The sequence below is a fragment of the Halichoerus grypus genome, chromosome 3, assembly GCF_964656455.1.
Source record: "Halichoerus grypus chromosome 3, mHalGry1.hap1.1, whole genome shotgun sequence".
In the NCBI taxonomy this organism is placed as follows: Eukaryota; Metazoa; Chordata; class Mammalia; order Carnivora; family Phocidae; genus Halichoerus; species Halichoerus grypus.
Window position 1 is genome coordinate 191,552,924 of NC_135714.1, and position 106,267 is coordinate 191,659,190.

At 39.6% G+C, this 106,267-nt stretch overlaps 3 protein-coding genes and 2 pseudogenes across 13 annotated transcripts; 2 read left to right on the forward strand and 3 right to left on the reverse strand.

The window, feature by feature from the left end:
• The first annotated feature begins 16,171 nt into the window (after positions 1-16,171).
• On the forward strand, positions 16,172-16,248 carry LOC118548552 (U4 spliceosomal RNA; annotated as a pseudogene).
• Positions 16,249-23,174: 6,926 nt separating this feature from the next.
• Positions 23,175-44,016, reverse strand: F11 (coagulation factor XI). Of its 6 annotated transcripts, XM_078069743.1 has the most exons (16): positions 43,555-43,985; positions 42,687-42,742; positions 40,621-40,783; positions 39,222-39,328; positions 38,404-38,563; positions 36,933-37,042; positions 36,069-36,228; positions 33,821-33,930; positions 33,556-33,718; positions 33,360-33,466; positions 29,938-30,106; positions 28,659-28,834; positions 27,785-27,880; positions 26,919-27,058; positions 26,373-26,494; positions 23,175-25,986 (listed from the first exon to the last, which is right to left on the reverse strand). In XM_078069743.1, exons 1-16 carry the CDS (start codon positions 43,584-43,586, stop codon positions 25,833-25,835), a joined length of 2,025 nt encoding a protein of 674 aa, XP_077925869.1. In that variant the 5' UTR covers positions 43,587-43,985; the 3' UTR covers positions 23,175-25,832. The 6 variants fall into 6 exon arrangements, with proteins under 6 accessions (XP_077925869.1, XP_077925870.1, XP_077925871.1 ...); XM_078069744.1 differs by lacking the exon at positions 27,785-27,880 and having other exon boundaries at positions 43,555-44,002; XM_078069745.1 differs by lacking the exon at positions 26,373-26,494 and having other exon boundaries at positions 43,555-43,996.
• Positions 44,017-49,394: 5,378 nt separating this feature from the next.
• Positions 49,395-85,328, reverse strand: KLKB1 (kallikrein B1). 5 transcript variants are annotated; one of them, XM_078069750.1, is made up of 15 exons: positions 85,224-85,328; positions 70,433-70,491; positions 65,850-66,012; positions 64,368-64,474; positions 61,678-61,837; positions 61,154-61,263; positions 57,771-57,930; positions 56,700-56,806; positions 56,378-56,540; positions 56,166-56,278; positions 55,830-55,998; positions 53,341-53,519; positions 52,273-52,368; positions 50,387-50,526; positions 49,395-49,880 (listed from the first exon to the last, which is right to left on the reverse strand). In XM_078069750.1, the coding sequence occupies exons 2-15, from the start codon at positions 70,488-70,490 to the stop codon at positions 49,701-49,703; spliced, it is 1,905 nt and encodes a 634-aa protein (XP_077925876.1). In that variant the 5' UTR covers position 70,491; positions 85,224-85,328; the 3' UTR covers positions 49,395-49,700. The 5 variants fall into 5 exon arrangements, with proteins under 5 accessions (XP_077925876.1, XP_035968291.1, XP_035968293.1 ...); XM_036112398.2 differs by lacking the exon at positions 85,224-85,328 and adding an exon at positions 74,828-75,055; XM_036112400.2 differs by lacking the exon at positions 85,224-85,328 and adding an exon at positions 71,103-71,413.
• On the reverse strand, positions 75,204-100,302 carry CYP4V2 (cytochrome P450 family 4 subfamily V member 2). Of its 2 annotated transcripts, XM_078069753.1 has the most exons (12): positions 99,768-100,302; positions 95,196-95,308; positions 93,677-93,762; positions 92,700-92,890; positions 92,232-92,301; positions 90,391-90,517; positions 88,252-88,434; positions 85,224-85,326; positions 80,971-81,105; positions 80,699-80,878; positions 79,300-79,500; positions 75,204-77,271 (listed from the first exon to the last, which is right to left on the reverse strand). In XM_078069753.1, the coding sequence occupies exons 1-11, from the start codon at positions 99,979-99,981 to the stop codon at positions 79,328-79,330; spliced, it is 1,575 nt and encodes a 524-aa protein (XP_077925879.1). In that variant the 5' UTR covers positions 99,982-100,302; the 3' UTR covers positions 75,204-77,271; positions 79,300-79,327. The 2 variants fall into 2 exon arrangements, with proteins under 2 accessions (XP_077925879.1, XP_035968295.1); XM_036112402.2 differs by having other exon boundaries at positions 75,204-79,500.
• On the forward strand, positions 81,128-82,480 carry LOC118548530 (protein SET-like; annotated as a pseudogene).
• Positions 100,303-106,267: the final 5,965 nt, after the last annotated feature.

Below are 106,267 nucleotides of genomic sequence, written 5' to 3' on the forward strand. Positions count from 1 at the left end.
CACTTTTTAAAAATTAATAAACTTTCTTTTGTATATCAGATTTTAATTTATGGAAAAACTGAGCAGAAACTACAAGAGTTCCCATATACCTTCCCCCTCTGTCCCCTCCACAGTTTTCCCTACTATTAACATCTTGCATTAGTGTAGAACATTCGTTATAATTGAGGAACCATATCGATAATTATTAAAGTTTATAATTTACATTAGGGCTCACTGTTGGTGTTGTACATTCTATGGGTTTTGACAAAGATATAAGGATATGTGCTCCCCCATTGCAGCACTGTAGAGAATAGCTTCATTGCCCTACGAATCTCCTGGGCTCCACTTACTTGTCCCCTCCCTCCCTCTCCCTGAACCCTTGGCAATCCCTGGTCTTTTTACTGTCTCCATAGTTTTGCCTTTTCCAGAATGTTGCATAGTTAGAAACATATGGTGGCCCTTTGAGATTGGCTTCTTTCACTTAATTATATGCCTTTAAGTTTCCTTCATGTCTTTTCATGGCTTGATAGCTTGCTTGCTTTTATTAATAATATTCCATTGTCTGGATGTACCACATTTTCTGTTTTGTTTTGTTTTTTTATCTATTCACCCACTCAAGGACAATTTGGTTGCTTCCAACTTTTGGCACTTATGAATAAAGTTGCCATAAGCCTACATGCACAGGTTTTGGTGTAGACAAAAGGGTATTTTTAGGTTTTTTCCCAGCTTTATGGAAATATACTTGACATACAACATTGGGTAAGTTGAAGGTATACAATCTGACTTCATATATATTCATATTGCAAAATGATTACCACCACAGTAAGAGTAGTTAACACATCCATTACTTCATAGTTACCCTTTGTCACTGTGTCACTGTGGTAACAACATTTAAGATCTACATCAACTTTCAATTATACTATACAGCATTGTTAACTATAGTCACCATGCTGCGCATTGGGTCCCCAGAATTTACTTAGTGTTTTATAACTGGAAGTTTGTATCCTTTGACCAACACCTCATTTCGCCCTCCCCTCAGTACCATTCTATGTTGTTTCTATCAGTTTGGCCCTTTTAGATTCCACATATAAGTGAGATTATTCAGCAATTGTCTTTCTCTGTCTTGATTTATTTCACTTAGCATAACACCCTCAAGGTTCATCCATGTTGTTGTAAATGATAGATTTTTCCTTTTTTATATATACACAATAGAATATTATTTAGCCATCTTTTCTCCTTAGCCATTGATCTGTCAATGGACACTTGGATTGTTTCATATCCTGGCTATTATGAATAATGCTGCAATAAACATGGGGGTACAGAGAGCTCTTCAAGATAGTGATTTTATTTCCTTCAGATACATAGCCAGAAGTGGGATTGCTGGATCATATAGCAATTCTGTTTTTAACTTTTTGAGGAACCTCCATACTGTTTTCTACAATGGCTGCACCGATTTGCATTCTCCCCAACTGTGCACAAGGGTTCCCTTTTCTTCATATCCTCACCCACACTTGTTATTTCTTGTCTTTTTTTTAATAATAGCCATTCTGACAAGTGGGTGGGGATATCTTACTGTGGTTTTGATTTGCATTTCCCTGTTAACTGATGCTGAACACCTTTTCATGTATTTGTTGCTATTTGTGTGTCTTCTTTAGAAAAAAGTATCTGTTTGGGTCCTTTGCCCATTGTTAACTAGGACTTTATGGGTTTTTGCTACTGAACTGTGTGACTTCCTTGTATATTTTCAGTATTAACCCCCTAATCAGATATATATATTTGAAAAGCTTTTCTCTAATCCATAAGTTGCCTTTTCATTTTGTTCATTGTTTCTTTTGCTGTGCAGAAGTTTTCAATTTGACACAGTCCCATTTGTTTACTTTTGCTTTTGTTTCCTGTCCTATCCAAAAAATCATTGACAAGACCAATGTTTGTTTTTTTTAAGATTTTATTTATTTATTTGACAGAGAGAGACACAGCGAGAGAGGGAACACAAGCACGGGGGAGAGGGAGAGGGAGAAGCAGGCTTCCCGCCGAGCAGGGAGCCCGAAGCGGGGCTCGATCCCAGGACCCTGGGATCATGACCTGAGCCGAAGGCAGACGCTCAACGACTGAGCTGCCCAGGCGCCCCGCCAAGACCAATGTTAAGAAGCCTTTTTTCCTGTGTTCCTCTAAGAGTTTTATGGTTTCAAAAGCCTTACATCTAAGTCTTTAATCCATTTCAAGTTAATTTTTGTGAGTGGTGTAAGACAGGGATTTCACTCATTTGCACACGAATATCCAGTTTCCCCAACACGTCAAGCTTCTTACATGCTGGACTGGAAGCCAGAAGTCCAGTGTACAGTTTTTAAAATACAAGTAGTTTCTCAATGAAATAGGCCCATTTTTAAATGAAATAGATGTTTAAAGTATGCTCAGGTAAATTTGACACCTTTCACGTTATCTCTTTTCATTTGCCTTCATTGCTATTTTTTTATTACTGAAGCAATATAGAATTATCAAACATTTTCTTTGAAGTATTTTTAAAAGAAATCATGTCTATAATTTCACCATTTATCAAAAATATGTTAGTATTTTGTTGCATTTTGTTTCAGTATATATCTAATTTTTTCTTTTCTCTTCCCTCCTTCCCCCTCCTTCCTTCCATGATTCATTTTTCCTTTCCTCCCACCTATATATTTAAAATGCTCATTGCTTCACATATATATATATGTGCCTATATATGTGTGTGTATTATATATGTAAATGTAGATATATGTAATTTAATTTTAATCTAATACATACAGTAACAAGTTTAATATGTAATTATTATACATATCACTGTATATATATAACATCATCTAATTCTATCTATATCAATATCTATAATTTCAATTTAATCCCAGATTGGATGGCATCCACACTTCCTTGGGAGTTTGCTATAAAGTTTCCAACTATTCAAACTGTGTTCACCTTAACTACCAAAGACCACTCCTCTGAGAGACTCAGACATATATTAATTTTCTCTGGTGTCTCTCCTCCTAGCTTTTCCTCCCTTCAATTCAGAAAGGCAGAAAGAGAAGATAACGCATTCATGCAATGGCTACTCTTTCAAACACTGTGAATCTGTGGCCTGTCCTTTCTCCAGGAAAGTAACTATCCCTTTCAACTTTTCTATTATTGCCTTTATTATTTTGAGATTCTCTTCTTTTATCTTATGAAAAATGTTTTCTAATAGTCCCCTTTTTGATCAAACAATTTGCAAATTATTTGTATAAAAAATAGGATAAGGGTTTTTAACACATAATTATTAAAAATAAAAGGCAGTAAATGTAAAAATCATGAGGTATTTTAGAAAATTCATCAAACCAAGTTTATTCTCAGTTAATAATGTTGCTTTCATTGAAAGTCAAATCTATTAATTTCATTTTCACTAAAATGGTTCTGTGGGGATGCCTGCCTGGCTGAGGAAATAGAACATGCAACTCTTTATCTTGGAGTTGTAAATTTGAGCCCCACAGTGGGTATAAAGATTGCTCAAAAATAAAATCTCCAAAAAAATTTAAATGGCTCTGAGATATATATGTATATATGTATCTATTTTACTAGAATATTTATGACTTACTGAAATTTGACCTTCATCACTATTACAGTAGTTGAGTGACACCCCCACCCAAATTCAGCACAAGAATTCAATGAATAGCATTAAGCTTCTATCCTTACCAATAAAGCCCATAATAAGGCATCACTGGTATTATAGCTTGAATCCCTGCTGCCTCAAAATGAGGTAAAAAAGAAAGCTAAGTATCACTAATTTTGTTACAGTAGATAAGCTCAAGTAACACTTTCCTCTTCCCCTTTTTGATACTGAAGATAAAGTAAGAATTACTTCTGAAGTGCCAGGAAATACTTGAGCTTCAGTCCAAGTACTCAATAACCAGAGGTGACAGAATCCATTTCCAAACTCTTCACTGCAGTAGGCATAGTGTGAAAACCTAACTCTTTCACATTAAATAAGAAATAAGAACACCTTGAAAAATTATGGCTGGTGCTTTCTTCTACTGAGAATTTTCAACTTCTAGAATGAAAGAATACCAGCCTTTCCAATGAAATCTGAATCATTTAAAAAAATAATCTAGGATAAATTGTCAGTATGGGTTTTAAGAGAGTACACGTAGTAGTAGTGTGACTTGGCATTGAAACAAGAGGATAGGCAAATGGATAGTCCATTAGCCAGGCTAGATTACGCCACATTAACAAGAACCCCTAAATCTCCATGGCTTTAAAACAAAAGAGTTGGTTTCTCATTTCTGCAAAATCCCTTGTGAGTGTGGGCAACACTCCAGCCCACTGGCTCCCATGTAACATCAGTGTGACTCCTCCATACCAATTCAAGCCTCCACAATTCCACAACAGGAGACAAAAATTCTAGACAGTCTTATACCAAAAAGTAAATGCTCCTGCGTATAAGTGATACACATTATCTCTGGTGCTACCCATTCTTCCCCACTGCAAGAGAGTGGGGGATGGGAGTCACCCAGACGGAGAGGGGGCAGATACAGGATGAATGATGCAAGCCTTCCTGATCATGAGGTGAGCCCTGACACAGGCTTCATTTCATGTTCGCACTCCTGATTTTTGCCAAGTGAAACTCCTCTATTATCAATTCAGTCTCTACATATTTGCAACTCATAGTACCAAATGTTATGTGAAAAAAATTCTGTTCAGCACACTCTCAAACTTGACTCTTCATCCATAAGATACAATTAAAATTTAGCAGATTGGCTATAGTTCCCTCCAAAGTCAGCAGAAGCAGGCACCATGGACCCAGCAGTTGAGAGTATGGTTGATGGAATCAGAGCAAGTTGGCTACCCAGCTCTGTTTTTTATTGACTGAGTTCTCACAGGCAAATTACCTAACCTAAGCAGGTTGTTTTTGTTTGTTTGTTTGTTTGTTTGTTTGTTTTTAGCAGTCTGAGGGTTAAAGTTTTACTTTATTTATTCTTCTACTTATAAGGTTAGAAGCATACAAAAGGCAGGCCTAGAAAGGTACTGGGCTCTCCAGATATGAGCACTTTGCAACATGGGGCCAAGCACAGGACACCTCTGGATCAGATCATGGCACAGAGCAGGAGGGACTGGATGACAAGAGGGTTGCAATCAGTGCAAGCTGTAGTTGACACAGCCCTTTACCTATGTGCTTTCATGCAAAAAAGTATAATGTAATACTAACAAAAAGGTCAGAATCCTCATTTTTTGGCTACCTAAAACTATTATTCTAACCTTCAATTGTTTAAGATTTATATTACTATAAACAACTCCTTGAGCTTTCACTCCTACAAAACTAGCCTGAGACAAATCACTATTAGCTTTTGTTTCCTTTTCAAATGCATTTTTCAGTGTCCTTTTCCTTCTTACTTCTTCCCACAGGTACCCAAGTCTTCATGGTGTCCTCTGGTTGTGCAGTACCATGCCACCCAAACTTGTCCCAACAGAGAAGGAGCCAGGGGCAATAACTTTGAGAAGGACATTTTAGGAGACAGGACATTTCTGGCATTCCTCAAATATGCCCAGGTGTATGGATAGTCTTGTGCTCCCAGACACACAAAATCTCTTTTTCATCTGCGTAGTAATGCTGTAGTGGTTAAGCTTCAGTTTCAATCTCTGTATCTGTTGTTTTCTTTTATAAAAGATGAGTAAATTCCAGAGACCTGCTGCACAACATTGTATCTATAGCTAACAATACTGTATTATGTGCTTAAAAATTGCTTGAGAGGGTAGATCTCCTATTAAGTGTATTTACCATGGGAAGGGCAGAGGGGAGAAGAAACTATGTAGGAACTTGAACTGAACCCTTTGCTCTAATTGTAAAGGACAACTGCTGTGCTTCAATCATCTATAATCAAGGAAATTAGAGGCTTGAGGATTTTTAAAAATTTTTACTTTCTATTAATATACATGATTCTCAGAATTCTCACTCCTACTTTTCTCCATATCCTTTATAATTTCTTTGCTGGTATTAGTTTATAAAAATTCATTCTCCAAGCTATTTTATATATATCAACAAATCTTTTGCCTTATATGGAAAGGCAAAACACCTTTAGTATAGCAGCAGCTTCATCACAAGGCCATAATCACAATAATAGACAACACAATCCTGCTGAAGACCAACAAAGTTGGAAGACACATTATCTGATTTCAATAAAGGTACACTCATCAAGGCACATGGCAATGGCAACAGAATAGACCCAGAGATCAATGAAAAAGAATGGAGAACCCAGAAATAGATCCATACAAATACAGCCAACTGATTTTTGAAAAAGGCATAAAGGCAATTTGCTGGAGAAAGAAGTGTTTTCAACAAATGGCGTTAGAACAGTTGGACATTCATGTGGTAAAAAAATGAACCTAGACAGAGACCTTCTCTATCTTTCACAAAAATTAACTCAAAGTGGGTCATATACCTGATCATAAAATTATAAAACTTCCAGAAGAAAATAGAAAATAACCTTGGGTGTGGTGATGAGATTTTAGATAGAACACAAAAAGCACAATCCATGAAACAGAAAATTAGTATATTGGACTTTATTAAAAGTAAAAACTTCTGTTTTGCAAAAGACACTGTTAAAAGAATGAAAAGACAAGCACAGACAGGGAGAAAATCTTTGCAGCACACATATCTGATAAAGAACTTGAATTTAAAATATACAAGGATCTCTAAAAACTCAACAGTAAGGAAGACAAAGGACCCAATTTTTATCAAGGGGTAAGAATTGAATACACACCTCATCAGCAAATAAGCATATGAAAATATCCTCAACATCGTAAGTTGTTGGGGGGGGGGATGTAAATTAAAAAGTATTTAAATTAAAAAGTAATACCACTGTACCTATTAGAATAGCTAAAAATTAAAAAAACTGATATTACCAATCGCCGGTGAGGATGTGAAGCAACAGGAACTCCCAGTCATTACTGACAAGAAAACAAGTTGTATGGCCCCTTAGGAATATAAGCTGGTGTTTTTCACAAAGCAGAACACAGTCATACCATATGATCCAGCAATCTTGCTCGCAGGTATTTACCCAAATGATGTGAAAACAGTCTACAGAAAAACTTGCATGCAGATGTTTACAGCAGCTTAACTCAAAAATCACCAAAAAATTGGAAGTAACCAAGATGCCCTTCAATAGATGAATGGATAAACAAACTGATAAATCTATCATGGAATATCACTTAGTAATCAAAAAGAATGAACAATTAAACCACATAAAGACATAGATAAATCTTAAATATTGCTAAGTGAAAGAAGTCAGTCTGTAAAGGCTACATGCTACATGATTCCAACTATGTGACTTTCTGGAAAAGTCAAAATTATGGAGACAGTAAAGAGATCAGTGGTTGCCAGGGGTTCGTGGGAAGAGGGGAGTGGTATTAAATAAGAGAAGCATAAGGATATTTTGCCAGTGAAATTATTCTGTATGATCTTGCAATAGCAAATGCAGGACACTAAGTTTGCCAAATACTACAGAACTTAGTATCACAAAGAGCAAACCTTAACAAACTGTTAGCAGATAAACTGAGGCATGCTAAAATTTATGAATTTGCTCAAACATTAATTCCAATTGGGCAGCGCCTAACTGAAAGTGGTTAGGAGCGCTCTACCAACAGAAACTACAGGAAAGGTTTTTACAAAGGAGACATGGAAGCAAAGCAAGGAAATTATTTGATTGGCTATAGTTTAAGGGTAGTTGTTCTTCCCTTCATTATTTTCCTTTTGGTACTTAGCTAGGTACTCTGCACATAACATGTATCAAATAGGAGTAAAAATACATTGAAAATGAAAAGAGCAGGCTAATAAAGTAATTAAATATTGAAATACTTTATTTTCACCTTGGCATTAGACCAATTATGGGGAGCGGGATGTGGCTGACAACCGACATGGACTCCCAGGCCATCTGGAGAGAGACTGTGTGACTGCAGTCCCGGCGGGACCTACTGGCAACGCTGGAGGGGGAAAGGCACTGCTGTGTACAGCACGGGGCAGGCAAGAGCAGGGCAAGCTGGATGGGAGACACTAGAGAAAACTCCATGCTGAAAAACAAATGGAAAGCTTAATACCCCTGCAAAGAAAGTTCCTCCTGTCCTCCTCTGACCCACCTCACCTGAGTTGGACAACCATTTTTTCCAGTAGGAGGGAAAGCGGTTTTATTCCATCACAAGCAGTATTGAGAATGTTCTGTTTCTGATGGGCCAAAAGTGAGGGAATGGGAAGAGGATCTTTGCCTTCACAAATTAGCCCCTCTGTTCCAGCAGGTGAGCTCTGGGCGGGTGGGGGTGGGGGAAGGATCTGCAGTTTGGGGCAGTTTTCTAGGGCGCTCAGGTGGGAGGCTGAGGAAGCTAAGCAGCTGAAATCTTATCACCAGGCTCTTGCCAGCAGACAATGAGTGTCCCACACATTCCCTCTAGGTCTGAATAAAAGTTTGAATTATTTAGTTCAATATCATCTTCTATTTTGCAGCAAAATCTAGTTAGAGCTGGTTTTAAATTGGATTTTTTCTCTCCTCTGTTGGGACAGGAATGCACAGTGTCATCTCCCCTGATCAGTTCATGGACAATGCCAAAACCCAGAGTCTTGCTCTCTGGAAATCAGCCTTTCCTTTCTTCTGTGTGGATCACTACATCATCCTTTGCAAGCAAAGGAACACAGCCTCTTTTCCATGATAAACACCTATTGCTTCTACGGACATTCCTTGCATATTAGAGTAATGGAAAGAGGTGAATGGTGCTTCATGAAGCCCAAAAGGAGAAAGGAAAGCAGACTAATGGGTGTAACCTGATCTCTAAGATCAAAATAAATAATTTGGGATACAATTACTGATAGACTGCTAAGAAAAGGAACTTATTTTTAATTTACAATGTAACCCTGCAAAACAATAATTGTAACCACTTATTGAGTATCTATGTGTATACTGGATACTCTCTGGTGACTTTTACTTATTTATCATAATAACCACAATATAGGCATTATTATGATCAGAGTCAGTAATAGCATAGTGCAGGGATCAGCAAAAGTGTAAAGGGCCAGATACTAAATGTTTTAGGTTTTAGGAGCTATAGGGTCTCTGTTACAACTACTCAACTCTGACATCATAGTGCAAAAATAGACAATTTGTAAATGAATGGTTTGGTGTTCCAATACAACTTTATTTATAAAAACAGGAATGCCTCATGTAGTAGAGAAAAGCATAGGTATGATCATGAACCAGACACTATGGATTTGATTTTCTAGTCTACCTCTTACTAGTTCTTCTGATACTTAATCTCTCTTTGCCTCAGTTTTCTGATCTGCAAAATTAGAACAATAGTAGTACTTACCTCATATAGTAAGTGCCTAGTACATTGTTAGTACTATATAAGTACTTGATATTTGATTTCCAATTAAATTCAATTTTTCTATTTTCAGTTAAATTCTATTTTTCAATTAAAAATTGGCATACAGAGATGGGATGGGGATTCAGAGATACAGATCTAGTGAAATCTCTTTAAAATGTTGCTCCAGAATCTTAATTATCACATAGAACAAAATCTCCCCAAAAGATATTCAAGTACATTGAGAGGAAAAGTAAGCAAACCATTTTTATTTTATTTTTTTAATTATAATTTTTATTATGTTAGTCACCATACAATCATTAGTTTTTGATGTAGTGTTCCATGATTCATTGTTTGCATATAACACCCAGTGCTCCATGCAATACGTGCCCTCCTTAATACCCATCACCGTGCTCACCCATCCCCCAACCCCCTCTAAAACCCTCAGTTTGATTCCTGGAGTCCATAGTCTCTCATGGTTCATCTCCCCCTCTAACAGCCCCCTTCGTTTTCCCCTTCCTTCTCCTAATGTCCTCCATGATATTCCTTATGTTCCACAAATAAGTGAAACCATATGATAATTTTTAAAACAGTAGATGGCAATGTTTCAGGAGTCCTCCTTCATATGTCATTGGAACCGGTAGTTGGATAGTCAAAAGGTCTATTAAAAGGGAAACGAAATAAAACATTGCTTGTATGCCCACTGCATTTTAGAGAATAAGCTAAGCAAAAGCAAGCAACAGAAGGAAATAATAAAACTAAAGCAGAAATAAATGAAAGAGAAGAGAAAAACAAAAGTATAAGTTAATGAAAACATGTCATTTATTTGAAAATATCAATAAAACCAACAAACCATTAGTGAGACAAGAAAAAGAGAAACTCAAATGATTAAAATCAGGACCAAGAGAGGAAACATCACTACTAATCTTACAGACCAAAAAAAAAAAAAAAGGTTATAATGGAATACTATGAATAACTCTATGCAACTAACAGAAGATATGGACAAATTCCTAGAAAGATATAAAGTACTGAAATTGATTCAAGAAGAAATGGATAATTTGAATAGACCTATCATAAATCAAGACATTAAATTAGTAATTTTAAAACTTTGACAAAACCCAAAGTAAGCTACAGATTCAGCACCATCTCTATCAAAATTCCAATGGCATTTTTAACAGAAATAAAACAATCCTAAAATAGCCAAAGCAATCTTGAGAAAGAACAAAGCTGGAGGCATCGTGCTTAATTACAAACTATAACAAACCTATAGTAATCAAAACAGTATGGTACTGGCACAAAAACAGACACATAGATGAAGGGAACAGAACAGAAAGCCCCAAAATAAACCCACATATAAAGTCAATTAATTTATAACAAAGGAGCCAAGAACACACAATAGGGGAAAATAGCCTCCTCAATAAATGGTGTTGAGAAAACTGGACAGTCACATGCAAAGGAATAAAACTGGATCCCTATCTTACACCATACACAAAAATCAACTCAAAATAAATTAAAGACTTAAATGCAAGACCTGAATCCATAAAGTTCCTAAAAGAAAACATAGGCAGTAAGCTCCTTGATATCAGTGTTGGTGATAATTTTTTGGATTTGACTCCAAAAGCAAAGGCAACAAAAGCCAAAATAAGTGGGATTACACCAAACTAAAGTTTTTGCAGAGCAAAAAAGCCATCAATAAAATGAAATAAAATGAAAAGGTAACCTTTCCAATGGGAGAAAATATTTGCAAATCACGTATCTGATGAGGGGGTTAATATCCAAAATATATAAAGAACTCCTACAATTCAATAGAAAAAAAATTTGATTTTAAAATGGGCAAATATCTGAATTGGTATTTTTGTAGAGAAGACATACAGATGGCCAAAAGGTACATGAGAAGATGCTCAATATCACTAATCATCAGGGAAATGCAAATCAAAACCACAATGAGATATTACTTCACACCTATTAGAATGGGTATTATCAAAAAGACAAGAGGAGTGCCTGCGTGGCTCAGTCAGTTCAGCATCTGCCTTCAGCTCAGGTCATGATCCCGGGGTCCTAGGATCAAGGCCTACATCGGGCTCTCTGCTAAGTGGGGAGTCTGTTTCTCCCTCTCCCTCTGCCTGCCACTCTCCCTCTCGCTCTCTCTAGAGAAAAAAACAAAAGAAATAAGTGTTGGTGGAAATATGGAGAAAAGGGAACTCTTGTGCACTGTTGGTAGGAATATAAATTGGTGGAAAATAGTATTGAGGTTTCTAAAAAAAATTAAAAGTAGAATTATCATATGATCCAACAATTCCACTTCTGGATATTCAAAGGAAACAAAGACACTAATTCAAAAAGATATCTGTACTCCCATGTTAATTGCATGTTTATTGCATTATTTATTTACAATAGCCAAGTATGGAAGCAAGCTAGGTGTCCACTGATAGATGAATGGGGAAAGAAAATGTGGTGTATATACACAATGGAATATTGTTCAGCCATAAAAAAAGAACTGCCAGTTACAACATGGGTGGACCCTGAAGGCATTATACTAAATAAAGTAAGATAAAGACAAATACTGTATGATCTCACTTCCATATGGAGTCCAAAAAGAAAAGCCCCCAAAACAAAAAACTAAACTCATAGATTCAGAGAACAGACTGGTGGTTGCCAGAGAACAAATTGGAGGTTAGGGGATGGGAGGTAGGCAAAATGGGTGAAGGGGGTCAAAAGGTATAAACTTCCCATTATAAAATACGTTTAAGTCATGGAGATGCAATGTATAGCATAGTGACTATAGTTAATTAACACCATATTGTTTATTTGTAAGTTGCTGAGAGATCTTAAGAGTTCTTATCACAAGAAAAAACAATTGTAGCTATGTGTGGTGATGGATGTTAACTAGATCTATTGTGATCATTTCACAATGTATACAAATACCAAATTGTTATATTGTATACCTGAAACTAATATAATGTTACATGTCAATTATACTGTAATTTTAAAAAGTTTGTGAGTCCTTCAAAAAGTTAAACATAGTGTTACCATATAACCCAGCAATTCTGCTTCTAGGTATATAACCAAGAGAAAGGGAAACGTAGGTCAGCACAAAATCTCGTACCTGAATATTACGAGCAGCTTTATTCATAATAGTTAAAATGTGGAAGCAATCCAAATGTTCATCTACTGATGAGTGGATAAGCACCATGAACATCTATACAATGGGCTATTTAGCCATAAAAAATAATGAACTATTGATACATGTTACAACGTCAATGAACCTTGAAAACACTGTGGTAAGCGAATGAGGCCAGACACAAGAAAATGACATATTGTATGGCTCCATTTACATGAAATGTCCAGAACAGGCAAACCTATAGGGACTGAAAGCAGATTAGTGGTTGCTTAGGGCTGGGGTAAGGGGGAGGGAGAGCAGAGATGGGACGGTAAATGGCTGCTAATAGGTATGAGGTTTCTTTCTGAGAGTGATGAAGATGATCTGAAATTAGACTGACAGTTGCACTACTCTGAGGATATACTAATCATCAGTGAACTGTACACTTCAAATGGGTGTATTTTGGAGTTTGTGAATTATAGCTCAATAAATCTTTTTTTAGAAAAGAATACATACTATCACTGATGATGTTAACCTCATTCACCCAGCTGGTTTCACACTGTAAAACTACCTTTTCATCCCTTTCCATCCTCTACCCATCGGAAGAAACAGGGAGAGAATTAACCCCCATTTCTGTGACAGGAGGAATATCTCCATAAGTTATTTGGAATTCTTCTGTGTAGGAAATTTCTCCCTTCTCTCTCATTTTTGTATTTATTCAATAATTTTTTTTTATCAGTCTAAACTCATGAGTATATTTTTTTCCTTTGGGATATAATCCAATACTACATTATTCATTTCATTACTCAAATTGTTCCAGCTTTGGTCACAGGAACTCTTTCAGGTTGGGGCTTATGTAATTACAAGTAAATTACTTCTTTACAATAACAGTAAAAGTGATCTGGACATGCAAACAGCCAGTTCAGAAGCGGGCATTCACCTGAACAGAAGCTCACATGTGCACTACAAAGTAGCCTTTAAGCCATGAGTATTTCATGGATGGTGGAATCAGCCAGGGTGTTCTACGGGAGTTGTGGGGAGTTCTGGCAATGAATCTGAAAGTCAATTTAAGAGCTTCAGCTCAAATGTTAACTCAAAAACAAAACCTACCATGCAGAGAAAAAGTATTGATGCCCCCAAATGCAATTGTCCATTTTTTCCGGACATTTTGTTACCACCCAGGCAAAGAATCTTACGCTTTCAAACCACACCTGCCTTTTCCCCTCTACTTGACAGGAGAGGACTCAGCCCTAAAACAATGCAGATAAGTTAATGAGACTCCTGAAACGAATGCAACCTCTTTCTAGAGCTACAGAGATTGTCTTGGGTGATGAGCGTAGCCTGGGCTGCAGAGAGGGTATTGCTCTATTGTTTCAAATACATTTCAGACCCACTCCAAGCTTTAAATAGCAACTTATTAAAGAATCTAAGTAAATCTCAACATTTGGTTGACCTTTGATAGCGTCCCTTTTAGAGAATAGAAGAATCTATTCAGTTGTTTGTTTGCCATGTTAACAGTAATGCTTTCATTTATGACAATGTCTGTTCCAGGGGACGGATCTTTCAGGGCAATTATGTTCTATTAGGGACAATTACACAGAAACTTGAATTTCCAGTAACAAGCATGGAAAACAGAAAAGCATTGTGAATTAAAATGTTATGTTGCTCTGGTTTTAAATGTATGTTTATGATAAACCGCCAAGAAGCAATTGGCTTTCTGATATTAACTCATTCATGTATTCATTCACTTAACAAATAGCTATTGAAAATCAACAATATTTTAGAAGTAGAATGTCTAGGATAGAAAATAGAAAAAAACATGTAAGATATATTTTACTGTGACAAAATCATAAAGTTATTGTCAGTGAGGACTCGTGTCAGGGTTTAGTTTGTGTGGATGAGCAAGACTTCCCTACCAGATGTGGCATTTGAGCTGAGACTTAAAATAATAAGATCCACTCAAGTGAAAGCTGAGAATGGTACCTTCCAGAGAGAGAAGCAAAGTGTATCGGTGGAGAATGGGGACAAGGATGGGGAGTGATGGGTAAGGAGGTTAGTCAGAGATGCAGGGGCCAGATATGTCAGGGATTAGAAGTCTCAGGCAAGGAGTCTGAATTAAATAAAAATCAAAGACTTTAGAAAGATATGATCTAGAAGTCCAATAACCTGCTTTCTATATTGAAAAATCTGCTTACTTGCAGAGAACTAACTGTAAGAAAGCAAAAAGAGATGGTAAGGATACCCATTCGGAGACTCGCATTAGTTCAGGCGGGAAAGAGGTGGCGGTGGGTGGGCACTGCCCGGCAGCAGAGAAGAGGCACTGAAATCCAAAGCCAAGACCTTGCTGATCAATGAGATGTGTAAAGAAGCTCGGGTCTCCTGATTCCAGGGAACGGACTTGCACCTTGTAAGATGACAATTTATTCAACCAAGAGTACAGAAGATATCAGCAGTGGGTGGCCACACAAAGTGTAGGTAAGGTAGGATATCTTAGCCCAGATTTCCTAGCTACCTCAGAGAAATTTACAGTTTTGTATTACTAAACGTCCACCATATTTTTCTTACTTGAAGGGAAGTAAGAGGCTTTATTTGAAAGAAGTTAGTTTTCATCAGAAGCTGTACATTCATGAATGTGGGAAACAGAGAGATCAAAGCCAAATCTGTCTGGGCCAGCACTGTGTCTTCCCACAGTCGAACAAAATCAGTTCTGCACTCCCTTGAGTGCATTAATAATGCTACTAAGTGCGTGTGGAACAGAGCACTGGACCGCCAACATGGCTGACCTTTCCTCTGTCAGGTGGCCATAGAACAGTTCAGACTGGGGCTTCAGCCTCTTCACCATCTCCCTTTGCTTATCCTGCACACAGTGGAGCCTCACACAATTCTGACAAGATCATTATTCTTGGGACACATAAGGAAAAAAATCTACTAATACAGATGGTGTCCTTGAATAATAGGAGTTTGCATTCAGGGCAGACTTTCAGCAGCAACAGAAACATGCCCCCATAAAGCAAACATTTTTTTAATGTATGCATTTGCACTTTTAATGGTCTTCTACAATAAAGCAACCATCTCAACCTGCAGGGAGGTTCTTAAAGCCATGAACATTAATTTCCTATTGCTGCTCTGACAAATTACCACAAACTCAGGCAGCTTAAAACAACACAAATTTATCATCTAACAGTTCTGGAGGTCAGAAGTCTCAATTCAGTCTCACTGGACTAAAGTCAAGGTATTGGCAGGGCTGCAGTGTTTCTGGAGGCTCTGAGGGGAATATCCCTTTCCTTGCCCTTTCCAGCTTCTAAAAGGACCTGTACTCCTTGGCTGGTGGCCCTTCCTTGCATCTCACCAACCTCTTGCTTTCATGGTCACCTCTATTACTGGCTCTGGTCCTCCTGTCTCCTTCTCATAAGGACCCAGTGATTGTATTGGGCTCACTGGGATAATACAGGATAACCTCCCCCATCACAAGATGCTTCATCACCTCAGCAATGTCCCTTTTGCTATGTAAGTTAACAAAGTCATGGGTTCTGAGGAACTCTGAGAGGGCAGGAGACTACAACTGGAAACTCCCGACTTTAAAAAGTAACTTCTTAGGAGAAGTAAAAATAAGTGAGCAAATAAGAAATTTTAAAAGATGCCATCTAATTAGTAAAATCTCATTCAGGGCATCAACTTAATTTTGGCAGCCTTGAGTGCCATAAAATTTAGCATGGTCTTTTTGCTTCTTAAAAGTATTTGCGGGCCAGCTTTGCGCAGTGGCAGTATCGTAGCCAATGAGGTTTATCCGAGGCGCGATTATTGCTAATTGAAAAGTATTTGCGGGCCAGTAGGACTTCAAAACTCAGGGAAAAAAAATGAAAGACTGTAAGGCAGCAGATAGTGATTATCTGTGATGCCATAATAAACAGAGTACCAGATATGAATGCCAATGAAAAATAAACTACTAACTGTTTGATGGCATGATGTCTCACTGTGGGTGCACTGGTGCTAAAAATTAAATTCATAATAAACAAGGTTCTTCCTGTATTTAAATTATCTCCAGATTAATTCAGGAGTCCCTTTAGGGCAGTTGAGCAGCTTTTCATTCTGCAAATACATCACAGCTGGAGAATTAAGAGTATTAGAGGAAGGGGGTTTAAAAAAAACTCACTGGAAATAGAACAAAAACTCTATTATGTTGCCTGTATGGTAGTTTATTTTTTTAAGTACTTCCATATCCATTGGTTCTTTTGTTTGGTTATTCATACAAAAATATTTGAGCCCTTCTCCTATGTACGCCAGGTGTGTGCTGTTGAGGATCTGATGGGCCATTACATGAGGTAGCCCTTTGCTGTGAGTTTGATGAGGAGCCACTGGAGGTTTCTGAGCAAAAAAGTAAGATGATTAGATGTAGGTTTTAATGGGGTCACTTTGACCCCTAGGTTGAAACTGGATAAAGGGAAGGAAAGATTAAATGGAGGAGACAAGTGTGAACAGTGCGATGTATGTGTGTGACAGGTTACTCCCAACAGCAACAGGAATGCTTACTTAGCATCTGATGTACTCTCATCAAGAATCAGGAACCCAGAGACGGCTACTTAGTATTTCAAAGGATGCCATCAGAATCCACACCAGAGGGTCTGGTAGTTAGCAAAATTAACAAAGAAGCACAATTGTGTTGTTTAGAATGAAGGCTAGTTGGAAACATCTGCACAGGCCCCACGACCCTTGCCTGCGTGGAGTATGAGAAGCCCGCAAGTCCCACACCTGTGGCTTCAGTCCACCTTCAAGGTCAAGCTAGCGCCCCACTGATTCTCAATTTGTCTACTGAACCCCACCTCAAGGTTGACTGGTCCTTCTACCAGAATTTTGTATCCCCCTCGAAGTAAACCTGATGATACCTCAAAACTACAAAGATAGGTTGTATAACTTTTTGTACATGCTTGCTAATAAATATTTGCATGTTTGGTAGAATTTGGTCCAAGACTTGCTTTCTCTGTCACATACCATCTTACAGGCCGTTAGTGGGGGAAGGGAGTGAGTGTAAGGCGGCCAACCTTCCTCTAGCCAATGAGAAGCTATTTACCAAAAGAACCTGACATTTTTGGAGAGGTCAAATCAGTTTAGATCCATTCACATGTAATAAAATGATTTAGCTCTTTATTTTAATCCAAATCTGGATTCTATGTGCTTGTGTTTCATGTTGGATGTTTCTATCTATATTCAAATATAACATTGCTCTGAAGTTTCCCTTTCAAGCTGTCTTTATTAGGTTCTAGAAATATAAAAATGGAAAGAATTCAGAGTATGAGCATATAATGAAAATATTTTCAATAAATGTTCTCCTGATAGAACATTTAACATTTCTCATTTATATTATCACCAACTGTGTTTTAAAAGTTTCTTCCCTATCTCCCATCCTCCATAATCAAATATGACAGTTACAGGTCTCAAAATCAATTTTAATTATTATTCTTGGATGAAGTAGGTTATGGGTCAAACAGTTAATTTTGTTAGTTTTTCTCTGGGAGTTTTGAATATTTTGGTATTTGCATCTTTGGGTCCTCTGCTTTGTAGCAATCGTTATTTAAGTTCAAAAAGAAACCTTTAAAGAGAAATTCATTCCAAAGTAATACTTTTGTGTAGAAGTTTGCTCTGTATTCTAATAGAGACTATGCTCTCTTCTTCAGGTAGACAATTAAATGGGTTGCATTTGAATAAAGTATGACTTCTAAGACTTCATTTCCCCCCCAAATTATGTGGTGCTCAAATAAATATCTGCCCACGAGGCAGCTCTTACCAGAGGGACATCACCTGAACTCACTTTCTGAAGGGAGCGTTTAAGAAAAAAATTCCACAGGTGATTTTAACTTAATGGTGTAATGGCTGAGCTGGGGAGGCATTTCAAGTGCATTCCTGCAATGCCCAGGCACGGGAGAGTTCTCCAACCAGGCTTCATGGGAACCAGATAAAAATGGACAGCATCTGCAAGTTTCCAGTGGCTCTGCACCACGTGACCTCCCAGAATACCTGAGTCTCTCTGGTTGGTAGCGCTGAGCGATAATTTTGTTATAGGCTGCTCAAGTGGAGCGCTTCTGAAAACATGAGAGCTACAGATTGGATACGGGGTAAGGTGGGACTCAGGGGGAGTGCCATTTTACGGCTGCACGCAATTTCTCAACTTCTCCAAACTGTTGCCTGGCGTTGGTATGCAGTTCTTAGGATAACCGCACCCTCTGGTGGGCACATTTGGAAGCTATGAAGATTTCACACTGAGCCCTATCAAGAACTGCATCCTTAATCCTTGTTCCCCACATTGTCTTTCCACCAGTTTTTTTCTTTCCTTTTCCTTTCCTTTTTTTTTTTTTTTAGAAGCTCCTAAGCCAGCCGGCCAACGTACTGCACACTGTTCACGAGTCAGGGAAGATCCCTACGTCAGGCCTTTGCTCTGTTCACACGATGTGAACCAAATACAGATGAACATCCTGGCCCTAAGAGGCTTTCTAGGGCACAGAGAAGTCCCCCCACCGCCACGCATGGGGTACGTTCCCAGACCTTCAGTGGATGCCTGAAACCACGCAGTGTACCAAACCCTCTCTACACCATGTGGTTTTTTTCCCTACACGGACATACCTGTAACGGAGTCTAATTTATAAACGAGGCCCAGTGAGAGATGAAACGCAGACGCAGGGGAGGAAGTGAGGTAAATGCCCGCCGGCGCTCTGTGACGTAGCGCGAGGCTGCCGGTGACGTCATGACGCTGAGTCCCAATGAGGGGCGGCTGCTTCCGGAGCACGGGGAACTGACACCGGAAGGCAGGGACTCCTGGAGTGACGGAAGCGTGTGAGCGTCTGCCCCACGGAACCTGCTGCTGTCCCCGCGGGCCCCGTGGCTGGGTGTGCTTGAGCGGGGCCTTGCCGCACACAGCCAGCAGGGACACGCCCCTGAGGGACCTTGACCCGTGGAGTTTTGGAGCGACTGCGTCCATGTCCCCTTCCGAGTGTGTGCGTGTGTCTGTTTGCCCGTATGTGTGTATGTGCGTGTATGTGTTTGTGGGGGTGGTATTTTTTTCTTTTTCTTCTCTTTTCTGTTATCATCAAGCCTCTAGTATTCAAAGATTGTGTTCCTTTTAAATATTGCAACTTGATGTTAATATTCTGAGTAATCAAGGGAAGGCCTCCTGCTCCCATGTTCAGCAGAGCAGGTGTGGGGGAGCGGCAGGGAGTGACCAGAGGGTTGGGGGCTGGTAGAAAGGTGTGAGGAGAGTAGCAGTGGCTTAAAGGAATCCACACAGCCAGGGCCAGAAGTAGTCCTGAGCCACGCGACTCAGCAACATGGCAAAGGACAACAGGGACGGTTTGGGGGAACACAGGAGAGCTGTCCACCCGCAGCCCTACAGGTGTCTGAGGGGCTCAGCTGTGCACCTCGACCCCTTGTGCACCCGGTGTTGGGGGCTCACAGTAGTTAGTCACTAAAGGGAAGCGAAGTCCCCAAAGCTGGGGACTCTGGAGCATATTGTTTAAAGAAGAAACTACTATCTAGAGACTATTTACAACAACTATATTTGAAAAGTCAAGCGTATCTGAATTGAAGCAGTTGATTTAATGTTTCCAGATACTGTAGCTACATAGAATTGTTTAAATTACGTGCATTCTGTGTGGACGCTGTGGTTTAAAATGTAACAAAAAGTATCAAAGTGCCATCTAGTGGGACAGTGGAGAATTAAGCTGAAAATATGTACCGGCTGATGTTTCTTTTTTTCCCTGTAAAAACAAATAACATTATGATGTACTGGAAAAATAATACCTTCTCATACATGGTGGTAATAAGGAGTATGAGGTGGTAGGAGGGGTAAAGCACACGGAACAGTGTGCAGCACGTAGCACGCACTGCGTAAGGGGTAGAGATTTTCCTCATTTCTGTTTGTAATTCCTTATTTGTATTCTTTTTCTCATTTCTGTTAATCAAAATGATACTATTATTATTAACAATATGAATCACTGATCGTTGGACCTACTGAATCTCAGGTTTAGGATATCCATTTAACAAGCTCTCCGCTTAACTCTAGAATGTCCATTTTAACTCTTTTGGAATAGAACCAAGTTGATAATGATGGGATAGCGTTATGGTCACCCCTTCCTTGGGATTGTTTAAAAGGCTGCTTAAGAAGCTCCTAGTTTATTTCCACATACACTATTCCCCAACACTGAACTAGAAGCCGCTGGAATTTGGAGGAAGAAGGGAGGAGAACATACATCTCCTGAAATACCCTCAGTGTCGATGCCTTGGGTACAGACAGAAGAGCAGCTTCATGTAAAATGCCTGTGGGTAACGTGTAGCATCGTAGAAACCTGTTTCTTTCTAATGTGTCCCTCAGGACAGCAGAGACAATTCTCTTCACATGGGATTTAATACCCTGAGTAGTGAGGGGGTGGGGAGTGGGGGACTGGAAACATAGACATCAATGTAAAATGCCCGGAATTCAGATAAATTGGAAGGATGAACAAATTGAGCACCTGAGCCATAGTGGAGCCGCACACGGTTTTTATAACCTCCAGCACTGCCATCAATGTGCTGCTAAACTCGTGTCCTGATGTCAGAATGTTAAAGCTGCCAGGCATACCTGAGATTTTTCATTTCGTTTTTCATTTACAAAGTAGAATCTGAATAAAGAAAAATTAACTTTCGAGTCTGGAAAAACAGTCCTACCTTGATTGCTGCCACTCTACAGACACATTGAAATATATATGATGCAGAAATATCACTCTAAAATAGCTTTATTAATCCTTCCCTCAACTAAGTGAAGTAATGACTTGAAAAATAGATCCACCAAGCCAAATACAAATTAGTAGTTTGATTATATAGATATTCCTGAGAAAGGAACTTCTGGCCTTGATTTCTCTTCACTGCTTTACCATTCTTATAATGGGGATAATTCTTTTAAGTAGCAGCAGCAGAGACTTGTCAGAACCCCCCCCCCCCCCCCACTTTGTGGTTGATACTGTTTTCCATGTAATGACAAAGGTTTCATATTTTGTATACTTTGTTAAGGTGCCTTTCCAACCATGGTCACGAGTGCCGCCCTGGCTGTTCTTTTGATGGTATCCAAGCATTGATATTACCTACAGATCCTCACCAAATTTAGAAATTCCTGCCCATGCACAGCACAGTGTCCTTCCTTGGAAAGTTCCTTGGTTACAAAGTGTGCACACATTCACTGGGGGGTGCTGGGTGAAGTGGAAGAACTGCCTCAGTAGATAAAAGTTGACATCTTTTTAGGTAAAACAAACACATACATGCACAATTACAATCTTCATCTGGAAATCCCACCATATATTATTACATTTGTCACAAAATTACCTGATACCCCAAGGGCAAAAGGGAGGGAAGTCATTTATTGGATATGTTTTGTGTCAGTTACTGTACGAGTCATTTGAATATGGTCTCTTCTCTGAACATTTGGGTTAAATGGATAATGACAGAAAATGATATACTATTTGCAGTATATACTCTACACAGGAGGTTGGGGCTCTTAATCCAATATGACTGGCGTCCTTATAAGAAGATGGGAAGAGACACAGGGGAGGAGGCCATGTGGGGACAAGAGGCAGAGATCAGAGGGAGGCAGCCAGAAGCCGGGGAACAGATGGGCCACTAGTGGCTGGAAGAGGCAAGGAAGGACCCTCCCCTGGTGGCCTCAGAGGAAGTGAGGCCCTGCTGACACCTCGATTTTGGACTTGTAGTCTTCAGAACTGTGAGAGAATAAATTTGTTACAGAAGCCCTAGAACAAAAACCACATATGAAGATGAGGAAGCATCGAGACCCAGAGAGGAGGTGAAGCTGAGGTGAGTGTTAAATATTCATTTCATTCTCCCTTTCTCCCTTTCTCTCTCTCTCACACACACACGCACACACACACACACACACAGGTACATTCCTCTGGGATGGCCTTGGAAATGGCAAGTCATGTAGAAAGGCACACGGAGAAACTTACTGTAACAACACACAACCACCAGTAACTGCTACTGGAACATCGGTGTGGTTGGTGAATTCTCTGAAGGTGACCTTCAAGTCACTGTCAACCAGAATGTGGAAAATCCTCTCCCGCAAGGAAAGTGAAAAGCCCGTTCTAACCCAGATCGGTGTAAGGTGTGGAAAAGCACACGACCAAGGAATGTTAGCATGATGTAGAGCCCAGAGGATGAAGAGAGAAGAGGGACTGAACAGGACCAGAGGGAAGAGGTCTCTTCATCAAAATGGATCAGGTACCCTGATTCTTTAATGAGGTTGGGCAACAGGTAGGGCCCTAAGTGTAACATACATAATACAAAATGTGTTTACAAAGTCTTTCTTAAATAAATGCCTTAATATTGTATATGATTCTCATTCCAAAGTTTGGGTTCACTTCTTAGAATCTGTGATAATGGCAACCTACGGGTGCCCAGGGTGCCGGCCTATGAGACTCGCACTAGTTGTGGCCATGTCTGGCCTCATTACTCGCTGCCCTGGAGCGCCACTCATCTGAGAGAGAGAGAGAGAGAGAGATGGCTCTGTAAAGAGTCCCAACCAAAATTATTCAAGAAAATAGAACTTTTAAAATCAGAAGAAAACATAAATTAAGTCCCGCCGAATAGTACAGTTATAAGTGCCTAATATATGTAGGTTAAATTTAATTGAATCAGGGTAATAATAATACTTTAGGTCACTAAGTCCCAGTGTATCCCAATGTTTCAGCTGCAAGTAATAGAAAACCCAATTTGAACTGCCTTAAACACGAAAAGGGATTTATTGCTATGAAACAAGGAAGCCCAGAGTTTGTTCAGGCTTCAGGCATTCTGTATGTCTCGGTGGGCCCTGGGCTGGCTTCTCAAAGCTGCTGCTGCCACAACCAAGATGAGTGCCTCCTCATTCACATGGAGGAGGAGGAGAAAGCCATTCCCTTGACAAAGTCTTAAAAGTTGCTCAGACTGACATCTCCGAGCCAATCACAGTAGCTGGAGGAGGCCACCTGCCAGCTACCTAGACCTGCTCAGCCACAGACTCATTCCCAGGGCAAGGAGGATAGGCTATGTCACTGGATGCACACAAATCTTCCACCCCAAATTTATGTCCGGAACATGCAAGGAGAAGGATAGCCAACCAATATTTTTACAATACTGAGCTACTGTCCAGTGTGAACAAGATAAGCTCTGGAAGTTTTTTTCTTTTTTTCTTGCAAGGATTCTTACCATGTTTATAAGGCTGCAAGGGTCATACTCTATTTTTGTCTACATGGTAACTACTAAATTAATATTTAAATAAAAATCAAGCTGTTAATAAGTTGGTGACCTTATACATGTGATGTTTAATGTCATTTATATTAAGAAAATTACAAAACCAAAACTACGTTGAGATGCGTTTTTCCAACTATCAGGCTGTCAAAAATGCCCAAGTTTGATGCCATAAAGGTAGCCAAAGTGTGACCCTCTCTTCTATTGCTAATGGGAGAGAAAATTGCCACAGGTTTTTGAAGAGAAATTGGATTATATTTATCAAAATTACAAATGCATTTGCTCTTTTTGTTTTGTTCTCAGCAATTCTACTTCTGGAATATATGCTACACATTTACCACATATGAATGCGTGAAAAAAATTGAAAACCACTTAGGTGTCCATCAGTAGGCGGCTGGTGTTTGGAATCCCCACATTGGAATACCATACTTTTATAAAAAACAGACTGAGGAAGCCCATTGTGTACCAATCAGAAATATTTCCAAGGCAGAGCATGAAAAAGAGAACAGTGCTGAACAGTGTTAGGGTATATAATCTTTTTGGTGTGGATCAGGGAACCTTCTCACTATGGGTATAAGGTATATTTTATACCTTCTCCCAGTGTTTTCATTTCTGAATCATGGGGATATACATACTGTTCAAAAATTAAGATAATATACAATGTTAAGTATGACAAAACTAACGTGTATGTTTTTCTCAAATATTTGTCAGGAAAGATTTTCCAGAAAGATCTTCCTCTCTGTCCCTCTTTTAAAGAACATTTATTCAGAAATGGATTAGTAACACATGGTCTCCTCCACCTTTCATGCCCCTTCCTCTCCTTTTGAACAACAAAAAAGACACAAATGGGGAATGTAGAGGAAAGATCTCTTCCTATGAAGAATTATATCCAACATTTTTTTTTAAATATGAAGTGTTCCATCAAGACTACTAAAGTAATAAGCAGATAATAAAAAAAAAATTATTACTACTGTTTGGTAATTTTAATGGCGCTCAAGTCTCGGTCTCAGTCTTGACTCCATAAGCATTTTGGATCTGGTCCCTTTAGACCACCCCAGTCTTTCTGATTTGGGGTTCTACTTGCTTTTGTTTTTCATTTGCCTTCCTCAGCCAAACTCATTTTTATCCCAATTTCTGAACCTGCCCCAAATGCTCTTCTTCCTCTCCATTGTCAGAGTGCCCTGTGCATCCCCATCGTTGAAGTTTTATACTTGTGTAATTGTTTTATTTTTGTTGTTCATGCTAACTAGACTGGGGCTCCATGAGGGTAGGGACATAGCTGCTTGCTTACCCCTGTGTCCTCATAGTTCAGTGTGCTAAGTATTTTTCACACTGGATGAGATGTAAAGTTGTGGACACATGTTGAAAACTGCAGTGGAGAGAATGCACATTCTAGTTATTACACCACATCAGAAACAATAACCAGGCAAATACTCGGACTAACGGGAAAACCCCAACACTTAGCATACAGGTTGCTGCTTTGAAGATAATGAAGACTCTACGATAGCCATCCACTTGTTCCCAAATTGTTTTTTCCCTGTAGTCTGGATGTACTTTGTATCGATTTCTGTCCAGTCCCTTTATTACCATCAATGTAGATTTGTAAACTCCCACTCACAGTGGCAGATTGTCTTGGGAAGGCTCTATCTTGCTCCCCTCACCTCAATCAGCTTCCCTTACCCAGAACTACACCGAATAAATATACAATCTCCGCACCAATAGTTTTCTAGGCAAGTACAACTTTAAGATTCTTCCCATAAGATACCCCTCTCAGGTGAATTACAGCCTTCAATCCTTTCCCAGATAGATATTCTAGAGTCTACATTCACACTCACTCATGGCTTGTGTCTACCCAAACTAATTTAAAAACACATTAAAAATTGAAATGACAAGGGCGCCTGGGTGGCTTAGTTGGTTGAGCGTCCAACTCTTGATTTTGGCTCAGGTCATGATCTCAGGGTCGTGGGATCAAACCCTGTGTCAGGCTCTGTGCTGAGCATGGAGCCTGCTTAAGATTCTCTCTCTCCCCTCTGCCCCTCCCCCCACCCATCTCTCTCTCTCTCTCTTAAAAAAAATGAAATCACAAAAATTCCTGATTATTCTGAAAACCGGCCATTGAATCTAGTCAAGTTCTTCTTTCACAAAAGAAAGATGTTCATATAGGCAGAATACAGATTCTTGCAAATTGAGGGTGACTGTCCTTGTCTCCATTTTCTCCAGCTCCCATTTCCCACTTCACGAATCTTTTTATGGTAGTTGCTTTTGGTAGTTCTACCGGAGCCTCTGGTGCCACAACTTGATTCTTGAATCTTAAAAAATATCAATACTTGAATCTTAAAAAATATCAATACTTGAATCTTAAAAAATATCACCATATAGTATTTCTTTGGCTCAGTAACGTGTGATCAAAAAGCAAGAGACTCTATGCTGAAAACAAATTAAGATTATCATAGAATGGAAATTTTGAAAATGACCATTTGTTTCTTTTGGCACATTCTCACAAATACCAACCCCCTTCAATGCGTTGCTGTCTCAGTATCATAACTTGTGGAGGAAAATGGCAGCCCAGCGTCTGTCTTCAGTGCAATCAAAACCCTCCTCCCAGAAATAATCTGATTTGCCTTTCAGGGTGTCAAATAGCATCTGGGGACTCTTTCACACTGCTTGAGTTTTCTCCAAAATCCAGTCCACATACTTAACCACGTTGGTGTAAACCCCTGGCCGTTCCCTCTGACCGCAGCCTTCTCCCCAGCTGGTGATGCCCACCAAATGCCAGACCTCGTTGTGTTTACAGGAGAGGGGGCCCCCTGAGTCTCCCTGTGATGGGGAGGGGAAAGAAAAGGTGCACAGATGAGTTCGGATGCTTCTCATCTTAAATACATGTTTCTCAGAGTGATTTTGCCTAAAATTCTCTTCTTGGCTCTTTAACAAACTTCAGTGTAAGTAAAACAAATATAACATGGCTCCTAGAAGACTGCTTTTTAAATGCATTAAACTTTCTGGGGAGCCTCGGTGGCTCAGTCAGTTAAGTGTCCAACTCTTGATTTCAGCTCAGGTCATGATCTCGGGGTCATGAGATCAATCCCTGCATCAGGCTCCATGTGTGGAGCCTGCTTGGGATTCTCTTCTCCTGCTGCCCCTCCCCCACTTGTGCACATGTTCTCTCTTGCTCTCTCTAAAAAAAAAAAATGCATTAAACATTCTAATGTGAATATATTCAACTAGCTGAAAACACTCTTACCTTACAAGCATCCTTTCCTCCTTCTTTATAGCCTGCACAGATCATCTTATTGGTTATTTTATGCCTTCTGTATCTTATCTGGCATTCTTCAGTTGTCACCAAGGGTATGTTAGCTTTCTGGAGAGTGTTTTGTATTTTGCCTGAAAAAAAAAATTTTGGCTTGTTAATGGAACAATCATATATATAATATAAAGATATGAATTTAAAATCAAAATCATACTTATATAAAAATCTAGAAAAAATATTAGGTTTACCTCATAAAACTTTTATAATTACAAAGTATAGAGAAGAGATTGTTTGTTAACATTAAGTTCAAAACTAATTATGCCTCTAACTGGAATTACTGCCCAGAGAAAATAACTGGATAACAGGCCAGGATATTTCATGGAAAGTGCTAAGTTTCACATTAAACTTCATTAAAAATAATTAGTCTTTAAAGAGGTTGTCATATTTAAAATTTCCAATCAAACAGATGTGGGATCCTCCTCACTTGGGTAATTTTGCCTTTTCATTTTTTTTAAAGATTTTATTTATTTATTTATTTGAGAGAGAGAGAGAGAGAGCACAAGCAGGGGAAGCAGCAAGCAGAGGGAGAGGAAGAAGCAGACTCTCCACTGAGTGGGGAGCCCGATGCGGGGCTCGATCCCAGGACCCTGGGACCATGACCTGAGCCGAAGGCAGACGCTTAACCGACTGAGCCACCCAGGTGCCCCGCCTTTTCATTTTTATTAACATGCTTTCTGTAGTTGAAGGATGTGATTATTTTACTCGTATTTTAGCTGTATGCCTTGATACAGCAGAAAAGGGTAAAACAGCTATGTTCTTTACCTTTAGGATGGAGCACACTGAGAAACATCATTTCTTACCTCTTAACTTTCTGTACCCCCATCCAGTCACCCAGCAATCAGTATATATTACATTTCTATCTCCTTTGGAAGGTAGACATATGGGTCTCTGAGCATCTAAATTTTAAAAATCATAGTTTAGTCATAAGAATCAAAATATACCTTCTCTCCCAGGAGAGACTCTCTTCTTTCGCTTTATATTATGTAGAGTGTTCTCTATTTATTATATTTGGGTTTTGCCTCATTGCCATTCATTTTCATTCCCCATATTCAGCATTATCCATCACATACTCTAGTGTGTGGACCTATCACATCCCCTGGGAATTTGTTAGAAATGCAACCTCTTGAGCTTCCCTCAGACCTAGATGGGTGAGGGACCTATCCTCACCCTGGGACCTATCACATCACCTGGGAATTTGTTAGAAATGCAACCTCTTGAGCTTCCCTCAGACCTAGATGGGTGAGGGAATAAGGCAGAATCAAGGCACAGGCCTCCCCATGAGCTCTCTCTCTCTAACTAGGTCTGTGACCCTGTAGAAATTGCTTACTTGTTCTGACCTGAAATTCCTTAGTCCCTAAAAGAGAGATATAAATCATCTTTAATATTCCAGTATATTATAGAGTTATGTCATTTGGTGCATCTGAGAAAGCCTGCAGAAAACTTAGCTCTTCACCCACACCCCACAGTAAGATTTATTTTTTTTATTTTTTATTTTTTTAATAATCAGGAAAGAGTGCCAGTCTTAACAGACTAAAAACCTAGCTTTGCAGACCTTCTCTCTTTCATGATCACACCACCTTGCGATTGCTGGGGTCAGGCCATGAATCTGGAGGTGTTAAACATTACATCTAGGTAATCATTGTTGATAACTTCCCATTTAAAATTCCAACATACCTGTGTAATTTATTGCAGTTTCCAGTTTCAACAAGGCAATATCATACCCGTTTTCTGCCACTTCATATTGATCATGAATTATTATTTCTTGAACCCCAAAGAAAGATGTGTCCTTTTTAACTTCTGATTGATTTAAAATACCACTATAGACACGCAAGATTTTAGGTGACTCTACCCTAAGGAATAAACAATAGGAGGAAAAGAAATTCCCATTACCAAATAATTCCCAAACATTGGAGCTATATTGCTAATTACCTACATATTACTAATGTTTTCTACAGGTGGTGGGCTTTTTGAGGGAAAGGAGTGATTTCATGCTAAGATTTTTCACTCACATATTCCTCCTGTAAAAAGCTCTGGGTTAGTATATATTAAACACAAAAATGAATGAAGGCTCTTTCCACCCAACACACGCACACACATTCTCTCTCTCTCTCTCTCTCTCTCTCATTCTCTTTCTTGATCTCCCTCTCATGAAGAGTTCCAGGTTCTAGTCTCAACCCTAGCATTATTACCTGTGATCCTGAGAAATTCACTTGGATTTTCTGGTACTACATTTTCCCATATGGAAATGGTTAAAAAAAAAAAAAAGTAAAGGAGACTATTGACTTCAAACATATCTGTGAGTTATAATGTGAGTTAGCTACATACTGATGAAAAACAAAAACAAACACACAATACCATGTCTGGAAACTCAGAGAATACTGAAGTGCAAAGAGCAAGTTTGGCCAACTAAAATTCCCTGGGATACATATACTCTCCCGATGGAGCTTTTAGGTCTGGCCAATATTGAAATTGACCTAAGTAGGGAATCCAATTTGAGGATTTATAATGAACTCTTCCTTCTGTATTTGGAAACACAGGGAGATAGAAAGAGAGAGAGGAGGGGGGGAAGAGAAGAGAGACAGGGAAGAAGAAGCGGGGGAGAGAGAGAATATTAGATTTAGAGAAGGGGAAATTCTCCTTGTGTTTAGTTCTGGACCCAAGGCCCGAGACAATGCACAGAAGATATGTACTGGTGGGAAATAGCAACAACACTCCTGGGCATGTGTATGCATTTAAATGGGAAAGTGAAATACTATGCCATCATGTTCCTGCACCTAATCTGATGCTGGTAGACCATAAGTGGTTCTTCCCTTTTGCCTTTTTTTTTTTCACTCTAGAAATTTAATTTAGCAAATAGGATAATTTACATTTTTAAAGTATTTACTAAAATGCTAATGATAGATTTAATATATGTGTGAGCCTGGGGACTAATAAAAAGAGGAATTGTACCAACTCGTCGAAACAGTGAGCAGCTGTTAGTATCCACTGGTTTCCAATGATGGAGCCTCCACATAGGTGTCTCTGGGTGGGTGACGTGATATGCAAAGTTATCTGCCACGGCCACTCACCAGGAACAGATGCTGTTCCTCCAACAATTCTGGGCTTGATTTTGGTTGTACACTCTGCAACAGAAGGGTTGCAATGAGTAGCTTCCTAAATCTTCCTTTTCCATCAGTAGTTATGTTCCTTCAGGCACAAAGAGGAGAAAACCTTCCCTCGATTCCATATTTTATAATGACCCTGACTTGAAGAAATTTTATAGTCAAGCTGGCAAGCAAAGCATGCACAGGAAAATGGAATGACTAAGGCACCTTGTAATTACATACTCCCAAAGAAAGTTTCATCCGGTATTGCATGCAGTCTTATCTTCCCTCACATGATAACCCTGATGGTTCTTTCAAAGCAGTAGTTATCAAGTGTGGCCCTTGGACCTATCACATCACCTGGGAATTTGTTAGAAATGCAACCTCTTGAGCTTCCCTCAGACCTAACAGATCAGAAACTTGGACAGCGGAGCCTAGTAATCTGAATTTCAATCAGCTCTGCTGAAGTTTGAGAATATTATTATAAAGAAAAGTGAGCACCTTCCACTGAGCTGACAGCATCTATCCAATTCCCCCCATCATCTTCCCCCTCAGGGTGACCTTTGGTCCCAGTCTCTCCTGCTCCAGCTAGGTTCCATCCAAACCTGGGCTGCTCTTCTGTTTGTGAACTGCTTCTGCCTTTTGGCCTTGTTGACAGTTTAAGGTTCTCTAGGTTCAACCCTTGATACTTTCCAAGGACTTTGATTCTGATTTACCCCTCTGTTTCTTCCTGTCTTAGCTACCCTGGGCAGGACAGTCCAGTCTACTTCTACTTCCTGGGATGCCAAACATGAGCACCCACCCTCCTGATGGGAGCCTTGGCCAAATCTGGCCCCAGTAACCTAGGGAGAGTGGGGATGAGGTGCTCATAGACAACAGTGTTCTAGAGCAATTCTCATATTTTAATGTGGGTATGGATCACCGGGTTGACTTTTATTTTTACTTTATCACCTGTTTTTTTTTTTTTAAATGCTGATTCTGATTCAGTCTGGGGCGAGACCTGAAACTCTTTCTAGTAAGCTCCCCGGTGATGTCAACATGCTACTCCCAGAGCACACTCAGAACAATAAGGCCCAGAGGATCAGGGAAGCTTCATGGCCTTAGCTAAAGGAGGAGTGTGAAATTGGCAAAAGAGTCACTATTAGCAAAAGCCAAGTCCTAGATGGTCCGTTCCCTGGTTTTGTAGGTGTAAAACAACCTCTGTAGGCCTTTCTTTCCTCAACCAGAAAATGGATGTATAATCCTGGGGCAGACTTCAAACAGAAGGAGAGGTCAGGAAAAGGAGTCTTAGAGAAAACTCCAGTTGGTAACACTTGGAGGCAGGAACAAGCTTGATGTGCTTGTGAAAGCTTAAATAGGCCGGGATGCTGAGAGAAGAGTTCTCACCTGAGAGTAGATGGGGTGAGATAAGCTTCAGAGAAATATTTTGAAGATTTTGACTAGATTCTGGAATTACAGGGAAGCTGTTATGATTTACAAGAAAGGAAAGGCAAAGTTTAGGACAATTAATAGGTAAGCAGTAACTAAAATATGTTACAAACAAGAAAGACTTTCTTAGGGATAAATAATAGGTCTTGTTCATTCTCTTTTGTCTCTCAGTTTAAACAAAATGCTGGATGTATGTGTTTAGTGTTAGATTTTGTGTCAGGAAACATTTCTTTTGATGGCAATTGCTCTGTATCTTCAAAAAGTTATGAAGACCAATGACAGTATAAGACATGATAAATATCTCAGGTAGATATCCCCTCCCATTAGGGTATTATTTCATCTAGTATAGTGCAGGAAAATCTAATGATCTAGTTTCAGAAGGTGCCCTAAAAAGTCGTAAGATTTCCTTTTACCTTGTATTTTCTGCTTCAGCTATCAGTTTCCACGTGACATATTCTGAAGCCTTCACAGACCAGAATCCATACATTCATCAGAGAAGAAGATAATGAAAGAAGGAGGGTGGGGAATGGATTCTGCAATTTAAGGTATAAGTGCTGATTCCCATTTTAGAAACTATATCAACATCACCACCAACAAAATCTGCCAAGTGCCAAGTGTCCCTTCTAGTGCTTAGCAGAACTAAGATGACAGAATTATCGTAAATGTTCCTTCTGTCTCAGGTCAATGTATTGTGAGGAAAACAGAGAATATTTGAGATACAACTTCATTGGCTGGCTTTTTAAAGGAGCTTGGGCCATCCAAAGATTCCCACCAGATCCCTCTACACTCCAGAAAGGCATGGTTTCCTAGTTAGGATATTAGCATTGGACACAATATTGTATATGCTATGAAACAAGTTCTCAGAAGTTAAGGATTTACTCACCTTCTCATAGAGAAATGATTCTGACACAAAAGATTTTTATACTTTGAAAATTATTACAAAGTATAATCATCACTTCTTTTTATTCACTAAATCTCAGTTGAATCTTAAATTTGTAGTGCTTTATAATATTGGGCATTAAGCAATAAAAGTCTAAAATGCAGTTTTATGTAAATCAGTAAGTACTGAAGTCATAATGGGTAATTCAGGGAGGAGGGTGGTATATTCTTCCCTGTTGGGGATTCTGTCCCTTAGATCATTCTGTTTGCCTACAAACCAGCCCTTGCTACTATGCTCAGAAATTAGCCACTGGAATTGGCCACTGCTGATCTGATTTCCATTATAATTTTTATGTTATTATAGGTCTTCTTTAATGTGGACAATTTCCTTTCTACCCTACCACACTCATTGTTATAACTAAACAAGGTTTTACTGTAAATTTTTGCCAATACTCACAGATATGCAGAACGCTTGGAGGCAATCTGAAAGAATGAAGGCCCTTGAAAAGGAGCTACTTTATTTCTTGAATAAATACATAATTTTTCAAACACATGACAACTATTTATGTTTCAATTAAAGGTCAAGTAGTGGCCAATGGACAGACAATGAATGATCTGACTAACCAAAATGCTGGTTGATATTCAATTTTAAAGGATAATAAGATCATTGGCCCTCATAACAAGAATCAAACATCAAAGTGTTGGCTAAACCTGAGTCTCACCATGAAATAACAGCTGTATAAATATGATAAATTAAAACACATATTCATTTAATACTAGGCAATGCAGAGTTTAGTTAATATTTACCTCTAAAACATGGTCAGCCTGGGTGACAGGAGCAAAAATAACAGAAAGTTGCATCTAGTTCATTACTGTACTAATTTTCTCCCCTTTGTGGCTATTATTGACTCTCTCCATCATGATATATTTGGTATAGAACAACTCCTTCGGATGTATTTTTTTCCTCAGGTAACATTAAACTCACCGTTATCCATTTTACATAACCTTAACGTATATCCAGAGATACCGCCTCTCCCATGAAGTATTTTAGTTGGCGATCCATTTGAAGAAAGTTTTAAGTAACATTTACCCCTGCAGGTTGGAAACAAAATAGTATAAGCACAAGGCACCCCGCAAAAAGATGGGACAGGAGCATCTATGTAACACGTCATAGGTCTTACTTCCCTCCGTTGCAAGATTCTGGAGATGGGGAATAGGTAAAAAATTGGCAGCGGATGGTATCAGTACACATTTTCTGGCAGGCTTCATGCCCTTTTGCATCAACAATGTCCAATTCTTCTCCCAAGAAATCAGTGTCATGGTAAAATGAGGAGTGACAGAACACTAGGCAGCAAACCACAGATCAGATATGAGACACAAAACCTTAGAGCTTGTCAACCTTGGGTTTGCTAAGCTCGATCGGAAGAAAGCGCTTTTGCTGTTTACCTGGGACGCTGTGCCTGCAGTTTTGCAGACTAAAACCGGAAAGAGCTTTGTTCTTCTTAATGCGTGTACTTGGTAATCCACTTTCAGATGTTTTCAGGAGACAAAGGTTTCTAAGCGTAAAAAAAAAGGAGGTAATGTAAATATACCATGTAAGACATATCAAAGAAAAGAACTATTTTTTATAGCACATATAAAAGGCAATTCATGTTGGTATTGAACAGTGAAAATTTTCTCATTTTGCAAGTACTCTTCATAAATCACTGAGTCAGACCCCATGATTTGTGGTAGACAAATCTTCAAAACTAAGCCACTTGCCTCCATAAAAATTTTCTGAGCTGGTTCTACTGTCAGTGTTCCTAGCACTTTCCTTCTTTACCTGCATTCTTTCAACACTCCTAGCCCATCTCAAAGATTCCATAATTTTCATGCTACAGAGAAATCTGCCATCCAGAATAGCTGGATGACTCTGGATGGCAGATTAATTCCTGGCTTAGACAGGGATAAATGAAAGCCAACACAGACTGCATCTTCCTGGAAGGAAGTAACTTCTCCTAATTAGCCCCAAATCACAGTCTAGAGCAGTGCTGTCCAACAGAATTTTCTGCAATGATCGAAATAGTCCATGTCTGTGCCATCTGAGTCAATGGCCACTAGTGAGCACTTGGAATGTGGCTAATACAGCAGAAGAAATGAATATATAGTTCTATTTAATTTTAATTAATTTAAATTTAAAAAGCCAAGTCTTGGCTTGTAGCATTCATCTCCCTCTCTCACCCTGTATCGAGGATCCAATATGCTACTTCTCTTAAAGGTATTGATTAGGAATTTTATAAAAGGAATAAAAAAGAAAAAGAATAGTGATTAACCCAACAGTACAAAGCCATCTTTCTAATTTATGACATTTATCATGTCCCAAGGCTCAATCTTTGCACCTCCTTTCTTCTCGGACTGCATTCGTTCCTTTGATGGTCTCACCCAGTTTCAGTCACTTTAATCACCAGCTGTATTCTGGTAACACCCGAACACAGATCTAGAACATAAACCTCTCTTCTTAGTTCCAGATTTCTCTTTCCAATGGCCAATTCAACACTTCTCTCTGGATGTCTACTAGGCATCTCTTCTCTCTTGAAATCTGCTCCTCATGAAATCTGCATCCCCATCACTGGTTTTATCATCCTTTCAGTTCCCTGGGCCAAAAGTCTCAGAGCTGTCACTGACTTTCTTTCCTCCAGAGCTGACGTCAAATTCATCAGCAAATCTTATTGGCCCTACATGGACAATATATCCCAATCTGATTACTTCTCTATCACTTCCACTCTGGTCCAAGTAGGGCAGGGTTTTTATCTGTTGAGCTCACTAATGGTATCAGCTGTGTTTAGAACAGTGCCTGGTATACAGTAAGCACCAAATAAATTACATTATGTTGTTGAGTAAATGAAAGCAACAGATATATTTTCATGTGACAGACTTAGTACTTCTGAAAGTTGCTCAATGGAAAACCAGACTTGCTTGATGGACAATGGACTTGAGGGCTTACGCTGGCTGGATTGCTCCTGGGGACACACTCCCCACACGGGCAGCTAAGTCAAGAAAATACCAAGGATTCTGAGAATTCTGATTTAGATAATATAGAGAACCTAGATTTTGAAGCAGACTTAATCTTAAGGTTTTTTGTTTGTTTTTTTTTTTTTAGTCTTATTAATGAGGGGCAGCAACCCCAACAGATATCCCTTTAATGACCAAAGAAATTTCCTATGCTTTATTATGGTTTCCTGTATTAATACCCATCAGTAGGGAAACAGCATCTCAATTCTCAAACCTCCCTCCACAATTACCCCCAATTCCATTAATGTAGGCCTTCATTTCCACTTCTCTTCACTTCGGATTTGACATTTCGCTGAAATTCCCAGCTCGTTCTGCTCCAGGTTCAATGATCTCAAACTGGGTACTGAACTAAGTTGCCTTTTAATGGTCATCCATATTTTCTTCATTCTGTTCAGAACTAGGCAACTCTCCCTTTGCTGAAGGCAGGGACCTCCCCCAGCTAAAGAAAACAAGAGTCCTTGCTAACATGGGATGTGTGGCCATTAAGTGGGGAATGGAAAGAGGGAGACGCTAGGAATTCTTCTTTGCAACTCTGATCTACCCAATGCAGATATTTAGATCAAATGTGTAGTAGCTCAGAATTGTTAACCATGGATTTTGAGCAGTTGTTTTAAAAAATAGCACATTAATCTTAACTCCTTACCTTTCAGATTCCTTTGGCCATTCTTGAGAAAAGAAGGTAAAAAACAAACAACTGGGATGGTGAGTACAAATGCGGCGACAGACAAAGGCATCTGGGGCCACGACACTGTCGATGTTACTGTCTGCAAACACTGTACTACGGAAAACGTCCCTAATACAAGCTGCACAACAGAAGAAACCATGCTTAAGAAATCAGTTCACCAACATAACCAGTAAAATACCTGTCATCGTATTTGTAAATGCCATATGAAAAGTTGGTTGGGGGGTGAGGGACGGATGAATAAGCTGAGCACAGAGGAATTTTAGGGCGGTGGAAATTCTCTGTATGATACTGTAATGACATTGGACAAATGTCATGATACATTTGTCTAAACCCATAGAATATACAACACCAAGAGTGAATGAGAATGTGAACTGTGGACTTGAGGGGATTATGATGTGTCCGTGTACGTTAATCAACTGTAACGAATGTACCACTCTGGGGGGGGATGTTGATAATGAGGGAATCTGCACATGTGTGGGGGCAGGGGTGTATGGGACATCTATATTTTCCCCTCAATTTTGCAGCAAACCTAAAATTGCTCTAAAGAAATTAAATCTTAATAACAATTTTTTAAAGGTTTGTTTATTTCAAGATCTTTAAAATTTTCTTTTAAATTAGGAAACGTGAAGTGATTATTCTAAATTCAAACATAGCTCTAATTATATAGGACACAATGAATTTTTTCACATGAAGAAGGTAAAAGATCATTTGGTCCACTTCTTCAGTGAGCACATATTGGGATCCTAAGTTAGGCCCATCAGACATATCATCAGCCCTTACTATTTAATGGCTAAACCACCTCACTAAGTAAATAATAGTTACCCAGATTAGAAAGCGCACAGGATTTCAATGAAAATCCAGACACCACTGAACTGAGCTTCGTTATTCTGGTTGGTGTCCCCATTTGGGTGTACTTCAATAGACAAACGTTACTGAATAAAAACAAAAATGGAAAAATGTTTTACTCTTCTAAATACAAGTAGGAAAAAACATAAGGTGATAAGAAATTCCAATTTAGACCCTGCCTAGGCATTACAGCTAAAGGACTGCTCTGAAAAGCATGGATCTAAGAGCTGGACAGCTGGACTTGAGTCCTTGCTCTGCCAGGACCTGGTGGGCCTGTGAATTGTGTCAACTTTATTTTTCATTACTCAAATGCCAGCTTTGGAGGGATGGTGGTCTGAAGAGTAGCAGGTAGGAAGTAATGAATTCTCAAGCCCTTCTCAATGTTAGCATTTTAACTTTTTTTTTTTTTAAGATTTTATTTATTTATTCATGAGAGACAGAGAGAGAGAGAGGCAGAGGGAGAAGCAGGCTCCCAAGGAGCAGAGAGCCCGATGCGGGACTCGATTCCAGGGTCCTGAGCCGAAGGCAGACGCTTAACCATCTGAGCCACCCAGGCGCCCAGCATTTTAACTTTTTTATAATGCCCAGCACCTCCCAAGTTCCTGGCTTGCTGTCCATGTTGTGTTAAGTCTTAGATGTAAAAAATGTAAAAAGATGTAGTATGAACTAAGCTAAACACAAACCATGAAAGCTTGCTTATTAATTTGAAGGTTCTGTTTTATCATTGGTGTTTTTGAAATAAATCTCTATTGCTTTATTTGCTTTGCACTCACGTCCTTGTTGTGAAAGTGGACAGTGGAATGTTAAAACCCAAAGGTAAATCCAAATACTAGTCATTTGAACTTATTTCTCTCTCTCTCTCTTTTTGATTCTAGATAAGTGTAATTTACTATACAACTCTAAAACTTCACAGATATTTCTAAATATAAAAGTCAGGGCCATTTTTCCCTAAACTTTTTTAAAAAGGAGAACACAGATTCATCATTAGAGATCAGGTCATTTTTATATCCTACCCATTTATCTCTGGAATATTTCAAAATCCGGTATGGGGCAGGAACTTTTATTTAGAGAGGTCTGAGTAGGTTTTTCCTTTTGATTCTATAATCCTCTAGGCCAGGAATGGCACAGTCAGACCAATTGTAACTGTCTCAAAACTGCCAATTAAGAAATGTATCACTTTTTAAATTAGCTAGGAGATGGGTTAAGCATTTTTTTTATGTAACAATGTCAGTAAAAGACAGACTCCTTACCATAAAGGAAATGCATCCAAGTTGGGCTTTAAATGCACTTTCCATGAAGAAAACTTATCAGCACTGTACTTATTATAGAAATGTCATTTAGGGGCTAAAAATGAATTTTGGCATCAAGCTGAGGAGAAATTCTGTTTTCCATCAGATAAGGTAATGATCTACTTACTGTCCTTGGGCTCAGCCTATGGCTCACTCACCGATGCTCTGCGCTTGGAAACTGGCTTGTTGCATATGTGAAAAAGTGACAGTGCACATCATTTGTGCATCTCTCTTGGCATTCCTGAACATTCCTGGCGACTGAGCCATTATAGTTCATGCCCTTCATGTCCAGGTCCACATACACATTTTTGTTGCAAGCTGGAAACAAAAGCAGAAAATACGGCGATCTTCCAGACTCCAGGGGCAACTGAAATAACGCTACCTTAGCAAGGGTCCCTCCTGACTTACTCTTTCGACACCTACAGCCACTGTTCCTCAGAAGTCCTTTGTTTTCATCTTAATCCGCTTAATTTCTACTCACAGGTGGAAGCAGCAAAAGGATGCCAATGTCCTTCTTATATTGCAACAATATAGACTTGTAAATTCCTGTTTCAGTTTTCCACCCTGGCCTCCCTGGTCTCCTTAACCCCTTGACTGATTGACGAACCTATTCAAGAATCTTTTCACTATTAAGACAAGTGTCATCTCAAATTTTACAGGTGCTGTTTTGACTTGAAGTAATATGTTTAATAAGGAGTTTTATATAAAAACTTTAAGCTAGGAAAGAGAAAGACAATAAATGAATGATGAGGACTAATGTAGTAAGACATGTCCTTCAATAACGTAAATTTTAATGAATGGGGTGGTGGGAGGGGACATGCATGCTTAGTTTTTACTCTACACTGAAGGCACTTCATTTGGAGATTCTATGACCACACAGCAGGGTTTTGTTTTATAGTTATAAAGCCCTATGTGATGTAATTATACATATGTATCATAGTAACTAGTATTTATGAATTCTAATAAGACATCTTACCACTTATTTGGTGTGAGCATTGCTTGAAAGAATATCCAGAAATGGCTCCTGTCATATTCACCCTTGGCAGTGTTTCTGTTACACTGTCTTTCAGGATACAAGTAAACCTGTTTTTTTTTTTTAAATAAATAAATAACATTACTGCATGAGAACTTCTGTTTTAAAATAATGGATCTTAAGAGCCAGCACACAGGAAGTCAAAGAGAAAGAAACAAACCGCTCTATCTCACGCCAAAACAAATATTTTCTTAGCCAAACCGAGTTTGTTTCTCGTTCCAACATCCCTACACTTAAAAGATCACATACAGTATTCCCTACTACCTGGAAATGGGAGGGGATGAACTATGACCTATTGGTCAAACAACCCTCTACCTGTTTTGTATGGCCCATGAGCTGAGAATGGTTTCTATATTTTTAAATGGTTACATTTTAAATGGTTATATAAGTACTTAAGTAATATTCTTGATTTTGCCTCTGGACCTGTAAAGCCTAAACTATTTATTCCCTGCCTTGTCAAAAAAAGAGTCTGCCAAGCCCTGCTGTAGATTCTAGAATAGTAATTTAAAGTTCTGGGTACTATGTAAATATCTATGAATGCGGCCATAATACACAAAGATGTTGATAACTTAATTCTGTAGTAAAACTTTGTTACTGAGTTTTCAAGTTCAACATGGAAACAAAAGTGGTGGACGGAATGCCCTCAAATTTTAAAAGTACAGCTACAAACACAAAATCACTAAATGCGATTTGTGAATCTGGAGAAGATTCTGGTTAATAGCTATAAATTATATTTGGGGGACAACTGAGATGCTATAAAGGAATTCTTGTTTAAATTGTATGCTTTTTGTGTAGGAAAATGTATGCTGAAATATTTAGGGGTGAAGTATTACAATGTCTTCAAATTAATTCAAATGGTTAAACAGATTAGATACATGATAGATAAATGATAGATAGATAGGGAAGAAATGGCAAAAGTCTTGGTGGTGTCAGGGGATCACTGTACTACTCTTTGAAACTACCTTTATAAATATTTATTACCTAATAAAATAATTGAGGGAAAAGCACCAGTTTAAAAAATATCCAATATAAATAATCAATCAAAAAGCAAAGAACAAAATTATTAAGAGCCATAAAAGTGGAGAGAAATGAGAGAGAAAGTGTACTGTTAAAATCTAGACCACAGAGAAGTTGGAAAGTCCACCCTGAGGGGCACGTCTGCTCCTCCCTGACCTGTCTAAACACCATCTTCTTTTTTCTGTAATATTTCATATTTCAATTGAAGGCCAATATGTTTTCCAACTGCTGACCTTTACATTTTATAGAATGGTAGATGAATATTCATTGGTAAGTAATCCTCACATAAAAACTATTTCCTCTATGTAGAAATGCAGACATTTACCATCTGGTAGGATCTTGAGATGACGATTCCGCCATGAAGGTGAAGAGCAAGCAGCGCGGGTGGTAGGTGCAGATGACCTGGCAATGCCTGGCACTTGGCGTGGAAACGGTCGTGACGTCTCCTCCTTGGAAGGAGGTGTCCGTCAGCAGCTCAGTTACACAGTCTGTGATATAATACGTGGCAGGCCTTATTTTGGATTTTAGTTGCACATTGTCTAATTAGATAATAATTTCACAAAGGCAAGCAGAGTAGGTCTACTTAACAGAAAACATGCCTGAACTTGGAAATCAGAACAATCAACACTTATATGTTAGTTTATTGGGTGAGCAGCCTCAGACAGAAAAGGAGATCACAAAATGGCACATTTGCCTCAATGGAATTGTGCTGTTGGGGGATTGTCTTGGAGACGCGGGTGCTTTGTGGGTAACTGAATAATTGCACAGAGCTTTACTGGCAAAAGATGTTCTTTAGGGTCGCATCCAAGTCTGGAAAGGGCCACCTGCTTTTTCCTTTCCCTACTGCTTGCTTGTTGAAACTCCATGTTTATATGAAACAAAGGACCCAGAGTGATCATTTTTCAATAGTGTTTGACGGCCCTGGATGGGAGATACTGTATCACATCACTATTGAAAATGGGCCAGTTTAGTAACAGGAACTTTAGACTCTCAGAAAAATAACTGAATCCCATTCTAACTGAAACCATACACAGGTTTGTCTATTTTTTTTTTTTTCTTTTAAAGCTAAATTGCGTAAGATTTTTTTTTTTCTGTTTCTAGGAAGAGACATCTAATATTCCAGATTATGGCTCTTTGGATCATTATTACTTAGTCACTGAATAAAAGGTTGTAGTTTTTAATCTTGGTATATTCCTATTAAGAAGTACTACTACATAGCCCATGATCTTCTTAATATCTTTCATACATATTTAACATATGCATACTATATATGTGAATGTATATATACAGATATAGTAAAACTGAAATACTTTGGGAAGGATAAAATATAACTCAAATACTTATTGTAGTAACAACCAACATACCAAATATATGGGAAAGAATGTAGGCACAGAGCAGTGAAAACTATCACTAGAGGCTTATGTTAGATGGCCCAGGGCCTTGGATGGGGAAAATTTCAACTTTATTTTCATTAACCTCTAATGGAAATGTGGCAACGCCTTCTATTATTAATGTAAGTAACAAACCGACATAATGTTCATTGTATCTGCAACTTTGTCATAATACAATTACAGATTTAAAAAGAAAATACTACCTGCAGATATCTTAAAATATCATTATCACTCATCGCTAGTTTGGTGGTAATTATTATTCTGCATTTTTATATCAGAGTTGGGTTTTTTTTTTTTTACACCTTAACTATATTGCAATATACTTGATTTTCTTGGTAATCCTGGTATTTTTACTTTATGCCTTTAAAGGCATTATTCTGAGAATACAGTCTAAATGGATCTATGGGGAAAAAGGAGTCAAGGATCCCTGCGACAGACTCTGCTCAAAACCCACCACATACACCTTCTAAATTACCCAACTACACCCTCTGCGTATAACATAATGTTCTCCAAAATTGGCAGCTACCCGAGAATGACCTGGAGGTTAACAGAAACCTGCCCTCCCCTCCCCAAGCTCTGTGTTGCTTCCAACAGAGCTGTAATGCAGCCGCCCCATTAATGAAGTCTTATTTACACCTCAATATACTCCCACTGTCCACAAATCCCACCTCTTGGTGCAAAGCAAGTACTAATTACCACCAAACTAGTAATGAGTGATGTGGATTTGGATATAAATATAGGTACAGATGTGGATATGGACATACATATAGACTTAGATTACTACTATTATGAACAATTCCTGCACCTCAATTGCCTTCCCTGTTTTGAAAACCCACAGAGCCTTAAGTGAAAAATAAAATGATTATGTCCTTCCCTGGAGTAGATGGCGTGGGACCTTGGTGTGATTTCCGTCTCTGGGCTTAAGCCCTTTTGTTTTCTAGTCTTCAAATCAGGGAACCAAGCTGTTTCCAATTCATACCTAAGATTAAGCTCTACTTACCACCAGAAACTGAGGCAAATAAAATGAAATGTACCACTTGATATAATAAAATCATCCTACAAAGAGAAAAATGTGCACATAAAATGTGAATTTATAATTAGTTTACTGCCATCAGGGTTTACAAAAAATAGGGAGGGAGGGGAATGGTTAATTCCATAGCGTTCACAGGGTTCTTATCATAATGCTGAATTTTACCTTCCCCACATCCCAGGACATCCCTCAGCATGGTTATGTGTCGTGTTCAACACTCTCCTAGTTCTGAAGAACCCAGAACTGACAGGGGAGATTACACCCCCCATCTCTACTTCCCCAAGCCCGCAGGTCACCATTAAACAGATATTTCTCATTGCCATCATCTGACCCCTCCCCCACACCAATTTTTCCACTTTTGCATTCTCTCTCAAATTGTTTCCTTTCTTTCCATCTCTGAAGTCTCAATATAGCTATCGAAGAGCTCTAAATGACTTTCTACTTATGAAGTTTCCCATTTTAAAAATTCTGCTGCAAATATATTCATAGACTGTCCTGGTCACCCATAAATGTACTTATCCCCACAAAGCACTGAATTAACTGCTCTATAAAAAACCGGCTATCAGTGAGAAAAATCAACTTATTTTTTAATATTGATCTTGAAAATCTTTTTAATTTGTAAAACACTTGTCATTGATAACAAGTTACTAGTCTTTCATTCTGCATCTTCCCTCAAATTGGTTATAGATAAAAGCTTCTAAAACGTCGTCAGACAAATTTTAATAAATCAATCATTCTCTATTGTAAAAAAACATTTTTAAAGCTCCCATGGTAGAAAAGGTACTTCAAGGAATAATTGCTTGAGAGAAATCTTAAATAAGAATTTTTGAAATCGTACCTGAAAACATTTTGTTTGCTTGTTTGCAACATTCTTAGTAAGAGTGTTTTTCTTCTTCCCAAATAATCTTCATCCTCCTCTAAATGGGCTTGTGCAGGTAACGTTCACTTTAATATTTACTTTTACCGGGTCCCAATGTTATGTAACATTGCCTCTTTGTGGAGCATGTCTGGAAATCTCAGCATATCAAAAATGTCCCTTGGTCGAGTTGCTTGCTCTCTCAATACATTAAAATCTTTTTGTCTTATTTTACTGTGTATTCCAAAAAATGACACACAGAGATTGCTGGAGAACTTGGATTTGCCTGTGTGCCTTAGCAGTTGGGCAAACTCACGTCAGTATTGCCAAAGCTTCACCAAACCACACGTTCAAATACCAGCTGTTAATCATTAAATCCAGCCGAACCCCAGCCTCACAGTCTACAAAGAAAACAAGGAAGGTCTGATGCACTGACATACACAGTATAGCGGTGGGACGGAGCCTCACCTGCTGGAGGCGGGACGGAGCCTCACCTGCTGGAGGCGGGAAGCTTCCTCCGAGGCCTACGTTGATATAGTCAGTTCTAAGAAGCTAAGCTCTTTTTTATTCCACTCACAAACACTGAAAGTCTAACTTAATTTTTTTTCTTTGAAAAACGGAAAAAATATGGGACTTCCGTATCTTTCTTTAAATGTTGGTGCACTGAGACAAAAGGAGAGCTAGGAAGTCACGTGTCTAGCTTTTGCCGGAAAAGCCATGGAAACATAACAGGTCAATTCTCTTTGTCTTGGAGGGCGCCCCCTAGTGATAGGACCTGGTGCTTCACAAAGAGGAAAGCTGGTGAAACACTTTTTTGGGTTTCACCTGGTTGTATTTGTTAAGCGCCTTCCTGTTGACCTTGAAAGAAGGGCTAAAAGCTCTATAGAAGCCGTGGATGAGGCATGTCCTCTGTTACTATTCATTAGTTTACTATTCATGGAACTTGAGCGGAAGCCATTCTTCTGCACTGTAAACCAGCCACCTGTGGGTCCTTGGCCAAGTTGCTTTCTCTCTGAGTTTCAGGTTCCTCATTTATAACATTAGACAATAACTAGCCCTAAGGATTTCTATGTGATCTCCTGGAAGCGTAAATAAGTAAAAAAAAAATTAAAAACCCTTTTTAGGGGCGCCTGGGTGGCTCAGTAGGTTAAGTGTGTGCCTTCGACTCAGGTCATGGTCTTGGGGTCCTGGGATTGAGCCCCTCATGGGGCTCCCTGAACAGTAGGGAGTCTGCTTCTCCCTCTCCCTCTGCCTGCCAACCCCTTCCCCCCGCTTGTGTGCTCCCTCTCTGTCAAATAAATAAATAAAATCTTTAAAAAAAAAAAAACACCCGGGGCGCCTGGGTGGCTCAGTCGTTAAGCGTCTGCCTTTGGCTCAGGTCATGATCCCAGGATCCTGGGATCGAGCCCCGCATCGGGCTCCCTGCTCAGCGGGAAGCCTGCTTCTCCCTCTCCCACTCCCCCTGCTTGTGTTCCTGCTCTTGCTGTCTCTCTCTCTGTCAAATAAATAAAATCTTTAAAAAAACAAAACAAACACCGTTTTTAATATGTCCGATTTATGTAAATTTTAGTTCCTTCACAAAAAGAAGATAAATAAATAAATAAATTTAAGAGAAAGATAAATTTTTTTTAAAGATTTTATTTATTTATTTGACAGAGAGAGATAGCGAGAGAGGGAACACAAGCAGGGGGAGTGGGAGAGGGAGAAGCAGGCCTCCCGCGGAGCAGGGAGCCGATGCGGGGCTCAATCCCAGGACCCTGGGATCATGACCTGAGCCGAAGGCAGACGCTTAACGACTGAGCCACCCAGGCGCCCCAAGAGAAAGATAATTTTATGGTTCAGAGAAGACTTCTATTTTCCATAGAGAAGCAAAATAAGATTTTACATTTATAAATGGAATCACAATTTTAAAAAATTCTGAGGATGAAAGAAGAAATAAAATTACAGGTTTGCCCCCATTTGAGATCTTGCTGAAGTTATTGGTATCAGAGGAAATATTATACTTTGTACAGGGACACTGTGCTGATACGAGTGTGATCTTCTGAACATAGAAGATGCCACCAGTTACTTTGAGCCTCTCAATATTTGGAGATAGAGACAATCTCCTTTTATGTCCATTACAACAAGGTTGACATTATCTGAACAGTTTCTGAAAGTGTGTTGGGGTGCCTGGGTGGCTCAGTCGGTTAAGTGGCCGACTCTTTTTTTTTTTTTAATTCTTCATTTAAATTCAATTAGCCAACATATAGTACATCATTAGTATCAGATGTAGCGTTCAATAATTTATCAGTTGTGTATAACATCCAGTGCTCGGATCTCAGGGCTGTGAAATCGAGCCCTACGTGGGCTTCCACGCTGAATGAGGAGCCTGCTTAAGATTCTCCCTCTACCTCTGCCTCCCCCCCACACATGTGCTCTCAATGAATGAAAGTGTGGAATACTTAGTCTCCAGTGGCCTAGTGTCTGTGTAGAAAGACCACCCAAGATTAGGAACGCTGGATGCCACTTTCAAAATTTGCAGAAATGGAACTGCTGTAAAAGAGAACTTACTGAAGGAGACAGTGAGAGTATAGTTAGTGAAGTAAGGTAGATTTGAAGCTTAGCCTCATATAAACTCATGGGAGACTTTTTGAAAAGAAAAGAAAAGACAGCATTGTGTCGCAGAGGGCAGAAAATTATAAGGGGGATTTGGACTCAGAAGAGGGCTTTATGCCAAGTGCTGAGGACTGTATGACATTCTATCCAGAAGGCAGTTCTTCAGATAGTTTTAATTCATCTATTGCCAAGATGGTGTGACCAATCTTGACATAAAGAGTCCTTAGTTGCTTTCTTGGGTTTCCCATTTAAAATTAAGTACATTCCAGCTACACATATTAAGAGCACATATTTATGATGAGCTCCTTTTTATGAAGCTCAAACAGAGAATGGCAAGTTTATGCCAAGACAGGTTTTCATGGAAAACTGATACATGAAGTTATATAAGGCCCTTACATCCCTGTATTGTTTACTCCATGAAACCCCATCTCTATCCTAAAGCTCCAATAAAAAGACTATAATGATAACCTTCAAACCCTATTCAGAGAAACAAGAAGACTCTAATGACAGCAATACTTCATTGGGAAACCAGATAATATCTTCCTAAGTTTGGTTTAGCTAGCTAGTGAAACCTCTAAAGCCTCTGAAATAATATAAAAATTCCAAAATATTTTTGTCCATTCAAATAAAAGCAGAGTAGGAGTCATACTTGCTTAGAAACTCTTTGAGATTAAATAGACCTTCCTTTCAAACTGAGAGTAAGTATTCTAAAGACTTTTTCCAACTAATGCCATTGTAGTTTAGAATTCCAATGTCAACTACTTTTACCTTAAAGGTAAAGGTCCCCCCATCCCACCCAGTGAAATAAAATGCTTTTGAAGGCTAATGGAAACAGGGAATTACTAGACAAAATCTTAGGAAGAATCTAGAACTTAGTCTACAGAGACCCAAGTGCAAGTCAAAATTTGGAAGCACTGATGCCCTAAAATCTCCTGTCTGGGACAAAGGAAATCATGCAGGCACACTGCAGGTAGGACCCCCTTCTCGGTCACGGCCACAGTCAGCTTGCTTTTGGAGCTCCTCTCGCTCTCATCAAGATTTACTTTGAAAAGGGGCGCTGCCTCCCATATCCTACAATCCCATTCTTGATGTTCCTGAAATATCCCCTTTTTCATTAAAAGGTGTTAAGCCTGACCTTCAATCGGGTTTCTCAACATTGCCATTATTGATATTTGGACCAGATCACTCTTTGTGGTGAGGGACTGTCCTCTGCCATGTAGGATGGTTAGCAACATCTCTGGCTTCTATCCACCGGATGTACCCCCCTGCCCAGGTGTGACAACCAAAAATGTCTCTAGACTTTGCCACATATCTCCTGAGTGGCGTTGTGCCCAGTTGAGAGCCGCTGCTTTAGATGATAACGAAAATAACAAATAATGGTTATAAATGCTCCTGTCACCTTTAATCCTTCTCATAGAATGAGGCAACATGATCAGGGCTAGAGACACCATCTGGGATATATGAATGCCATGCTCAAGTCTGGCTCTGTCCTTGCCAGTGGACCTAGAGATAATCTTTGTATCTCTTCAAGGCTTCACTGCCTCATCTTTAGAATAAAGATGCATTCCTTCATTAGACATTCACTGAATGCCCATTTATATGCAATATGAATGTAAGAGAGCCGCCTTCAAAGTTGTTCACTATTTAGTGAGGAGATAGAGGTAAACAATAATTAAAAGTTTTCCATTTAAATTAGAGGTCTCGCACACCTTGATGAGGAATGAGATGGATGTTGGAGCCCTGGGCTAACCTCGGATTAGATGGGCACCTGTGCTGTGTGTCCCCCGTGTGCATGCGCTGTTGTCATCAGCAAGAGCCGTGCCAGCTTCCCGGCCCTGAGCTGCCACCACCCTCTCCTGGATGGCACGGCCAGTGACCCACACCTCCTCCTCACTCTTCCTCGTGAGGGTGAAGTCATTCCAACCCCTCGCCTTCTTAGCCTCTTGCACGTTTCTCAGTCCCACGAAGGCTCTTCCTGTTCGCCTCTGTACGTGAAAACATGGTGAGTAACAGGGACCATGCCAGGACGGCGGGCCCTGATCAGCAACTTAAAAATAATCGTTCATATCCCAGGGGAAGTCCACATTTCAAAACTTCCTCCCGATTTTGCCCAAATGAGGTCATTCCCTGACCAGTGCTTGCCCAGCAAGCATTCCAAAGTCCTGTGCAAACACCCATTCAAATTAATACTAGAAGCCAGAGATAAAAGATTCTCATAGCAAACCACTTCACCCCACCCCTTTAAAGATAAAATGACGCCCACACAGAACAAGGACCACCGTCTTTATGGCATGCCAAAGTGCAAGTTGAAGTTGTATTTATTTTTAATTATTTCATGGAACCCAGTCACGTTTTATAAAATCTAGAGCATTTCTGGAGTAAACTCTCCAGCCTTCAGTTTCCTAGTGTGTGGAATATGAATAATCCAGACCTCGTGGTTTTCCTTCAGCGCCCCCAGCTTTAGCCCTTTCTACCACTTACTGTGTCTTTGAGTGTGGAAGGAAAAAAATATCGCTTAGAAACTTCACTTTTCTATTTTTTCTACTTATTTTGCACAATATTTTGTCAACGGTCAATTCTGTAAATGTGAAGTCAGTTTAACTGAACTGAATCCAACAGGCTGGTATCAGTCGTGGTAATCACTGACAAGTTTGGAATTTGTGTTCTATGCAGATTTATGTCAACTCTTTTTCCCAGGACTGCTCCCTACCACCATAAATTGACAAGACTGAATTTATGAAATACTTTATACGCGATGCTTCTTGAATTACTACTGCAGAGCCCAGTATCTACTGACACCCTCACCCCATCCCACAGAGAGATTCCTTGTCCTCCAGGAAGGCTGTGTGATACCTGGCAGGTCTCTCCCGCATACCCCACCCCAGGGCCTTGTGCCAACACCAGGTAACAAGGTAAGAAGCCCAAATGGAAAAGTGCACTATTATTCTCCCAGGTTCAGAAAACCCATCTCTTTCTTGGAAAAGTGTACCTTCTACACTTGGCAGAACAAAACCCAAGCTCACTGGCTCTTCACCCCGAGTGAGTCAGGCAGTAGTAGTTTTTCATGACCATGCAGGTGAGGAAGAGAGAAGAAATTACCATCCCTAAGATAGATTGAGTTCCAGAGCCGGCAGTCCGATAAGAGTGACCCAGTCCAAGCACTGTGCTAGAATCGGGAATCGCTTACCTTCCATTCTGTCTCACAATCAGAAGAAAACACTTGTAAATCACATTCTTTTGCCATTTTATTTCACAACAAATAATCATGGAAATGGTCATTTTTTATCTCCCATTATTAGGATTGTTACTGAATGCTGAAAGCCTGCCTCTGCACGACATTTTCCTCAGCAGCTTTTGTGTGCATTGTCTCTTTTTGCCTTTATGACAAGGACATGAAGTAGATACCACTCTCCACATGTTTGCAGATGAGGACCCCAAGGCTCAGTATTTGACTTGGACCCAAGCTGTAAAACTTACGCTACAAACTGGGCTCTTTCCCACCTCTATAAAGCTTCTTCACGCCAGTGTCTTCATCAAAGACCGATATGCCCATCACCAGGCTGTGTTTTCTCTAAAATCCAGTCCACATACTCAGCAACTTTGGTGTAGACACCTGGATGTTCTCTGCGGGCACAGCCTTCACCCCAACTGGTGATACCCACCAAATGCCAGATTCCGTTGTGTTTACAAACTAAGGGACCGCCTGAATCCCCCTGTGTCACAGTGGGTGGAAAAATAAAGTAATAGAAAGTATGACAGTTGTGCCTTTAAAATTCTGTAGCCACATTGCATACAACACACATACAGTTCCTTATAGTTCTTCAGGTGACTTATGTTCCTCATTAGCTGTTGGATGTGATGAAAATAATTTAATTTAATAATGCATGGTTGAATTTTCTGTTTAGTCCAACAAGGAAATGTTGACATCATAATCTCAATGTCAAATGGATCTAATGCTCTAATATTTTAGTACAATTATATGTACAATGGTGCTCCCTTTAAACATAATATGCTTCTGCACAGATTGTAACATATATATAATAAAAATTATATATATGCATATATATTCAGTTCATCAAAGGTTGCTTATGAAATTGTTGGATTATTTGGCTCTGAATTTTTAAAGAAAAATATAATGAAATATACTATGGAGAATATATTTTCCAGTTGATTTTCTCAAGCAGACCACTGTGTGTTTTTTCATAATTGAAAGTATTACCTTACAGGCATCTTTTCCTCCTTCTTTATAGCCAGCACAGATCATCTGTTTGGTTATTTTATAATCTCTATATTTTTTCTGGCATTCTTCTCTTGGTACCAAAGGAATATTTGCCTTTTGCAGGGTATTTTGAATTTCCCCTATGAGGTAACCAATATGAAATTTCAGAAGGAGGAAATACAGTGAGTATGAAAATACTAAAGTCTTAAAGCAAATCAGAATAATGAACTTTTCATTAAGGTCATTTCTTTAGATAAGAATAGTAAGGGTGAAAAAGTAGAGTTAATCACACCAACAGAGAGAGAGAGTAAAAGAGAGAGAAATTGAGAAACCGAGAGAGAAAGAAACAGAGAGAGAGAGAGAGAGAGCATGTGCTTTCCCTCTGTCGTGCAATGTGAAGACAACCGCAGCCCCCCAGGCTGACCAAAGACTTTGCCTCTGGATTCTCTGCCATCCTCTTATCTCAATAGAAACCTCTCAGAAATTCCCTCCTATCACCTCCAACCCAAAAGCTGGAAGTTCTTACCTTTCAGTTCTTGTTTTATATATTCAACACGATCATTTTAAAATATATGATTTGGGGGAAAAAAAAACCCCACCAAACCTCTGGCAACAGAGGAGTAGTTTGTTCTTCGAGTAAATGCAAGTATTTCCCATGAAGAACAATTTATTTACAAATAATTAAATTTCCACCAGTGTCCAGGTTCCCCTTGAACATATGTTGGGAGCTTTCCTTGTTTAGTTAAGGTTACTCTTAAAATTTCTTCCTGTCTTAAGGTACTAGTCAAAAACTTGAAAAAACTGAATTCATTGAATAAAGGACTACATTAGGAAAGAAGGAAAGAGCTTGACATCCTTAAATACATAAAGAATGATGCAAATATTATTCCTTATATTGTCTATCAGGAACAAAATTTTGAAAAGGGAGAATAGTCTGTTTCCTGGGAAATTCAAGGGCAACTGAGATACACCAACTACCCGTGAGCAGGAGTTCTTAAACTGGGGTCCACAGAAAGAATTCACTTGCTCTATAAACTTGGATAGGAAAATATCTTTATTTTCACCAATCTCCAATGGAAGTCTAACACTACCTTCAGTTTTGAATGCAGGCAATAAAAATGGGACTATTAGCAGTATCGAGGACTTCGCCATCAGTAGAGAGTACAGATATTTTTGCATCACAGTCGTGATATTTTCACATGACAGTTAGGGCCGATAACGGAAAATATCAGCTGTGCTCACCACAATTTCAAAATTATGGTAGTTACTTGAAAAACTTGCTGTTTAACATATTAGTAAAGAAACTCATGTGTTACCATATCACATCTTTTAAAAGTATTTTGATAACTCTATTGCAATTTCACTGGCTTCCTTCATATTTCTGTGTGTTTTCTTTAAGTGTTTAAAACACCATTACAGAAGTGGCTCACCAGCTTCATCAGATTGCAGGAAGGATGCATGAAACAACAACAACAACAAAAAGATTTAGAGCCTTCCAGAAAGAGAGATGGTGTGCCTGCCTATACTCCCGGCCCTTAGTATGAAGGCAGAGCGACAGCATTGAGAGATGGGAACATTATTAATAGTGAGGACAGGATAAGCTTGAGTGGTCTTGTAGCGTTATATGGGACCAGTCCTTTATATGAAGTCAAACAAGTGATCTTTATTATTAAGTAAGATGCTTAAAAGGTAACCTTATAAATTTTTCCAGACCCAAACAAAAATACATCTCAGAAATCACTGAGTAAATATTTGAGAATAGATAGATTGGAAAGGTCATGAGTTTGGAGGAAATTTCAGACAGAGGCCAGTTAAACGGATTCACTCCATGTACTTTAACATAAAAGACTTGTTTTAAGAACAACATTTAAAATGTCATGCTGTACCTTTTTCTTTTGTGAAGCCCCATCCGGTTACCCAACAATTAGTATAAGTTGTATTTGTATCAGCTTTGGAAGGTAGGCATATTGGTTTTTGGAATTCTGAAAAGTAGTTTTGAGATTAGAGTTTGGTTAAATAAAGTTATGGATATTGACCAAAAATACACACTTTCCTTTTCCCATATTCTCTTTCCATAGGGTAGCACCAAGAAGAATGACCCTTTTTCTTTCTGCTCAGTTGCTAAGGTCAGTGATTCAAGAAAACTTCTCATCATCAGACTCATTTTCATATGACATTTTTGGTGTCAGATTTTCTGGATTAAACCTTAAAACTTGGAACAAAATTTCTGTCAAAAGCATTTAGAAGTTGGTGTGTTTTACCCTGTTTGTGACACTTAATAGTAATAACAGAGTGTTTCCACTGTTACAGGCACTATTTTAAGTGCTGTTTAAGTGCTTTAACTTATTAACTAGAAATTTTTATAACAAACCAACAGGTGACTGTCATGCTCATTTTACAGATGAGGAAATTCAAGGTGCAAAGAGGTAAAAGCAACTTGCCCGAGGTCACAGAATCGTTACGGGACAGCGGGCGTTCACCAACTGGGGAGCATTGTCCCACAGAGGCCATACCTCCCACCATCACACTACCTGCTTCCCGGAGCTTCCTGCTGCTTCGATGTCTCTACTCAAGTTAGACCTGGGAATTAGTATCTGGCCCTTCTTACCTTTCTATATTCCTAATATGCCCAAAGCAGTAGTAATCCTGCTATTCTTGTCAAAGGGAGCCATGCTTCCCAAAGGACCAAGACATTCACCAGGTGTATTATTTCAATAATGTATATGCAGTTCTATTCCTGCCTGAAGAAACCAATTACTATTTCTTACCCGTTAAGTAGAAGAGATTTATCCAAGTCACAGGTGTCTCCCTTGGCAATTCCTCACCTTTCCCCCCACTCCACCAACCAGAAAATAAGGATAATCTGTCTAGATTCTGCCCTCTCGTTCAAATTGATGTGAAAATTTAAACCACCGAACTCAGCTGTAGAGCTTCCCCTTAAATATGCTACGTACCCGTATAATTCAAAGGAGTCTCAAGTTTTATTAGGGCAATATCGTGACCACCGCCATCTGAGATTTTGTAATTTTGGTGAATAATAAGCTCTTTTATTTGTGAGAAAGGTGTTTCTTCTGTTATCTCTGACAGATTTAAAATGCCACTATAAATGCGCCAAACATTCAACAAGGGAAGCCTAGGAAGGAAAAATAAAGACCTATTTGAAACCAGAAAGACCAGCCTTTGATATTGGCCCATTTTCCTTTCAACTTTACCTTTTGAAAATAGTACTTTTCTGGGAAGAAAATACTACATACGGCGTATTTTTACTTATCTAATTTCTCTTCCACACAATTTGTCATCACCACCAGCAGCAGTACTGAATCTCTGAAGATTTAGTTAAAAACACTGAAAATGTACATTTGTGTAGTTATTTCATGTTACTGTAAGTAAAAATACAAGAACGTTGCTGTCCCAAATCTGAGTGAAACCGGTTGGGAGAGATTCACAGTTTATTATGGGAAAATCCTGCCCAGTTCAGCAAAGCTGAAAGCAATTGCTTCCATGAAATCCAGAATATCCAGAATTGTCAAGAGGTCAGACTGATCTTACACAAGCCCCCCTCATTGGGCAAATTTAGGGAGGCTTCAGTGTTATTTCAAAGTTCTCTGTCTAGGGCACCTGGGTGGCTCAGTTGGTTAAGCGTCTGCCTTCGGCTCAGGTCATGATCCCAGGGTCCTGGGATGGAGCCTCCCATCGGGCTCCCTGCTCAGTGGGGCGTCTGCTTTCCCCTTGGACCCTGCCCTCTCCCGTGCTGTTTCTCTTTCACTCTCTCTCTCTCAAATAAATAAAATCTTAAAAAAAATAAATAAAAGTTCTCTGTCTGGGCTTCCGGTTGCAGCAAGGCAAGGGGGAGCACCAGGCACAGGGCTCTGAGAGGAATTCCAGGGTGATTTCAGAAAGTAACAGACAAGCCAGGAATCACCAGCTTCTGTAAGGCCAAGCTGAGGAAAACAGGCTCTCCCACCGGAGACCACTGAGCAGGAGAGGCAGAGAGAAATTTCCTAAAAGCCTGGAGGATCCCCCACCCCTGTCATCTTGGAGAGAGCCCAGTCCTGACATAAAGAACCACCTGCAAAATGGACAAGTGACAAGCTGGGCCGTGAACCCGGCACCCTGAGCAGATGCCACCAGCCTGTGGGGATCTCAGAGGACCCCCAGCTCGAACTGCCAATCCTCCAGTTTGCCTTGGGCTGTTAGGGAAAATTACTTGTATGGTTAATGAAAATAAAGCACACTTCATGGCATGGCCAAAAAACAAAATCAGAATACAATAAAAATAAATATAAAAAATCAAATAATAAAATATATTTTGAGAAGTGTGAAAATTTAAATTAATTCTTTTTTTAAAAAGATCTTATTTATTTATTTGAGAGAGAGAGTATGAGCAGGGGGAGGGGCAGAGGGACAAGCCGACTCCCCGCTGAGTGCAGAGCCCATGCCCAACTCAATCCCAGGACCCTGAGATCATGACCTTAGCCAAAGTCAGATGCTTAACCAGCTGAGCCACCCATGTGCCCCTAAATTAATTTTATTAAATATGAATACATACAAAGTAAACCTAAAATTCTGATCTAAAGCAAAGTCTTATCTTTGGTAAAGACTTGGACATTTTTATCATCATTGAGAGGTGCAAGATGTATTTGCATGAAACTATAGAGAAAATCGTGCAGATAGGGGCAAAGTGGTTTTCTTTCAATTAAATCAGTGTTTTTGTGTATATTATCTCTTATAAACTCTTATTCTTATTTGATTATAGCTTATTTTTTTGTAATTTTTATGTTCCAGGTATAGTGCTAAGGACTTTAAGTGTGTCGCTTAACCCTTTTAATAACTCATGAATTAGATATCATTATTATTCATAATAATGGGAAGGGAAATAAAGCAAAGAGAGATTTACAAATCACCCAAGGTCACTCATACCTCTAATAAGTGACAGAGCTTGGACTCTAGCCCTGTTCTAACTACAAAGTCTGTTTTAGAATATTATATCTGATTTTATTCGCTGAACTCTATAGGGTAATAAATTTGCATTTTTGTTTTCATTATTAATATTATTCAGTACCTTTGTGAATCGAAGAGCTGAAAGTAAAATCTCTATGGGCCTGGAAATTAAGTCTTTGAAGAATATATTTGGGGAGTGGCGGATGGAGGTGGTAGCAGGTGGGGCATTTTTTCCTTATTCTTTAAAGCAGGAGTAACATGCCCCCAAGAGTGTCAATCCTGCAAACAGACCACACTGTGTTCTGCTAGGTCAGATCATTCAGTGCTCAGACAGGTCCTATGAGCTATTTGACATTTTGAATACCAGCCCTGCTTTAAAATGTCTTTTGTCAAAAAATAAACTTTGATTAATACACTGACATGATGATCGAGACACTGATCACAGATTATTCAAAACAAAAAGGCAAGTTAAGACGCTGGATAAGATGCATCCAAAACTTACCCATCAAAGCAATGGGCGGCAGTTAGGACCCACTGGTGTCCAATGATTGACCCTCCACATAGGTGGCTCTGAGCTCTCAGCTTCACTTGCAGGCTGACTTGCCAGGGCCACTCTCCCCAAGAAGAGTTGGTTCCTCCAACAATGCGTGTGTTTGTTTTTGTTGTGCAGACTAAAAAGAGAGTCTTGACATTAACGGTTGGAATTTGAGGTGAGTCAGAGTTCACCTCAGCCAAGGAAAACAAAATACATAATAATTCTATTACGTCAGACTAAGCAAGCTATGAAGACGACACAGTCATCCCTTTACGGTTCCATGAACAAGTGAGGCTCACTCACCAGAACTATCCCCACTTCTACACAACCTCAAAGAATAACCAGAGCTTGCTCGTGTCCCATATGTAATCCTAGTTGGGGAACCGTCCAGAGATAATCGTAAGGAACACTTGCACCTAGATAAAATGATCGGTATAAAGATTAAACCTTCACAGAGGGGTATAATTCATGAAATTGTCTTGCTGACAGTCTTTGAAAAATAAAATTTCACTAACTTCTCTCCTCTACAGTCTTCTGGGCGTAAAGAGTAAGTAAAAAACTGACAGCGAATCATCTTTGTACAAGTCTCTTGGCAAACACTCACTCCTTCGACAAAGGTCACGTTCAGTTCTTCCCCTTCAAAATCAACTCCTGAGTAAATTTTGGAATGACAAGGCTCTGTGTGAATTAGAGACATAGAGAGATATAAAATGAAGACAGCGATAAACCCACATTTACCCAGGTTTTCGGTACTGAGGATTGTTTCATCGCCATTACTTGTTAGAAGATCATAAAGTGTATCACATTTTATGTACTATTATTATTGAATCACATTACCAGGTAAGGTTTTGCAGGTTAAAAGGCTATATCCAGATACGGCGTTTTCCTGAGGAGTAGGGGAACTTGGTGTCCCACTTTTGGAAGTCTTAAGAAAGCAAACATTTCTATTAAAAAAAAAAAAAAGCAAAAGAGAGAGAAACAAAATTGCATTAAAGCAAACACAAAAGCACTTCATATTTTGAAAAGCACCTCTGCAAATTTTAGTCCTCTGAGAAACTCTTTTCAAAGTAAAGCAGACCACAGGACTCTAATAAATCAGAGATCAAATGTAAACCAAGCCACATCTCCCTCTGAAGAAAACTGATAGGCACAGATAACCTGGAAAGAGGAGAATGGTAAAGTTCCACCTTCTCATCGAAAAGGAAAAGAAAAAGAAAAAAAAAAGAGCCAAGACCAAATTCTGGGGGGTTCTGCTGCTGATGCTATTGTATAACTATGCACCTTTCTCTTAGTGCCACCTATGTATAGAAGGAAAAGGGAAGGGGCGCCTGGGTGGCTCAGTCGTTAAGCGTCTGCCTTTGGCTCAGGTCATGATCCCAGGGTCCTGGGATTGAGCCCTGCATCAATTATCTGTATATAATCTTATTGTTTTAAAGCCTGCTTCTCCCTCTCCCACTCCCCCTGCTTGTGTTCCCTCTCTCACTGTCTCTCTCTCTCTAATAAATAAATAAATAAAATCTTAAAAAAAAAAAGGCAGGTTATCAGAGGGTAAAGAGATCAATCAGGATAAACAGGGCTCTAGTTTCTGAAACACAGGAATCAGAGACAACATTAATGGATATGCTGGCAGTGAGTGGGTTTTACTTCAAGTTAATAAGACAAAACATTAAGATCAGTAAGAAAGGTATGGGATCCTTTTCTTCCATGGATCCAATGCTATGTTTCAGGAAGAGAAGGTAGGTGGAAAAGTCAGCTGAGCTCTTAACTAATCTACACCTGGCAGGAAAGGACCTACTTAACCCGTGGCTTCAAGTGCTCTGAGGGAAATGAACAAAAGTTTTCAAAGATTCAAACTATAAAATTACAGTGATGATAGTATAGTAGCAAATGTTACACAGTCTTACTCACCTTTGTGGTTCTAGATGCCACGCCTTTGTGTAGAATGTAAAGAAGAGGCAGTTGGGATGGTAGGTGCAAATGGTTTGACATACAAAAGCATCTGGGGTGACAGCTCTGGTGATGTCCACATCTGAAAATGTGAGGTGCTGGAAAATGTCCATGCGGCAACCTATGAACTCACAGACGGAAGACAGTCCTCAGCAAGTGACACGACGCTCAAGTGACCTGTCCTTTGTCATCATAACTGAGGAAATTATGACTGTTACTTATAGTACTAGATATCCTAAGTGAAAACAGTGTCTGTTAAAATATCCTCAGACTTGTTATTTGCCATTTGGAAGAAGGAAAAATTGGTCTAAATCTGATAAGAGATGGACTCCTATGTCAGAGAAATGAAATACCTCAACCTAGGCTCTTAACTCCATCCTGACCTGTGCAAAATATTTAGGTTACTTAGCATATGCTCAGAGTTTCTTTCTATTACCCTGAACATGAATTCCGGATTTTAGGAGATAAGGTTTTATGTTACATTTTCCTGAATAATATGAAAAAGATTTTAATAAAAACAGATTAACAAAAATATCAGGTAGCTAACAAAAATGCCATGTGTCCATTGAAATTAGAACAGTAGAAAGCCCACTTTCATTACCTGTATATAATCTTATTTTTTAAAATATTTGATTTATTTATGGGGGGGGGAAGAACAAGCAGACTCCACACTGAGTGCCAAGCCTGACACAGGGCTCGATCTCAGGACTCTGAGATCATGACCTGAGCTGAAACCAGGAGTCGCATGCTTAGCCAACTGAGCCACCCAGATGCCCCTAATCTTATGTCTTAATTACACTTTTATTTGTGTTCATATTATTTACTCAGTTTACTCAATTTGATGACATAAATTTTATTAAAATTATGGAATAATGATAGCAATTATAAGAAGGACAAAAAGAGTCCTAATTTAAATGAACATAGTTGTATCAAGAGAAAGTACCTCCCGTGACATAATATCTACATAGGGGCAGTCTAGGAAATTAGGTCTCAACTAATTAAATCTTTCAAAAAAGAAAGCAAAACACAGACTCTGGAAGCTGGAAGAGAATTTACGGTCATCCATGCCAACCTACAACTACATCCCCTAAAGGACGTCCCTGACAAGTTGTTTACCTTTTACTAAGATATTTATAGTGATGAGGAGCTCACTACCTTATGGCAAGGCCCAATTCTTTTCTGGACCATTCTAGGTGTTAGGAATGTTTTTCCTATTTTCTTCATAGGAGCATCTACCTTAATCTGCCTAATGGAACCACATAGATTAATCTAATCTCTAATGAAAGCCCTCTATAAACAAAAAATTAAGACAGTCATCCTGATCTTTTTCAGGTTAAATGCCTTTAACCTATTCTTCTAGCCAGTTTGTATTTTCCATTACTTCTAGATATCTTACTTTCCTGGTTACCCGCTTTGGAAGTGCTCAGGGTTGACCATTGCTACACACAAAATACGCAACCCAGAGCTGTATGCAATGTTTCGGTCACTACCTGAGCCATCCAGATGACAAAAACACAGGAGCTATCTTGTGAAGACCATTTTCTTTTTTAAAGCTAGTGTTTTGGTTTCATTTGTTTTGTTTTGTTTTGTTTTATCAAAGGCACTACAGGATGTGAGTGGGAATGACAGAGGAAGGACCTCTGAAAATCCTCTCCTCCATGGAAGTAATGAGAGCATGGGCAAAATTGTCAAAATCAATGTTTTCAGAACTCTAGAAATTAATAAAAATTAATCAAATTATAACAGTCCAGGAGTACTTATTCAAGAAAAACAGCTGAATATCTATAAGAACAGTGAGTTTTGTGGGGTTTTAATTTGCCTTGTTCCCATTCTCCTCTCCCCAGCACCATGGAAACCTTGAAAACAGCCCCACAATCGTGCTGGAAACCAGCCAGTAGTCTAGCAGCCCTAGAGGGGGTGGAGTGGGTTTGGGGCTACTCCAATACTCCATTCCCATCCCCAGTTAAACACCATTATTTGACCTGTCTGGAAATTCTCAGGAAAATTCCACTCACATGGATTGAGTTTATTTGACATGACTCAGAGCTTTCTTCAGTATTAACAGCTTTTTCCTTGCAAGTGTTTGTCAAGAGCAAAGAAAAAGAAAACAAACAAAAAGTGCCAGTTACGTAACATTGCAGCTTCCTAGGGCAACAGTAATAGCTGGAGCAAACAACAAGCTGACAAAATTCTTAAAAGGAAAATGAAGGGAAAGAGGGTGGTGGTGAAAATCTTTGCCATATTCCTGGGACTCTAGAAGGCCATATACAAGTACAGGGCTGCATGACCAGGGCTGTGCACATGTCCATGAGAGATCTGAGAAAGTCCTAAGCTCTCAGGCTGGCTGATGTTGCGCCCTGGGTCAGCAGAAAGCAAAGGCCAAGGCAAAGTTGCGAAATGCCTGTCTGCACATTGATGGCATGCCTGACACTCCCAAAAATACCCCATCAAAGGCTAGGAAACTTACTGGTTCTGGGCATGTAAGGACTGGAGGAGAATGGAAACAAATAGGAAAAGAGATGCCCTGTTGCCAACTTCCCAGTCTCCCTCAGGGGGTCCTCACCCAGCACCTGCTGCGGAGTTTGGCGGGACCTGGCACTGGATACTGTGTAGCATTGAGTACTGGTGATTCAGTTTCAGTAACATCTTATCACTAACATGCTGGTCACTAAATAAGGTGGAAGGCCATGACAATTTCCTGGATAATTGAATTGAAATTACCTAAATGTCTGAAACTACAGCACTTTCTTGATTCGTTATGGTTGAGTCATTTCACTAGACAACGGACACCACCAAGAAATGACCTTAGGGTTTCTCTGCAGTGTTGCGGCACTCGTCCCCTATTATCGCTGTAACAAATTATCGCTAACCCAGTGCCTGCAAATAACACAAATTTAGTATCTCACAGTTCTGAACGTCAGAAGCCTGGAATGGGTCTCCCCGGGCTACAGTCAAGATGTCGGCAGGGCTTTTTTCCTTTGGGAAGGTCTATAGGAGGACCTGTTTCCTTGCCTTTCCCAGCTTCTAGGCAACCTGCGTTCCTTGGCTTGTGGATCTTTTCTCCACCTTGGAAGCCAGCAGTGTAACCTCTTCAAAACTTATCACTATGACCTTTCTATCTTCCTCTTTCTCTTATAAGGACTCTTGTGACCACATCAGGCCCACTCACATAATCTGGAATAATCTCCCATCTCAAAATCCTTAGCTTGATCACATCTACAAAGCCCCATTTGCCATGTAATGTAACATATACACATGTTCCAGGAATTAGAATACGGATGTCTTTGGGGGACTCTAATTCTGCGTGCTATAATCACATAGGGAAATAGTAGCCATATAATTACCAATTTCTGAGAGTGCACAGGGCTTCAGTGAGAATCCAGATACCACATTAGTCAGCACCTTTATACTGATGGGCGTTCCTCCTGGACTGTTCTTTAAAAGACAGGCGTTTCTAAATGTGAAGAAAAGAGGTTACTTCTCTTCCTAAACTGCAAGATGCATGTAGCAATCCTTTTTGCATTGAAATGACCCTTGGTCAATGGGAAATAAAGCAATCAGAGCAATGACTTGGATACTGAGTGTGTCTGGGGGTTTGTGTTTTTAATCAAAGAGACATTTTTCTGCTCTGCACAGGGAAGGTTAGGGTGAGAATGGGATGGGAGACATTTTTCAACCAAACCCTCACTTCCCCAAAATGGAAATTATTCTCCTTAGCAAAATGACACCAGAACCGAGTAAATAAATAAGCAGAGTGGTTAGGTCTAAAAGCCCTATTTGGTCTTCCATTGGGGGAAAAAGTTTACAAAGAGTACAATTAAATCTTAAAAGCACCATCAGAAAGAACAAACACTATGAATGTACTTACCGGTACGCTGCATTGTAAAATCTTTCAGTGGCATACGTGAAAAATTGGCAGTGAATGCTGTTGGTGCACATTTTTTGGCATTCTTCAACATTTTTTACCTTAGAGACATTAAAATTGACTCCTCTCATATCAATTCCTTTATGAATGTCTCGGTGGCAAGCTGTACAAATAAAATACACAGAGCAAATTTGGTCAGTTTGCTTATAGAAGTAGATCATCCGTTAGGCAGGGTAGTTTTGAAGGATTCTGTTTTTCACAACTGCTCTTTTAATTAGGGGATTTAGAATTTTCGTTACATCATGACATTATCAAACTCTACTTAAACACATTCCAATATGTTTTAGAGCACTAGCATGGAGAAGGAGTTACTTTGTTTCCAAAACTGTAAGGTATGTGTAACTATATAGGTAATATTTCACCCTGAAATTATCAATGAGCAATGGAAGACAGACAAATCTACAATAGTGAGGGTCCTGATGATTGTGCAAGGGATCTGCATTATTAAGCAAACTGATGTGCCCTCAATTTCTTGCACTGAGTGAAGGAGCTTCTCTATCTCTTTGCTTATTTCTCAGCTTTCACCTACTTCTGTCTGATTGTGAATTTCATTGTAGGTCCTGTCATTGACATCTATGTGTCAAATCATTATAAAAGGTGAAGAGTTTTGTATATTCATGATGAAACCATCTTTATTCTTGCTTTAAAATTTTGTTAAATTCCACTTTCAGTTGAAATGAAAAAATATAGGTAATTCTTTGGACAGATAGTGAACCAAATTTATGATTTAGGCTTTTTTTTTTTTTTTTTTTTAAGCACTCAGATTTGTTAGTTAGACCCTTGGATAAGGAAACCAGCAGTATAAACCATGATCAGCTGTACGTGATGTTCCACTCCTAAGAGGGTGAAAAAGTCATAAAGCTAGATTTAATGATGGTAATGACAGAAAATGTACAAACTAGTAGGAAAAACTACATATTGAGGTGGGCAGGGCGGTGGATAATTCACAGTGATTCATGCACATAGGAGTTTGTAGATTCTAGAAATGAAGTCTCTTTCCAATTCTGCTGTACATGAGAAAAAAAAAATCAGCTGAGTTGGGATAGGATACTTACAAACTAAAAACTTTTCTTTATGATCAGTGGAAAGCTATAAACCTATCTATAAATGTTTTAAACCAAAATTGGTCCCGAGTTTAGGGACTCTATGTCCTTGGGAGCAATTATTCACTTTAATTTGAGATACTCAGGGAGAGTTAGGAGGGAACATTAAATAAGTTCTGTAAGACTAAGTTTGAGAAAAAAATAACAATAACTAGGAGTATTGAGAAAAGCAAAATACTGTTCTTTAAATTTTACTATGATGGCATAATTAAAAATAATGCTTAATCGAATGATTTGCCCTAAGTTGTATTAAGATATGAATTTGATCTTATAACATAGGACATGTACTCGTCCTCAGGTAAACTACATATTGGCTAAGTCAGATCTCTATGTTCCTAACTAAGGACTGGTTCCTATACAAATGCATGCACAAAGCACACATATGTATTGAGGGAGTCGTGTTAATGGGGGAAGGGAGGATAGAAAACTTTAAAACACCTGAAATTTGGGCGCCTGGGTGGCTCAGTTGGTTAAGCGACTGCCTTCGGCTCAGGTCATGATCCTGGAGTCCCTGGATCGAGTCCCGCACCGGGCTCCCTGCTCGGCAGGGAGTCTGCTTCTCCCTCTGACCCTCCCCCCTCTCATGTGCTGTCTCTCTCTCTCTCTCTCAAATAAATAAATAAAATCTTAAAAATAAATAAATAAATAAAACACCTGAAATTTGAAACTACAAAATTAACTGTAAATAGTAAAGGTAAAATAGCAATGACATACAGTCACAACATGTTTATTTCAAGGTTCTGCCAGCCCATCAGTTGAGAATCTTTTCAGTACTTCTCGCTTTCAAATCAGTTATGTCAGAGAAATAGTTCATCTCCCTTAAATTAGGATAGGATTAGAAATTGTTTCCCAAGACATTAGTAGCAATAAGTGTCAGAATTTAAATTTCCTGGCCTCTTAGCCCTCACATTTTTTTCTAAGAAGTATGATTTTCATTAGCAAGATTTACAGAGCCCAGACCTTCAGTTTGGGGGCTTAATGAGGTTTCTTAACTTCTGCATTATTGACATTTGGGACCAGAAAATCTTTGTCATGGGGGCTTCCCTGTGCCTTGTGGAATGTTTAGCAGCATCTCTGACCTCTGTCTACCAGATGCCAGTAGCATTCCCCTGTGTTGTGACAACCAAAAATGTCTCCAGTCCTTGCCAGTTGTCCCCTGATGAAGGACAAAATCAGCCCTGGCTGAGAACCACGAGTGTGCAAATTATCTCAAGTAAAACAGGGATAGAGACGCCCTCTGTGTTCTCTTTAAGATTCTTATCTCAATCGGGGGTGGGAGAAGGGGGCAGCTATCATTTGCATGTGTATTCACTTTCTACAAATCTTACACTGTAGTGCTAACCTCATAAGCAATAGAGGTTCCTTGAGCTTGGAACTGATAAAGACGAGATGGAGGATACATCCAGTTAATCTCTGCTATCTTTCTGAGTGCTCCCTTCAAATGTCCACGGCAGTACAGAGCTTATGCAGAAGACATTTTAAGGTAAACCCATTATTTGCTCAGATTTAGCTCAGAAATCGACAACTTACCACTTATTTGATGACCACATTGCTTTAAGGAATGTCCGGAAATTGCATTTGTCCGTGACACTCTTGGCAGGATTCCTGCAGCACTGTCTTTCAAGAAGCAACCAAATCTGTTTTTAAAAGTACTTTCAGTTAGAAAGTAGAATAATAAACACACATTGAGGAGATGTCTAATGTTTTTTATACACTAATAAATATGGCAGAATAAGGAAAATAATAGAGCTTCTCTGATGCTTGCTGGAAAGAACACTCTTAGAGGAAATTCCATAAAATCTAACAGTCTTTGTAATACCTAACTTCAGCATTGTTTTTCTTTCTTAAAAAACACTTTTAAGTACAGAAAGTCAATCATATTAAAGAGGTAATGATTTTTCCCGTGTTCCTACAATTTGGGGAATTATGTTCTCACCTGGTGATTGTTTTTACTTAAGAAATTAAATCAGTCATGAGAGTTGGATCTATCTATGATGTTCAGCTTACTTACTAACTCCTTCTAGGTTCCCACTAATGGTAGACTTCATTCTGTCTTTAATGTCTATCCTAATGGCAATCTTTCACAAGGATTCTTGAACCTAACTCAACTTAAAGTTGATCCCTCTCACACAGAGTCTGGGTTTTCTGTACAAGTTTAACATGTAGAATCAGGGGGTGATGATCTAATTCCCAGTTTTTAAATTCAAATGGAGTTAAGATAAAAGAAAAGACCTATGGATATGGAAATGGGAACAACGAAGGAATGCTCATTCTGGATATTGATCAAAGTGAGAGAAAATTGTGATGAAACCATGGCTACACTCAGTCAACTTTATGACCTAATAAGATCTTCAATGGCTATTTTTTCAGGGCTCTTACTTTTCCAAAATGCCAGTTAATAATATATATTTGCATGTGCATGCACACGCACTTACATACACATGCACGCACGCACATGCACACACACACTAATCATACCACAGGTGCCCACTACAGGCCCATTCAGAACAGACCTTTCCCGAGGTCACAAGCTCTGGATCTTACTCAATAACATTCTCAACAAAATATTTGCCTTCCATTATACCTTCTTAGGACTGTGCCATCCACAAATACAATCCTGAGTCAGATAGTATGTTCCCTTGTTCAGGTGAAATATTCACCCGTTTTTAGACCCTTTCTTGAGACAATCACTCAACCCAGTGATTTTCAAGCATTCTTCCTGAGGCCTTGGATAGACACTGCCTAGTGTCTATGACTTTAGGTCAATGCAGCAACTGTTTGACATGCATATTGCCAGGCCCAAGACACTTTGGCTCAGTGGGCTGAACCATTTGGGTCTGAGGCTGTGGCCTAATCTGCTAATGTAAGAACCACTCCAGGTGATTCCAGTGAAGCTGGCCCTTGGACCTCATTTGAGAAACATAACCCTGCAATATCTACACCTTTTTGTACACAACTCGTTCTGTTTTGAAAAATTACTGGCTTCTCCAATAATGACGTACCAGCTTTTACCTTTTGCCTGTGTCATTAGTGGAACTTTCAGGAAGAAAACTGAAGAGCAAACACCTAGGATGGAACGTGCACATCATCTGACAGTGTTGGGCATTCGGGGTGTATGTGGCGGTTAGGTCCCCACCTCTGAAGAAGGTATTTTTATACAGTTGAGTCAGGCATCCTATGATACAATAATTGAAAAAAAAAACATTAATTTGGAATGAATGCAAATAATTATTTTGATAGAACTATATTTGTGTTCTGAACCTTCTTATTTCCTCCACTAAACACCCAAAGAGCTTTACAACAGGACTTTAACTATAGAGGTAGAATGAAACATATTGAGGTGACTATTTGAACAAGGCATAATGTTATTTAAAGTCATTCTATGGATACTTCTACATAAAAAAACTTGGTTGATTTTTACGAAATCATAGGATAATTTGCACATAAATTATCCACAAAAAAAACACAGTTCTAGCTTGGTTTCTCCCTGTAGTCTAACACGCTACGAAAATACCATGACTTAAAAATAACAGGCAGGGAGGCACCTCGGTGGCTCACTTGGTTGAGCATCTGCCTTTGGTTCAGGTCATGATCTCAGGATCCTGAGATTGAGCCCTACAGCCAGCTCCCTGCTCAGCAGGGAGTCTGCTTCTCCCTCTCCCTCTGCCCCTCTCCTCTCCTCCACCCCTACTTGTGCTCTCTCTTTCTCTCAAATAAATAAATAAAATATTTAAAAAAAAATAATACCCAGGGCGCCTGGGTGGCTTAGTCAATTAAGCGCCCAACTCTTGATCTCAGCTCAGGTCTTGATCTTAGGGTCATGAGTTCAAGTCCCACATTGGGCTCCATGCTGGGTGTGTAGCCTACTTATAAAGTAAAATAATATAAAATAAAATAAAATAAAATAAAAGGCTTCTAGTTATGGAATAAATAAGTCATGGGCATAAAAGGCACAGCATAGGGACTATAGTCAATGATACTGTTACAGTGTTGTGTGGTGACATATGGTAGCTAGACTTGTGGTGTGGAGAATAGAATGTACAGAGAGGTTGAATCACTATGTTGTACACCTAGAACTATTATAACATTATTTGTCAACTATAGTCAAATAAACACATTAAAAAAAATGTAGGATCTCTTTCTCAAAACCTTTTCATAACAAATAGCTCTGTAAGGGGAGTTAGAGGCAGACTTCAGTATATGCCTCTGACTTTTTTGTTTTGTTTTGATCTGTTTTTACGGAAAGAAGTTAAGTAACTGAGTCTCAGGGCAATACAGACTTGCGCAAGACCCACATGCCTAGTGAATGTACTAGGAGAGAAACCTAGCTCTTTTCATTCCTAATCCTGTTCCCTTTTCTAGTGTGCGATGTCAAATATTGTTCCTCATCTCAGTTTAATTTAAACAAACCAAGACTTATTGGGTACTTATTGGGATCAGTACGTTTATTTGCTCGGTTTCTACAAGAAAATGCAAATGCATGCATATGCTAAATTGAAAATCCATTTGGAACTATTTGCTGTTTGGAATTGTTCACAGTTCTAAAGTACCCTGCATCCCACATATTATTAGAGTATTAAGTGCTACCTTTACCGTTCTACTGTTTCATATATTAAAAGTAAACTTTAATACATGAATTTGAGTTTACCTTGAAAGACCCGCTTTAAAGTCAGCTTAATAAGCTTTTTCAACTCAGGCAGCGCATTTATCTGTCTGTCAACTGTCTGTTAACCACAGGAAATTCCAATGACAGCTTTGTCCATCCCTAGGACGTCTATTTTTGTATTGCCCTTCGGGGAATGGGCAGCTTAGACACATGTTTCATTAAGCACTGAAGATTAGAATTTCCTCTGCACTATCCTACCCCTCTGAGGATTCTAGCCATGAGCTCTATTAGGATGACCTAACCCAGCAAGATCGATTTTCTTCCTCTCGGAGGTGTGGCTAAGATGATTAACCCTTCGGTAAGTTTCATTTTTAGAAAAAGCAGATATCCCTTCAGGTGGAAGCTTATGGGAATACAAATTGCCAGGTGTATAGGCCTAGATTTCAGATACACACAGAACCCTGAATAGCTGGTCCAGTGACAACGCTAAGTGCAAAGTGACCTGTGTTTTAAATAGTTGGTGTATTTGGCTGATTCCTAGTTACCAAGCAGCCATCCTCCCCCATTCCAGTGCACAAACATGAGTACAAACAATACCCTGTGCTAGCCTGGGAGTTCCCATTCTGCAGCTAAGCCTTTGTGAACTGCCATGTGACTTGGCTGATAGAATGGGGCAACTGAAACACACCAACTTTGGAACAGGCTGGGAGGAAAGTTCTAATAGGTGTTCTTGCTTATCCTCATAAGTTGGAAATGATGATGATAATGGTGGTGACAATAATGAGGATAGGCTTGTTCGTATTGTATTTTAGAGTGTTTTAAAGCACTGTTACATTAAGTTATCCCATAACATAAAATAACGTCACACTGTCTCGTGTGTCCATGGACTTTGGGCAGGTTATTTGGTCTTGTTAAAAAAAAAAAAAACTACATAATCGATAAGGAGAAGAAAACACTACATTTAAAAAAAAAATGGGCAAAGGATATGAAAAGGTAATTTACAAAAGAAACACAAGCAAATAGTAAGTATAAGAAAAAATGTATAAGTACAGTCAAGTTAAAACAGCTGATGCCATTTTACTCACCAGATTAGCAAAAATTTTTAATTATCTAAGTTACCAATGTTGATGTACTGATTTTGCTGCAAATGATAAAAAACCTAGTTCAATGTGACTTAGTATAAATGAAATGTATTGGTTCAGAGGCCAAAGTCCATGGCAGATTTGGCTTCAGGAATCACTGGACAGGGTACTGGGCTGATCCCATCAAGATTGAATTTGTCTTCATCCCTTTGCTCTGTTACTGTTGCTCTCAGGATCCACAGAGTGGCAAGGTGCCAGAAGCTCAGGGCTTTGCGTTCTCCAATAGTTCAAGTCAATTGGAAATAATAGTAAGAAGAAGAGTCTTATTTCTAGAAGTATAAGCAAAGGTCTCGTTGCAGACCTTTGGCTCTGATCGGGTCACTGTAGCCAGCAGGATGTGTGCCCCTATTTACTGCTTGGGTCACAACCTCAGAGACCCAAACTTGGAGGCAGCAGTTTCCCAGAAACAAATTAGGATACAGTTTCCAGAAAGGTGAATATATATCAAGTCATATAGACAACTACTGGAGTTGGCCTAAGTGGGATAAATGATCATTCTTATCTGCTGGTGGAGAGGGTTAACTGGAGAATCACCTTTTTGAAAGATAATTTCATGATGTACATCACAAAACCTTCCAAAATATTCACACCTTTCTAACATTTTTATTTCCAAAATTTTATTCTACAGAAGTAACTGAATGTGTGTATAAGAATGTGTATACAAAAATACCATGACTAGGGAAGATTACTAAGCTCCAAAAAAATATGATATGTATAAAAAGACAGCTATAAATGGGAAACATAAGTTATAAACAAAGTATCTATAATTAATAACATCTTTGTTAAATGTGTAAATAGACATGTGTAGAAAAATTTCTGAAAGACCAAAGAAAATTTTTAACAGTGGCCATTTCTGTGTTTTAAGACCACAGATAATAGGCAGTTTCTCATTTTCTGCTTACCTGCACCTCTAATTTTCCTAGGATGATCATAATTTTTTTTTTTCCCAAAAAGATAAAACTGAAGTGGCCATGGTCTATGGCATCTCTGGCTTCTACTCCTCAGCATTCAATGGATTTAATGATCATGGCTCAAAAAAGCAATTAGACATGGGGGGGATTTTGGTTTAGGAGGGGAAAAACAGCTTCTTCCTGAAGAAATTATATCTCTTTACAAATGTAACCCTTATCCAAAAGGTGTTTATCTTAGCCATACATCTGAGAGGTAGGTAAATAACCATTATGGTATGGCCGTGTTAAGTCAACACAGACTCAGAATCTACCCATAATGGTGGCTCAGAGAAAACTCCATTCCAGAACGATTGATGAAAAACAGTGTCCAGAATCATCTTTAGTCCCTGAAAACTTAGTGGAATGGCTAGAGAGAGAAATACGTTCAAAACCTGGTGTTGAAATCAAAACTATTCAAATGGATGATTTACTAATTTAAATTTAAGCCAAATACTTTCATTTCTGAAGCAGTTCCCCAGTGGCCTAAAAGAGTAAAAATACGTACCCGGTACCTATTACAACACTTGGGTTGGATCCAGACACTCTAAAATGTCTACACTGAATATTCAGATAAAGTTGATTTTTAAAATATATTGATAATAAAAATAGACGGCTCAGTGTTTAAGATCTTTTTCGTAGAGAGTCATGTGCTAACAGCAGTTTCTGCCCACACATGCCCAAAGACGTTCTCACTTCCGGGCTCCCCCACCCTGGTATGTCTCGGGCAACACATCTGAGAAGTGGCAGTTGCCCCTGGATAGTAAAAGGATTTGTGTCCTGACTTCTTGGGTCTGCCTCCTTCCCAAAGCTGTTCAATAGTTTTCTCCAGGGCTGGCATGTCTTGTTAACTATTTCTCTCCCACACACAACTTTAGATCTTAGAGACAATCCACTCACCACAGGAAACGGTAGCAAAGAAGCAAGTGAGATAAGCTGCTTGCCTGAATGAAATCATCCTAAAAGAGAAAGCAACACACGCGTGATCCTGCTGGTAACAGATCATATTTAACATGAACCTTCATTTAAGGTGATAGTGATCTTCTTATAAATGTCTGCATTGCAAGTCTAAGCACATAATTACCAGCACAGGGAACAAGAGCTTTCTGTATATTTTATGCTGGAGACTTGGCACAAGATACAAACTGAGATCTCTAGACTACTGTTGTGTTCCTTGCTCACTTGCCACCGATATTGTTGATAATTATGGAAAGGGAACTGGTAGAGGGGAATTAAACGGCTGTGAAACCTCTTGACTTGAACAAAAAGAAACTGATTGTAAATAATGGCAATAAATAATGGCAAATAATAATGGTTAGGGTCCAGAATCCCTAAGAAAAGCTCTCAAAATACTAATGCCCATTGAAAAATTTTAAAGCAGTCAATATTCTCTTTGATTTTAAAATATCTTACGCTAAAAGATTTCATATAGAAGAATATCAGTTTCTTCTACACTCTATAAATACACCAGAAATTAGAACATATACTGATAGCTTCTTCTCAAAGTAGAATTATGCTTAATTAAAAAAAAAACTATTTGGAAGCAATCAGAATAATAGAAATTCTCTACCTGAGAGCCCAATGGCTTCTCTGGCTCTGGAGGTGAGGGTGTCTCTCGCCACTTAAAAATGGATGGTCCTCCAGCTCTCCTAACAGGGCACTGCACGCAGTATTTGCTTGGCTCTGATATTGACTTTGGTTTTCTGCCAACAGTTTCAACTTTTTGTCCTGTCAACATATTCTATGAAGGTCCCATTCCTGTGTTCAGCTATTTAATATATTAACTATTTCATTTTAGGGCCCCACAATGCATGCCCAGATTTCCATTTTTAAAAATGTGCATAGCATTCCCCGTTATTTGGAGTCATGCAGCTTAAATCCCATTTAACTATGAAATTTCCCATTGCAATTACCTGGATGACAACTGAATGAGGGATGGGTATGGGTAGTTCCTTCTGGAAGGATCTTTTGACTAATGATATCTATGCTTTTCCACATCCTCATCAAAGAAGCATGTAACACTGAAGTTTTGAGTATGGAAGGGAATTGGAGGATGATTAGGTCCTTCTCTCACCCAGTTTAGGAAATTATATATAGCAGGAGTTGACAAACCACAGTTCACAGACCAAACCTGGCCCAGTGCCTGTTTGTGTAAATAAAGTTTTATTGGAACACAGCCATGCCCATTCATTCATGTAATTGTCTATACTTGCTTTCATTCTACAACTACCGAGTTAAGGAGTTGTGACAGACAGTATGGCCTACAAAGCAGAAAAGGTTTACTATCTGGTGCTTTTCAGATGAAGTAAGCTGAAATCTGCTATATAACACTCTTAGCAGTCAGGATGCCTCATCTGGAAAAAAATATACTGGTTTTCCTAGAAATCTGTTCCTGCCCAGGGAGTTCTATTTATTTTTATTTTTAATAAAAAGTCTCCTTGGGCGCCTGGGTGGCTCAGTCGTTAAGTGTCTGCCTTCGGCTCAGGTCATGATCCCGGAGTCCCGGGATCGAGTCCCACATCGGGCTCCCTGCTCAGCGGGAAGCCTGCTTCTCCCTCTCCCACTCCCCCGGCTTGTGTTCCTGCTCTCGCTGTGTCTCTCTCTGTCAAATAAATAAAATCTTTAAAAAAAATAAAAAAATAAAAAAATAAAAAGTCTCCTTATATACTAAAATATATCTTCTTGCAACTACTTTAATAATTTAAAATTTATTTATTTATTTATTTATTTATTTATTTATTTATTTATTTATTTATTTTTAGCCTGTGTGTGGAGCAGGGTGAGTGCGGGGGCAGAGGGAGAAGGAGAGAGAGAATCTTTAAGCAGGCTCCAAGCTCAGCACAGAGCCCAATGCGGGGCTCGATCTCACGACCCTGAGATCATGACCTGAGCCAAAATCAAGAGTCAGCTGAACCATCCAGGTACCCCCTTCTTGCAACTTCTATCCTTCAGTCCTAGATTTACTTACTAGATCCATACAAAATAATTTATTCTCTTTTTTTGTGTGCTTTTTAAACTATTTAAAGACCATATTCACTTGTCCACTAAATCTCCTTTGTTTTCTAATCCTCAAAATTATAGTACATCATTCTGCTTAGTAAATTAGATTTTTAGGGAGTTGATTCTTATATAAATATTTTATGCATATTGCTGCAATGCAGAACCGTGTTTATTAAAAATGTAGTATAATGTTGCCAGTAAAATATTTTCTGGCTGTAATGAAGTAGCATATTTCAAATATGCATGCTGTGCCACCTTGTAGATTCAACGTATCAACTAGTACACCAGCAGTCAACAAAAAGAATCCTCTGCCTTGTGCAATATAAAAGAATTTAAGTGTGGGATCTCATCTGTTACCAGCCTCAACAGAAAAAACAATGAGTGGAATGAAGCTACCTTGCCTCCAAAGCACAGCAAAAACCCTTGAGGTTGTTTCCCTAAAAAGTGAGATTATAGATTTTAACCTTTTTACATACTTCTGTGTTCCATTTGAACTTCTCTTACAGCAAAACATAAGTTATGTTCTAGTAATACAACAAAACTAACAGTTTCTTTTTAGAAGAGCCAAATCAGAAATAAGTTGAAAAGAGGCAATGGTAGGCAGAATTATAAAATGTTCCCTAAGATTTCCCGGTCTAATCCCCGGGACTGAATGTATGATGAGATGCCTTGTCTGTCCATGATCATGCTGTGTTACGTGACAGAAACAATTTTGCAGGTGCAATTAGGATTGCTAAAGAGTTGATTTTGAGCTAATCAAAATGGAGATGATGTGGGGGCCTAATCCCATCATGGGGGCTCTTTGAAAGCATGGTTTTCTTCTGCTGTTAGCCTAAGGAGAAGGCAGAACCCAGGTGTGAAAGGGGAGTAGTTGGCTTTGACATGGATGAGGACCTGCAGCAAAGCCCTGAGAGTGGCCTCTGATGCTTCCAACAAACTGAATGAGCTTGGATGAGGATTCTTCCCATGACACCCACCCTTTGATTTGGGGTTTGTGAGATATCAAAAAGGGAACCTGGCTAAGCCCACCTACTGACCCACAGAAAGGATAAATTAGGGTTGTTTTAAACTGTTAAGATTGCAGTCAGTTGTTACAGTGAAAGAACACTAATATAGAAACTTTATTATCTGAAGTGACAGTGGCCTGGAGAGAGAGGGTTTGGAGCTGGACACTTCTGGGGGGAGGGAGTGGAGGAGTCCCTAGTGGAAGACAGGGGCCTTGGGTGGGAGAGTGGGCTGGCGGCAGGGTGGTGATCTGCCATGGGAGCTTTCAGAGAACCTGTGGGGTTTTTTTGTGTTTGTTTGTCTGTTTGTTTTTAAAAGGCCTGAGTCTCTAATGAAGCTGCTGTGTGTCCAGGAGATGGGGTGACCGGGAAGGAGATAGATGGACAAAAGCTACACTGTGCTGCTCATTAGGAAAAGAATCTCAGTTCACTGAGAAAAGTCTTTGGTGCTTGCATCTTTGACTCTTGAAAGATTTCTGCTCTCTGCATCTCTACAGCATTAAATGTCCCTGCGAAGGGTCACACTTTAGGCTCTGCTCTTCCCAGTGGACCTCAGTGAGAACTAAGGTATCTTATATATATAACACCACTATTATAAATACATACATAAATAAAATATATATTAATATATAATATATATTATATAAAATAGAATAAATTACAAAATAAATATTGTAGCAGAACAGCTGTAGTAGGGTAACAGCTATAAGGGGAGTGTAGAATAGACTATTTGTAAGGGATCAAAAAGAGGAAAGAGGGCAGTAGGAAACACGAGATGCCATTGTTAAACATCTCATTTAAAAAGGCATCTTCCATCCCTCCTGCCTCTACTATGCTTTATTTTTCTTCACAGCACCTACCACTATCTGACATTGTGTTCCCTATTTGCTCATTTTTATATTGTTTTTCTGCTGCATGCTAGCCCTCACACCTTGCTGATAGGCTTGGGTCTCTAGCCCCAGAGCCCTGAGTAGTACTTGGCAAACATTTATTGAAGGAAAGAGTGAAATGATGAATAAATACATAAATAAGTAAGAAATTAAATTTTCTTAAAAGAAGGAAGGAAGGATGGATGGAAGGACAGAAGGGGAAGGAAGGAAAGAAAGAAAGAGAGAGAAAGAGAGAAGAAAGGAAGGAAGAGAGAGAAAGAAAGAAAGAGAGAAACAGAGAGAAACAGAGAAAGAGAGAAGGAAGGAAGGAAGGAGGAAGGGAGGGAGGGAGGGATGGGAGAAGGGAGGAAGGAAGGAAAGAAGGAAGACAGCAAGATATTGAGGACAGGATGGTCCTTTACCCACAGTTGTGGACCATCTAAGTCACGTATGAAAGTCACTGTCACTCTTATAAGTGAGGATGAGCCGCCAGTCATAGATAACACTGACAGCAATTACTGGACTAATGGCCAGACTGGCCTTAATCCCATGAATATCCTCTGTGGGGAGCAGATGTCCTCTTGAGGTTCCATCTAATTGGTCAATAGGAGACACTGCAGTCCTTGGCTTTCATAAACAACATTGTTTCCGGTGAGAAGGAATCAGCCCTGGATACAACATCAAGCATTACTGATGGAGTAACAATCAATGATTGAGGCACAGGAGGCCAAAAAGCCTGAAGCACAATCACATGCCTACGAAGCTGTGGCCATATGAAGAACATTAAATGTGTCCGAGTGCATTAAAAGTCTTAATTTATTCTATTTCCATAAGCATAAAACTTCAAACTGGCGATTGACTTGAGCAAGAAAGGAGGCCAAGAGTACAATATGGTGAAAGAGAGGTAAGCCTCCATCCTGGGAGTGCCCAGGAAGCAGGCCTGTGCCGACACACCCGTTACCATTCAGCTAAAACACATATTTTTAAACTATGTATAGCATTCAAAAATAAGTTTAAAACATTCTAGAAATAAGATAATCATGCCTACATACAGTAATGATTTTCTTTTGAGTTAAAGGCTATCATAAGTTTTTGATATAGAAGTAGGAGTTTGAGTACAGCCTTAATTTCCACAAGACCTACATTGGCGAATACCAGGACAGTAAGGAAAGGACTCATGTGAACTGCAATCACAAGAAAATTCTGGGGAGGAGGAGGCAGGAAGTGATGGGAAGGAAAAAGGAGGTACCACAAGGTATCTCATGGGATCAAGAGAGCTGGGGGAGGAACAGCTGCAGGCTGGGAGTAAATTTAGAAATTGAATTCAGTGTAAAGGTCCAAAGAAATACTCCCGTTTGGTGAATTTCTGCACAAGAAGCAGAGGAGAGAATACACAGTCCATTCGTAGTAATTACAGATGAGAGATTTGTCCCTGGAATTTGGAATACAGCTGGCCAGAATGAAAACTGGGGTGAATCTGGTTTAATTAAAGCAAGAAATAATGATCAACTAGTCTGCGGAATACATTGGGAGGGAGCTAAGAAACTAGACTCTTGTGTTAGGCTAATCCCAGCTATATTCTAAAATAAAGCACCGGACTTTTCATTTTCCTATCATCTTAGAAAAGATGGAAACCCTGTATGTCCTCAAATGCTATTGCATTTATCATTTCACATACATAAAAACATCAAATTATGGTGTTATATACCTGAAACTAATACAATGTCAGTTAAATCTTATTAAAAATTCTATTGCATTTAAATGACTAGCAGACATATGTTATTGGCTGATGTTATCCAGCCTAGGGAAGTATTGAACAGCACAAAGGACAGAGGATGAAAATCTAAGATCATGTCCAAAGAATAGAGCAACTTCCTTCATCCCATAGCTGAGCTGACAAACACTAAGTTGCTTTTGGTTAGAAATGAAAGACAATCAACCTAAGCAAAATGACAATAGCCTGGCCCTTGAGGTCCAGGGTAGAGGAGAACAACCCAACAGTGCACAGGGCAGACATGCAGGTGAGCTTCAGCATCACCTGGAACGCAGGATGTGGACCCTCCAGGATTCTCTCCATTTCTTCCCTCTGCTTCTTCTTTACCCATCACCTTCTTCCCATCTCCTAGTGGCTGCTCCAGAGGCTCAACTATCAGTTGATCCCCAGTCTCACAACTTAAAACCTCCACTGATTCCCAAAGGCAGAACTCAAGAGTTGGCCCCTGCTTGGGTCAATCAACTTAAGTCAAGAGAACAAGATTGCCTAAGAACATGGCATCATCAACTAAAACTGTGTATTCACAGTGTGCATGTTGGGGAAGCAAAAAGGTGAGAAACGGAAGAAAAAGGGGGGAGGTATTTATCATGGGATAGTTCCAAAGATAAAGAGGGTACTGTTCTTTAAAAAAGGGGGGGAGGTATTTATCATGGGATAGTTCCAAAGATAAAGAGGGTACTGTTCCTTAAAAAAGGGGGGGAGGTTTCCAGACAGACTAAAAAATTTGTCATGTGCCTACCAGCATCTCATTAGATGCTGGAAAGAAAAACATTTTCGTCTTCCAGATATATTCCAGAGTAAAAATTGATTTTTTTTTTTTCTCACAGCATTTCTTTCACTGTGAGACAGGTCACTTGGTCCAAAAACTGACATTCTTTAGTTGTCTTGACAATGAATAGAACAGCAATCAGTTCACTAGTCCATCACCTGGTAAGGTTTCTAGACTATAAATGCCTGAGATCCAATGATGCTGATAGTTTTGCTGATTCCCAGGCTTCTGTGGGAGATTTCAGTTTCTGCTGAGCAAAATGTGTTGGTATTTCTATTTCTCCTCTGGTTAATTCTTCAGAGTCAGGAAAACTCAAAATCAGTCTATGACAATGGTACAAGGAACATTTTGTTAGAAAATCTGAGTAGTACTGTTGACATCAGCTCAAACGTGCTATTTCTTTTATTACTCATTATGAATTGGTCACCCACTAATTTGCCTTTAAACCTATCTATATTTCAAACTGACATCAATTCTTAGAATAAAATGTAGCATGTATGATTAAAATTTAACTTATTTTTCTTGAGATACCTCTGTCAAGCAGTAGTAAGACAGGTAATAGGGTCACAGATATTAGATCATCCTCTTATTAAAAAAAAAAAAAAAAGCCAGCATCTGCATTTTGATACCACAGACTATAACATAATTTCTCAATTCCACCTCTAACATGGTTAAGAGAATTTCCCATTAAAACACAAATAACAAATTATTCTGGGGCCACATGAAGACCTTAGGCTAAAAGGTAACATTAAAAAATGTTTTACTTTAAATTTAGTTTTACATCCAATGTAGGGTCACTAAAAAAAGAAAAGGGGGAAGAAAAGGAAAGGAAGGAAAAAATAACACAAGTTTTATATCTAAATGCATAAAATTGAGAAATAATGCTAATTTCCAAGAATAAAACTTTGATTATCTATAGTCATCTGGCCACTTTTTAGATAACAAAGGTAAGCATATGATGGGACTGTTTTTCAACTGTATCATATACTTCCTTGACTTTTTCTCATCAATTTAGCAACTGGGTTGTCTGCACAAGGGTTTCTTGGGATTGTCACGTGGGTAGAGCTTCTGACCCTGCCCTAAATAACTCAGCCTGAAGTGCTTGCAAATGGCTTTGGTTTTGTAATCTCTTCCTCTGATATCCTTTGAAGAATAGAAATTCCATCCTCTTAATTTGTTGCTTCTATCTGCTATTGCCTTGGGAGTATTGAAAAAACAATCTTATTAAGTTTATTAAAAGTTGTTTTTTAAAGTCACTGAGTGAGGGAGTAGAGATACTACCTATGGAATTAAAATTCAGAGAATGTATGTCAGCTATCAGCTCAATAGGTATGTTCTGGAGCATTGAATTTACTCGCCTAACCCTAAACTAAGTGAGATATTACTGGTTACTAAATATAGATGAATGGCTTATCTTTTCCTTTAATGATGGAAGAATTCTAGAAGAAATATCCAAAATTAGAGGCAGAAAATCTGTGTTGTAATGACACATCTAGTTACGGACCTGAGCTCCAACAAAGTGAAAGCAGACATAGTGAAGCCTGTCGCCCTGGGAGTGGAGAGATAGAGTACAGACCCTCTATATCTAGCCCTATCGCCCACTCGTGGCATGACTCTGGGCAGAAACTTACCTTCTCATTGACCTCATTCCCTTCTTCTAGATAAGCAATAAGGACCGTCCAGCTCCAAAAGCCATTACTCAACCCTGACACAATGTGGGGGATTGGTTATTACCAAGAGGAATCTTTCCCAACCTTGTACGATATATAAGGGTAGTTGTGATACAATGAATAATGAAGTCATGGCTATAAGGACTCAGTCAAAAGGGAAATAGGAACAGAACCTATGAGTCAACTTACAAATTATCTACTCTAGGTGATAAAATCCAAAAAGTGCTATAATAATAATTCTTCTCATAATTGATGCCACTCATATAATTTAAAAACTTAAGCTTCTTATGTCTAAGTACTTAATTAATCACCCTTTTCAAAGTAAATGCATATGTGTACATGCATATATACGTTCCCCAGTCAATAAGAATACCTTAAAAAAAATTCTGGGACTTTAATTAAATTATATCCTTTGGATCTGCCAATTGAAATTGAGTTGGTCAGTGGCCACCTCTGTTGAAAAACTTGTCCTATGTTTATCTGGGTGCCATCATCACTTAACTCTACCTTTGGGATCAAAACCAAGGGTAAGATCTATGGTGGTGACGAAAATATAAAACTCTTTGTTGGACTTGACCGCAGCGTAAGCAGGGACAAGAAAGAAAGAGGTCTAGGGACTAAGAGTGTTGAACTCTGATCTAGAAATTATAAATCCAATTTCCTTCAAGAAAGAACTTTTACATGACAAAGGCACAGTCCAATCATATGGTCAGGATTCATCTGCATTTCTCCTCTTCAACTTGATCCAGATGCCATTAGCTGGACGAAGAATCAACTCTCCTGCTAGACCAAGTTCTTCTCTTTTCTGGTTGGATTCTACCCAAAAATGCCTCAGGATGCAGGAAAGAATGGCCTTTTCTTCCATTATGGCAAATCTTTGACCTTCAAATTAATGTAAATAGCATTACTTTATTTATACATATATCTTAAATCTGAGAAATCATAGGTCCTCTTAGAGGAAGCAAGTGATTTTATATTTCCACAGTAGGGACAATCAGAATCCTTGGGATGTTTGTTAAAAATGAAGATTCTTCAGTTCCCTTCTCTGCTCCTACCCAGTGCATCCAAATAGTTGGGGTGGGGTAGGTATCTGTATTTGAGCAATAACCCAGATGAATTCTGGTCACTGAAGCATGAGAATCACTACTTTAGATGGCTTTCTTATTGGGCCTTTAATTTACTATAGTAAATATGCTTCAGATTCATCCATTTAAATCTGACCTCATTTTACTAACACCTGCATTTACATGGATGATAAAATGCTAGAGATCCTAAAGCCAAAGTGTTTGTAATGCATGGTGATGTGCATTCATTTTGTTTTAAGTACTTCAGCTGGCCATATGGTAAGCATTCTATGTTTTCATCTTGCAAGATGCAATTCTTAAAAGCAACAAACACAGATATTAGGTTAAATACAGCTAATCACTACAAATAAGTTTTCTACTATATAAAATATATTCTACTTTGATCCAAAATCAACAACATTTTAAAACTCTACCATGTAGCTGATTGTGCTTTATGTTATGGGCTGAACTGTGTCCCCCCATATTTATATGTTGAAGCCCTAACCCTCGTACCTCGGAATGTGACTGTTTTTGCAGATAGGATTTTTATAGAGGTTAATTAACTTAAAATGAGGTTATATGGATGGACCCTAATCCAATCTGACTGGTGTTTTTTTTTTTAAAAAAAAAAAGAAGAAATGAGGACACGAAACACACAGGAAAGACCCCGTGGAGATACAGGGAGATGACCATCTATAAGCCGAGCTTTAGACAGGCCTCAGGAGAAACCAACCCTGCTGACCCCTCGATTTCAGACTTCCAGCTTCCAGAATATGAGAAAATGAGTATCTGTTGTTTAAGCCAGACCAGCTGGTAGTATTTTGTAATGGCAGTCCTAGAAAATTAATCCTTATGACAGTCTTTTTTGGAACAGTAATGTATAGTGAGGGGGAGGAGAAAGGAAATCAGTTTTTTAAGACTGTTGCCTATGAGACACTACATCTCAAAGAAATTATTCTGAGAAACCCACTACCATGTGGGCTGGAAAGGTGAAACCAATTCTGATGGATACAAACCTATACAGTTTCTGGGTCCAGCAGAGAAGGGCACGTATGCATATGGATGGCGTCCTTGCAAATTCTCAAGAAAGAACCGCTCGGGCTGGAACTCCTCAGGATTTGGGAAGTATCTTGGATCTCTATGCAGCGCATAGGGAATGATGATGGCTTGAGAGCCTTGCACAATTTTGTAACCCCCTGTCAAGAGGTAGGCAATATGTCGTAAAAATGGAGTAAGATGGACATTAAAAAATCCATTCTCCCTACTCTCCTGATTACAGAGTTCTTACCAACTTCACAATCTTCAGTAAGATTACGGGCAAATAAAGGAACAGGAGGAAAAAGGCGAAGGCTCTCCTTAATGACACATTCCAAGTATTTGAGTTTCTTCAGGTCCTCTAAGGAAGCAGGACGATCAGACTTCCCTGGTTAAAGGAAATACATGAGATGACAATGAAAGAACTCTACGGGCTTGGGGAATGGGACATCAAGGAGGAATTAATCAAAGCACCAAATGTTAAATACCTACAGCCAAAGTAGGATTTCTAATATTATACCTGATAAAATGAGACGTGTTAAGTGAAAGAAACCAGACAAAAAAGGTCATGCATAGTATGATTCCATTCATAGGAAGTTCTCAGAACAGGTAAATCCGTAGAGATAGAGAGTAAATTATTGGTTGCCGGGGGCTGGAGGAAAAGGGAATGGGGTATGGCTGATTAACAGTACGGGGTTACCTTTCGGGGTACTGAAAATGTCTTGGAATTAGATGGAGTAACGGTTGTACAACATTGTGAATGTACTAAATCATACACTTTAAAATGGTTAATTTTGAGTTGTCAGAGCTTCCAGATGTGTATCTTCTCTTCGGTCAGATTCTTGGACTCTCCCCCCAACATGGCCCCTAAATGCTTTTTGTTCCTGTGTCAAACAAAGACACTAAGATTGCCTCCTGCCTCCAGGCCAGAGAAGACATCAACCTCTCCCTCTCTGGATGTGCCACAGGAAGGAAAAGAATAGCAAGGAGCAACTGAACATACTGATGAAGTACAAAATGAAATAGATGGACTTAAGGAAAAAAACCAGTGAAGAATTTTGAAGGGATAACAGAAGTATAACAAACCACCCCAACTGTGTTTTCAAAGGAGGTTGGAATTGATCACCTAAATCCCAAATTCTGGGGTAACAGCATCTGTCAGCCACCCACAAATCTGCCATTACTTGGAGAGGAAGATGAAGAGGCACTGTATTATCTGACCAGAGTCAAAGTGACCGAATTTGAAGATATTAAATCAGGTTATAGAATAGATATTCATTCTGATAAAAAAACCCTTCCTTCAAAAATAAATTTCTCTACAAAGAATTTCATCTGGATGAGAATGTGATCCATCTTCAAAGCCTACTGAAATCAAATGGAAATTGAAAGGATTTGATGAGATGCTCAAGTCAAATGCAAAATAAAGCCAGCAGGAAGAGGGAGCATGAGGAACCAGAGAGCTTCTTTCTCTGGTTACTGACCATTCTCATGCAGGTACAGATGAGTTAGGAGAGGACATCCAAGATGGTATTTGGCCAAATCCATGACAGTACCACTTAGTTCCTGACATGGATGATGAAGAAGGGGATGGAGGAGGAGGAGAATATACTAATGAAGAGGGGAATGAGAATGAAGGAGAAGATGAGGAAGTAGGGGAGGGAGGAAAAGAGGGTGGAGGAGATGACAAATGGAAGACTGATGGATTCCAATCTTCTTGTTTTAATTTTCTCCAGTCCCCTTATGCTCAGTCATGCTGTTCTTGAAATCTCTCTTCTCTCCTTTACACCACGGTTCTCAACTTATTTGGGGGTGGGGGGGGGCAATACCTTGAGCACAATACACTGGGAAGAGAAACTCTACCCTTTTCTATTCCAAATTCATTTTTATCCCTTTCTGTCTCAACCAAAACTTCATATAAACAACACTATTGTGCTCTGTGGGGGACCAAAAAAACAAAAACAAAACAAAACAAAAACAAAAAACAACCTTCTGCTCCCTTAGCTCTGCTAGAAGCTGGGGAGTGCTTGGTCCCCATGTGGTAGTGCACAGAATTCTAGCTCTTCTCCTTTTCCTCAATATTGGGCTCAGAGATTACACTGTGTCTTTACGTGAATATGGACAGTTAGCATTTACCAATATGTATCTGTCTACTTTCTCGTGCTTTTATTTATTTTTAAATGGGTTTCTAGAAGATCAGGGAAGGGTGGGTTAGAGATGCTTAGGCAGGTGAAGTGGGCATCTTGACAACATGGTTTCTCCTTTGGCATGTTTAATTGTGTTGTTTAATGGGCATCCTTGCAGTTTAGGATGACACTTTAGAAATAAAATTCTCTCCTCAGGACTTGAGCCCTACCACTCGATGGGAGATACAGCGAGCCTGTAAGACCTAATCTGGAATTGGCATTCTCTATTGTAATTATTTTCCTGTTTATTTTAAAATTTTCTTTTTGTTTCACTGGGGGGAAAAGGATGATCAGTTACAAGTTGCTTTGTTACAATACAACTAAACATACACAAATAAATGGTTAATTTTATGTGTAACAAGAGGAATTAATACTTGCAACTCAATGTCCAAAGATTAGTTGCTCATGAAATTTTAGAGCTAATACTGGGGATAGAAGAAAAAGTGAGGCACCATACCATCAAAGAAAACACAAGGAGGAGCAGAATAAAGCATCTAGAATAATGGTGTTTTAATTATGTGAGATCAAAAAGTATTTTTGAGACCAGCAATGAGCTACACATTGTAGAGGATACAAAATGTGAACGTATCCCAAAATAATGTGTGAGCTTTTCAAAGACCAAATTAATTCACCATAGGCAATATGAGAGAAATTAAAATCAATACAGAAAAAAAAAATGACTATAGAAACAGAGCCAATAAGTTTAGATTGTCTCCATTTCACAAAATAAAGTCTTCCCTCTTGATATGAAATTCTAGTCCTCACATCACATGAACACTTGTCCAACCTCAACACATAAACTACTTGTCCAACCTCATCTTTCAATACACTCTGCTATATGTTCTAAATTCTAGCTGCCCCTCACTATTTACTACTGTCCTCCAAACGTTTCCACTTCTGTGTCATTGTCCATCTGTTCTCCTCATTCTAGAATGCCTGCCCTCTCCTCCTTTTATCTTCATTTTTCCTTTCTTAGTTCTTTTCTCTATGCAACTGCATCAGATACACTTTGTTGGTTGGCTGACCCAATCTTTCATTTTCTCCTCCCAGCTTTGGGAGCCATGTGATGTGTGATTAAACAAAGGATAAAAGTGATGGCACAATGTGTGGTCCCTTGTGGTTGGCTGGCAAAGGCCCCTACATATCTCGAGTACTAATCCCTGGGACCTGTAAATGTTCCCTTATTTGGGAAAAGGGTGTCTTTGCAGATTTGATTCAGTTAATGATCTAAAAATGGGGAGATTATCCTGGATTATACAGGTGGGCTCTGAATGTCATCACAAATGTCTTTATAAGAGAGGAAGAGAGCTCTCTCTCTCTCTCTCTCTCTCACACACACACACACACACAGAGAGAGAGAGAGAGAGAAAGAGAAAAGAAGGTGCTGTGAATAGAGGCAGAGATTTGAGTGATGGACCATAAACCAAGGAATGCTGGCAGGCACCAGAAGTGAGAAGGAACAGATTTCCCCTAGGTTTCCAGAAGGAGAACAACCTGTCAGCACATCGATTTAGGCTCAGCAATAATGATTTTGGATTTCTGGTGTTCAGAACTGTGAAAGAATACATATCTGTTGTTTTAAGCCACCCAGTTTATAGAATTTGTTATAGCAGCCCCAGGAAACTAATACATCCTTCATTCCCCTTCCCCTTTCCTCTTGTCTTGAAGACAAACATGAGACCTAGAACAACAATCAAGAAGACAAAAGCCACAATGGTGAAGAACAGAGAGAAAAAAGAGCAAGACTGGGCCTCTGATGACATCCCTATTGGCTTCAGCCTAGGACTCCTTACCTACAATCCTATACCTTGTATAACTAGCTATATAACCAGCAGATTGCTGGTTGTATAATAGAAATTTATGTCCACCAGCAGACCCCACCTCTCCTCCCATTTGTGGCCAGATGCAATCCAATATGGAACAGCTTTCCTGGACGCCCTCTAACTAACATCACCTGTTCCTTGCTGCTCCCAAAGAGCACCTTCTCCATGTCACTCAAGTGCATAGCCAGGACTCCATGCTTCGTGCACAATGGCTGGCTCATCAACTAAGCAGTGAGGTCCTTGGAGATACAGCATTTATTTGTGCAACCCCAGCATCTAGCCCAATGCAGTCACATGCCAGGCAGGTAGCAAATGCCTGTAAGTGAGCAGAAGAGGCCTTGCAAAGGCTCCAGTACTGGAAGAGGTCCCATATGGGAGCTTTCCTGCTTATGACAGTGTCTCTACAACAGGTCCTACTGCACATCCTCGATGAACATGAATGGCATTGGTTTCAGTGGACTTGGGACCCATGGAGCAGCTAATGATGGGGCCAAACATACCAAACACTTCTTCCAGTTCACTGTCCACTCGTTTCTGGGCTTCTGGGTAAGAACCCAATAGATATAAGGACCAGTTTACTGCCGCTGCTGTCGTATCATGGCCCTACAAATGTGAGAAGAAACATGGCTTAAGAAGCAGAGCTGTCTTGAAAAGGTCACGGATGATGACTCTGTTTTGAATTGTCTCTGGATTTGACAGCTGCAGTGTGACTCCAGGACATAACAAATTAATTGCACACAGCATCTCACCTTGGTGAGAAGCAAACATATAAAATAATCCCTTCAAGGTGGAGGATCATGCTTAGAGAGACATTTCACCGCTACATGGAGCTTTCTACTTGGTGAGAAGTGGTTCAGCTATGCCAATAAAGGGGCATTCCAAGGAACAGGCGCACCAGGCAGTTTTAAAGGGGGAAAAGTCCAGGGGCACCTGGATGGCTCAGCTGGTTAAGCATCTGCCTTCGGCTCAGGTTGTGATCCTGGGGTCCTGGGATGGGCCCCACATCGGGCTCCCTCCTCAGCGGGGAGTCTGCTTCTCCCTCTGCCTGCCACCCCGTGCTCGTGCTTTCTTTCAAATAAATAAATAAAATCTTAAAAAAAAAAAGGTGGGAAAAGTCTGATTTTTTGTGAGCCAGCTTGCCAGATCTGTACTTCTCTACTTTCCCCTCCTTTGCAAGGTAGGCTTTACCTGTCGCTGCTGGACACCAGGGAGTATATATGCAGTTCTGAGCATTCTCCACAGCAAGAAGTTGATAAATATCTTCATTTTAATATGTGCTGAGTTCTAGGCAAAACACTAAGTACTTTGGCAGAAACTAACACAATTGTTCTTCACAAAAACTTCACGAAATACTTGATACTGTTATTCACATTTTTGAGATCAAATACTGAGGCTGAATGTCCTATTTCATTTTGTCTGCTACCCAGAGAAAGCTGGATGAAGCAAAACAAAGCACGGAATTTACAGGAGCACACCACTGGGCTAGGGCAGGGGCAAAAACCTGCATATCTAGTGGCTGGCAGCCAGGCAATGAAAGGCAGGGCACATCCACCTTAGGGAGGAGGTCTCACTATTACAGTCGGGGGCATGCCTCCTATTCAATGCAAAGAAAAAAACTCAGGATTTCAAAGAATGTTAAAACTGGAAGAAAGAGATCATTCACTGGTCTGGTTGTTTTCATGAGTGTGAGAGGTCACTGGTGGGAGATGGATGTGTGTGTGCCATATACATGAATGTATGTGTACGTATAGGTGCATGGATGACAGTGTATGTGTGTGTGTGTCCGTGTGTGTGTATGCGTGTGTGTGTGTGTGTGTGTGTGTGTGTGTGTGTACAGGGTGGAGATGTGAGAAGGTCTCTCCCCTTCAACACTGAATAACAGCCAATATCTGCTACATACTTGCTACGTGTCAGGCACAATTCTCAGGACACTTTACCTTTTTTTTTTTTTTTTAATTTGACAGAGAGAGAGCCAGAGAGCACAAGTGGGGGAAACACTAGAGGGAGCGGGAGAAGCAGGCTTCCTGCAGAGCAGGGGGCCCGATGTGGGACTCGATCCCAGGACCCTGGGATCATGACCCGAGCTGAAGGCAGCTGTTTAACCAACTGAGCCACCCAGGTGCCCCTCTCAGGACACTTTAAAAATTATTAATCTAATCAGTGAGGCCCGTCGTCTGACAATGAGGACGCTGAAGCCCAGAAAGGCTGGATGAGGTGGCCAAGGTCACACCTCCAGGACAAGGTATGGCTGGGACTTGGCCCCAGAGCCCACATGCTGAACCCCTCTCCACTTTTTAGCTAAGTAGATGTCCATTTTCTGATTTTCTGCATAACATTTCTTTTCAATAAAGTGCTCTGCTTAAAAAAGAAGTTTGAAATCACTGATCTAGGCCATCTCTCTATTTTACACAGGAAAGCTGTGACAGAGATCAGGGATGACTGAAAGCATCTCATATGGCCAGTATGAACCAGGAGGAGAACCCAAGTCGACAGACGCTCAACACCGCCCGCTTTCCGCTCCAGCACGCAGACTGTCCTCCCTCAGGAAGATCAGACAGACGAGCGCTAGCATCGCATCCAGACGGCTCTAGGCGGAGCAGGTAACACACCACTGAGCATATGCTGAGCCGTCGAAAACCACTGATGCCTTTTGCTTTCCTCCACTTCCAAAATACTACCACGTGGTGCTTAAAAAAACCATTTCTTTACTTGGCAATCCACACATTGAGAGACTCACTCCTTGTAATATTTAATATAGTTAATTAGAATTATCTCTGTAAAAACTGCATCTTTTATTATTGCTATTATTATTTGAAGACCAGAAATCTTTTTAGATTTACAAACTGGTTAAATTCTCTACAGGAGGGCTCTTGCTTTCTTCTTTAGTTAGGGCAGCTCAGAGCAGTAGCTAAGTACTCATTGGTAGAGGCAGGAAGAAAACAGCCTTCTTTAAAAGAAGCTATTGAAGGAAGAGACTCATGGGTTTTAGAGATTAAAAGGAAGCCCGAAGCGATATAGAGACTGACAGTAATTCTGGCTGCTCTTCTGCTTAGAAAAGCCTGACAGACCTTAAGTTTTCTTGAGGGGAAAAAAAAAAATGTGTCTACACTGTACCCACCATGAATCAAAGATTTTCTGAACAAGGAAATTGTTCTGATACTTAATTAGGTTCTTAAATTTTATAATCTTTAATGCTAATCTAATGACTCTTCCTTAGTTATATTAAGCTACTTTAAAATTTCATTAGGGGCGCCTGGGTGGCGCAGTCGGTTAAGCGTCCAACTCTTGGTTTTGGCTCAGGTCATGATCTCAGGCTGTGGGATGGAAAACCACATGGGGCTCTGTGCTCAGTGGGGAGTCTGCTTGGGATTCTCTCTCTCTCTCTGCCCCCTCCCCCCTCTCTAAAATAAATAAATCTTTAAAATAAATAAATAAAATTTCATTAAACTTAAAAAAATATTAAAGATTCTAAAAAATAACTGAGGTTTAGTTAGTGATACCTGAAAATAACATGATGACATAGAATACCTCAAACATGAAGGTGTCAACTTCTTCTCGAATATCTTCATGACTTAGCTTGTTCCCTTCATCATCAGTCACATTTAAAAGCAAGTCAAGAAAAGCCCTGTGTTTAGTTTTGAAGGGGGAAGAGTCCTTGTCAGCACTTCCGGGTTCTTCTCTCTTCATTTCATTGGCCCGTTCAGCGATGACCTATGATTTAAACAATGACATGTTTTGTCTGCAATTTATTATAATCTAAAAATACACTTTCCTATGAAAATATACTAGCTTCTTTAGCTTATTTTTTCTAAACCTTTCCCATCCTTGCTATCACAACAATAACTTAGGCTCTTGTAAAAGTATAGTCAAGCTTCCTGTTCAATTTTAGGGCATTATTTATTTTTTTTAAGATTTTATTTACTTATTTGACAGAGAGAGAGAGAGACAGCTAGAGGGAACACAAGCAGGGAGAGTGGGAGAGAGAGAAGCAGGCTTCCCGCTGAGCAGGGAGCCTGATGCAGGACTCGATCCCAGGACCCTGAGATCATGACCTGAGCCAAAGGCAGACGCTTAACAACTGAGCCACTCAGGTGCCCCTATTTTAGGGCATTATTTGGTAAGACGTCTAAAAATGAATTTAATGTCAGGCAACTTCAGAATTTTCAAGTGCTATTTTTACAGTCTTTCCAATGGGGTATAGCATAATCATCTCTAGAGAGCTGAATGAGAAAACGAGATAAAAGTATAGGTGCTGGAGAGAATGCAATCCTTATATAGTCGACTACACATTGCTCTAATTACATGTCGTATTGGAAAAAAGAAATAGCAAGTTGCCGGTCAGTTCACCTGTTTGCTTGCTGTTCCTTCTGGTGAGACTACTCCTTCCTCCTTCCTCCGCAGGGCTGGCTCCCTCCTTTCTTTCAAATCTCTGCTCATCGTCACACTATCAGAAAGACCTTCCCTGATGCCTGCGATGCTAGTCCCTAGCACTATCTTCCCAAGCCTGCTTTATTTTTTCCCATTTCCCTTGCCATCTGGCATGATGTTATACTTCCTATTTTGTGCCCTTCTCCTCTAAGTCAAATGTATGACCCACATGGTAGCAAATTTGTCTTTGTTCATTGATATATTTCCAACCTCTAGAGCACTGCCTGGCATTTTGAGAATGCTCATTATTTGCTGAATGAATGAATGCATTAAAGCCCATCAACACAACTTTTTTTTCTCCTATTAGGCAATTGACCAAACCTGCTACTAAATGGTTTGAATGAATAGACCCTAAGTTCTTTGAACGCAAGAGCTCCTGATGGAACCCCTGGTGCCTCGCATTCAGTATGCAATTTTCAGTATTTATTAAATGAATAATACTGTTCATCCAGTTTGAAATTCATTAATTATTGATATTGATATTAATGCATGAAAACTGAGGAAGAACTCAATTATACCCATAAAATACAAACTGTTGGCAAGTCTCCTAAGCCAGGTGATTGCTCTAGATTCATCTTTAACACAGACTGACATCCTATATCCAAAACAACATCACTATCTCTTTGTTATCGTTGAACTGGACATAAAATAGTAATATCCAGTTAATTTTAATTTTTTCCGAGTTGAAATACTAGTATAAAGGCCCTTTGCCTTTGAAAACTACTGTCTTTCCATACGTTTTCCATAAGACCCTTATAATCCTCGTCTTTTTATTCTCTTAATACAGCACCCTGTTTGTTAATAAATATTCACAGTTCATATTGCATTTTGTCATTTTTTAATAGATAACCTCCTTTACTAAACAAACCTTTTTAGAGTAGGGAACATAGATGTCCTACTCATTACTATATTTCTAACACTTGATAGTGCATTTGCCACTTAACAAGTGCTTAATTAATATTTACTAAATACGTAATTGAAATGTAATCATGTTGCCTACTTTTTTCCGTTATTCAATTCAAATTTTATGAGGCACAGGCTCCATGGTCCTACCCCGGGTGTATTCACAAAACAAAAAGTCATGGATTTAAAAAAGTTCTGGAAATGGATAGTGGTGATGGCTGCATAGCATTGTGAATGTATTTAATGCCACCAAGTTGGACATTTAAAATGGCTATAATGGCAAATTTTTATATTAGGTATATTTTACCACAATAAAAAAATAAATTGAGGACTTACATTATTGGTAAAATTATGTAGGATCTCTAGGCTCCTTTTGTGTTCCCGTCCTTCTTTAAGCATAAGAAACAAAAAATCAAGCCAGAGCCAGGGCATCTTCATTCTCTGATGTATCACATCACTCATTCTATACATAGGATAAAAATACATTAGCTGATACATGGGGGAAAATGTATTTCTTTAGCACCTATTTGCTGCCTGCTCTCAACAAGGGTAATATAAGGAAATGAGGATGATTTGTCTTAGAGGCTACTAAGAAACCCGTGTTTTATGCTCAACAATAAATGCATGGGCTTTTACATATCCAATGAAGCTTAAAATTTTAATGGTTTCATTAGCAGAAGGAAGAATTCATTATAGAACATCCTTACTAGATGGCCATCTGATGTGTGCTTCTCTTTCTTCAGAAAGAGTTCTTGACCTCCCAAGGCTGCTGTGGCTCTTGGATCACATGTTGGGATGATATCTGCCTCTTTTTAATATCCACTCATTAGCTTGATCCCTCCTCTGGAGTGACAGAATACAAGTGGTTGCCCTCTTCCAAAAAGAAGTGCTCGTCAGATACCCATTGGTCACACAGCTGTCCTGAGTACCTCCCTTGTCATTTCCAGTGATAAAGAAGTAAGACCTCAACAGATCCCCCTTCTTTGAGACTGGCTTAGACACTTTTAGACAGTTCTTCCGAGATATGTTTCCTGACCACTCATCCATAGGACATGTCCCTGTTTTCCTTTCCTTTCCTTTTCTCTTTCTCTTCTTTCTTTCTTTCTTTCTTTTTCTTTCTTTCTTTCTTTCTTTCTTTCTTTCTTTCTTTCTTTCTTTCTTTCTTTCTTTTCTTTCTTTCTTTCTTTCTTTCTTTCTCTTCTTTCTTTCTTTCTTTCTCTCTCTCTCTTTCTTTCTTTCTCAAGAGAGAAAGAGAGACAAAGCTCAAGCAGAGGGGCAGAGGGAGAGAGAGAATCCCAAGTAGGCTCCATGCTCAGCACAGAGCCTCACGAGGGGCTTGATCTCACAACCCTGAGATCATGACCTGAGCCGAAATGAAGAGTTGGACACTTAATGGACTGAGCCATCTAGGTGCCACCCCGTTTTCCTTCTAATGTCAACTTGATCTTTTCTTTCTAAGCAATTATTAGAATTTATGTGTGCATTCATTTGTTTCCATGTGTGTCTCCCTGCTATTCTTCCTGTTTGTGTGCTGCTATAAAACTACTCAGCACCTAAGGCCATGAATGGCAGGTGACAGATGCTCAGTAAATACTTATAAAAATAAAATGAAATGAACAGTGAACTTAAAGATAGGAAACATTAATTCAAATCCTGGCCCTGACTCTTAATAGTTGAATACTTGCAAGCCATTTTTAAAGTAAAATTGATTATTTCAATTAAAAAATGATACATACTCGGACCAGAAACTATGGGAAAGGAGAATGAACAACAACAAAAACAAAACAGTATAAGAAAGAGAAGCACACACACAAAACAATAATAACCATAGCTAAGATTTTGGTATAGTATCTTCTAGTTTTTTCTTTCTATAAATAATTTTTTATACCTAGTGGTAATCATACTAAAAAACTCATTTTATCTTTATCACTTAGCATCATAATATAATCTTTCAATATATTACAAAATAATCATTTTAAATTATGGCATAATCTGGGTGTGTCATGATTTACAAAACCATTCCACTACTGGCCAAATACATACTTAAATGACTACATCCATTTTAGTATAAAGTTTCATTTTGAAACAATGAAAAAGATACTCACAAATTATTAGTTATAATTTTTTAAGCCCTAATCAGGAACCATTTTAAAGATAATTAAAAGGACTTCACTTACTTATAAACTGCATGGACATATTTGGAATCATCATTACTCTGAGCACCAATATTCTTCCCCATAGCTGTTTCTGCAAAACACAGGCAAGAAGCAACCATTCAGTTCGAGCACATATCCTCTGTTTATTTTCCAATGGCAAACACTTAAAAAAAAAGATATAAGTCCTGTTTTTGTCCTCAGAGATTTTAAAATTGTTCTCTCCCCCTTTTGCTTCTTCTCCTGTATCTTCTACTCCCTGTTCCTGCTCCTTCTTCCCTCTGCCTTCCCAGGCATGTTGGCTCTGTGACTGTTTTGCTCAAAGCCCTCCCAGGGGCTGCTGCTTCCCAGGGGGTCGAGCAATAAGACCACCCTGAAAAACCCAGTATCCCTTCAAGATCCCCTCAGTCACCTTCCCACTGGAATATTATTTTCTGTTTGGGCCATCCTATCTCTACACCGTAACTTTAGGAACAAATCAATGAGACTTACCACAAATTATATCTAAGGTACAAAGAGTGATGTAAAAAAAGCAGTTAAATGCTTCTTGGTTAACATGTTTTTCAAGCTTATTAACCAATATATTTGCTTGTTCATTCATGATATCTAAGAAATCTTCCAGAATTGTAAAATGGAAAGTGGGTGTTAACATTTTTCTCCTAGATCGCCATTTGTTTCCAGTACTAGAAACAAAATACATGATTACAAACAAGAGAAACTACATCAGAAACAAAGTATAAATTTAGCCAAGTCAACAAAACTCTCCTCAAAGAGCTTAATCTATAGATTCTCAAATGCTTTGGTCAGAATGACAAAGATTCATAGATAGCTACAGAATGTGGATAGTTCAGATATTATTCTATGTTACTAAAATTTAAAGGGGCACTCATAAAAATTGAAAAATTTAAGAATTTTTCTAAATTTCCAAGCTCCAAGTTTCTAAAATTTATTTTTTCTCCCCTCTATTAAAACCTCAGTCCTCAGATGATCCCTATGGTCTATGATTCTACTTGGATCTCTACTATCTTCATATTCTCCACAGACCCCACAAGGGTCCTGCCTTTTTCTTGGCAGGCCCTCTCTCAGAGGATGGAGTCCTATTTCCGGACTGAGATTTTGTGCTCCATATATTTTGCTGGAGATGACTGCCTTTTTCACTAGATTTTCAAGATCTGCCTGCCCCAAGTTCTTCTTTGCTTTACTCCATTCATACACCAGGACCTGACTCCTCTTGAAACACTGGTCATCATCATTATTGAGTCCCGTGGCTGGAGATTACCGTACACCCTGGACTCCTCTCTGTCAGAGCCCATTGTTCTCCAGACCTTTCCTTCCAGCTTTCTCCCCCACTTCCTGGTAGCACAGTCTTGCAGACAGGAGAACTACTTTGTGGCCATTCCTGACATAACACGTTACCTATTGAAGTAACTGCTTCTATGAGACAGCTTTACAAATCTACACTGACTTACCTTGTAAGAAGTCCTAGGCCAAGCCATGGTTCCAGGAACTTGTACATATAGGATTTGTCAATTTGACTTGAACTAGTTAAAATTACCTTGGAAAGAGAAAAAAATTGAGAGATATATAGACATCAAAATAATTTCAACTCTTAAGTTGAATTCTACCTGGCTAGACCACTGCTTTTTAAAGGAACATCTTATAAATATTATTTCTCTGTGATTCATTTTTATTCCTGTGCCTTAAAGAAAGTCAGGTAGAGTTTTGAACATATAACTGTCATTCAGTCTTGGGAATAAATGGAGTTGAGAAAAAGGAAAATGTCTAAGATGATGCCCTGGATCCTACCATGAACTAGGAACCAAGTGGAGTCATTTATTGAGGGTGGGAGGATAGGAGAGAGAAGATAAATGAATCCAAGGATGACTATGTCCAGGGAGATAAAAATCACAAGTTCATTTTTGGGCATACTGACTTGGCGACATTCAAGTTGCTATGGTCTGAAACAGGAATGATGCTCAGGATAAAGACTTGACCTAGAAGTACATATTTGAGTATCTCCAGCATGTGAGTAACACTGAAAGCCATGAATGTGATCAGATCACCTAGAATCCAAGTGGAGTAGAAGGGATGAGTATTTAGGTCTGAGCACAAAATGCTCCCCAGGCTCCTAACTCCAGTCCTGCACTCTGGACAGATCTCTCACACACACCAGACCTGCTCATACCAAGTCAGCAGTGGCTGAAATCCTACACCTGTCTCCTCACTATCTATTCTGAACCAGGCTGCTACAGAGTGGTACAAGAGAAATTCAACATTTTCACTGCAATAACTAAGAAAGACATATCCCAGCATTATTGCCTAGGAAGTTATGTTTAATTTTGTTCCAAGAAGCTTTGTTTATCCCATTCTTACTCCCTGACCCAAATCCTTTTCTCATCAAACCACAAGATAATCTCCCTGGTGTCATAATGTTAGGTAAAAGGTATACAATCTTTCTGAGCAGTTATCTCAACAGCATGGATTAATGATATCTACCCTATCGATATCAGGGGAGCATTCTTTTTTAAGAAAATTACCTTGGAATAATAAATTTGTAACAGATCTGAGACTCTGATCACCTTAAGAAAAACACTCATACTTTATTAGTCTTACATTTTTGGACTCCTGAAACAGTGCCTGGCAGATAACATGTGTGCTCACCTTATGGAATAATCTATTTATGGTTCTACAAAACTATATCCTTATGCAGATTTTCAAAAAAAAAAAAAAAAAAGGAGAACAAATATCTTGGACCTGATAACAAATGTGTCCAGAGGCTGCTTTGTCCAGAGGCTGCTAACCTCCCCAGGATTTAGACAATATCTGGAAAGCATTAAATGGCACCCACATAGCCGAAAATATGTAATGAAATGCTGAATATACTGAATTCAATTAAATATAAGAACATTGTTGCTGTATTTATTCTGATGAGACTCTCACACCATCAGACATGCAGTGGAATAGTGGTCATATTGACCGCACACTCACCTCTACGCTTTCTGCATTATAAATGGCTACTATTGGTATGGGCCCAAGCCAGAGTTTCACTAGTGGCTGGTGTCGGTATTCTTCACTGTAATAAATGACCTGCTGAAAAAATTCTGGGAGAAAATATTTAATTTTCAATGAGTTTCTTGTCCTGTCTTTTGAGTTGTTTTTTTGTTTTGTTTTGTTTTTTGTTTACTTATTTACTTTGGGCAAGTCACTTAATATTTCCCACGTCTCTCACATCTTCAAGGTAAACCACACAGTCCCTATTTAATGACATGATTGAATGGCAAGGGTAATTTAATTGTGAGTAAGATAACATCCAAGGAACATGCACCTCCAAAGGACCCAATCCCTACTCTCAAGGATCTTCTAACCATGGAAGATGGCAACTTTTGTAACACCAGAGAAAATGAAATGGTTGCTAAAAGACAAGTTCTAGTCTGAGGAGTTATTGATTCTCATTGAGAGGGTTGAAAAAATTTCATGAAGGAGATGGCATTTGAGCATTAAAAAATGAGTTGTATTTTTATAGGCAGAAAAGGGGAAACAGGGGCTTACAGAATGTAAGCCAAGCAGCAGAAACAGCAGAGCAGAAGCATGGAGGTCTGGAAATTCCCCAAAGGTGCAGCCAAAGCATAAGATGGGGTGATACCATTGGAACAGGAGATTGGAGCGTTGGAGGGTTTGATTTTCTTTTATACACTGCAAGGAGTAACTGGAAGTTTCTGATGAGGACTAGCATGACTGGAGTCATATTTTAGGACAATAGCACTAATGTGGTGAGATCACCTGGGTATACTGAGGCCACTGGGGGTGGGGAAAAGGCTGGGATTCAATGCTGCCAGGGTTAGGGGCATTGGCTGTGTGATATGGCAGGCCCTTGCTTTAGGTGTGGGGAAATGATGACCATCAATCCCAACTGCAGCATCAAAGGAGTGTGGAAAACTTGGGAGTCAACACTTTTCCATGAGGCCCCCCTCTGGAGAATGCAGTATGGCATTATGAGAGATCAAGCCATGACAAAACTCTCCATGAGGAAATGCCATATTGATGAATGTCATCTGGGTAGAAACAAAGGACAGTAGCCAGTGACTAAAGAATTAATATACAGGGTCCAGACCTCAGAGAAAAGACATGGCAAAGGTTAGACATGCTTTCAGAACACAAGTCGAACAAGATGAAGTTAAGGGAGGATTTGAGTCCTAGCTGGGGAGTTGATTACATGTCAGGAAATGGGGCAGAAATTGCTGGGAAAATCTAGGTGGGGAGGGGTGGGGAGGGGCAGGCTAGTTGGTAGGCATATGGGAATTCAGGGCTTCTTCTGGACAAAGGGAATACCTGATTAACAACAGCAAGGCTAATTCCAACCCCACTGTGAGGCTACTAATATGGTACTTAAGATTTTTGACAGAGCTATTTTGACATAGATATTTGGGCACCAAGGACAAATGGACATGGCATAAAAAATGAACCATTCAACTTTTCAGCTCTTTTTCAATGCCAATATGTGTACATGCTTAGCCCATCTCTGCTCCTCATTCATCAGTAAGCTTCAGGGCAGGCTGCACAAAATACAGTAGGAGAGGAGCTAAGGCTCACAGATGTCCATCGCGTATGATGCTAAATAAACACTAATGATTTTTTTTTAAAGTGCATATTTCGGCACATCAAAACCTGGTAATAATCATCCTAAAATAGCTAACATCCATTATGTCATGTTCATTTACTGCAGCAAGTTATTATACGTCAGAGCTCGTGTTAAGGTTCTTGGTACATGGTCTTTTATGCCTCACCATAGTTAGAGGAAAGGCACTATTCTTACTGTCCCAGTTGAGGAAACTGTGCACAGCTAAGTAACTTGCCCAATATCACAGAGCTAGTAAATGACAGAATCTGCCTTTGTACTTAAGGCAGTTAAGATCCTACAATGTGCCATCTTAACCATTACACCCTATTGCTTCAAAATGTCTCCTGGTCCAAACAGTTGTCAAAGTTTCTATGAAAAGAGCTGGGTCAAATCAACAGTGTCAAAATACCACGCTTTGTGATAATCACCACCTGCCTTGGTCTGATCTGACAGAGGAGACAGGAAAGTGTGAGCCCGTGGTTTGAAGGTATCGGGTCCAATATCAGAGAACAGTTGGAAAAGGCAGGTGTTGACATAATGGACTAAAAAGCAAGAGACTGGTTTGAAAGGCCAATGAAAATTCAACTGCAGAACTCCAGGTGAGATTATTGAGGCCAGAATTTGGACAGTGGCCACAAATCAAAAGCACTGCCTCCTGCCCAAGAGCCAAGGTCACTGAGAACAGGGAATATATCTTAGAATAATCCAACATCAACCACTTTGTTTAGCTCAATGTTGGGTACAAGGCGGGGCTCCATGTTTGATTGAAAATTAAGGAACTTACTCTAACCAAGTTCTAGACAGTGATCTAGAAACACCATGCATTAAATTTACTCCTTAAAATAACTCTGTCATACAGTTACTTTTACAAGTAAAGGGTTTAAAAAAAAACCCTCTAACTTAGCTTTCATGTTTGCCTTATATATTTTGGTGCTCGTCTGTTAGGTGTATATATATTTACAAACGCTATATCTTCTTGTTGGATTGACCCCTTCATCATTATGGAATGCCCGCTTGGTTTTTTATTAATCTTTGTCTTAAAGTCTATTTTGCTGGTATAAGTATATCTTCCCAGCTTTCTCTTGGTTTCCATTTGCATGAAACATCTTTTTTCTATCACTTCATGTTCGGTCTGTGTGTGTCCTTGTGTCTAAAGTGAGTCTCTCATATGCAGCATATAGATAGGTCTTGTTTTTCTATCCATTCAGCCACACCATGTCTTTTGATTGGAGAATTCAGTCCATTTACATTTAATTATTGATATTGCCATTTTGTTCAGTGTTTTCTGGCTGTTGTTGTAGTTCTTCTCTGTTCCTTTTTCTTCTCTTGCTCTCTTCCTTTTAGAGAGTTTGAAACAACTTCTCAAATTTAGAGTGAGCAGAGCTTTGCCTGATGCCAAAATCCAGTACTTGCTGGATTAAAAAGTCCCTTTGTAAAAGCCAGTATATTGTCATTCTCTTCACCCAGAAAGTAACTCCAGGGAGAATTATTTTAAATATTCCAGTCAACTCACCGTATATTTTGAAACAGGTCTCATTCACTGGAGATTTCAATTCTTAAAAAAATTTCCCAAAAGAATATGATGAGATTTTTTTAAAGCATGTTATTTCTTTTTGGGGGTGGGAGATTAATATTTGTACACAATTATTTTTTAATGCTATAAGGCCTCAGGGTAGAAGGAGAGGTTAGCTCTGGTTTTAGTATTAACTAAGATAATTTTTACAAACATGGTTTTCATATATCTAAATGCATTATTGGATCATTTGTAACATTAGTCACATTGATGTTTAGGTGATGAAAAGTTAACTTGGATTTCTTCTGCTAGAAAACATTTTCAATATTTTGATAAACACTCCCCCATGAGGCCTTATCTATTTCTGTGAAGTTGAAATGACAGCCTTTTGGGGGTGGGGGTGGGGGGTCTGAGCTGAAAAAGAATGCCTCAAGCTTTGGAGCTAATGTTCAACTTGTAAAGCTGTTATTTACAATTAATCTGATGTGAAACTAAAGGTTGTGGCCCTAGGCTTATTTTAGAATACTTCATTTTGGGCAAATTTTTTCAGTTCTGGGTATCCCAACGTATACACCCATTAAAATGAAGTGAAGTGCTAAGATCTAATTCACTGTCCCCGATGGGAAACTGTAAAAACCAGGTACTTTTGAGAGCTTTCTAACTTAAAGTGTTTTGTTTTTCTCATCAACAAAGCATAAATCAATCTCTTCAAAAAGATATCAGTAGAAAACAATTCACTGTGTAATAACTAAGGCCTTTAAAGCATGCTGTGTAAGTTTGCCAGAAGGCCCTGCCCTCATAGTTTACTGTTATTATGTAACCTCCTTAAAACTAAAATAAGAAGGTCGAGAAAGGAAGTTGTGGTCAAGTCTTGCGATGTGGGGAGGGAGAGCAGTCTCAAATGAATCTCTAGTCCCTGATTTTCCAGAGGGCGGTGGGTGGGTGGAGGATGATGGTACTGTTTTAAGATACTTGCCCAGTTCCAGGGAACTTTCTGCCCTTCAGGCTTTAACAGCCAAGAGACAAGCCTGGAAGTGTTTTGAGATAGGAGTAGCTAGGAAGTGAGAAAGAAGAGAAAGCGCAGAAGGACAGGACTTTAGAAACACTGCGTTCTAGCCTATGCATAAAGAAAAAGTTCACGTGAAACAGGGAGCCCCAACAATTTTATCAGGTGTCACAGGGCAAACTGGATAGAACTGGGAATCCACTCTCCAGCGGGTGACAGATTCTTCTCTCCTAACAAGCCACCACCGCAAGTAGAGGTGCTCTCGGTTGCCGAGAGGGCAGGCGTGCGGGGAGAAGGTGCAGAGCCGGCTGAGGCCCCGAGGAGCTCCTGCACCCTGGGGCTTCCTGCTAGGCGGGGGCCCCGCAGGCAGGGAGCCCCCCGACCCCCCGGGGGCAGCCGGCCGGCCTGGGCGCGGTCCCTTACCTCTCCCGCCCGGCTTCATCCACAGCGAGTGTCCCACGAACGGGTAGGCGCCGGGTAACGTGGGGACCGGCCTCATCTGCTGCCATTTCCGCGCGTAGCTCGCCAGCATCTGCAGGAGGTTCAGGATTAGGGTGGCGCCCCCCACCGAGATGGCGCTCAGCGCGCCCCACATCAGCAGCTTCTGCCCCCAGTGCACCAGCCACAGCGCCAGCATCGCGCCAGCGGTCTGCTCCGCACCCGGACCGAGACTGCCCGGAGAGCAGGGGCGGGGTGCCGGTCGGTCCCCTGGAGGTCAAGTGCGCTGGTCCTGGGAGGAGTCTCGGGACTCCGCAGGGATACCAGCGCGCCCCGAAGGGGTAAGAGGTGGCGCCCGGCCCGCTCACTCCTTCCTCCTCTTCCCACCGGGGACAGGCCCAGGCCTGGCCTCCCTGAAACGGGGACCCCGAGACCCGGGCTTCCCGCTGCAGGGGCCGCCCTGGGCCTCGGGACTAGGCGGGAGCCTCGCAGGCTCCAGGAAAAGCACCGATGGGGTTGTTACTGTGTTCGGCAAAAACCTACGTAATGCACACGGGCCTCTTTATTTGGTCAAGCAGAAACCGAAAGACCGGGAAAACAGCTTCGGGGTTCCATAGAGTGTTGCTGAATGTAAATGAAGGCACTTAAGTGAAGTGGGAGGAGATTGAGAGTGAAATTTGAGGCAGCCGCGCGTGGCCCAGGTGGGCTGAGCTTTGGGTTTTAGGTCCCTGCTGCTGGTCACAGGAGAACTCCAGCTAGAGACAATATGTGTAAAAATTGAAATAAAGAGGCATCCGGTTTGAAATTCAACCTTAGGAGCTTTTTTTTGGTCCCCTCCATCCCTCCCCCCCCCCCCCCCGGCAGGGTCTCTAACTTCATGCTTCCTTGCACAACCCTGCAGCGTTCCACTCTGTTAGGACTGGCTGCCTGTCCCCGGGATTGCACCCAGCTTCTGCACCATTCAGAACACGATCTACTCTGATCTACGGGAGTTTTAGGGACAAAACAACCTTAGGAGCACCAGTTTTCAGTTTGCATCACGTGCCTGATTGAGAAGGGAAAGCTGGGTTGCTGTGATCCAAATATTTTCCAAAATATCGTTGGGACCCCGAAAAGCCAGCACCTAAAAGAACAAGTCAGGGAAAAGGTCAACGCCTTTGAAAGAAGTGGAAATCAGAGAAGCTGGGAAAGGAGGTTTTGGTAAGGAGACAGTAATTCTGACGTAATCCCAAAAGGGAATGAAGACCAATCACTGAGCCTGCAGAAGGAAAAGGACAGTGACAAGGATGCTGGAATTCTGCCTAAGGGTTGTGGTCCCTAACTACCAATTTCCCTCTTTTTCTCAGACTGGGATACCTCAATCGTGCCTTAACCTTCAAAATAAAACTGTCAGTTATTTTACCCGCAAAATGGGAAGTATACTTGGTTGTAGCAGAGAACTGCAATTTGAGGCATACGAAAGACAGCAAAACCATCGACAAGCCCAGAGAACAAAGAAGAAAAAAAAGAGCTCTTTTATAGAGGAAGGAGGGAATTGGCCGTGTGTTAGAAACAAAAAGTCCATTGGCTAATGTGGGAATTCCCAGTGTAGTGGCTTCTCATTGGCTGAACTGTGACAGTCTCTCATTGGCTGTGCTGTTGCTAGGGGCGGAGAAAAACTTTTCTCCCTCCCTCCTGGGATAGTAAAGTACCTCTCTTTGCGTTGGGTCTGCAATTGAGGAAGAATGGTCGGGTGCGAGAGCTCCCCCTGCTGGCCTCCCCCTCCATTTCCGATGAGGTTTCCCTTTATTTTTTTTTCATATAGAGTCTTTTTTTTAAATTTTTTTTATTATGTTATGTTAATCCCCATACATTACATCATTAATTTTTGATGTAGTGTTCCATGATTCATTGTTTGCGTATAACACCCAGTGCTCCATGCAGTACGTGCCCTCTTTAATACCCATCACCAGGCTAACCCATCCCCCCACTTCCCGCCACCGCCCCCCCCCCCACCCCTCGGTTTGTTTAAGGGCTTGGGCTGGGAGTGCCCCTCTCCTGGTAGCAAGTCCCTAAACTATAGCAAAAGTGTCAAGGAAGGTGGTAAGTTGAGACATGCTCTGGATTCCTACTTTGCTTAGATTAGTTTTATCTGCAGCTATTGTATAGGTTTCACACAGGCATTTACAGGACCTCTTTGAAGTAGAGAAACACTGCCTAGGGCTTTTCTCCAACTGATTTTTTTTTTTTTTTAAGTCATCTGTAAATACCAATGTGGAAAGAGGCTCATGAAATACTAAGTAGAAAACTAATAATAAAACAAGTTGCAGAACTGAATATATAATGCATGTCATCTTTATATAACTGCAATATATATTGCAGAACGGAATATATAATGCCATGTCATCTTTGGGAGAAAAGTTTCTTTCTCTACAGCTAAACTAATGTCTAGAAAGAAAAATACTGATCAATTCTATGGAGTGGGAATGGAGAAGAACTTACACTGTAAGTTGTCTTTTGTCTTTTTGTCTTTTAGTCACTTCTATATTCTTGTCTATATTCTTGTCTTCTACTCACTTCTATATTGTTTAATCACATTAAGACCTTAAGAAAATGTATTTAATCTCTTTAAGTATATCACATGATTTTTATTTTCTTTCTCTTCTAAAGGATTGAGTCCACATCTCCCTTTAGATCCATTCCCCTGCTCCCCCTTAACAGAAAAATCCCTCAAAAGACTGGCCATGCCTGTTGGCTTCAATTCCTCTCCTCATATTCTCTCCTGAACCCTCTGCAATCAGGCCTTGTCCATTTCGCTAATACAGATCTTGTCAACGTCACCAGTATCTTCCCTGTGGCTAGTCTTTAAGTCATTTCTCGGCCCTTATCAACAGCATTCAACATATTTGAGTCCTTGTCACCTCCTCGGAAAACTTTTTTCCCCCACTTGACTTTGAGCATTCCACATTCTTTAATGTTTGTTCTCCCGCACCAGTCATTCCTTCTCAGTTAGCTTTGCTAGTTTCTCTTCACATCCTGTTCCTCTAGATGTTAAGAGGCCCAGGGCCCAGAACTCTTGTTTTCCCTGCATGTCTACACTCAGTCTCTTGGTTATTTCATCCACTTTGGCACTCAAATACCATCTAGATGTTGACAGTTGCCAAATATATCCCTCCAGTCTGTACTTCTTCTCTAAACCCCAGGTACAGTTAACCAAATGTCTCAGCATCCCCACTTAGGCATCTACTAGGCATCTCTTTTAAAAAAAAAATATTTATTTGAGAGAGAGAGAGAGAGCCTGAGCGGAGGGTGGGACGTAGAGGGAGAAGGATAAGCAGACTCTCCACTGAGCAGGGAGCCTGATGCAGGACTTGATCCTAGGACCCTGGGATCATGACCTGAGCCAAAGGCAGATGCTTAACTGACTGGCAGTTGCTTAACCAACTGAGCCACCCAGGCGCCCCTCTTATAGGCATCTCAAACATGACATTCACAGCATGCTCCCTAGTGTTAAGCCAAAGCGTAGGAATCAATCTTGATTCCTTTTCGTCACAGTCCATATACAATGCAAAAGCAAATCCTATTGACTCAAATTTCAAAAGATATCCAAAGTCCCTTGACTCCTCACCAGCTGCACCACTATCATCTGATCCTGAACAGCCTCTGGAGTCAGATTACATCACTCCTCCTGAAAACTCTCCAGGGGCTTCCTATTTCAGATAATTTACCATTTCCAAGGTCAAAAAGGATTTTAACCCTTCGGCTCCAATTACTTCACCGATCTCATCTCCTATTATACACCCGCTTGTTAATTCCATGCCATGTCCCACTGGCCTCTTCTCTGTTCCTCAAACCTCCAGGTATGCTCCTGTTTTAGGGCTGTGTGTTTTTTCCTGTCTAGAATGCTTTTTCATATATACATGTTTCTTTTCCTATCTTCAAGTCTTTGCTCAAATATTACCTCTGCAATAAAGCCTTTCCTGACTATTTTATCTAAAGTTGCAGCTTTTTCCACTGTTACCTCACCCCTTTGTACGTTTCTTCACAGCACTATTACTACACGACCTTGCATCATGTTGGTATCGATTTGTTTATAATCGTCCTCCTCTGCTAGAATCTAAGTTCTATTAGGGCAAAGACTTTGGACTTTGTCTTGTTCAGTCCAATGTTTAGAACAGAATCTGACACAAAGAAGGTGCTTGATGAATATTTGATGAAATAATAAATCCATGATGATCACACAGGAATGTCATTGCCTGGGGGGAAAAAAAGCTTATATTGGGGTATTCATAAATGAGATAAACCCTCCCAAACATGTATGGTTATGTATTTTTAATTTACTGGGAAAAGTATGCTATGCAGTTAGAAATAAATGAGTGAATAACCCGTGTATTAGAAACTGGAGAGGTACACAAATAATATAAAAATTGGGAATGGAAAGAAGTTTTATGAGTGTAATGAAGTCTTGAAAATTCTTTCAATACTTTTATTAAAAATTAAAGAGCTAAAATTCCTGAATAAGATCTGTGGTCATAATGAAGCAGGGACAATAAAAATATAATACCCACATGTTTTATGACATTTTATAAAAATGTACCTCATAATTGGCATGGAAATTCCGTTCTAGTTCAGAATAACATCAGTATGGATACTTCTGTTGATATTAAATTTATAAAATTTAGCAGTTTTCTATGGTATTTTACATGTTTTTATATTTTTATTTTTTTCTTAAGATTTTATTTATTTGTCAGAGAGAGAGAGAGAGAGCACAAGCAGGGGGAAGCTGCAGGCAGAGGGAGAAGCAGACTCCCCGCCAAGCAGGGAGCCCGATTTGGGACTCGATCCCAGAACCCTGAGATCATGACCTGAGCTGAAGGCAGACATTTAACTGACCGAGCCACCCAGGTGTCCCTGTTTTTATATTATTTTAAAATTCCTTCATTTCTTCCTTGGTTTTGGATGAATTAACAGACATTTCAGTAAATGTAGTCATTAACCTTCATTTAAAAACTGATCTCAGGAGTTATTCGACTTGTCTTTTTCAATTTTTAACGGGGAAATTCTAAGACTCATTTATCAAGGTAGATTATTATGAAAACACTGCCCCAATTTTTCCCTAATCAGTTCAAAAAGCACCATCCTTGACATAAGCATTATTTACTAACCTCTAAATCTCACTTAACCTATAAATAAAATATTATCTTTAATACAAGTGTAAAAATATATGCTATAAACAAGTGTTTTTAAAGTCAGTGGCAGAACCAAGTCTCTATTATCTCTAAAATCATACTTTATCCTCCTCTTGAAAAGATTTAGAAGATGCAAATCAGGATTGCTGCACCGGGTTCTATCTTTGAAAGCATTTTTATCAATACATATATAAATAATAGATTATCATTTACAAAACTCAGAAGCCACATAAAGTAAAGCTACCATAAAATATATTCAGTGGTTCTGCATGAGAAAATAATTTATCTTGGATACTCTACCTTAATGTTAGTTTAGAATGAATACCATTTTCCTTCTAAGAAGTCTGCGCTGATTAGTGAAGGAGTTGCATGGTTCCTGGAAATGGGCAGAAATTAGCCTGAGCAGTTCTGTTAAGAGCAGGGTCGATAGAAAGGGTACAGTCAGGCATAATTAGGGACCAGAGAAACCAAACTAGAGGCCCACAGGAACCGGGACTCCAGACTGCTCCCATGTCGAGTAATTCCTCATATTTGGGGGCTGTTAAGTTAAGACCAATATTTTCGGGGCACCTGGGTGGCTCAGTCATTAAGCTTCTGCCTTCGGCTCAGGTCATGATCCCAGGGTCCTGGGATCGAGCCCCGTATCGGGCTCCTCGCTCTGCGGGAAGCCTGCTTCTCCCTCTCCCACTCCCCCTGCTTGTGTTCCCTCTCTCGCTGTGTCTCTCTCTGTCAAATGAATAAATAAAATCTTAAAAAAAAAAAAAACCAACTATATTTTCTCTTGAAAGTTTCTATAAGCTGATGTTGAGGGAGAATTTAGAAAATTCTCAAAATGCTCCAGTCTGCTTTGTATGGGTAACTGAGCATTAAAAATATTACCTAGAGTTACAGAGCTTTGGCCATCCATCTACTCCCTAACATGCTCCGTTACTGTAAGAAATGAGTCAGGAATGTAAGGGAGAAATGATCAGTCAGAGGCATGACGACTCTAGCTAGCGTCATGTTTGTTCTGTCACTCCGTGGTCAAGGACAATGCTAATTCCAGTCCCAACACACTTTTCAACTGCAGACATCTATAAATAGGCCAAGATCCTCTTTTCTTACAACCAGAAATATGTCTGAAAATAATTTATCATACATTTATATGATGATAGATAGATAGATAGATAGATAGATAGATAGATAGATAGATAAAGTTTCATTTTGGATTAATAAAAAATAGACTGATAAACTATAAGTATCTGATAGAAAAAAGGAAATTATGGTGATTTGAGATCTGAGAATCTAAAAGTGAGCCTAAGAATACAAGTCTCTATA

Coding starts and splice junctions, on each gene's coding strand:
- F11 (XM_078069743.1), bottom strand. CDS start 43,586: ATGTTGCAAACAAGCAAACAAAATGTTTTCAG. Junction 39,329..40,620: donor TCTCAAGATCCTACCAGATG/GTAAATGTCTGC, acceptor AAAAAAAAACAG/GTTTACTTGTATCCTGAAAG. Junction 33,931..36,068: donor TGGCCAAAGGAATCTGAAAG/GTAAGGAGTTAA, acceptor TTTTACGCTTAG/AAACCTTTGTCTCCTGAAAA.
- KLKB1 (XM_036112398.2), bottom strand. Junction 61,838..64,367: donor ATGTGGTCATCAAATAAGTG/GTAAGTTGTCGA, acceptor TTATTTGTACAG/CTTGCCACCGAGACATTCAT. Junction 49,881..50,386: donor GAGGAAAAGATGCCTGTAAG/GTAATACTTTCA, acceptor ACTGTGACACAG/GGGGATTCAGGCGGTCCCTT.
- CYP4V2 (XM_078069753.1), bottom strand. CDS start 99,981: ATGCTGGCGCTGTGGCTGGTGCACTGGGGGCAGAAGCTGCTGATGTGG. Junction 93,763..95,195: donor ATAATGCAGAAAGCGTAGAG/GTGAGTGTGCGG, acceptor TCTCTTTCCAAG/GTAATTTTAACTAGTTCAAG. Junction 79,501..80,698: donor TGGACCCAGAAACTGTATAG/GTTTGTATCCAT, acceptor ATTAATTTGAAG/GTCAAAGATTTGCCATAATG.